This window comes from Lithobates pipiens, unplaced genomic scaffold, assembly GCF_037356315.1.
Source record: "Lithobates pipiens isolate NorthernLeopardFrog02 unplaced genomic scaffold, aLitPip1_a1.2 Scaffold_8, whole genome shotgun sequence".
Classification (NCBI taxonomy): domain Eukaryota; kingdom Metazoa; phylum Chordata; class Amphibia; order Anura; family Ranidae; genus Lithobates; species Lithobates pipiens.
This window is the reverse complement of record NW_027507903.1, coordinates 573541284-573685462: the sequence shown is the minus strand read 5'-3', so window position 1 is coordinate 573685462 and position 144179 is coordinate 573541284. Positions and strand designations below refer to the sequence as shown.

The 144179-nt window shown below is 44.5% G+C and overlaps 3 protein-coding genes across 4 annotated transcripts in view; 2 read left to right on the top strand and 1 right to left on the bottom strand.

Moving 5' to 3' along the window:
- The first annotated feature begins 28159 nt into the window (after positions 1 to 28159).
- On the top strand, positions 28160 to 54393 carry DNMT1 (DNA methyltransferase 1). Its single transcript, XM_077470193.1, has 34 exons — positions 28160 to 28697; positions 31171 to 31213; positions 32960 to 33067; positions 37002 to 37203; positions 37424 to 37496; positions 38482 to 38569; positions 38848 to 38894; positions 39346 to 39394; positions 39478 to 39561; positions 40091 to 40200; positions 40283 to 40401; positions 40526 to 40618; positions 40846 to 40997; positions 41078 to 41265; positions 41410 to 41587; positions 42646 to 42743; positions 42828 to 42981; positions 43848 to 43963; positions 44890 to 45091; positions 45232 to 45362; positions 45482 to 45655; positions 45785 to 46009; positions 46738 to 46930; positions 47145 to 47235; positions 47336 to 47455; positions 47911 to 48193; positions 48273 to 48414; positions 48579 to 48745; positions 50308 to 50485; positions 50943 to 51138; positions 51231 to 51394; positions 52576 to 52692; positions 53822 to 53912; positions 54101 to 54393. Exons 1-34 carry the CDS (start codon positions 28648 to 28650, stop codon positions 54133 to 54135), a joined length of 4461 nt encoding a protein of 1486 aa, XP_077326319.1. The 5' UTR covers positions 28160 to 28647; the 3' UTR covers positions 54136 to 54393.
- Positions 54394 to 71760: 17367 nt separating this feature from the next.
- On the top strand, positions 71761 to 94863 carry EIF3G (eukaryotic translation initiation factor 3 subunit G). Its single transcript, XM_077470192.1, has 10 exons — positions 71761 to 71908; positions 78543 to 78670; positions 78760 to 78848; positions 81223 to 81282; positions 83759 to 83863; positions 86694 to 86886; positions 86973 to 87086; positions 90708 to 90844; positions 91871 to 91977; positions 94745 to 94863. Exons 1-10 carry the CDS (start codon positions 71889 to 71891, stop codon positions 94758 to 94760), a joined length of 969 nt encoding a protein of 322 aa, XP_077326318.1. The 5' UTR covers positions 71761 to 71888; the 3' UTR covers positions 94761 to 94863.
- Positions 94864 to 103916: 9053 nt separating this feature from the next.
- Positions 103917 to 144179, bottom strand: part of P2RY11 (purinergic receptor P2Y11) — a 102929-nt gene continuing 62666 nt past the window's right edge. For both annotated transcript variants that reach the window (XM_077470185.1, XM_077470184.1), the window contains exon 2: positions 103917 to 106223. In XM_077470185.1, coding sequence (XP_077326311.1) covers positions 105238 to 106176 — 939 coding nt within the window. In that variant the 5' untranslated portion in view covers positions 106177 to 106223 and the 3' untranslated portion in view covers positions 103917 to 105237. The remainder of the gene's footprint in view (positions 106224 to 144179) is intronic.

Here is a 144179-nt window from a genome sequence, read left to right as displayed (position 1 = left end):
GCCAGTCAATGGCTGTTTACCAGCGTCAGTGATGAGCAGTGTTCCCAGAAACACGCCGCCACCGATGTGCACATGCAGTGAGCTCGCAATCGCGCGCACGCGCCGTGCACAGTGGGGGTGTAACCATCTGTGATCGGCCGTGACTTCATCACGGTCGATCACGTGGTAAACAGCCATGCCCAATGGTTGTTCACCCCCCTCGTTGGCGAGCAGTGTCTCCGTGATACACCCCCACCGAAGGAACAGGGATGCACGCGCACGATCACACGCATTCCCTGTTTAAGCGGGAGGACGTCATATGACAGCCTCCTGCCACAATAGGTGCGCCGCCTGCCCGTCATTTGATGGCCGGCGGTCAGCAACCAGTTAAGGTATTCATGTGGGTTATGGTTTTCTGCAACTCAAGCGCCACACTTTTTTTGGTTTAACTACAGCACTGCACACACTAGGACACACTTTCACAGGGTCTCCCAAGATGCCATCACATTTTGAGACCCAAACCTGGAACCGTTACAGTCACAACAGTTACAGTTCAAAAAAAAAAGTGTAAAAAATAATATATATATAAAATAAAAATAGTTGTTGTTTTATTGTTCTCTCTCTCCCTCTCTCTATTCTCTCTCCATTGTTCTGCTCTTTTTTTACTGTATTCTATTCTACAATGTTTTATTGTTATTATGTTTTATCATGTTTGCTTTTCACCCCTAAGTGAAAATGTCCAAATTGAGCCCAAAGTGTCAATATTTTGAGTGGCCAACGTTATTTTCCAACACTTCCTTAACCCTCTTGGGCATGGAGTTCACCAGAGCTTCACAGGTTGCCACTGGAGTCCTCTTCCACTCCTCCATGATGACATCACAAAGCTGGTGGATGTTAGAGACCTTGCACTGCTCCACCTTTCATTTGAGGATGCCCCACTGATGCTCAATAGGGTTTAGGTCTAGAGACATGCTTGGCCAGTCCATCACCTTTACCCTCAGCTCCTTTAGCAAGGAAGTGGTCATCTTGGAGGTGTGTTTGGGGTCATTATCATGATGGAATACTGCCCTGTGGCTCAGTCTCCAAAGGGAGGGGTTCGTGCTCTGCTTCAGTATGTCACAGTAGATGTTGGCATTCATGATTCCCTCAATGAACTCTAGCTCCCCAGTGCCGGCAGCACTCATACAGCCCCAGACCATGACACCACCACGCTAGACTGTAGACAAGACACACTTATCTTTGTACTCCTCACCTGGTTGACGCCACACATGCTTGACACCATCTGAACCAAATAAGTTTATCTTGGTCTCATCAGACCACAGGTCATGGTTCCAGTAATCCATGCCCTTAGTCTGCTTGTCTTGAGCAAACTGTTTTCGGGCTTGTGCATCATCTTTAGAAGAAGCTTCCTTCTGGATGCACATTCAGTGCTGCTGGAGGGTTTATAACGGATCAAAGTGTGCGCCTGTCCACAGACTCCGTTGATATGCTCACATTCACACAAATGAATCAGTCTTGGATCAACTGCTAACAATCACCTGATGCTGATGTAACTGAATGAATTTGCTATGGATCTGGAATCCCTTGAAGACTATGCTGACTATCCTATTCCTCCTCAATCTTGATGATGCTAGCTTCCAATATTCCAATAAATAAACAATATTTTTGGTTTAAGGCACCACCACCACCCAAGGCCCAATTTTTCTTCCCCTGTTTAACAGGGGCATGTAATTACAATTTTTGATATAATATTTCAATGCTGGCCCCGTTTCTGCGCTCATCAAAGTAACTGTGAGGGGTTACAGTGTTCTGGTGCCACCAAAACCAAAGGGACAATTTTGATGCCCCTGTTTAACAGGGCCATGTAATTACAATTTTTGATATAATATTTCACAGCAGGGCCCGTTCCTGCACCCAACAAGAGTTACTGTGACGGGTTACAGGGTTATGGCACCAGCAACACCTAAGGCCCAATTTTTCTGCAGAGTATATAGGACAGGCCTTATAGTATGTATACTGCTGTTCAGAGTATATAGTGCCTGGGGGACCCCCACGCCTTTTTTTGTGCAGGGTTCCCCTTAATTTTGGGGGGGGGGACATCCATGCCATTTTTTTCTATTTTTGGCGCAGGGTTCCCCTTAATATTCATACCAGACCTGAAGGATGGGCTGGGGGGGACCCACGCTGTTTTTTTCCAATGATTTTTTCTATATTGCTGGGATCCGACAATACATTACAGCCGTGAGCAGTTTTAAATGACATTTTTTCCTTTAGAAATGTAATTTTTCTGTGGTACTGTTTTAGACAAGGGAAAGATTCGCTATTTTACAGGCAATATTTCATTTTTATTGTTTCCCTTTAAGCCTTATTAATAGCACTGCTCCCAAAAAACAGACGTTTTTAAAACTTTTTTTTGTATTGATACATGTCCCCTGGGGCAGGACCCAGGTCCCCAAACACTTTTTATGGCAATAACTTGCATATAAGCCTTTAAAATGAGCACTTTTGATTTTTTACATTCGCGTCCCATAGACTTTAACGGTGATCGCATGTTCGTACAATTTTTTTTGCCTGTTTGCATGTTCTGCTGTAAACCAAACCGGGGGGGGGGGGGGGGGGGGTGTTCGGCTCATCCCTAATTGTGACTATTGAAGTGGAATCTTTATATACAATTCTAACAGGATGTAATATCTACCACTGGTAAAGCCCTGGACTTAAAATCTATTTTTGACATGAGAATTCCTACTTTACCCAGATCAGGAGAGTGGCCAGGGAAGCAAAATATGCTCCCAATGTGACCAATAGTCTGATGAGCCAATGGGAGGAACACAGTATATTTGGTAGACATATACCCGAGATATCTCTTTACAAGGGATTCATTGACGATATACGGTAATCATTTTGTGGGATGGCACTGAGGATAATTTAAAAACTATTTAAGCAGGTCTCAATATAAAACAATATGGATTAAAATTCACTGGTAGCTGGGATTCAAAAGAACTCAGTTTTCTGGATTTGGTTCTAGTAAAACGGAATATATAAATCAACACTAAGACCTTTTTTAAAGAAACTGACTGGAATAGTTATATCCCCACAGCCAGCTGCCACCATCCTAAATGGCTGTTTTTTTTTTTTTTCAAAAGGTCAGTTAATGCGAATCTGTCGGAATTGTGATAACATAGAAGATTATATGAAGCAGTCCAAGCTAGTGGTGAATACGTTTAAAGAAAAAGGGTATGATGACGGGAGCATACTACTCATAAAAGGGCAGGTGATGGATATGGATAGGAATGATCTGTTGGAAGATAAACCAAAGAGTAAAGATATCAAGGATAACCTTGCTTTTTTGACTAACTTTAATTGGGATTATAAATCATTCGAACAAGTTGTTAAAAAAAACACTAGCCAATACTTTTAAGGGATAAAACATCATACAGTAGTCTACCTAATTAACCAAAATTCATATATCGAAAAGCACCAAACCTAAGAAATAGAATAGCTCCGAGCATTCATGACCCACCCAAGAAAAAATTGACTTTTCTGGACCAAACTGTTTTTTATTATTGTGGATGTAAAGCATGTAAAATCACAAGAAAGAACAAAAGAAAGGTAGAAAAGCTTAAATCATTTAGTACAGGAAGAGAATATAATATTAGGAAGTTTATAACATGTCATTCCACCCATGTTACTTACCTTATAACATGTCCCTGTGGGTAATAGTACATTGGTCGTATGAGGAAAAATCAGAATCAATGACACCTAAACAATATAAAAAAAGAGGTTTCCAAATTATAGCCTCTCAAACTATTTTAGAATACATCATAATAGGGATCCTAGTTTGGCATCCTTTTGTGGGATCGACAAGGTCGAACCATACTGGAGAGGAGGTAACATTACTCTGAAAAAAAAGGAAACTGAGTGGATTTTTGAATTAAATACTTTAAATCCTGTAGGTATTAATGTGGATATTGATTTAAATTGCTTCATATCCAATTATTGAAGTTTTAGCAATATTAAGGTGTTCCAATTGGATTCAATCCATTGGTGAGTTTGAGTGGGTAAGGATATTTTGGGGATTTTTTTTACCTAAGATTTCAACCTACCACAAGATGGTGTAGTTGAGTATGTCCCTATTAATTTGTTTCTCCTAACATTAGAGGGAGAAATAATTGATCCCATTAAGATATAATGGTAGTCCCTGGTCTCCACCAAAGGGGGCAGGATAAGGATGGGAATCTCTGGTTTAAATACTTATACATTTTAAAACATATATTTTAATACATCATTTTAAAAATGATTATAGATTAGAAAACATAAGAACTTGGTTGTAAACCACATAGAGAGTTCTTGAGGATTTTATTTCTGATAACCAAAGATTGAACTGGATTGGATATCCTAAGATGGCACTAGTGTATAAAAGAGAAAGGGACGTGTCTGGTCATATGACCCCTGATGACTTCAGATGTGTTGACGAAACGCGTTGGTTGGGATCTTGCGTAACACGTCACTTCCGCCAGTAGCAATATGCAGCTGCAGTGCATATTGGCGTCCCTGTAAAATTGTAAGCTCTGTTACATTTTATCCACTGTAAGTTCAACTTGAATAGCGTGTATTTTAAATAAACAATATCTACTTCACCATGGGAGGCATCCTCCTCTTTTTATACAGTGTTTGGGAGCTCTAGTTTGTTTGTGTCAACGTTTGCTGGCCCCGCTGATCGGCTGAGAAGAGCACTAGAAACTGCATCACCATTCCGCTTCATGTGACTACCTGTAATGGGGGTTATGTGAATCTGGTGCGTGGGCTGTGTGTCTGGTACTGGTGGTGTGATGTGGAGCTTAGGGATGAGCCGAACACCCCCCGGTTCGGTTCGCACCAGAACTTGCGAACGACCCCCGCGTTCGGTACGAACGTTAGAACCCCATTGAAGTCTATGGGACTCGAACGTTCGAATTGGAAAATGCTAATTTTAACGGCTAATATGCAAGATAGTGTCCTAAAAAGGGTTTGGCGACCTGCCTCCTGCCTCAGGGGACATGGGTCACTGCAAAAAAAAGTTTTAAAAACTACCGTTTTGGCGGGAGCACTGATTTTAATGACGATTAAAGTGAAAAAAAAAAAGTGAAATATTCCTTTAAATATGGTGCCTGGGGGGTGTCTATAGTATGCCTGTGAAGTGCCACGTGTTTCCCGTGTTTAGAACAGTCCCTGCACAAAATGACATTAAACGGAAATAACACCATTTAAAACTGCTTGCGGTTTTAATGTTATATCTGGTTCCTGCAATATGGTTGAAAATCATTCAGAAAAATGGCATGGGTAGCCCTCCCTGCCCATTACCAGCCTATTTGGGTCTTGTACACATATTAAGGGGAACCCCGTACCCATATTAAAAAAAGGAAATGCGTGTGGCCCCCAGGCCCTATATACTCAGAACAGCAGTATACAGGCGGTGCAAACAAGACAGGGACTGTGTAGGTTTGTTGTGTTAAGTTGAATCTGTTTGTCATTTTCAACCGGTACATTTTTAAAGTGTAGCTCCAGTCAAAAAAAATATCTTTAAGCTTTTTGGAAAACATAGGGAAGGGTTATCACCCCTGTATAATTTGTTTTGTCGTACATCTTTTTTCATCTCACTCGCTGCTGTCTCCTTGCGTTTGCAAGTAGGAGATGTTTGTAAGTTGGATGTTTGAAAGTAGGGGCCTGCCCTATATTATAGCGGTATGTACTGGGTACAGAGCACGCAGACAGCACGCACTATCTCCTAACACTACTGACTGCAAGCTCTATTATTAACCACTTGTTAGCCCAATGTTTGCATAAAGTGAAAGATGAAGTTATGCTGAGTAAATAGATATCAAACATGTCACTCTTCAAAATTGCACATGCCCGTGGAATGGCGCCAAACGTCGCTACTTAAAAAATCCCCATAGGCTACGCTTTAAATATTTTTTTACTGGTTACATGTTTTGAGTTGCAGAGGAGGTCTAGGACTAGAATTATTGCTCTCGCTCTAACATTCTCGGCGATACCTCACATGTGTGGCTCATGCGAGCACATGGGGACATGGGCGCTTTAATTTTTATTTTATTTTTTTATTGTTCATTTTACTTTATTTATTTTAGTTTGACATTTTTTTTCCCAAAAATATATTTTTGATCACTTTTATTCCTATTACAAGAAATGTAAACATCCCTTGTAATAGGAATATGGGGTGACAGGTCCTCTTTACAGTGAAATCTGGGGGGTCAATATGACCCCACATCTCACCTCTAGGCTGGGAAGCCTGAAATAAAAAATAAAAAAAAGAAAAAAAGATTCTGGCTTTGATTGTACTGGCGAGTTGATAGAAGCACCGGAGGGCGGTGAGGGGTGGGGGGCGTCTATGGCTGGGTATTTCAGGGTATCACCGAGTATGGCTGGGTATCTCTGAGTATGGCTGGGTATGGCAATTTATGGCAGGGTATTACAGAGTATTGGCGGGGTATTGGCGGGGTACTACAGAGTAATAGCAGGGTACTGCAGAGTATTGGGGGTACTGCAGAGTAATGGCGGGTACTGCAGAGTATTGGGGGGTACTGCAGAGTAATGGGGGTTACTGCAGAGTAATGGGGGGTACTGCAGAGTAATGGCGGGGTACTGCAGAGTAATGGCAGGGTACTGCACTGCAGAGTAATGGCGGGGTACTGCAGAGTAATGGCGGGGTACTGCAGAGTAATGGCAGGGTACTGCACTGCAGAGTAATGGCGGGGTACTGCACTGCAGAGTAATGGCGGGGTACTGCAGAGTAATGGCGGGGTACTGCAGAGTAATGGCAGGGTACTGCAGAGTATGCACTGGTATTGCAGAGTATTGGCAGGGAATTGAGGGGTTAAATTCGGTGAGCAGCGATGTGGGCACTGCAGATGCAGCCCACATCGCTGCTGACACCGATCTCTTTCCCCTCCGCTGTACCGATCGGTACAGAAAGGGGAGGGAGGAACAGGCGTCATAACATGACGCCGGTTTGTTTCCAAGTGATCACTCCGTCATTTGACGGAGCAATCACGTGGTAAACGGCCGCTATGAGCGGCCGTTTACCGTGATGCGCCGGGTCCTATGGACCCGGCGGTCACGGATGCTCTCGAGTGCGCACACCTCGGGGCACGCGAGAGCAGAATTCTGGGAGGCCGTTAATTAACGGCCTCTCTGAGTTAAACAACCACCCTGAAGCCGTTAATCGGCAATGGGCAGTTGTTTAGTGGTTAAAGCTAGATCACTAGCTATATAGGTGAGGTGAATATAGTGGTGTATACTGCAGTCAGGGCACAGACAACAACCACTACACAGCAGCAAGATAGGAAATCAGCCAAAAACGATTGGTGTGTACTGTGTTGAAGGTATACAGAACACCCACTGCTTCAGATGCAAAGTAACACACTACAGGAGGCCGCCTTAAAGGTGGCCTTATATAGTGTGGGGCGTGCACTACACAGCCTGAGCTATGATTGGCCACAGGCAGGATGCCTGTGGCCAATCATGGCTCTCCTCGCTGCCGGCACTGCGATTGGCCAAGCATGCGGGGTCACAGTGCATGCTTGGCCAATCATCGGGCAGCAATGCACTGCGCCAACGCAGTGCATTGTGGTCCGCGCGCGCGTCACTCGAATTTTGACGCGAACGGCCAAAACGTTCGGAATTCGCCGAACGCACGAACAGCCAATGTTCGAGTCGAACGTACGTTCGACTCGAACACGAAGCTCATCCCTAGTGGAGCTGATAAGAAGACAGCAGATCATTTACCATTTGCATCCAGTTGGAGACATCTGGTGGCTTTATATGGACATTGCACAGAATGCACTTTATTTATTTTTTTAACTTTACATTTTTATTCATTAATTTTACTGTTGATAAATTCCAGCAATTATAGCATAGGGTAGTTCAGAATTCACTTTATTTTGAACACTTATTTATCCATTAAACACTTGGTTTGTTTTGATGAATTATTTTGATGAAATTGTTGATGGAAAGTGTTGATGATTTAAAATTAGGAAGTGATGTTATATAAACACATATTTATCACTGAAGTCCAACTGTCTGCCATACACAAGGTCTCAGGTAATACCCGGGAGGGTATCATAAAGGCCTTTAGCCCTGAATGGTCCTTCAGGTATAACAAACATGATTGTCTGAAGGAGAAAAAAATTCTGCAAGGTAGGGAGAAAAAACAACCACATCTCCACATCTCTTAGCCCTTGTACTCACAGTCGGAGATTCAGACGGAATGTGTCCTATCGGACCGTTTTGGCGGTTAATCTGACTGTGTGTGGTCTCCATCGGACTGTTTCCATCAGAGTATCCGACGGACCAAGTTTTCCAACTTGTCCGTAAAATTTTCCAAACAAAATGCTCCGATCGGACATACTCCGATCATGTGTAGCCTACTCCGACGGACAAAGTGCCACGCATGCTCAGATCAAATTCCTAGACCAAAGCTATTGGCTACTAGCCTGAACGTAGTCCAGTCGTAACAAAATAACGTCATAACGTTATGTACAATCGTATTTTCCGACAACTTTGTCCGACCGTGTGTATGCAACAGTTTCGGACAAAATCCGGTGGACAAAATCCAACGGATTTGGTTGTCAGAATGTCCGACCGTGTGTACAAGGGCTAACAAAAAGCAGCACACATTACATATTGTTAGACACACATTTAACCCCTTGATTGCACCTAGGTGTTAACCCATCCCCAGCCAGTGTCATTAGTAAAGTGACAGTGTATATTATTATCACTGATCACCATATTAAGATGTTTTCTTTGTGTGTTTGTTGGGTATATACAGGGGCGGTGATCAACTAGAAAGATGTGCCAGCGGAGGGTATCATCCCTATAGTTGCAACAAAACATATAATTGCAACAAAAGGTAGATAGTAGTATTTTAAATACCTCTCGAGTGATCACACAAGTACAATTATGTAAGAAAATATATGTTCAAATTTTTTATTTTAATAATAAAATATTAAAAACATGTGTCAAATTGTAATGGCTTGTATACTGATACCAGCAAAACATTATCCACAACAAACATGTACAGCTGTACACCTCTCAAAGTGCGTGACATCATATGACGTTGGGCGTGCGGCAATCGGTCAAATTCATTTTCAGGATTTGTTTTATTTATTTATTTTCAAATTCAATTTGTATTTTCCAAATTTTGGTCGAATTGAATTCGGAAAACTTTTAAGTTATTCTATACGAGATTCGGAAAAAAGGTTGGTTCTATTCTATTTTGTTCTATTCTATTCTCTTATTTTCTATCCTGTTCTTTTCCTTTCTTTTCTATTGTATTATATTTGATTCTATTCTCCTTACTCTATTCTTTTCTATTCTATTCCTTTATTTTCTATTCTATTTTTTATTCTACTCTATCTTACTTTACGCTTGTTTTCAAATTTGATTTGAACTTCGGCCGAATTTTGATTCGGAATGAAATGAACGTTTAGTGCAAACTGTTGGTTCTATAAATTGTGTATTAATATAATAATAATAATAATAATAATTAGGGCCCAGTCACTCTGTAGGTGAGTGTTATGCTCTGTATAATGTGTGTCAGCTGTGGTGTTATAATGCATCACAATGTTTTTTGTTTATTTTTTAACTTTATTTAAATCTCACAAAATTACTTTTCATTCATTACTATGTGTCAGAAACCATGAAATAGACTGAGACAGAAGTACAATCAAATCACACTTGTTTATTAATAAAAATAAAAGGTAAATAGAAAAAAGCGTAGTCAAGCATAGCCAGAGTCCAGTAGCCAGATCGAGTAGTCAGCCAGTCCAAAGTTCATTAACCAGATCGGGTAATCAGCTAGGCCGGAAGTCAGGGATCCAAGGAGAGCAACCGCAAGCAGGATAAGAAGCCAGGTGGGATGTCAGCAAGCCAGTCTTGAAACAAACAGCAGGAGATGGTTCCTTGTGATGTGACCAACGTGAAGGCAAGGAAAGAGTGAGCTGGAAGGCTTTAAATAGGCAGGTCAGACGAGCATCATCGGGAACAGCTGGTAACTGTGGAAAGAGAAGAGAACTGGCAATTAGCCGACAGCTGAGCGGCCAGCCCAGAGGAGGAAGGGCTAAGCCAGCATGTACATGTAGGGGCATGTACGTCAGAGGATGAAACCCAGGAGCGTTCCTCTGGGCGTTCCTCTGGGCCGTACCCCTTCCAATGCACTAGGTACTGTATGCGCCCACGGAACCTGCGGGAGTCAACAATGGATTGTACCTCATACTCCTCTTGGTTCTCAACCTGAATAGGGTGAGGACGTGGCACCGAGGTGGTAAATCGGTTACAGACCAACGGTTTCAATAAGGAGACATGAAACACATTTGAGATGTGCATACTAGGAGGAAGGTCCAACACGTAAGCTACTGGGTTAATCCTGCGAAGGATATGGAAAGGCCCAATAAACCGAGGTGCAAACTTCAGTGAGGGAACACGAAGCCGGAGGTTGCGAGATGACAGCCAGACCCTGTCCCCAACCTGGTAGGAAGGCGCAGGCAGGCGTCTGCGGTCAGCATGGAGTCTGTACCTATCATTAGCATGCCGCAAAGCCTCCTGGACTTGTACCCAAGTGGAACGAAGACCACGGAGATGCTCCTCTAATGCATGAATACTCTGCAGAACAAACGAGTCAGGCAACATGGAAGGTTGGAAGCCATAATTCGCCATAAATGGAGACAAACAGGAGGCAGAATTCAAGGCACTGTTGTGAGCAAACTCTGCCCAAGGTAATAGGTCAGACCAGTTGTTATGATGGTCAGAAATATAGCAACGTAGTAATTGCTCCAAGGACTGATTGGCTCGTTCTGCGGCAACATTAGACTGCGGCAGAAGAGAACGCAAGCTGGATTCACAACTGTGCACAAAAGGCTCGCCAGAACCAGGAGACAAACTGACTGCCCCTATCAATCACCTTGGGTAGCCCATGTAAGCGAAAGATCTCCCAAACAAAAATGGAAGCCAGAGGTGGGCAATAGTGATGGACGAACTTCCGACGGGACGTTTCGCGAACGCGAAATGCGAACGGACCCAAACGTTCGCGAAACCGAACGTTCGCCGCGGGCCCCATTGACTTCAATGGGAGGCGAACTTTGCAAACCTTCATGTCGAATTTGCGGCCACGTGGTAATTATTAGGGGGTAAAACGTAGTCCCACCATCTGGACAATGACATAATACATGTATGAGGTGAATTTGGGATCGATAACTACAAGCATTTTTATTTTATTTGGGAAATTGTTCTAACAATTCAGGACTATGGAGCTAATGAAGGCAATGGAGGAGAGGGAAGGTCAGGGACCAGGGTAGGCAAAGAAGAGGGTGCAGGAGATGATCACCAGCAGCGTGACATACCGGAATGACACATGCACCGTGATAGAGGCATCTGACAGCAGCACCGTAATACAGAGCACTGACAGCAGCACCGTGACATACAGCGCTGACAGCAGCACCGTGACATACAGCGCTGACAGCAGCACCGTGACATACAGCGCTGACAGCAGCACCGTGACATACAGCGCTGACAGCAGCACCGTGACATACAGCGCTGACAGCAGCACCGTGACATACAGCGCTGACAGCAGCACCGTGACATACAGCGCTGACAGCAGCACCGTGACATACAGCGCTGACAGCAGCACCGTGACATACAGCGCTGACAGCAGCACCGTGACATACAGCGCTGACAGCAGCACCGTGACATACAGCGCTGACAGCAGCACCGTGACATACAGCGCTGACAGCAGCACCGTGACATACAGCACTGACAGCAGCACCGTAAGCAGCCCCAGGAGGAAGTCAGCACAGCACAGGGATGGTGTGATCCCCTCATAATAAGAACCCCCAGGAGGAAGTCAGCACAGCACAGGGATAGTGTGATCCCTTCATAATAAGAACCCCCAGGAGGAAGTCAGCACAGCACAGGGATATCATAAGCAGCCCCAGTAGAAATATGACACCGCTCAACCTCTTCAAAGAGGAGGGTAGGGGCATATAGTACGGTGTGCTTTTTTGGGTCAAGGAAGTGAGCCAAATGAATTAAGAAGGTCTGTGTGCTTGATTAAAAAAATAGTTTATAGACATATACATGGTCTACTGGTCACATGTGTTGAATTCCTCCGAGATCCATGCCTCATTCATTTTTAGAAATGTGAGGTAGTTAACACTGTGGTGAGCTAGGCGAGTACGCTTATCGGTCACAATCCCCCCTGCTGCGCTGAACGTCCTTTCGGACAGGACACTGGATGAGGGGCAAGCCAACAGTTCGATTGCAAATTGGGCAAGCTCTGGCCAGAGGTCAAGCCTGCCCACCCAGTAGTCTAGGGGTTCATCACTCCTCAGAGCGTCCACATCGGCCGTTAACCCAATGTAGTCGGACACCTGACGGTCTAGGCGTTCCCTGATGCTGGATCCGGATGACACCTGTCGATGGGTCGGCTGAAAGAATGACCTCATATCCGAAGTCACCAACACATCTTCAAACCGGCCTCTTCTTGCAGGCGCTGTTGGATTGGTACCCGCAAATCCTTCTCTGGGAGTGGGAATTGCTCCTCTGCCAGCGCACGCAAAAGCAGAATGCAGCATTTCTCGAAGCAAGGCCTGGAAGTGCTGCATTCTGACAGCCCTCTGCGACGGCGGTAACATTTCCGCCATTTTGTGTTTGTACCGGGGGTCTAAGTACGTTGCCACCCAGTACTGGTCCTTGACCCTCATGCTTTTTATACGGGGGTCCCTATTAAAACACTGGAGCATGAAGGCCCCCATTTGCACTAAAGTGGAAGCGGTGTGGTGGCCTGGCTCCTGCTCATCATCCAGGATAATGTCGTCCTCTTCATTCTCCTCTCCCCATCCTCGCACAACAGGGATCCCAGAAAGGTTTAAAGCATGCTCTTCTTGCTCCTGCTCATCCGCCCCGGCACCATCCTCCTCTGACTCCTCATCAGACTCCTGTTGTTGACTTGTCTCAGATAGAGTAGCCCCCCCTGGGAATTCATCCAGCATTGCGACTTCCTCATCTTCCCGCTCCTGCTCCTCCACAGCCTGATCAATGACACGACGCAATGCACGCTCCAGAAAGAAGGCATAAGGTACCATGTCACTGATGGCGCCATGGCTGCGACTGACCAGTTTGGTGATCTCCTCAAATGGCCGCAGAAGTCTGCATGTGTCGCGCATGAGCAGCCACTGGCGCGGTGAAAAAAAACCCAGCTCCCCAGAACCGTTTCTTTCGCAGAGTTCATACAGGTAGATGTTAACTGCACGTTTCTGCTGGAGCAGCCTATCAAGCATATAGAAGGTTGAGTTCCATCGCGTCGGGCAATCGCAAATAAGACGTCTGACCGGCAGATGGTGTCGCCGCTGAATGTCAGCAAGGCGAGCCATGGCCGTGTAAGATCTTCTGAAATGGGCCGAGATTTTCCTTGCCTGCCGCAAGATGTCCTGGACCCCAGGGTATTTGACAAGGAATCGCTGCACGACCAAGTTTAAGACGTGTGCCATGCACGGCACGTGCGTGATTTTGCCCTGTTTCAATGCGCTAAGCAGATTGGCACCGTTGTCACACACCACTTTACCAACTGTCAAATTGAGCGGTGTTAGCCACTCATCTGCCTGTGAACGCAAAGCTGAAAGGAGTGCCGGGCCAGTGTGGCTCTTTGCTTCCAGGCACAACAGACGCAGCACGGCATGGCAACGTCTCACCTGGCATGTGGAATAGGTTCTGGGGAGCTTGGGCGGTGCAGTGGAAGAGACGCTAGCAGCGGAAAAGGAGGAGGCAGCTGAGGAGGAGAGGGAGGAGGATGGAGTAGGAGGAGGAGAAGAAGAGTCAGGCCTGCATGCAATCCGTGGCGGTAAAACCAAATCTACACGGGTGCCACGGGTTACATGCTTGACGGCCGTCAGAAGGTTCACCCAGTGGGCAGTAAAACTGATATACCTTCCCTGCCCGTGTTTGCTAGACCACGTGTCTGTGGTCAGATGTATCTTGGCACCGACACTGTGTGCCAGAGATACATTCACTTGCCGCTGAACATGGCCATATAGCTCTGGGATGCCCTTCTCTGAGAAATACTTCCTTCCTGGGACCTTCCATTGTGGTGTTCCAATGGCCACAAATTTGCGAAAGGCCTCCGAGTCCACCAGTTTATATGGCAGTAGTTGGCGGGCTATGAGTTCTGACAAGCCAGCCGCCAACCGTTGGGCAAGAGGGTTATCCGGCATCATCATTTTTTTACGCTCAAACATTAGGCCCACGGAAGCCTGCCTTTTTGCAGAAAAATGTGAGCTTGGCGTGATGGAAGGTGGAGTGGAGGACAATTGTGAGGAGAGAGGAGAAGGAGAAGTAGAAGACGAGGCTGGACGGTGAGAGCCTGCAGTGTGGCTTTGTGTGTTCCGTTGCTCCCACTGGGCTCGGTGATGGCTGCTCATGTGCCTTCTTAAGGCGGTCGTCCCTAGGTGAGTATTGGGCTTACCGCGACTAACGCGTTGACTGCAAAGATTGCAGATGGCAACGCTATTGTCAGCAGCGGACACGTTAAAAAAAGCCCACACTGCGGAGCCATGTGCCGGTGTCCTGGGAGCGCCAGATGTGACCGTACATGGTCGATGACTCGCTCCTGATACATTTGCAGTCTGCTTTGTCCCTGCTGTGCAATGTAAGTCATTGCTGCTTCTCCTCCCTATCTGCTGGTCCATATCTCCCTCTGAACTCCCCTCCTCTTCCTCTCTTGTGGGCACCCACGTGACATCACTAGACACGTCATCATCAACGTCACCTTCCCCACCGCTATAAGTAGAGATCTCGGAGTAGGCAGCAACACCGGGGACCAACCTCCTCCTTGGGCTGATCTGGGTACTGGCGTCAGACTGCTGAGTAGCGCTTGTTGCTACCTCCTCTTCCTGATCCAATACCAAGAGTGGCTGCGCATCAGAAATGTCCTCTTGATATGGATCGGAAAATAATTCCAGTGACTCAAGCGGAAGGTATGTGGTGGTGGTGGTGGTGGTCGTGTTGTTGGTGGTAGTGTCTTTGGGGGTGCACATAGCAGAGAGTGAAGAAGAGGGTGCAGATCGAGAGGATGAGGAGGGTGCAGAAGAGTAAGGCTGAGCGAGCCACTCAACCAAGTCTGGTGCATCCTTTAAAGTAATTGAACGCACCTTCTGCAACTTCCCACTTTGGCTCAAGCCTGTTGCTCCTGCCCTACCCCTACCACCCCTGCGGAAGGGCCTGCCTCTTCCTCTGCATGTCATTTTTTAAATGACCCTGTGACAAAACTCTTAGTCCCTATACCGCTGAAGGACTGCTGCAGTATAGGTGAGCGGTCAGCAGTGGTGCACGTCAACCCTATCTATTGTGGACCTATAGCGGTCCTTACAGAACAGCAGACTGTACCGCACTCAAGCCTATGTACCGTAGCACCCTATACCAAGTTACCAGTCCTTATAAGAACTTTTGTGGACCAAGCAGGTTGTGTATTAGTGTTTAGCAGACTGTACGTCAGTCCCTATACCGCTGAAGGACTGCTGCAGTATAGGGCAGCGGTCAGCAGTGGTGCACGTCAACCCTATCTATTGTGGACCGATAGCGGTCCTTACAGAACAGCAGACTGTACCGCACTCAAGCCTATGTACCGTAGCACCCTATACCAAGTTACCAGTCCTTATAAGAACTTTTGTGGAACAAGCAGGTTGTGTGTTAGTGATTAGCAGACTGTACGTCAGTCCCTATACCGCTGAAGGACTGCTGCAGTATAGGTGAGCGGTCAGCAGTGGTGCACGTCAACCCTATCTATTGTGGACCGATAGCGGTCCTTACAGAACAGCAGACTGTACCGCACTCAAGCCTATGTACCGTAGCACCCTATACCAAGTTACCAGTCCTTATAAGAACTTTTGTGGAACAAGCAGGTTGTGTGTTAGTGATTAGCAGACTGTACGTCAGTCCCTATACCGCTGAAGGACTGCTGCAGTATAGGTGAGCGGTCAGCAGTGGTGCACGTCAACCCTATCTATTGTGGACCGATAGCGGTCCTTACAGAACAGCAGACTGTACCGCACTCAAGCCTATGTACCGTAGCACCCTATACCAAGTTACCAGTCCTTATAAGAACTTTTGTGGACCAAGCAGGTTGTGTATTAGTGTTTAGCAGACTGTACGTCAGTCCCTATACCGCTGAAGGACTGCTGCAGTATAGGGCAGCGGTCAGCAGTGGTGCACGTCAACCCTATCTATTGTGGACCGATAGCGGTCCTTACAGAACAGCAGACTGTACCGCACTCAAGCCTATGTACCGTAGCACCCTATACCAAGTTACCAGTCCTTATAAGAACTTTTGTGGAACAAGCAGGTTGTGTGTTAGTGATTAGCAGACTGTACGTCAGTCCCTATACCGCTGAAGGACTGCTGCAGTATAGGTGAGCGGTCAGCAGTGGTGCACGTCAACCCTATCTATTGTGGACCGATAGCGGTCCTTACAGAACAGCAGACTGTACCGCACTCAAGCCTATGTACCGTAGCACCCTATACCAAGTTACCAGTCCTTATAAGAACTTTTGTGGAACAAGCAGGTTGTGTGTTAGTGATTAGCAGACTGTACGTCAGTCCCTATACCGCTGAAGGACTGCTGCAGTATAGGTGAGCGGTCAGCAGTGGTGCACGTCAACCCTATCTATTGTGGACCGATAGCGGTCCTTACAGAACAGCAGACTGTACCGCACTCAAGCCTATGTACCGTAGCACCCTATACCAAGTTACCAGTCCTTATAAGAACTTTTGTGGACCAAGCAGGTTGTGTATTAGTGTTTAGCAGACTGTACGTCAGTCCCTATACCGCTGAAGGACTGCTGCAGTATAGGGCAGCGGTCAGCAGTGGTGCACGTCAACCCTATCTATTGTGGACCGATAGCGGTCCTTACAGAACAGCAGACTGTACCGCACTCAAGCCTATGTACCGTAGCACCCTATACCAAGTTACCAGTCCTTATAAGAACTTTTGTGGAACAAGCAGGTTGTGTGTTAGTGATTAGCAGACTGTACGTCAGTCCCTATACCGCTGAAGGACTGCTGCAGTATAGGTGAGCGGTCAGCAGTGGTGCACGTCAACCCTATCTATTGTGGACCGATAGCGGTCCTTACAGAACAGCAGACTGTACCGCACTCAAGCCTATGTACCGTAGCACCCTATACCAAGTTACCAGTCCTTATAAGAACTTTTGTGGACCAAGCAGGTTGTGTATTAGTGTTTAGCAGACTGTACGTCAGTCCCTATACCGCTGAAGGACTGCTGCAGTATAGGGCAGCGGTCAGCAGTGGTGCACGTCAACCCTATCTATTGTGGACCGATAGCGGTCCTTACAGAACAGCAGACTGTACCGCACTCAAGCCTATGTACCGTAGCACCCTATACCAAGTTACCAGTCCTTATAAGAACTTTTGTGGACCAAGCAGGTTGTGTATTAGTGTTTAGCAGACTGTACGTCAGTCCCTATACCGCTGAAGGACTGCTGCAGTATAGGGCAGCGGTCAGCAGTGGTGCACGTCAACCCTATCTATTGTGGACCGATAGCGGTCCTTACAGAACAGCAGACTGTACCGCACTCAAGCCTATGTACCGTAGCACCCTATACCAAGTTACCAGTCCTTATAAGAACTTTTGTGGAACAAGTGAGTTGTGAATGTTTAGCAGACTGCAGCAGAAGGGCAGCAGTCAAGTATAATATCCTTTCTATATTTGGAAGAAAGAATATTATACATGTACAAGCCTATTACTGTACCACTGATACCAGTCCTGAAAAGAACCTTTGTGGAACTAATAATAACAGCAAGTCTTTAAAATTACCCTCACTGCCTGACAACACTGCTTCCTTCCTGTCCCTATACAAATTGGCAAAAAAAGAGAACGATTAGTGGTTACTGGAACAGCTCTTTTGTGGACCTTGATAGTAACAGCTAATGATGATGATGATGATGATGATGATGAAAGACTAATCTGGCTGTCCCTGTAGCATACACCGTCCTTTCCCTTTCTCTAAACTAACAAAAGACACTCAGGCTGCTGCAAGAATCAGCAGCACAGCAAACCTATCAACACCTAACACCTATACCAGTCCTGAAAAGAACTTTTGTGTACCAAATAGCTAGTGGTTTATCTCTCCCTACTCCACACAGGAACCTGTCCCTATCTTAACAGAAGAAAGAATGTAAAATGGCCACCGGATCGGGTGTATTTATAGGTTAGGGGGAATGTACAAGTGTCCATGTGCTGTCATGTCTCAATTGGCTGTCCTGTATCACATGATAAACGTGTCACCAAAGGTTAAAGTTCTTGTATACATTAAACACGTAAGTCCGCCGCGGCGAACGACGGAAAAAGGCGTTCGAACGTGCGGACCGCGAATGTCGGAAATTCGCCGCGAAACGACCGCCGGGCGAACCGTTCGGCCATCACTAGTGGGCAACTTCTTAAGTGGAATACAATGACACATCTTTGAGAACCGGTCAACCACCATCAGGATAACAGTGTTGCCTTGGGAGTTGGGCAATTCCACAATGAAATCCATAGACAGGTGAGTCCAGGGCCTCTCTCCATTGGGTATGGGTTGTAGGAGGCCCACTGGAAGGTGTCGTGGAGTCTTACTCTGAGCACACACGGGACAGGCAGCTACGAAGGCAGTAACATCAGCCCGTAGACTAGGCCACCAGAATTGTTGGGAGATGGCCCAAATGAGTTGATTCTTTCCAGGATGGCCAGCTGCCTTGGGAGAATGGTAAGTATGGAGCACTGCAGTACAGAGACTCTCTGGGACAAAGCAGCGGTCACAAGGTTTATCAGGAGGAGCATGGACCTGAGCAGCAAGAATTTTGTCCCCCAAAGGAGAAGTAAGACTGATGCGAACCGTAGCCAAGATACGATCAGGAGGAATCATAGGAACCGACTCCGACTTGGAAGTGGAGGAAAATTGTCGTGACAAGGCATCAGCCCTTACATTCTTAGTACGGGGTAAGAATGAGACAATGTAATTAAAGCTTGACAAGAAAAGAGCCCATCACGCCCTTCTGGGAGAGAGTCGCTTAGCCTCAGACAACAATGTAAGATTCTTATGGTCAATAAGAATAAGAACGGGCGCAGTGGTACCTTCAAGGAGATGTCTCCATTCTTTCAGGGCTAAAATGATCGCCAACAGCTCTCTGTCACCAATCTCATAATTGCACTCAGCAGGTGACAATTTCTTGGAAAAGTAGCCACACGGATGCATAGCGCTCTCAGAGTTAGGACATTGAGACAGAAGGGTGCCAACTCCAGTCTCAGAAGCATCAACTTCTAGGATAAAAGGCAACATAGGATCAGGATGTGCCAATACAGGAGCAGAAACAAAGGCAGCCTTGAGAGTCTCAAAGGCCTTAATGGACTCCGGAGACCAACTCTGTGGGTTAGCGTCCTTACTGGTTATATCAGTCAGAGGCTTGACCAGAGATGAGAAGTTACGAATAAACTTCCGATACTAGTTGGCAAAGCCCAGGAAACGCTGCAGAGGACGTAAACGCACGGGTCGAGGCCACTGTAGGACTGCCGACAGTTGACATAGATGACATAACCCAGGAATGTAACCTGTTCACGATGGAACTCACACTTCTCCAGTTTACAATAGAGATTGTTCTCTCTTAGTTTCTGAAGTACACGACAGACATCTGTGTGGTGGCTCTCCAGGGACTTGGAAAATATGGAGGATATCATCGAGATAAACCACCACACACAATTGCAACAAATCTCGGAGGACATCGTTAATAAATTCCTGGAAAACTGCCGGGGCGTTACAAAGGCCGAGAGGCATTACCTAGGTACTCATAAGGGCCTGTTCTGGTATGTGTATTATTATTATTGTGTATATAACAGCACTATATTATGTGTGTATTATTATTACTGTGTGTATAACAGCACTGTATTATGTGTATTATGTGTATATTAATATTATAGTGTGTATAACAGCACTATGTGTGTATTATTATTATTGTGTGTATAACAGCACTATGTGTGTATTATTATTATTGTGTGTATAACAGCACTATATTATGTGTGTATTATTATTGTGTGTATAACAGCACTCTATTATGTGTGTATTATTATTGTGTGTATAACAGCACTATATTATGTGTGTATTATTATTATTGTGTGTATAACAGCACTAAATGATGTGTGTATTATTATTGTGTGTATAACAGCACTATATTATGTGTGTATTATTATTATTGTGTGTATAACAGCACTATATTATGTGTGTATTATTATTACTGTGTCTATAACAGCACTATATCATGTGTGTATTAGTATTACTGTGTGTATGACAGCACTATATCATGTGTGTATTATTATTACTGTGTGTATAACAGCACTATATCATGTGTGTATTATTATTACTATGTGTATAACAGCACTATATTATGTGTGTATTAATATTATTGTGTGTATAACAGCACTATGTGTGTATTATTATTATTGTGTGTATAACAGCACTGTATTATGTGTGTATTATTATTATTGTGTGTATAACAGCACCATATTATGTGTGTATTATTATTTTGCATATAACAGCACTATATTATGTGTGTATTATTATTCTTGTGTGTATAACAGCACTATATTATGTGTGTATTATTATTTTATTGTGTGTATAACAGCACTATTTTATTTGTGCATTATTATTAATGTGTCTATAACAACACTGTATTATGTGTATATTAATATTATTGTGTGTATAACAGCACTATGTGTGTATTATTATTATTGTGTGTATAACAGCACTATATTATGTGTGTACTATTATTATTGTGTGTATAACAGCACTCTATTATGTGTGTATTATTATTATTGTGTGTATAACAACACTATTTTATGTGTGCATTATTATTACCGTGTCTATAACAGCACTATATTATGTGTGTATTTGTATTACTGTGTGTATAACAGCACTATATTATGTGTGTATTATTATTACTGTGTGTATAACAGCACTATATTATGTGTGTATTAATATATTGTGAGTATAACAGGACTATGTGTGTATTATTATTATTGTGTGTATAACAGCACTATATTATGTGTGTATTAATATATTGTGAGTATAACAGGACTATGTGTGTATTATTATTATTGTGTGTATAACAGCACTATATTATGTGTGTATTAATATATTGTGAGTATAACAGCACTATGTGTGTATTATTATTATTGTGTGTATAACAGCACTATATTATGCGTGTATTATTATTACTGTGTGTATAACAGCTGTGGCAGCACGCAGGTAAAATCACCTGGTTGTATCCAGGATGGGAAATATGTGTGTCCTAGATTCAGGCTTTATGCAGACTTTTACAATTAGAGGGGAAGAGTTAATGAGCCCAGCTGTAGTAAGTGGGCTCATTAAGACCTCTACAAAAAACCCCAGCATGCATAGGCAGATGCTCCATCCTGGAACCAGTTTTGTGTTGTATAGACTGGGGAGTGTGTCACCTGTACTGTGCGGTGAGTTAACGCCTGTGTGGCAAAACCTTTACAACAAAGGCAGGGACTGGTACAGCACAAGGCTGCACCCAGTTGTTAGACAGGGAGTCTACGTGTGTAGTTAGAGGTCAAGCTGACCAGGATTTATTTTCTTGTTTTATTTTGTTTGGCTGTTATATGTATCACTGCATGTAGCATAAATAAACCAGATCTTTTGTTTTTTTAAACCTACACCGCTGTCTGCTGTGCCTGACTTTGTGTTGTGAACCCATCCAGGGGGTCACACACACCCGCTGCCGAGCTAACCCCTCACAGTTGGTGGAGAATTTTGGCACTTTTTTTTTTTTGTTAAGGCCAGCATGGAGGAGATACTGAGACAGCTGGCTCAAGCAAATGCAAATCAGCAGCAAACAAATGCAGGTTTACAAAAGAGCCTTGCAGCCCAGCAGCAGATAAATGCAACTTTGCAGCAGAGTTTGGAAAATCAGCAGAAGGCTCACCAGCAGAGTTTGGAAGCTCAGCAACAAGCCCAGCAGCGATCTGAAGCCCGCTTCATAGACCTGTTGCAGAAGCAAGAGCAGAATTTTCAACAGAAAATAGAGACATTAATACAGCAACGTCCGCAGACCAATGAAGCAAGTGGTTACAATAATACCGCATCCTTTGGTGCGAGCCGTTTACTGACAAAAATGACTGGAGAGGATGATCCGGAGGTGTTTTTGACCACATTTGAAAGGACTGCTGAAAGGGAAAAGTGGCCTAAGGAGCAATGGGCTGGACTGGTGGCCCCTCTGTTAACTGGGGAATTGCAGAAAGCTTATTATGACCTAGAGCCTGACCAAGCAAAAGACTATGTGGTGCTAAAAGCAGAAATATTGGCACGGCTGGGTGTCACCCTGGCCGTCCGGGCTCAGCGTGTGCATAACTGGACTTTTCAGGTTGGAAAATCTCCCAGGTCTCAAATGTATGATCTCATTCACCTGAGCAGGAAGTGGCTGCAGCCAGAGACTTTGACTGCACCAAACATTGTGGAACGTGTTGTTATGGATCGTTTCCTGAGAGCTCTTCCTACTGCCATCCAAAAATGGGTAAGCCATGGAGACCCAGAAAATGCAGATAAACTTGTGGATCTGGTTGAGAGGTACTTGGCTACAGAGAACCTGACCACATCTTCCAGGGACTCACGGACTTTCCCCCCTAAGACCAGATCATCCCCAGTGGCGGGCAAGATGACTCCAAGGGGTGAGGGTGGAGAGAGTGAGAGGGTGGGAGTTCTACCTAAGGTCTGGCGGGAGCAGCCCAGGAAGCCCATGCTGCAAGAGGCAGCGAAAAAGATTATTTGCTACCGCTGCCGGCAAGAGGGACATATTGCAGCCAATTGCCCAGTTGTGGATGAGCCTATGCAATGTGACTTTATAAGGGAGAGACGTCAGTCGCTGTTTGCGACAGTTGCATGCACTGCCATTCGGGGACCTGAGAGACATTTATGTAAAATGTGTATTAATGGTAGACATGTTGATGTGTTGCTAGATTCAGGTAGCCTGGTAACATTGATAAAAGCTGAATTAGTTACTACAGAGGTCTCTGGGAAGAACAGGGTGGCTGTTATTTGTGTGCATGGGGACACCCGAGAGTATCCTGTAACTTCAGTGTTTTTTGAGACCCCCAAAGGTAACCTCTCTCATCAGGTGGGGTTAGTGTCTCACTTACCACATGATGCTATTGTGGGAAGGGATTTTCCAAAATTCTGGGAACTCTGGGATTGTCCTGAGCCCCCCACTGGTGCCCCTATAAACCAGGAAGATGACCAGAATTCCTCTGGGAGTGGTGAGGACTCTCCTGAATTTCCCTTGTCGGTATTGGCGGGGGAAACTCGAGAAACTGGGGAGGAGCCAACATCCTCAGTTGAAAACATGCCGTCTGTGGAGTTTTTGGATCTTGAGGTTCACAGGGAAAATTTTGCCACAGAACAGTTAAAAGACCCCACCCTAATAAAGGCACGGGAAAATGTGGTGAAAATAGATGGCGAGTTAGTGAACCCAGATAAGACTTGCACTTACCCGTACTTCACTGTGGAAAGGGACCTGCTGTATCGAGTGGCTCAAAGGGCAGAAGAAACCATTGAGCAACTTGTGGTGCCCAAACCTTACAGGAAGTTGGTGTTAGAATTGGCCCATGGGCACATTCTGGGAGGTCATCTGGGGACCGAAAAAACCAGAGAGAGGGTATTGCAGAAATTCTATTGGCCTGGGGTCATGAAGGAAACAGAAAATTATTGTTCCTCCTGCCCTGTGTGTCAGAAGTCGGCACCTATGTCACATTTCCGTAACCCGCTGGTACCTCTTCCTATCATTGAGGTCCCCTTTGAAAGGATCGCAATGGATTTGGTAGGTCCGATAATGAAGTCCGCTAGGGGGCATCAGTACATTTTGGTTATATTGGACTATGCCACCCGATATCCGGAAGCAATTCCTCTTCGAAATACCTCGGCCAAAACCATAGCCAAAGAGCTATCTCTTGTTTTTAGCCGCGTGGGTATTTGTAAGGAACTGCTTACGGACCAAGGTACACCCTTTATGTTCCGGGTTATGAAAGAATTATGCAAGTTGTACAAAGTGAAGCAATTGCGTACATCTGTGTATCACCCCCAAACAGATGGGTTGGTTGAAAGATTCAACAAAACCCTAAAACAAATGTTAAAGAAGGTGGTGGATAGAGATGGAAAGAATTGGGATTGTCTAATACCCTATCTGATGTTTGCCATTAGGGAGGTACCCCAATCCTCTACGGGTTTCTCACCCTTCGAGTTGCTCTATGGGAGACACCCAAGAGGGCTGCTGGATATCGCCAAGGAAACTTGGGAAAATTAGAGTTCTCCTCACAGGAGTGTGATTGAGCATGTCGCCCTGATGCAAGATAGAATTGCACAGGTAATGCCAATTGTAAAGGAACATTTAACCCAAGCGCAGTTAGCACAGCAGAGAGTGTACAACCGTGGGGCCAAGACACGTGCTTTTTCCCCGGGGGATAGGGTCTTGGTGCTAGTCCCTACGGTTGAAAGCAAATTTCTGGCCAAATGGCAAGGTCCATATGAAGTAATTGAAAAATTAGTGAGGTGAACTACAGGGTTAGACAGCCAGGAAGGCGAAAGCCGGAGCAGATCTATCACGTCAATCTGCTGAAAGCCTGGAGGGATAGGGAATTCCCTAGTCGCAGAGACTTTGTCACAAGTACAGCCTGATTGCTTAGTTCCTGAGGTTGGAATAGCAGACACCTTATCGAAAGCCCAACAACAGGAGGTTAAAGAGTTTGTACTTCGTAACAAAGAGATTTTCTCTGAGCTGCCGGGACAAACATCTGGCGTAGAGCATGAAATTATCACCCCGCCAGGAGAAAGGGTAAAACTAAAACCTTATAGAATACCAGAGGCCCGACGGGAGGCAATACGTGGGGAGGTTCAAAGGATGCTGGAATTGGGTGTGATAGAGGAGTCCCAGAGTGACTGGTCCAGTCCTATCGTACTAGTGCCCAAACCTGATGGGAGCTGGCGGTTTTGTAACGATTTTCGACAATTAAATAAAGTTACAAAATTTGACACCTACCCCATGCCGCGTATGGATGAGTTGATTGACCGGCTGGGAACAGCCCGATATATGACAACTCTTGATCTCACCAAAGGGTATTGGCAAATTCCCCTGGCCGAGTCAGCCAAGGAGAAAACTGCGTTTGTAACCCCAGATGGGGCATTCCAATATAAGAGAATGCCGTTTGGGTTACAGAATGCACCGGCAACATTCCAGCGGAAAATGGATAAGATTCTGAGGCCCCATCAGAAATATGCTGCAGCTTACCTGGATGATGTGATTATTCATAGCAGAGACTGGGTCTCACATTTGCCAAAAGTACAAGCAGTCCTAGACTCTATCCGGGAAGCTGGGTTTACGGCCAATCCAAAGAAGTGTACCATTGGACAGGAGGAGGCCAAATATCTTGGGTACACTATTGGGAGGGGGGTGATAAAACCCCAAGTCAATAAAGTCGAGGCCATACAGAGTTGGCCACGTCCCAACAGCAAGAAACAGGTACGAGCCTTTCTGGGAATCGCTGGCTATTATCGACGATTTATTCCCCATTTTGCTTCTCAGGCTGTGCCCCTCACCAACCTGACAAAAGGGAAAGAGTCGATTATGGTTAAATGGTCCCCAGAGGCTGAAGAAGCATTTCAGTCCTTAAAAACAGCCTTATGTAGCCAGCCAGTGTTGTACTCACCAGACTTCTCTAAGGACTTTGTTGTACAAACTGATGCATCAGACGTTGGGTTAGGAGCAGTGTTATCCCAGGTCTGGAACGGGGAAGAGCACCCAGTCATTTACCTCAGCAGGAAGTTAAAGTCCCATGAGGTAAATTACTCCACGATTGAGAAGGAATGTTTAGCAGTGAAGTGGGCTCTAGATTCCCTTCGGTACTATCTGCTAGGTAGGCACTTTGACCTGGTGACTGATCACGCTCCTTTAAAGTGGATGGCTCAAAACAAGGAGACCAATAGAAGGGTAAATAGGTGGTTCCTGGCCCTACAGGAATTTAACTTTACAGTTAAGCATCGCCCTGGTGTTAAAATGGGGAATGTGGATGCTTTGTCTCGGATACATGCGTGTCTGGCTGCTTGTGTTACAACCCCAAGGTTGAAACAAGAGGGGGGGGTATGTGGCAGCACGCAGGTAAAATCACCTGGTTGTATCCAGGATGGGAAATATGTGTGTCCTAGATTCAGGCTTTATGCAGACTTTTACAATTAGAGGGGAAGAGTTAATGAGCCCAGCTGTAGTAAGTGGGCTCATTAAGACCTCTACAAAAAACCCCAGCATGCATAGGGAGATGCTCCATCCTGGAACCAGTTTTGTGTTGTATAGACTGGGGAGTGTGTCACCTGTACTGTGCGGTGAGTTAACGCCTGTGTGGCAAAACCTTTACAACAAAGGCAGGGACTGGTACAGCACAAGGCTGCACCCAGTTGTTAGACAGGGAGTCTACGTGTGTAGTTAGAGGTCAAGCTGACCAGGATTTATTTTCTTGTTTTATTTTGTTTGGCTGTTATATGTATCACTGCATGTAGCCTAAATAAACCGGATCTTTTGTTTTTTTAAACCTACACCGCTGTCTGCTGTGCCTGACTTTGTGTTGTGAACCCATCCAGGGGGTCACACACACCCGCTGCCGAGCTAACCCCTCACACAGCGCTATATTATTCTTTATTTCAGACACCTTGGTGGGTACTAAAAACAATAGTCTATAACCACTTCTGGAATGCAGATATACATCCTAACTTTGAAGAGGAATATCGTTGTTATGGCAGCAACTAGCTGCCATAGCCCCAGTATCTTCTTGTTCGGCCGGTGGTCCGCTTTCCGATAATGGTGGTCTTCTTCAGCGGATTCACCACAAGATCACTTATCGGCGGCAGGAAAGAGCACCCCCCCCCCCCCCCCGCCGTGCTCCGGTACCCTCCTCTGCTTACCAGCGCAGTCAGCAGAGGCGATCGGATCCTCTTCCTTGCTGGGTATGGAGACAAGTGAGGGGAAAATGGCCCCCACCCGTCACCATAACATTGCAGGGCGGAAGTGACATCAAAACATCACTTCTGCCCATATGCCCATAGCTCTTAAAGGGACTTTTTTTTTAATTACTATTTTTTTTTTTTTTTTTTGCATTTTAGTGTTAATATGAGATCTGAAGTCTTTTTTACCCCCAGATCTCATATTTAAGAGGACCTGTCATGCTTTTTTCTATTACAAGGGATGTTTACATTCCTTGTAATAGGAATAAAAGTGACACAATTTTTTTGAAGAAGAAGAACAGTGTAAAAATAAAATAAATAAGATTTTTTTTTTTTTAAGCGCGCCCCATCCTGCCGAGCTCACGCGCAGAAGCGAACGCATAGGTGAGTAGCGCCCGCATATGTAAACGGTGTTCAAACCACACATGTGAGATATCGCCGTGATCGGTAGAGTGAGAGCAATAATTCTAGACCTAGACCTCCTCTGTAACTCAAAACATGCAACCTGTAGGATTTTTTAAATGTTGACTATGGAGTTTTTAAGGTTAAAAGTTCGTTACCATGCCATGAGCGGGCGCAATTTTGAAGCGTGACAAGTTGGGTATCAATTTACTCGGCGTAACATTATCTTTCGCAATATAAAAAAAATTGGACTAACTTTACTAATGTCTTATTTTTTTATTCACTAAAATTGTATTTTTTCCAAAAAAAGTGCGCTTGTAAGACCGCTGCGCAAATACGGAGTGATAGAAAGTATTGCAACTACCACCATTATTTTCTCTAGTGTGTTAGAAAAAAAAAAAAGGAAAATATTTGGGGGTTCTAAGTAATTTTCTAGCAAGAAAAAAAAACTATTTTTAACTTGTAAACAACAAATCTCAGAAAGAGGCTGGGTCTGTGTGTAAGGACTACTTTCTCCAATGGTGGGGGTTGGAATGGCCCCACACACTCTGGTCTTCACACAGCAGCTGAGAGAACGATAACAACTCCCGCCTGACGTCGCCAGCAGGGGGCGTGCTCACCCGTTGCAGACACTCCTCAGCGCGCCTGCGCTCCTTTCCCGCCACACTGACCTTTAAACCTGACGTCACGGCCGACGAGCGCGCCACCGCCAGGCTCCAGAGGACCGGGAGAAGTGGGCGGCCTTATGAATATTTTCCCCCTGCGAACCCGCCCTGCCGCCATGTAAATCTCCCCGGTGGGAGGGCGGACCGGGCTCGGAGCTGCGCCCCCTTCCTCACGTCAGCCTGTCATTCACACGTTTTTTTCTCCTCTACCTTCGCGCGTAAACACAAAGCGCGGGAGATTGCGGAGGGGCGGAGTCACGTGATCCCGGGGCCATTTGAAAAGCTGAGGCGGTCGCGTGTTGCCGGGTGTCTCTGTGTCCGGTGTTCTCGCTCGGTCTCATTGGCGGTCAGTCTCGGTGTCCTGTGCTCCGGCTCCACACTCCCTCGGTGGCTCGCATCCCTGTGTTGGCGGGAAGCGCTGTATTTCCCGCGGTTTTATTCGGCTGTCAGCAGTCCGGGGAGATTTTATCTTCAGCACCATCCCCGCATTTTATCCGTGGAATCCCGGAGCCATGCCGGCCCAGGCTGCCTCTCCCGCCCTGCCTGCTGATGTCAGGAAGAGGTAAGCGGCTGACTGACGTCATGGTGCTCGTTGATGAGGTCATCACGGAGGTCTCCCCCCCCCCCCTCAGATGCCCATGGGGGGGGGGGGACATACCTGTGCATAGGTTTACATTCACTAATTGGTGGTATGGGACCCGCGATATCTGTAGGGCCCCCAAAGGTGGCTCCTAACCCTCACCTGAAGGGGTCCCTAAAGATGTATCCCAGGGGGTCCCCTCAAATGTGTCCTGGGTCTCACCTGTAGGGATGTCCCCCCTGAAGATTTAACCCAGAGCTCCCCTCCCACATGTCTCTTGTCACCTGTAGTGGGCCCCTTCCATACCTGTAGGGGTTCTCCAAGGTGTCACTTTTAGGGGTTCCCCCTGAAGATTTATTCCAGTTGCCATCTGTAGGGGCCCCCTGCAGATTTACCCCATGCCCCCCTCACATGTCTCCATTGTCCCCTGTGGGGGAGTCCCCCTTCCATACCTTTAGGGGTGTCATCTGTAGGGTTCCCCCTGAAGACCTATCCCAGGGCCCCCCATAGATGTCTCTCAGCCCCACCAAAGACGCCTCCCAGTTGTCACTTGTAGGGGGTCTCCCAGTTGTCACTTGTAGGGGGTCCCCCCTCTAGATATCTCCTAGTTGCCTGTGCCCCCCCCCCCTCAGTGTTGTTCAGACTCCCTTCTGAACAATGTCTGTTTTCATTAGACTCTTCTTATTTTTCTACTGAGGCCTTAGTACAATGTATTGGCTAAGATGTATGCTTGGTCCTTGGCTATGTAAGTAAAGTTTGGGAGTCTAACCCACAATTTTTAGGAAGTGTTGAGTCCACACACAGCTGTGTAGTATTTACATGCAGTACTTGCATCCAGCAAAGTCCAACATAAAGAGATTCTGTACTGCAAGTTGGCTCCTACAAACACCCCCTCCCCCCTTACACTGGTATGTGATGTGTCCTATGTCCTGCACCACCAGAGCATAAACTGACACCTCTCCCCTCAATGAGCCATTTGCATGGGGAAGGGTGACCTCGGCCTTTAGTCATTCGGAATCACAGGCGTCTATGGTGACACTGCGCTGCTACCATTGACTGCATTCTTTATATCTTGGCATAAGCCATGTAAACTGTGGTTTTTTTTTTAACCCCTTCCTGCCCACTCCTTTAACAAGTTCTGAATGATTTGGAAGGATTGGCAGTCATGTGGACTCTTATTGGCTGTCGTATTGGTCGCATGATCAGGGAAATTGTCCTACCTATTGCTTGACTGGGCTGAGAGCTGTCTTTGCCCACTTAGGTGTTGAAGTCCTGTGGTTCTGGTCCAGAAGTTGTTGCTGACTCCGTGATCCTGGTCCTCCTGACCAGCCCCCAGAGGCCCTCATGGCCTGGGGTGCGGATCCACCAGTTTCCGGGCCTCGGAACTGGTTAGTCCGAGGCACAGTAACTGGAAGGAGGATTCTAAGGTGTTCCGGTGCCGTCTCAGGTTTGGAGAGGCCCAGCAACTCTTCATGCAATCAGGGAAGGACTCATTAGTAAGAGGGCCACACACAAGGTTGGCTGAGCTGTAGAGGACACTAATTGAATCCACATTTCTTGCGGTATCGCCGGACCGGCTGCAAGATACTGGTACAGTAAGAAAGTTCTACCTCCGGCCTTCTGTTTGCAACCAAGTCTATGGCAGAGGCTTTGCTGAGCTAAAAATACTTGTTGGCTGCTAGTATCCATAAACGAGGATTTATCCAACAGTTAAAGAATCCAGTTGAGTGGCTATTCCTTGGATTATGTAGAGACTTCAAAAAAAAAGTCAGCAGTTCCAAAGTACCTGAGCTATACGTCGTCCTTATACACTCTATTCCTAAGGGAGAGACTGAGTTCTGTTCAAACTGTTTTATGCAAATAAAAAAAACTCAAAAAATGAATTCAGGTGTCAGTCTCTGCAGTTACTGGGCCATTAACCCTGGGAACCCCTAGACAAGAACAATGAGTTACGAGCTGGAGGAGGTAATCGGTAAGCCCAGAAAAATCAGCGGCACCTTTGGGGGTCAGTGCTACACTTGTAAAGGTTTTTTTTTTTAGGTAATGTAGTTTGGTGCCATTCCACAGCCGTATGTTTTTTATTTATTTTTCCCCTCCCAAAGCGGGATCTGTTGGGGAAAACTACTTGCTGTATTTAGAAAATTTTATAACACACATTTTATTAAATGTTCAGATTTGTTTAGCAAAAAAACAAAACCCAAATGGTGGTTAAATGCCACCAAAAGGGCTTTCTCAAAAATGCTAGTGTTGCCTGACCGTGCTATTGACACTTAAATTGGCCTGGGCAGGAGGGGGGTGGAAGTGGCAAGTGGTTAATATGTAAACACATGACACTGTCTGTTCCAACAGGTAATGTTTTGGTTTACTGTGGGGGATTTGCATCTTTCCTGACTTGTTTCTGCTGCATAGATGAGCTGATATCTCTGTTCAGCTGTGACTCTTATCTATCTTTCAGGCTGAAGGCAATGGATAAAGAACAAGATGGACTAACCGAAAAGGTAAGCATGCTATTGGCTTCAGATTGTATGTAAACAAAGCAAACTGTTTTATTTGCATTGCTCAAAGTATAGTGTAAATAAAATGTGCCTGTGTAAAGTATATTCAGACTTTTTAACTTATTTACACATGTGTGCTTTTCACACACAAGTGCTCAAAAACATTCTCGTTCTGCACAATATGTAAATGGACATTTGCAGGCAGACTCAAATTACTTTCCAAAACTTTTTTTTTCTTAAATGCTTGTTTACAGACCTGTGCATAAACATGATACAATTGATAGTCTGTATTTTAGCTCAGTAAAAAAAAAGCTGTACTGAGCTTTTCAAGCTGGTGTGCAAGAGGTCTTAAACCCTGGTTTACACTATTGTGATACAGGAACCAGTGCAGGTTCCTGCATCCAAGTTCACACTGCGAACTGCTGCAGGTGTCATACAAACTGGCTGAATTTGCATCACACACATCATATGTGACTCACACTGCATTGCTGTCTGTGTTCAATAGTGTGGATCTGTTGCAACTCTGTTTGTATGATATCACAATGTAAGGGAGCTCTGCCCTTCAAACTGGACAGGCTGTTGAGCTGTAAAAAAAGATGCCAAATGCGTACATACTATGTGCATGAGGCTTGTTGTCCCCAAGTCTGGGAGAAGCAATGTAGGGGAATCTGCTGTGCACAAAAAGTAACTTGTACTCCTTAAACCCTCTTGTCAGAACATTGTTTACAACTGATAATAAATATTGCAGTACAGTTTATGATGGCAAATAAAACTACCTATCCGCCTCAAACATGTGAGAACTAAGTAGGATTGTAGTCCTGGAGTTTTCAGAAGAGATCAAATAAAAGGAAGCAGTAAGTAAAGCAGAGCTCAACCCAAAAGGGGAAGCTCTGCTTGAGTTTCCTTCCATGCCACATTTGGCACCTTGAGGTAGGAACAGGTACATGGTTTTGACAGGTACCCTGTCCCCATTTCCTGAAGACCCTCCCCAGTAGGGAACTGGCTGTGAAGCAGTAAGATTTTACTGCTGGGTTCCCTTACAGGCGATGGTGGTGCCAGAGAGCCAATGGAAACATCAGCTTGGGTGCTGGATTCTAGGACGGGTAATTGTCCTAATAAGACAGCAGCTATGGGGGGTGGTGGCTGGACCTCCTCTAGGGGGGGGGGGGGTTTAACTTGGTCAGTGCAGTTTCATTTCAAAAGTGGTAACGTGTTTTTAGGTCCCTTTTACAATGTTTAATGTGTATTAAGGCAGCCTTTTAATATGCTGGCAGTGCACCTCAACAAATGGTGGAACACAAAATGGCATGTATGCTGCAATCTGACAATTGCCACTATAATGGTGCCGTTCAAAATGGGCATTGCTGTTATGTTGCCGTGCACATTTTACTTCATGTGATTGAGCCCTTGGTCAGAATTGCTATGCAGAAGTAGGTTTGTGCTATGAATGGGGATATTTGGGCTTTAATTGTAGGTTGGCTTTATAGTCCAGGGAGCAGATGCTGAGCCTTGATGCCTGTTCAAGTGAACTGAGCTGCTGCTCCTATACAAGCTGAGCCAGTTATAGGTAGTTTTGATTGCATGTTTACATCTGCCTTAGTTAAGTACTGACTCAGCTGGTGAACCTGGTAGTGGTTTGGACCTTCATCCACTAGTCCCTGAAGACAGAATTCAGTTTTACTCAGCCAAATTTTCATTTATTTGGTCTGTTCCAAATTTTGTAACAACGTTTTGTCCCCTTTTTCATAGGAATGCATAGAACAGAAACTGAATTTGGTGACTGACTACCTGGAAGCAGAGGCTAAAGATAAATTGACTGATTTGGAGACTAAGCTGAACAAAGAGGAGCTGTCTGAAGTATGTACCCTTTTATGGAGCTTCTGCACAAGAGACAAAGGGGGTTATTTACGAAAGGAAAATCCGAGGGGGACATGCAAGGAAAATAAAAAACAGCATTTTAGCTTGCACATGATTGGATGATAAAATCAGCAGAGCTTCCTCATCATTTCAGATCTACCCCTTAGATTTAGAGCGCATGCACTTCCAGTGCAAAGTGGATTTGCCTTTCATAAATAACCCCCAAAGTGTCTTTTATTTCCTGCTTGCAGTTTTAAGGAGTCCTAAAGCTGTACAACCACCTTTGTGCAGATTGCATTTCAGATTCAGTCAGGGAAGAGTTTCCATCCATTTGTGCCATCTGGTTACAACAGTTAGGGATGAGTTCTGGACCACCTTTCAGGTCAACAAACCTGGAACCTTGGGCTCGATGGCCAATGTCAGAATCCCAGGGGGTTTCTGATGCAGGTGGGGGTCCGGCTTCCCAGGATTCTCTCCAAAAATCTGCAGTGCTGTTCCCCCCCCCCCCCCCTCTGCTACCTTGGAGCTAGAAAAGGAGTGCTCCTCACATGACCATATACACAGGCCTAGGAAACTCCAAAGGCTGCACTTTTCCAGTCCATTTGATCAGATACGAAAAAAATTCTAGAACCAGAGAAGCCATTCTTTTCTCAGACCCACAAGATTCTGGTTAGTCATGATTTTCCTACGATCTGGAACAAGGTTCCAAAACTGAATTCCGCTTTCTTGCAGGTTTCAAAGTCAACTAATCTTGCTTTTTAAAGATGTGGGCATGCTAAAGGAGCCCATGGATAAGATGGACCTACTTAAAAGCCTGGCAGTTGGTTATGAACAATCCTGAAGCTGGCAACGGCAAGTGTTGCTATGCATTTTGAGCACTGGATTAACCAGATGAATCCCATGTTGCTGTGGATTCCCCGAAACAGATTTTGGACTTTTTTTTTTTTTTAATCCTTATCTGCAGTAGTGTCATACATTGCAAATAACTCAGGTGTGTGTGTGTGTCCGCAACACTAACAATCCTAGCAGGGCCTTTTGGCAAAAAAAAACCTGGGACTCTGCATCAAGTGCAGACACACTAGCTTTGTGTCTTGTCAGTCTTTCCAAAAATCCAAAGGTAGGAGTGGAGTGCTTTAATCCTCCTGCGACTTCCAGAAATTCAGTGACGCCTTCCTCTGACCGGGAGTTTCTTCTGCCGTGAAGAGGAATTGCACCAATATAGTTTATTCTAAACCTGCTCTCCCAGGAATATGTGATCAAATTCATGGAAGAACCTCTAATGATTTTTGGTGACAACTCCCCAGGGGATCCAGCCAAGGCTCTTGCCATGAAGTCCTTAATCCTGGAACTGAGATCTCGGTCATTGTTCTAGTTCCTACAAGGCAGTTATTCCAGTTCTACTTGCACATATTCCTTGTTCAGGAACGTTCTGTCTCATCCTAAATCTGAGTACAGAAGATTTCGGATGAATTCCATTTTCTCAGTCAAACTTCCTGAAGAAAGGGTGCTACATGGCATCAATAGAATTACAGGATGCCTACCTCCACATACCCCTAGCTGCCAGGTCCCAGAAATAACTGCAGTTGGCATTGAAAGTGGGGGTGGGGTGGTAAACTTACAATTCAGAGCACTCCCATCTTGGCCAGTTGGCTCAAAGTGTTCACAAAGGTAATGGCCAAAGCATTGGTACCTTCTGCATCTAGAGGGAATCCTGTGATTCCTTATCTGGATGACCTGTTTCGCTTCAGAGCCTGTGCCCACCTAGTCCATACAATGGATCTTAAACCTCCAGAAGTTAACTGATTCCCTCGCAGGAAGTGTTGTTCTTGGGGTTATTCACTCAGTGAAGCAAAAGATCTTTCTTCCAGGAGAAAAAGCTTTAAGTGTCGTTGCAGTCCAATCAGCTCCTGTCCATTAGAAAGATTGTCAATATTGGCAACCCTGACCTCCTACCATAACTGCAATTCAGTGGGCAAGACTTCACTTCATATCCCTGCAAGATTCTCTGGACTTGCTAGTGAAGGTCCCCACCTCAGTGAAAAGGAGTCTTTGCTGGAAGAACCAGATGAAGTTTTCAACAGGTTTATGGTCCTTCCTGGTCCAAGTAAGGTTAACAATAGATGCCAGCTCCTGGGGTTGGGGGGGCTCACATGAGCAGTCATGGGGCCCGTGGTCTACAAGAGAAGCAGTAAGATCCTTGAATTGGGAGGGAACTAAAAGCAATAAATGGCTTTACTGATGTTTGCCAGAGAAGTGCAGGGACTTCATATACAGGTCGTGTCTTGCAACACCATTGTGGTGGCCTACATAAACAGATGGGGGGGGCACCAAAAACAGATCTTCCGTGTCTAGGAGGGAGTATTCTAAGATGGGCAGAGCTCCATATTCTGTCAGCATTCCCTCTAAAAGGGCTCTTTAAAGAGGGAAGCGGACTCTCTCAGAAACCAGGTTTACAAAGCTGAGTGGAGATTGAACAAAAATTTTACCATGTGATCGTTAAATGGGAGGGGGGGAATGCACAGGCGTCTCTCCTCACTGAACAGAACCAAGCTATCCCTAGGATTAGATGCTCTGGAGCACAGTAAGGCTGGATTCACACCTATGCCATTTTAGTGCATTTAGCAGTTTTGCACTACAGAAAGTGTTCCATAGGAAACCATGTCAAATAGACTGTAGTGCAAAAAGCACTAAATCTGCATAGGTGTAAATCCAGCCTTAGAGGTTTCACCTGTTACGCGCCCTCCCCTTTCTGCTTATCCCTCAGGTCATAAGGAAAATCCAGGAAGGGGATACAACGGTAATCCTCATTGCTCCCTCTTGGCCCAAGAGCTTGGGTTTTCATCCCTTCTGATGCAACTCTAACCATTTTGGCACATGCTGTTGAAGACATGCTGATACAAGGTCCCCTACTTCACCAGGAGGTAGCGAAGCTAACTCGGCTTGGCTTCAGATGAGTAGATTTTGAGGAAGGGATTTTTAGTTAAGTTGGTTACTACAATCCTATCTAGCAGTGTCGCTAGAGCTATTTTATTCCAAAGTCTGGAAATGTTTAAACTCCTGGTGCACTGCGTCTGGTAGATCCTTAAAAGATTTCTATTCTGGAATTTACTGCAATGAATAATATCATCAGGGTTTGATTTAATTTGAGACCTTTTTCATTAATGCAGTGATTGATGTAATTTAAAACTGCATTTTTTTTTACTGTAAGTCACTGGCAGTGAAGGAGTTAACACTAGGGGCTAGTGAATGGGGTTAATATGTATCCTGTGGAGTGTTCTAAGGGTCCTTTCACATGGGGCAGATCAGTGCTGATCTGCTCCGTGGATATCCGCTTGCTCAGCGGGGATTGCTGGAGCGATCTCTGCTGAGCAGGAAGATGACAGGTCTGTCTCTGCACACTGTGCAGGGATGAACATGTCAGTGCCGCTCTCCCCTATGGGAGATTGGGTGACGACGGACCACAGTGTCCGTTGTCACCCGATCTGATGACGGATGGAAAAATAGCTTTTTCGTATCGAAGCGGATGTCAGCGGACCTGTCACCGCTGACATCCGAAGCTCCATAGATCTCTATGGAGCATCCGTTCAGGTCCGCCTGAGACTGACAGGCGGACCTGATCGTCCGTGTGAAAGGCGCCTAACTGAACAGATCACTGTTCATACTCTGTAAACAGTTTCTGGTTCTCTGAGCAGTGAACTGACCGTCTGTTCATACACCGTTCCTGGTTCTGTGCCCCGCGGGAGCTGCCTAGTGTGTGTTTATGCTACCGATGTAGCATAACTACATTTCATGCAGACGAGCCATGCTGCCGCAGTACAACTGCATCGGCTAGCAGTTAAGTGCACTTTCTGCCATTGATGGCTGCCATAACGGTATTGAGTATCAATGGTGAGAGTGCAAAGTGCTTACACTTTTTTTTTTTTTTCTCTTCCAGGATGGCTATCTGACAAAAGTGAAAGCGTTGTTGCAAAAAGAGTTTGGCTTTGAGAATGGAGTAGTAAATGGAGAGACTAATGGATGTTCTCCAAATGGCACTTGTGGCAGTGAAGACGAAGATGTGGAAATGGAGGAAGCGGTAACACCTGGAACAAAAGGCCGTAGAAGCAGGAAAAGCAAGACCAATGGGGAGACAAAGAGTGAGTATCAAAACATGATTCCCTGCTTCTGCTCCTTTCCTTGGCAAGCTGTTAATGTTGCATTGCTAGGCAGGAAATCTTATACCTGCATGGAGTTGGTAACGCCTGAAGGAGCAGAAGTACCTTTCTTACTAGCTTTTGGGTTGTGATCAACCGCTTTATATGGTGGGTTGTGGTGTTTGTTTTTGATGGCTTTTTTTTTTTTTCTTTTGCACTGTAGAATCCTCTGGCCGGTCACGTCCCACAAGAAGTACAGGCAAACAGCCCACCATCATGTCAATGTTTTCTAAAGGGTTGGTATAATCTCAACTGCTACAGTTTTTAGTGTGCCAATGGCAACTTCATTAATTGCTTGCATTGTACCGTTTAGTAGTTTAAGATATTAGTCTGTTCTGTGACACTGTATTCTGGTCGGTTGTCTTGTGCGGCAATTCTGAACTATAGGTTGCTAGTTTTTGGGACTTTGTTGGCATTGGCCACCTGGTGCGGATGCCCGTCTCTTACTGAGTGCAAAGGCTGCTACTACCCATGTTTGTTCTCTCATTTTCTAATGCCAGTGCCTATGGTTGAGTTGGTATACTGGCAGTGTAGGCCATGTACTGCTGCTCACACCTTGTGCAGTATAATTTAGGGAGGGGGTGGTGCTGGAAGGGTAGAGCATCTGGAATAATTGGGCTAATGGTGTGATATTTGTTGCACAGTAGCTGAAGCAGGTCTTGTGGTATAAGGACAGGCATGTGTAGGTTTGAGCTGCCACTTCGAGCCAACACTAGGAGAGTCTTAATGTGCCCACACCCAACACTGACCACCATGACAGATGATCACTTATTACTGCATCAAACAATGACACAATCGCATGCTGCAAAGTGAATTTGGCAGCAATCTTGTGATGAGGGGGTGCAATGGGGGTCTTGCCCTATACAGGTGCAGCCCAGCACTATCCACTGCATGAGGAATGCAGAAAAGTATCTGACAGTTTTCCAAAAATCTTGCTGGACTGCATATTTGACCCAGTTAATGGCAGGGCTGTGCATTTTAGACAGCATCAATCTATTCCCAAGGAAATGTATAGTGTTTAATTATGTTGCCATACAGAAGTGAGTTTGTGTATCCGTACAGGCTATCTTTTAACATTCCTTGATATACAACGATGGGCTTTACTGTTCTCTACAGTGTGCATGTTTGTAATGTCTCACACTGCATTCACCTTATAAACCTATATTAATACTTTGAATCTTTAGAGCTCCCTAATGCTTACATGTGATTTCCTGTACACAGGTCTAACAAACGTAAATCAAATGATATAAATGGTGACCTAAAAGCTGAACCTGAATCTCCCAATGAAGTAGAGGAAACAAAAGAGAAGGTATGGAGTGCCCTGTACAACTTTCGGCTTTCGATTTGCTGTGTCTGATGTGGGTTTTAATGCCCATACACCTGCCACCAAGAATGGTTGGTTGATTTCTGCTCACTGCATGATTGTGGCACAATCTGTCAATACAGATCCTAGTTTCTTATGTGACCAATGAGACTAATGTCAGGACCCCTTCTTCCCGATGTAGACCCAGATGAGGGATGTTGGGTGGGAAGGGGGTACCTTTTTGCTTAATTGTTCTAGTATTCTGATTTTGTTAATCTCTCTAGGAGCAGGTTGAAAAGAAGTTGAAGGTTGAAACCATTGAGGAAGTGGGGTAAGCTTTTCTTGTGAAACTACAGAATGCTGACATCAGACTTTGCAGTTAGTCTTAGTCTGACCCCATAAATTTGGTTTTAAAGAGGACTTCAGTCAAATGTGAAACTGTAAGATAAAGATTTGATTAGGATACAGCTTATTACCCAAAGCTTCCTCTAGCTGAATTGGAGATCATGGCATAATGTGCGCTAACAATAAGAAGCACTGTAGTCAGAAAATACAGACCTGCCTATGATCAGCCTGACTCCATTTTGTTCTGGGTGCAGGATGGGAAGTTCCCATCCCATTGCCAGAATGCAGTGCTGCATGTTGATGCCAGGAAAGCAAATTTTGGGCCAGCATGTTACTCCCTAGTTAAGGGGGAGACTAGCTTTTAACTAGGCAGTGTAGATCTAATTTTTACACTTTTTTTTTTTTTTTTTTTTTTTTTTTTTTTTTTTTTTTGTTAGGACGGTGAAAACAGAAACTCCCAAGACAAAACCTGTTCAAACACCAAAGGTAAAACACTTGTAAGGTGTGCACTCTGAACCTTTTTTTCCTCCAAGTTTGCGACTTGGTAAACATGGCTGTCTTCCTTGCAGACCCCTCCTCCAAAGTGTGTTGACTGCAGGCAGTACCTGGATGATCCTGATCTCAAGTTTTTTCAAGGAGATCCAGATAATGCTGTGAGTAAAAAAACTTGCTATTTCTGGGCTTGTATTGGTACTCTTTGGGATTGCAAGACCTTGCGCCTGGATTTTGTCATACTTCCCTGCTTCATAAAATTTCAACTTGGGCATAATTCACCATGGTAGGATGTCCCCAACTAGGTTCCAATGTCTAAAATTTTACTCTTAAAAGCTGGTAACCAAGCCTTATATTCTGTATTTTAATGTTTGGTTAGAGATTAACTAAACGGACGTCTTTCTTTACTTCCTCTTAAGTGGAACTAGATGCTCCCCCCCCCCCCCCCCCCCCCAGCACTGTCATGCAATGCTGTACCCAAATGAAATTGAGGTGGCACAGATTGGCCTCACTGATGGGCATAGTTTGGTGGGGCGCAGTAAGATTGGGATGACTTTGTCTCAGAATAGAGTGGCATTTGTCTGTTTATAAGGTCGTATTTAACTACTTCCTGCCATATGTCCCTGTACGCTTGGTCTTTGATCTTTTAGTGGCTTTATATAATTTTTTTTTTTTTTTTTTTTTTATCAGTTGGATGAGCCAGAAATGTTGACTGATGAGCGCTTGTCTTTATTTGATTCAAATGAAGATGGCTTTGAAAGCTATGAGGACCTCCCTCAGCACAAAGTTACATGTTTCAGGTAGGTGTTCCTGGCTAGAAAAATGTCAGTTAAGGCCTTCCTTTTCCAGAGTTTCTAAGAACGAATTGTCCTTGCTTTGCAGTATTTATGACAAGAGGGGACACTTGTGTCCATTTGACTCCGGTTTGATTGAAAAGAACGTTGAGCTATATTTTAGCGGTGTTGTAAAACCAATCTACGAGGACAATCCCTCTCTAGATGGTGAGTTTGGTTGCTCCACTTTCAGAAGTTTTGGAATTGGCTGCCAATTCCCACAAATTGCACAAGGGGCGTTAAAGACTTGCAATGATTCGTTTATTGCATGTCTGTTTTTTCCCTTTAATAGGTGGAGTACGGGCAAAGAAGTTGGGCCCTATTAATGCCTGGTGGATAACTGGATTTGATGGAGGAGAAAAGGCTTTGATTGGCTTCACAACAGGTAAAGTTCCTTTCTCAGCTGAACACTGCATTGAATTGTATATTCCTGTGGGATCATCCTCATAGCTTTGGCCACAACACCAAGGCTATGACACCCCCCCCCCCCCCCCCCCATCCTCAGCATCCTTTATCAAGGCTTTTGAAACCTTTAACTGGTAAAATGCCTGAAACCTGCCTTGGTGTGAAAGGGGTTTGATGGATAGAATCTGACTCTTATTTTCCATGTAGCCTTTGCAGACTACTTCCTGATGGATCCCAGTGAAGAGTACAGTCCAACATTTGCTGTGATGCAGGAGAAGATCTATATGAGTAAAATTGTGGTTGAGTTTCTCCAGCATAATCCAGACTCAACATATGAGGATCTACTAAACCGGATAGAAGTGAGTCAAAGTATCAAATTGGGGAGGAGGAATGCTTTAAGTCTCTAGATGGTTTTATGACCAGTCTATCTATTTTGCAGACCACTGTACCACCAGCCGGTCTGAACTTCAACCGCTTCACAGAAGACTCTCTACTGAGACATGCCCAGTTTGTCGTTGAGCAAGTGGAAAGTTATGATGATGCTGCAGACAGTGATGAGCAACCAATAATTATAACTCCCTGCATGAGAGACCTCATCAAGTTGGCTGGCGTTACACTGGGTAAAAGGTGGGTGCTGTTTTTTTGGCAGTGTGGTGGGTTTTTTATTCTTCTCTCCAGGCAGTTTTTAACAAGAGTATCCTGCTCTTGGCTGCACTTTGTCTTAGCCATTGCCTTATGTCAGAGCTAAGTGACTTTAAAATTTCATTACAGGCGTGCTGTGAGGAAGCAAGCTATTCGACATCCCACAAAGATCATTAAGGATAAAGGGCCCACAAAAGCCACAACCACTAGACTGGTTTACCAGATCTTTGACACTTTCTTCTCAGAACAGATTGAGAACAATGAAGAGAAGGAGAACATGAAGCGTAGACGCTGTGGGGTTTGTGAGGTATGTTCTAAAATGGGTTTTCAAAAGAAGCAGCTTTTCTAACTTCATGAGCTCCAGTGTTCACTTTAACAGCAAACGTCGACTTGGTCTTTTGACTAAAATGCATTTAGTCAGCTTAAATAGCTTTAGGAGACTAAATCTGCAATACATTTTAGTTGCCTAAAATCAAATGTTGTCACGCATTTCTCTTGAATTTCCAAACTCCTAATTTACTTAGGAGTATAATGTTTTTATGGTATTGAGGTTTGAAAAACAGATTTGGCTGCTCTGGATCTGTGGTGGTGTTGGATGCAGTCCACTAGACTATTAGGTTGCACATTTTTGTAGTGTTTTCTAAAAGCGCACCAAAGATGCAGCATGCAGGACTTCTGGTGCTCCTTCAGAAAATGTGCATCATAATGGTAGACTATGGGACTGCAGCTGTAATGGGCAAGGGTGGTTCACCCTTGCGGCAAACACTCGCTCCACTGAAATCTGATCCATGAGCGGGTCACTTTTCAGAGGCATTTGACAGGCAGTGAGGAGGTGATCACATTTGGTTGCTACCTGTTTTAACCTCCTCAAATGCTAATCCCTAAAATTGATGGCATGGTGAGCCCACTTAAATGCACATAGTACAATTCTAGCCTGAAGTAACAGGGAGGACAGCAGATCCAGGGGCATGTGCTGTCCAGATGCTTGTAGCCTAGGCTCGGTAAGAACAGAAAGCAGACACTCGTGTGGGCAACCAGAAGTTCACGAGGGTAAACTTTCCTCCTTGCTGGTTTTTCGTTTGTTAATGAAAATGTTTTAATCAAAGTGCTGTATTTTTCATCACTCTAAAAATGCCACTGACAAACTTTAACAAATGTTTCCGTTGACAACACTAACCATGGGCTCATCGCATCTGCATAAAATGGCTTGTCTGTAAACTTCAAGGATAAGTTCACCTTTTGGAAATGTGCACGCTGGTGCAATGCATTACAGGCTCCAAAAAATTAAACATGCCAATGCCCAGTCTTTCCCTTAACTGGTTTTATGCACTTTGACTTCAGGTCTGTGCCCTCATCTTTTCACAGGTTTGTCAGCAGCCAGACTGTGGCAAATGCAGAGCCTGCCAGGATATGATAAAGTTTGGGGGAAGTGGCCGTAATAAGCAGGCTTGCCTACAGAGAAGGTAACGCAGTTTTAATGTGGTTGTAATGGAGTTGGCCGATATTGGTTGGGACTTTCTGACATTCTGACCTCTTGGGCTGGACAGGTGTCCAAACTTGGCTGTTAAAGAAGCTGATGAAGATGAAGAATTATTGGATGATAACATCCCAGAAATGCCTTCTCCTAAGAAGTTACTTCAGGGAAAGAAAAAGAAACAAGAGAAGAAAAACAGAATTTGTTGGCGAGGCGACCCTATCAAGGTAATCTAGGAAGTTTGTGATTTATTATTTTTTGCACCTACAAATGCTGTCCTTGAATAAGGACACTTGCCATTCCAGAGAGCCTGATGTGGGGGGGGCCTCATCAATCTGGTGCCAGTGCTGCCACTCTAAGGGAAACCAGCAGTGGAGCCTTCACTGCTGGTTTCCTACTGTGAATCCCCACACTTTTTCTCAATGGCCCCCTCCATCTTCTGGGAGAAACGTCCCAGAAGGCAGTGGGGAAGCAGGAGGATATGGCGCACTGGGATGGAAGTACATTCATACTTGAGGTAGGAAAAGTGTCCTCAAATGAGTGAGGGAGTAGTGTGCCTCCTGGAGACACCACCCCCATCCCTTTCACATAACCACTACTAAGCCAATCGCTGGCTGCAAATAGGATCATGGCTGCTGCCATCTTGGTATAACAGCTGATTGCCAGTGTTCTTGAGATGTACACTATGCTCTTGGCAGCAAGTTGTTGTTGGGACTTGGATTCCACACTTAACAGCAGTGGATGTTACTAATATATTAGTCTTTAGTCCATGGGTCAAGTGTTTGTGGGGTGGTAGTGCCCTTCAAGCAAACAGCTGAATTCATGCTGTCTTTGGGAGGAATGTACCCAACTTGTATAGCGCAAACAAAGTGTATAACTTAAACCTTACATAATGTATACATCCTAGGGAGACTTGGGAGCCACATAACTTACCATTTAGTTGTAGCACATGAGAACATGCAAACTTCATAGAAATGGTGTTGTGGGGTTCAAACAGATGACAATGCACTGCTACCAACAGTCTGTGCTAATCTGCAGAGATAAATGGATGCTTTAATACACAAATTTGCATACTTGTACTCTTCTGTTCAAGGTTGAAGGGAAGAAGGAGTACTATCTTGAAGTATCTATTGATGATGAAATCCTTGAAGTTGGAGATTGTGTATCTGTGAGTCCAGATAATCCCACTGAGCCTGTGTATTTGGCAAGGTTAGTATGTTCTTGGCAGTTTGAATTTACCAATAAATCGGGCCTGCTGTGTGCCCCCCCCCCCCCCCAAACTACATGGATTACTGGTCTATCCTCCATAAATAGAAATGTCCTGGTCGTTGCTCTGACAGCATAAGGCAATAGGCATTCTACCTTAGGCTGGGTTCACACTGAAGCGATGCGGGAACGCAGCATATCTGCGGCGGGTTCCCGCATCGCATACCTCCCGGCAGCATTTCACACTGCCCTATGCGAACTGCTGGGAGTGTCAGTGAAACGTTAATGACACCCCCAGATCAGTTCGCATATCGCAGTGCGATCTGCAAACTCGGACAGGAATCGGATCGCATGGTGTGAACACCCATGCGATCCGATTCTGCTGCGGACCAAAAAAGGGTCCTGTGCGAGTTTGTGGCGGATGCAATGCGAATTCAGCCATACTATCTGTGGCTGAACTCGCATCGCACAGATCGGATGTGATTTGCACTGCGGTGCGAATCGCATCCGATTCTCCTAGCCGCAGCAGTGTGAACCCAGCCTAATACTAGTTTCTTAACCACTTCAGCTTCCCTGCCTGACCAGGTTTTTTTTTTTTTTTTTTTTTTTTTTTTTGCAATGCTTTTTTAGTTGACTAGTAGCTCTTGAGGTATGTTCAAAAGTACATCAGAGCTTCAGACAGCGTATTTTAGCTAATGCTAGAATTGAGTGTAAATTTAAGTCTTGGATAAGACTGCTGCAGAGTATAAGAGGAGCTTAAAGATATAAAATAACCTCTTGCCAAGCCTAACTGCTGTTCAGCTATCTTTGTACCTTTTGATGGCTTGAGTTCTCTATGGGCCTCCATCTCTTTGGATTAACTTTTGTGCTAGCTTTTGCTTGTGTCAACCTGAAACTTTACATTTTTTTTATTTTTTTTCCTCCCTAAGGATCACATCTATGTGGGAAGATGTCAATGGCCCCATGTTCCACGCTCACTGGTTCTGCCTGGGCTCAGACACCGTTCTTGGTGCCACATCTGATCCCTTGGAGCTCTTTCTTGTGGATGAGTGTGAGGACATGCAGCTGTCCTATATTCATGGAAAAGTCAATGTGGTCTACAAAGCACCATCTGAGGACTGGTTTATGGAGGTGAGCTGGATTCTAGTAGCTTATTCTGATGAATAGCTAGGACATCTCAATTGGTTTTTAAATGGGTCTTACTTTAACCTTCGTTTCTCCGTGCATATTAAGATGCTAGCAGTTGTTTGAATTTCTTGTATATCTTCCAGGGAGGAGTAGAGGATGATAATGTGGTGGAAGATGATGGCAAATCCTACTTCTACCAGTTGTGGTACGATCCAGAGTATGCCCGCTTTGAGACTCCTCCAAAGTTGCAACCAACAGATGAAAACAAGCATAAGTGAGTCTTTGCTTTCCTGCGCTAATATCCTCTGTCTGTCCTCACTGGTTTCTGTTTGATAAGGACCTCTTCAAAAGAAGTTGCTGGTCATTTTTGGCATGCTCCTATTTCAATTGTAGATTCTGCACCAGCTGTGCCAGACTAGATGAAATAAGACAGAAGGAAATTCCCAAAGTCTTTGACGTTGCTGAAGATTTTGCGGGTAAAGTCTGCTATAACATGGCTACAAAAAATGGCACACAATACAAGATTGGTGATGGTGTTCTGCTCCTGCCTGATGCTTTCATGTTCAGGTATGTCTTGCAGCCAATACTGTATTTTCTAGCTTTAGTTAAAATAAAGGTGGTAGACCGAAATAGGCTTCTGTTTTCCAAGTCTAAAGTTGAAAGCATGGAAACTATAATCTCTTTTCATTTTTCAAGTGTTAAGCTGAGCAGTCCTGTTAAACGTTCCCACAAAAAGGATGATGTGGATGAAGATCTGTATCCAGAATATTACCGCAAGTCTTCTGACTACATTAAAGGCAGCAATTTGGATGCCCCTGACCCATATAGAATAGGTCGCATTAAGGAGATCTACTGTAACAAGAAAAGCAATGGGAAACCAAATGAGTCTGATATCAAGCTGCGAGTGTACAAGTTCTACAGGTAGGTTTACAAATGGAACCAGAAGAGGGGCTTTGATCAACTTAAAACACTTTTCTAAAGGCTGTTTAACCCCTTGGTGCTGGCACCTCCTGGCCCTACAAGGTGTTTCAGATGGAGTATAATCATGTGATTGGCAATCAGCAATCATGAGTGCTCCATTAGCTGGCAGTAACTTTGCAGACATGCACTCTTGTCACAGCTGTATTTACGATCTGGTAAACTAATGTGCAGCCACTCTGCATCAAGAATTGCCCATTAAGAGGCTGTATATTTGCGTACTGTTGGCACCAAGGGTTGAACGATTTAGCTGGCTTAAAAGGCAGGAATTTGTGGTTTACAGGTGTGGTGTGGATTTGGCACTTTGGTTTAAGTTCTGTGATTAGTAGTGCTGACCCTCCTGACTGGATCACTGAACTTTATATTGTACATGCTGCTTCACTTGTACGGGGTTTGTGTGGGTGTTTTTAAAAAAAAAAAATCATGAAATTTGACCTGGGCACACATCTGCAGTGTTATTTATCTAAGTGCCATCTGCTGCTCCGTGCTACATGATGGCTTTTGGCAGAGAACCAGCCTGAAAGTTGTCGGGCTGGGTGCTATAAATTAGCAGAGACTACTGTCCTTTGCCTATGTGGAAGTGTGAATCTGGCTTCGCAGCTTGGATATCCATATTTTTAGATCTGACTTTTTTTTTTTTTTTGTTATTTCCTCTATTTCTCCCCCCCCAGGCCTGAGAATACACATAAAGGAAGCAAAGCCAGTTACCATGCAGATATCAACCTGGTGTACTGGAGTGATGAAGAGGCAACAGTAGAGTTCAAAGATGTCCAGGGCCGTTGTATGGTAGAATATGGAGAGGATTTGACGGAGTCTATTCAGGAGTACTCTGATGGTGGAGCAGACAGGTTTTACTTCTTGGAGGTAATTTGAAGACCTAAACTTGCAAATATAAAACTGATCTTTGAGCGCTGTGTGCGCGTGCATGTGTAAGACCTATATAACTTGGAATGCCCCATATTTGTGTAGAAACACTTTAGCATCGGGGGGGGGGGGGGAGTTTAAAGGTACTGTGACTGCTAGATATAAGGGGTGTGCACCTTTAGTAGCAATTGCCAATTTTAATTCCCTTTTCCAGGCCTATAGTGCAAAAACGAAAAGCTTTGAAGACCCACCCAATCACGCTCGTAGTGCCATAATCAAAGGGAAAGGAAAGGGCAAGGGGAAAGGTATGTACTAACTGTGTTTTTTTTTTTTTTTTTTTTTTTTTTTTTCCCCTCCGTTTTTGCTGTATACTAGATAATGCTTAAATCTTTGTGCTTTTATTAGGAAAGGGAAAATCTTCTGCTCAGTCTGAAGATCAAAAACCAGCAGATCAACTGCCTAAACTCCGTACACTTGATGTGTTCTCAGGCTGTGGAGGATTGTCAGAGGGCTTCCATCAAGCAGGTAAGGATGACGCCCTGTATTGTGAAACTGGCCAGTAAAGTATTGAAATGGAGCCTAATACTTATTGGGTAAACAACATTCTGGAGGTGCTCAGTAATGGGTCTTAATAATTTGGAACATGCTCATTCACATAAATGGCTGGAGTCAGAATGGTGTGTTTGTGTCACAACCCCTTGCCATACAAAATGTACTATGGGGTACCATTTTTCTTTAAGGTCAGGTTTGAGTGAAGGGAGTGTGGCTGATGCCTCTCATGTTCTCCATTGACCATACATGAGTGCACTAGCAAGATCTCACTGGCAACATAGTTGAGAAACTTTAGCAGAGTTTTATAGCTAGAGCCTTAGGTGGCAGTGAAAACTTTAACAGGCTCAACCTTTCACCACTCTGCAGTGCATTCCAACTTGATAAGTGAATCCATGATTATCTGCAACTGCCTTCACATTTTTATACAGGTATAGCAGAGACTAAATGGGCCATAGAAATGTGGGAACCCGCTGCTCAGGCCTTCAGATTAAACAATCCTGGTACAACAGTGTTTACAGAAGATTGTAACGTTCTGCTGAAGCTGGTAATGGCAGGGGAGAAGACCAACACATTGGGCCAGAAGCTACCACAGAAAGGAGATGTTGAAATGCTGTGTGGCGGGCCACCTTGTCAAGGTTTCAGTGGTATGAACAGGTTTAACTCCAGAACCTACTCCAAGTTCAAGAACTCCCTAGTGGTTTCTTATCTCAGGTGAGCATCTTCGATAGAAATGATGCTGTATCATATCATTTTACATTTTCATTACTCATCTGCATGTGTTCTCTTGTAGCTATTGTGATTACTATAGGCCTAAATTCTTCCTGCTGGAGAACGTCAGGAACTTTGTGTCCTTCAAAAGCTCCATGGTGCTCAAACTGACCCTGCGTTGCCTTGTACAAATGGGTTACCAGTGTACTTTTGGAGTGCTCCAAGTAAGTGTGTATACTTTTTTTTTTTTTTTTTTTTTTTTTTTTTTTTTTTTTTTTTTTTGTGGGCATAGACTGCAACCTGAATGGGGTATTTTGTGTTGGGAGGAAAGTACTGTGACCATTGGCTTTGCCTTGATGGTATTAATGGCTTCCACTTTGACTTGCAGGCTGGTCAGTATGGTGTACCTCAGACACGCAGAAGAGCAATTGTACTTGCTGCTGCTCCAGGGGAGAAGCTGCCCATGTTCCCTGAGCCACTTCATGTGTTTGCTCCCCGTGCCTGTCAGCTGAATGTTGTAGTGGATGAAAAGAAATATGTGAGCAACATCACAAGGTGGGTGTGGCAAATGTTTCATCATACTAGGACACAAATTCAGAAACTACTGTATTATAGGCAGGTACCTTCGGCAGATTAGGTTGAACACTAGCAAAAGACTACCATAACTCCTTCCCATCAGCAAACATGTGCTTTGCTGGTGTCTCTCCCTCCTGAGGATTTTATCTTGTTAGCGTATTTTTGCATTACAGCTATAGCGGCAACATCTTGTGCAGTTTCCAGATCCGTGGGGGCCGTAAAGGTGCTGTGGGCACTAAACGTAAGGGGTGGTGCAGTGGACTTCTGTCAATGTTGACCTCTGGGTTGGTCCCCTCGAGCTGGATTTTGGCAGAAGGGTTGATCAGGCTTAATGGCGGCTGTTTGGCACAGCTACAAACAGCCCTGGGTGTTCTTGCCACCCTTGCATAGTATCCTGAGCAGGAAAGCTTATGGGCAGGACTTTTGGCAGTGTGCCAACATCTGAATGGAACAGGGTCTTTCCCGCACATTACCATGCAGTGTTTGATTTTTGCAGCCTATTTTTTTAAGTTGGTTACCATTGGTCAGGTTAAAGCCATTCAGGAGAGGTTTTAAAAACATCCCGTTTACATTAAGGCTGGGTTCACACCGACACATCTGTTGCACAGCAGGGGTCCGATGCGTGCTGGGTCAATTTTCAGGTCCGATTTCAACCTAAATTTTGGGCTGCATTTGGACCTGAAATGGACCAAAAGGCACACATTTCTCCAGCAAACCGTACCTGCTGAAATTTGTGAATCGGCTCTGTAGAAGGCCAGTCACATTCTCCTATGCGAATTGATGGGGGGGGGGGGGGCTTACCTGGAGAGCCACTTTTCATGGGGGCTCCCATACAAGCACTTAACCAAGTCCTGGCACGTCTTTTGACAGGACTGGGCCCCCGGCTCCCATGTCACTGAATTTGACTGACGGCAATGAGGTCCTGAGAGCGGCTGGAGCTGTTGGGCTTGTGTACCTCTTTGGAAAGATCAGGTTAAGGTAAAAAGGGGCTGCTCTGGGTGGCAGCTGGAGCATAGGTTTTTCTCAAAGGGGTTGTAAATCCTCATGATTCTTCACCTTAATGCATTAAGGTGAAAAACCTTCTGTAGTGCTGTATTCCCATCCCCCCCCCCGGACTAGCACACCAGCTCTAGCTGGTGTCCTGTGTCCTTATTGGATAGCAGTGCAGCCATTGGCTCATGCTGCTGTTATCACATCCAACAATGCAGGGGGGCAGAGTCCTGCTTTCTGTGTCAATATACACAAGTGTGCCCACACAGGTGTCCCATAGAGTGCTTCCTGACTAAACACTATGCAGGGAAGAGCTACTAGCACTGCTGAGGAACCCCAGCAGAGGGTTGGGGCCACTCTGTGCAAAACTCCAGTGGAGGTAAGTATGGCGTGTTTAGTAACCCTTAATGCAGAATATGTATTAAGGTGAAAAACTTAGACTTTACAACTTTTTTTTTTTAATACAAGGACCTCGCATGTTTGGTTCTAGTCAGTATTGTGAATCTGAGTTGGCTGCTGCCCTGAACATAAAGTCTGTTTTTCTATTGCAGGACAAACTCCAGCCTCTTTAGAACAATCACTGTGCGAGATTCAATGTCAGACCTTCCAGAGATCCGCAATGGTGCATCAGCTCTTGAGATCTCCTACAATGGTGAACCCCAGTCCTGGTTCCAGAGGCAGATTCGGGGATCACAATATCAGCCTATCCTCAGGGATCACATATGTAAGGTGAGATTGAACACCCTTGTTTCCATCAATCTGTCAGCTCTTTAATTTTACAACCAATAGGGAAAAGCCCTGTTAAATGTTTCAACTCTCTCAAATGTAGCATGTTACATGTAAACACAATCTTCTCATACCTCAAAGGCCAAATGTTTGGTTCCCAGCAGTGCTATCTAATATATTCTGTCATCTTTTGGTGGCAGAATGTATTGGACTATCACTGATTAGATGCTGGTTTTGCTGTCATAGCTGGAACATCTTGTCCATTGAGTCTTGACAGTTCAGATTATAGGCTTGGTGTTTAGCAAGAGGCAGGTCTTTGCATAATTATGTAAGGTAGGATCAGAGGAATCTAGTTTAACACAAACAGATGTGGGGTCTGCTCTTGGCAGTAGGTTTTATTCAAGTTTACTGCCCAAATGGTGAGGGCACATCGGTAACTATTTTTATTTATTTTTTTAAGGATATGAGCGCCTTGGTGGCTGCTAGAATGAGACACATACCTCTTGCACCTGGCTCTGACTGGCGAGACCTGCCAAGCATTGAAGTTCGCTTATCTGATGGTACAACCACACGGAAGCTGCGTTACACGCACAACGACAAGAAGAATGGGCGTAGTAGTACTGGTGCTCTAAGGGGCGTCTGTAGCTGTGCTGAAGGTATTCACAGAACCTAATTTGCCTTGATTTACAAAAGCAGTTTCGACTTTCAGAACTTTGCAGCAGGTTTTATAATCATTTCTAATCCCCAGGTAAATCGTGTGATCCAGCAGACCGGCAGTTTGGCACACTTATTCCCTGGTGTCTGCCACACACAGGGAACAGGCACAATCACTGGGCTGGTCTTTATGGCAGACTGGAGTGGGATGGCTTCTTCAGCACTACAGTAACTAACCCTGAGCCTATGGGCAAGCAGGTGAGAGGATTGGGACAAGGAATGGTTCATTTTGTGCAGTAAACAAAATACTTGATCTTTAAATGTTGAGAAAGCTCTAAGTAATTGGCCTTAATTCTGCTATCGTGAGGGCTAGAGGATTGGCTTTCTTTGCTGTCATGTTCTATGTTAGATGGCCAGTCGGGGAAGAAACCAAGTCTCTACACAGCAGTAAGTGATTTGGACTCTGTCCTAGTTGGAACTTCCTGTATGTCGGTAATGTACATTAGACATTGACAGGCAGACTTCTCATGGGCATTACTGGGGGGGAGAGGACCCTGAGGTGTTACAGGACCTGTATTGCATGTGGATGTATCAACCTAAAACTGGATAGGTTTGCCTCCAGTTACAGGATGTATTTTCAGGACCTATACAACCTGATCTATGCCTTGCCTTCCCTGAAACTTAAGTTGCTTTGAAATTGCTCACAACTGGCCTTGTAAGACTTCTGGCAGACACTCCATAAGCACTGCCAGATCATTGAGGTCTTTGCCAAGGACTAGCATTTCCATTCATCATGTTTGACTTATAACTGCAGCAACACTGTTAGAGACTGGTATCAATCTGACTTCTACAATGCTGAGCTAGGAAGTATCCTTCCTGCAAGCTCATTCCACTGACGCTGAGATCTGAATCCTGGTTCTATACACTTAAACCACTATTTTACCCAATTAGACATTAATTTTCACTTTAACCTATTTGATCTGGCAGCCATTTTCTGCAAAACTAAGTTCCTTGCAGGCTGGTAAGGCCCAGGACTGATTTCTAGCATACGTTTCTGCTCTAACCTCAACCTGGAGGATCTTTATTCTGTATGAGTCTAGCTCAGGAAAAGGAAACTTTCCTCCACTGCTGTGCTTCCCTTGTCTCAACACCGCAAGGGTGCTTCTTGTGCCACATATCTAGGTGAATCGGAATGTTTGAAAGGGTGAAATCTCTTAACGATCATGATCCAGTCTGCTTTTGTTACAACACGGGAGACCGCTCCAAGATAAGCCCTTCCACTACCAGCATGCCTCAGTATGCCAGTATCTAATTGTCTGCTGTATTTAACAAAGGTTAATGGCTCCCTGTGTCGATAGACTCAAAACTGTATAGAAATCAATTTTTCATGGCTTTTATCTTGTATCTAACGCGTTTTGGGTTTTTAATTTCTTCCACAGGGCCGTGTTCTTCACCCAGAGCAGCACCGTGTGGTGAGTGTAAGGGAGTGTTCCCGGTCTCAGGGCTTTCCAGACACCTACAGATTCTTTGGAAACATCTTGGATAAACACAGACAAGTAGGTGTCATGTTAAAGTGGAACTTTACACTCATTCAACATTGACATTTTAAGCCTTATGCTGCTAGTGTTAACTGAATAGGATGTACTTTCTTTTTTTTTTTTTTTTTTTTTTTTTTTTTTTAATTAAACCAGTCCTTCAGTTGGTGGCTCACTTTTCTCCCTATTGAGTTATTGTATTTTGACACAGGGGGGCTGCAGATGACAGTTCTGCTATCTAAGGGGGGGGGGGGGAGAGAGGGAGAATCTGACTACTTCTGTAGAACCTTTCTGCTTATACATGCATTGAAATACAACTGAACTGATTGCATTTTACTCCTGTACAGGGGGGTGGTGTAAGTAGTATTTGATTCCCCCCCCCCCCCCCCCTGCTGATTTTGTACACTTGCCCACTGAAAACAAACCTACCATTAAAATTAGACTAACAGTGAGACGGTAACAAATTCCAGAAATGAATTTCAAGTTATAAATTGACTTGCATTTTGAGTGAAACAAGTATTTGACCCCATTCACAAAACATGACTTGGTGGCAAAAAACTTTCACAATTTGAGGTCAGATGTTTCTTCTAGTTGGCCACCGGGTTTGCACACCCGAGAGGATCTGCAAAAAAGTGAGACTAAATCCCTTCCATGTCATTAAGGTTTTTAAAGGTGACATTTGGTAATGTGACCCTTTGGCTCCCTCCAAATTTTCTTTGGCTCAATAAGCACATTAAGGTCTGGAGACTGGCTAGGCCACTCCAGGACCTTGAGGCCACTCCTTTGCCTTGGCTGTGGGTTGTGTTTTGTTTGGGTGTGTGCAGGCAGCCTGATGTGGCTTATACAGACTTGTGTCAAATTTGGGACCATTCAGGTCTGTGCAGCTATTGCTGCAACACTCAAATTTTGAAATGCACTACTGTAGGCTGCTTGCATGCAGTACAGGTGCCAGCTCCTTTAATCAAGGCCTTAAAGTATGTACTTGCTGCTTGGCAGTGAACTGGTCATCTTGAAACAAAAGTTCTGGCCATCAAGGGAAATGGTGCAAATGTCTTTTTAGTTAGGAAAGTGTAATATATTGGCCACACCGTATCGCAATATGCAAGGATAATTTGCTTAATACTATATCATTTTTGTTTTTCCCCCTCAGGTTGGTAATGCTGTACCTCCACCACTATCAAAAGCCATTGGTTTAGAGATAAAGGCCTGTGTCGTGGCAAGGCTTAAAGAGAAGGAAACAGGTGTGTATTTAGCCTGCTCATAAATAACACCTACCCAGCACATGAGAAATTAATTTTCTTATACTTTTTGCTGGCTTTAGCCCCAGAGATTTCTGCCTCACTAACTTCTACCATGACTTGCTGAGTCTATATGCTAGGATATGTCTACTAATCTATTTTTTTTTTTTTTTTTTTTTTTTTTTTTGCAGAGTTTGTAAAGAAAGAAAAGATGGAAATGGATTAATGTTCATCCAGAATGCTACCTCCTACAGCACTTCAAGCTCCATCCGTATAAAGTCTTTACATCTGTGCAATGCAACATCAAATTTGTTGACTCTGATCTTCATATCAGCTTGCAAGGCAATTTAAATGTCTTTTTGATAAACTGTTTTTAAGATCGTTGATTTTATTCACTGTAATACATTTTATCCACTTTGTACTCATGGAACATATGTAGGGTTTTATATGTTGTAATATTTCAAATAAAAAAACTGTCTTGTAATTTTTTTTATTTAACATTTCTGTGGGCCCTATGGCTTTTGTGGGTAATGTATTTGTCTGGGTACAGATTACATTAAACCCACCCCCTTGGAAATCTAAAATTCATAAACTAATGCTGAATTTTTTTTTTTTTTTTTGTGCTGGCTGCATGCTAATATGCAGCATCTCAGTGACTCTGCCTTTTGCACGCAAATGTGCAGCAACAGCTGCTGAAACTGCTCTCGGCACAGCACTCCCAATTGCTGCTTTAAGAGAATGGTGTCCATATAGACAAGTAAACGGAGTACCCTGGCATTGGACCTAGAAACCTTCCCCTTTTGTTTTCCATACATTGCTGAGCTGCACAGATGAGAAACCACTACTAACTACTAGAGCTTGTATTTCATTAGATGCTATAATTTTTTTGTTTCATGCTGCTGCCTTGCAGCAGTTAAAGGGGCTAATTCACACAAAGGTGCACTTGCGAAACCACTGAGTCGCTGTTTATATTCTCAGCACAGTGCTAACTGGAGCAGTGCTTCAGTTTACTTGTCTATGGACACCATGCTGTTGGAGCACTTTTATTCACTTGAAGAGTCTATTTGGACATTTTTATCACTTGCACTTTATATATTAGATGGTTGGTTACATTATTTGATTAGAGTTTAGTAATTTATTTCAGATGCATTCCCTTTCTGTCTACTTTGGTTTTATAACACTTTCTATATATCTCTGTTTTTAGCTTTTACCTAGAGCATAACACCAATTGGGGGTTGTGTGGGGGGGGTTTGGAATCTTGGCTCAAACCCAACTAATAGGTGCTAGATTGTGCAAGCAATATACTCAAGTGCCATGTGCAAAAAGATACTAGTTTGGATAAAAAGCAATAGTATGCACTGGACACTTTGCCATTTAAATTCAGTTATCAGCAGGCAAGTCTCATTGTAATCGCCAGCAGATATTGGATTAACTCCATGCAGTGTCCTGCCATATAATATATATGCTATTTTCTACGCATTGCTCAAAAACCTTTTGTTTTAAATGGGTATTCCACACTTTTCTTATACTGCCAAGCCAGCCCACTTTCATGAGTTAATTTTCTTCCTGCTCAGGTCAATGTAATGGTGTAAATTTTTTATTTTTTTTATTTTTTTGTGCCAAGCTCAGCCCTAAACATCGTTTCATGAAACGCTGGCTGCACCACTATTGCTGCATGCAAACAGGCACACTGTGGCATGTGTGCCTAGCCCTGCACTTTGATTAGGAATTTATATAATTGGCATATGTGGTGGGTACATTTTTGTGGGGGATTGGTGTCTGGGTGTTTTATTATGTACAAAAAAAGTAATATCGGGAGGTATTCTAATACAGCAGCTGGATTTGACTTCAACCATTACTGCTTGTCTAGCTCAGACTCAAAAGGCATTTGTGGGTTTTCTGGTTTAAATTAGTCCAAAAAACATCAAACTATCACTTCCTGAGCGCTCTGCCAGGATTGCGATCTTGGTACATCACCACAGCATTGCCAATCTTTTATTTGCTCATTGACCATGTGGTGTTTGTGGACTGGGCTCACCCTGAGGTCCCCCCCCCCCCCCCAAAAAAAATGATTGTTTGCAAAATCTCTATGAAGAGTTCACTAAAATCGTAGTGTGCTTCTGGTTGACCTGGCGGCTTTCTTATCACAAGACCCTTGTGGCTACAGTAGATAAAGCCTTGTATTTAAGGGATACTTTAGGGCAAACCGTGTTTATTCCCCCCTCTTGCTCTGGTGGGGGAAACTTTACAGCCTAAGGGTCTCTTCATCCAAGAAGCTCACCCCCTTAACGGAAGTTGGTGTGCCTACGCTTTCAAGGGGAATGTTTGTTCTTGCCTGTGTGACGGGTACACAATCTTCCACCTCCCCAATGGTTTCTGTGGTTTTGTAGAGGGGACCACCACATTCAGTTTGAAGCCCTACCTTTCAGCCTGTCCCCTGCTCACCGAGATTTTATTCAAGGTGTGTGCTAGCCCTGGTCTTAGGGCTCAGAGTATTCCTGTCATGGGATACATGAACTGCTTACTGCTGAGAGCAGTTTACTCCACTTCTGGAGTTCAGTGCCAATCAACATCCAAATGCTCTCTATAGTCCCAAACAAGAGTGGCATATTTAGGCTGATGTAATTGAGTCATCCTATCTGGTTCAAATGCCTGACAGACATTTTAAGCAACTTTGCATGAGTTCTCAATTTGGCTTTACATGCATGCTTTGTAGACCATGGGACAGTCATTGGGACGCCCACAATGCAGATCTCCTCAGGAGACTTTGGACTGGTGGATCTCTTCACAAATGCTCAGGATTGGGGAAAATCATTTCCCTGCTATCCTGAAGTTGCCTGATAATGGATGCCGGGTGTGTAATTGATCCAGGGAAACTGTCCCAATGACCTCTTTGATGGTGATCAACCTCCTGGAACTGAGGGTGATTAGCCTTGCCATACTGCATAGGTTAATGCTCTGGAGGGCCAGTTCAGACCAACGCCACAGCAGTGATGCACATAATCAGGAAGGCACCAGATCATCCTGCTGGTAAGAATGCCATATTTACAGTCCAGTGTGGAAAATTGGTAGATTTTCTCAGCTGTCAACAGATGCAGGGGCTCAAACTTGTTACTCTGATACTAGTGGGGAAACCCCAGAAGTGGATCTTCTGGCATCCAAGTTCAATGCAACGCTGGATAGATTTATATTCAGGGCCAGAGATTGTCAAGTGTTCCTAGTGGATGCAGTGGGATTGGTTCCCCCTAATTTATGCATTTTTCTGTTTGCACCTTCTACCACTGATTACCTTGGCCCAAGAGAATGTTGTATACCAATGAAAACTTGTTGGTAAATGAACATTGGACCCTTCCGGATTGGCTCGACTCTACTTCCTGCTGTAAGGTCTGAAATTCCATTCTTTACAGTCCCTGGCCTCATTGAGATGGCTGAAGATGGAAGTTTCTCATGCTGTAATTCCCGCACTGCTGAAGGCAACTTTGAGGAAGATTTGGCATTGAACCTTGAAGACTTATTTTGCCTGGTGTGAGCCTCGCACTTCATCCTCATACGTATGTTGTCTGCCACCTCCTGGTGTTTCTGCAGTCTGGAGTCAATCAGGGACTGGCCTTGTACAACGGGGTCAGATTTTTGCCTTGGCGGTTGTCCTTCAGAGACTTATTGCGTTACATCCTTGTATGTGCCTTTTAACCAGTGGAACAATACAAGTGATCCCTTGTACAGACTCCATGGGTCCCCAGCTTGCTACTTTCTGTATTGCAGAATTCTTAATTTGAACCCATCTAGAATATTCCCTTATACCGGACACAGGCCATTTTACTGGTTGCCATTACTTCAGCTAGTAAATTTTCAGAATTAGCTGTTCTTAATTGCTAAGTTCATGTTACACGTGTGTGTGTGTGTGTGTATATATATATATATATATATATGTATGTGTGTGTGTGTGTGTGTGTGTGTGTGTATATATGTATATGTATATATATATATATGGTGTAACATGCATCAACACCCCAGCCCCTCCAGGGTAGGTAATGTCGTATTTGTGCAAATTATCATAATAGGTAATGCATATTTTTTATTCCTGCAATAATCGTGCATTTATTAAAAGGTGTACTTGGCCTTTAACACAAGTGCAGCAAGGAATTGTTATGGTTCCATTTTTAGTGACTTAAGATCTCCAAAGTGGGCCTAAAGTTTGCTTTAGTGTGTTCAACAAAGCCTTTTTGAAGCTGGCTGGAAGGTTTGCAAAAATCTTGCTTTAATAAACAATTTCTCTATCATTTGACGGACGCAGCAGCTCTTCTTGACCTTAGGGTTATATCGCCCCTTTAGGAGAGGACTAGGCAGAAAGTGTTAAAAACAGCAACGATTGCACAGTACCGCCCAGGGGTGGTCCTACTGCCTATAACCCCTCACACTGCATCCAGCAGCTCAGTTTTTTTTTCCTAGTATAGAAGGGCCTGACTCCCTGATAGGGACCATTGGTCCTGGGAATTTTTTATTTTTTTTTCTGCATTTTTGATTCCTGTGATCTTCAACCAACAGCTGGGCTGGGTGACAGGTTGGATAATCTAGACCCTTGTAGTCTCCCCAGCCTTGCTATCGAGCGTGAGCAGGCCATAGATACGCGCTGTTTCGCCCACGACATGCAACATCCATTCCAGGGGCTGCCAGTGAGTTATATGCTCCAGGGAACACATATGACCAGGCTAGTGCTGTCTTTGTCGGTGTACCCCCTACTGCACGATGATGGGTCTGTCTGTGGAATGCGTCATGCAGTTCCTGCAGGAGGGGTAAGTATGGTTCCACCTATCTCAGGAAGGTGGAGCAGCTGGACATTCCCTGGGAAGTCGATTCGGGGGTTTCTCACTCTCCCTTACATTTCCCTCCTACCCATGCTATGGGCCACTGTTTAACTGGGCGCATGGGGGTGCGGTGCACGTTCCTGGCAGGTGGCTGCACTGGGTTTTGGGGGTCCGCTCATCCTCTTCCCTTTTTTCTGGGCCACAGTTGGTGTCTGTGCTGTGTGAGCCATGTGGGGAGGCCACCGCACGCTCCATGGCCATTTTCCTGGGGCTGTGGCCATTTTGTGGTAGCCACAGCTTTTTTTTGTCCAGCCATTTTCTAGTAGTTCGCCCATTTTCTTGGCGCTCTCAGATGTTTTTTGCTGAGGCGACCATTTTCTAGTAGCCTTAGGTGGTTCTGTCTCTAGCACTGGGTGCTTGTTTCCTTCTAGAACAGCGTGCTTCCACACAGACACCCCATGGATGGCACAGGGGAGAGTAGCACAGCGCGCAGTACCTGGGTCAGGGTGGTGAGTGCTGCGGGGGTCCCCTCAGTCTGTGCAGCTAGGAGGATGGACTTGTGTGCCTTGCCTTAGGTCCCTAAGTGGTGACAGTCTTCCCCAGACATCCCTGTGATTGCAACTGGTTCCCCTGCACCTGCGGTGCCTATGGACACTCTGTCGGTGGTCCTGGAGTCCTTTTTTGCCAGGGTGTAAGGGGGGGGGGGGGGGGGTAAAAAAAATGCCCCTTCCCCCCCCCACTATCTTCTGGGGAAAGCTCTGATTCAGATTCGGGCCCCACTGTGACCGACGGCCCCTGTTCTGATGTATCAGAGGATGCGGACCAGAACCGTTCGGACAGTGAGGATGACTCCGGGCCAGCGTAGGAAAAGGTGCTTGTAGGAGCACTTATTACAGCAGTGCGGGACACCCTAAAAATGGAGGATACAGCGGGGACATCTACACAGGTGTCACCAGCCCATGCACCTAAGGTGTTTCCTTACCTAACTTATTTTGATAAGTTTATTTACAAGGAATGGGGAAAACCGCAGTGGGCCTTTTCAGTCCCGAAAGACATGGCAGTGCATTACCCCTTTTGAGCAGAGTTTCCTGAAGAAATGTACATCTCTGATTGTTGACCCCCCGTATCCAGGTTAAATAAAGTAACCACCATTCCGGTGGAAGGGACTCCTGCTTTCAAGGACCCTGCTGACAGAAGGCCCAAGGCGGTTGCCTGGTCCATGTTTACCATGGTGGGGTCAGCATTGTGGCCACTGTTAGCCTCGGCCCTGGTATCGCAGACGCTGACTGAATGGGCTAAATTGTTGCACCGTGAATTGGAGAAGCAACAGGCTTCCCCAGTCTGCGTGGAGCTGGCAGACCAGTTGGTGCAGGGCTTTAAATATGTCTGTGATGCAGCCTTAGATAAGGCTCCCCTGCTCTCTAGAGCTCCAGTCTCAGCAGTAGTGCTACATCGCCTGATTTGGCTGAAATGCTGGTCTGCGGACCAGGCATCTAAGAAGGCACTATCGGACTTGCCCTTCCAGGGAGAAAGGCTATTTGGAGCCTCACTGAATGGCATTAAGAATGTTATGGGGGTAAGAGTACGTTGCTCCCACAGTCCAGAAAAGGTAAAGGAGCCACGCCGTAGGCAAAGGCCCTCCTTTTCCGCTCAGAAGCAGATTTTTCGTCTGCCCAGGTTGGAAGGTAAGCGTTCCCAGTCCGACAAGGTGCCTGCTGAGGGACAAAAGCATCCCTGGTTTCATAAGCCAAACAAGCCTGCGAACAAATCTGTTACTGCATGAAGGTTTGGCCCCGCCTGACTCGAGTGGGGGGTCGCCTTCAGGAGTTTTCAGCTCGGTGGACATACCTACTTTCTGACCAGTGGGTCTGCAAACTGGTTTCCTCAGGGTACAAGATAGTTTCTTTCTTGTCTGCCAAACAAATTCTTTCCCTCCATCTTCCGGCTCATTGGGAGGCCCTGTTTGGGGCAGTATGGGACCTGCTGCTGTGTGGGGTGATAGTACCTGTACCGACACCGGAAAGGTTTCAGGGGCTCTACTCCAATATGTTTGTAGTCCTAAAGAAGGAAGGGGTCCATCCAGTCCTGGACCTCAACAGCTTTGTGAAAGTACAAAGGTTCAGGATGGAATCAGTTCACTCAGTGGTCACTGCACTCCACCAGAGGCATTTTCTGGCATCCCTGGACATCAAGGACGCATCTGGGTTGTCCCTAGATGCATCAAGCATCAGAGGTTTCGGCGATTTGCGGTCGGGGACGAGCACTACCAATTTGTAGCTCTCCCTTTTGGCCTGGCGTCAGCACCAAGGGTTTTCGCTAAGGTGCTAGCCCCAGTTTTGGCTTTGCTGAGGCAGCGAGGGATTGCAATCGGTGGGTTACCTGAATGACCTCAGAATTAAGGAAGGATGTGGCAATCGCCATGCAAACTCTTCGGGAGTTTGGGTACTGAACCTACAGAAGTCGGTGTTGGTGCCGACTCAACGCCTGGAGTACCTGGGTTTGCTTCTGGACTCCTCAGAGGCGAGAGCCTTTCTCCCTCTTCAAGCTGCTGTAAAGCTCTTGGTGTCCCGCAGGTGGTCGTTTTGCTGCGTTTGTGCATGCGAGTTCTGGGTCTCATGGTAGCCACTTTCAAGGTGGTACCGTATGCTCAGTTCCACACTCGAGTCTTGCAAAAGGAGATGGGACAAATCTCCTTCGGCCCTAGATTGACAAATTGGGGTGAGCCAGCTAGTCAGGGATTCCCTGCTCTGGTGGAAAAGGTCGCTGGCCCTTCATTCCGGGAAGTCGTTTCTTCCTCTTTATTGGACGGTGATCACAACGGACTCCAGCCCAAGGTCGGTGGACCCTGGAGGAATCCCACCTTACCAATCAGGCGGTGCCTCTCCACATGGTCACAGGGGCGTCCGATCAGGATCCAGTCGGACAACGCCAGGGCAGTGGCGTATGTCAACCATCAAGGAGGAACAAGGAGTTTGGCGCGCGCCGGCTCCTTCGGCCGTGTACATTCCAGGCATAGAAACTGCCAATCAGACTACCTAAATTGTCACATGCTGGACCAAGGGGAATGCGCCGTAGACAGCGGTGCGCAGGCACACTGAGCGCGCCACGGTCAGCGGCGATATGCCGCGAGTGGCGGCTCCCGTGCGCATGACGTCATCGTGGCTTCGCCGAATGACAGCGGCGGAGCAGGAGACCCACGAGAAGATGGATGCGCTGGACTACAGGGAACAGCGGTGACTTCGCTGGCTCCTGTGTCAGGTAAGTGACACATAATGGACTACTTTGCGATGCATAGTAGTCCATTATGCTTTACCTTTGCAGGGAATGAAAGAGGAAGTAAACTCATCAGGGTTTACTTCCTCTTTAAGGGAGGATGTAGCGATCACCATGCAGACTCTCCGGGAGTTTGGTTGGCTGCTAAACCTAAAGAAGTCGGTGTTAGCGCCGACTCAACGCCTGAATTACCTGGGCTTACTGCTGTACTCCTCAGAAGCCAAAGTTTTTCTCCCTGCAGACAAGCTGCAGAGTCTTCAAGCTGCAGTGAAGTTCTTGGTGAACCACTGGTGGTCGTTGCTGAGCTTCTGCATGCGAGTTCTGGGCCTCATGGTAGCCACTTTCGAAGCGGTACTGTATGCTCAATTTCACACTCGAGTCCTGCAAAATGAGATTTTGTCAAAATGGAACAAATCTCCATTATCCCAGGATTGTCAAATTCGGGTGAGCCAGTTAGGGATTCCCTTCTCTGGTGGCTAAGATCTCTGGCCCTTCGGTCCGGGACATCGTTCCTTCCTCTCCATTGGACGGTGATCACAATGGACACCAGCCTGACCGGTTGGGGGGAGAGTTTTGGGCGTACAGTCAGCCCAGGGCCTCTGGTCATGGGAAGAATCCCAACTGCCGATCAATGTGCTCGAGCTTCGGGCGATCAGACGGTGCCTCTCCACGTGGTCCAGGAGGCTACAGGGTTGTCCGGTCAGGATCCAGTTGGACAACGCCACGGCCGTGGCATATGTCAACCATCAAGGAGGAACAAGGAGCTCGGCCACAGCACGGGAGGTCACTCACATAATCTAGTGGGCAGAGCAGCACATGTCGGCCATTTACATTCCGGGCGTAGAAAACTGGCAGGCGGACTAGCTAAGTCATCAGATACTGGACCCAGGGGAATGGTCGTGGCATCCAGATGTATTCCTTTGCCTAAGGTGGGGCACACTAGATGCATTATTGTGTCCATACTGTGCAGGGCATAGTGGGGAACCCCTCTAGCAGACATTGCTATGTCCATACTGTGCAGTACTTAGCAGGGAACCCCTCCAGCAGTTATTATTGTGTCCATACTGTGCAGGACAAAGCGGGAAACCCCTCTACCAGACATTATTGTGGTTATACTGTGCAGGACATAGCGGGGAACCCCTCTAGCAGACATTGCTGTGCCCATACTGTACGGGACATAGCGGGGAACCCCTCTAGCAGACATTACTGTGTCCATACTGTACAGGACATAGCTGGGAACCCCTCTAGCAGACATAATTGTGTCCATACTGTACAGGACATAGCTGGGAATAGAGATGGACGAAGTTCCGATGGGACGTTTCGCAAACCGCGAACGCAGCCGAAAGTTTGCAAAACGCAAAGTTCGCGGCGGGCTTCATTGACTTCAATGGCAGGCAAACTTTAAAAACCTACAGGTCATATTTCCAGCCACAAAATAATTACTAGTTGTGCACACATAGTCCCACCACATGGCCACTGACATAACACATGTATGAAGTGAATCTGGGATCGACAACTTCAAGCATTCTTTTTTTATATGTGAAATTTTGACAATTCAGGACTCAGGAGCGCATGAAGGCAATGGAGGAGAGGAAAAGTCAGGGTAGGCTATGACGAGGGTGCAGGAGATGATCACCAGCACCGTGATAGAGAGGACTGACACCAGCACCATGATAGAGTGCACTGACACCAGCAAGTAGTTAGTGATTTGCAGACTGTACCTCAGTCCATACACTGATAAAGGACTGCTGCAGCAGTGCACCACAACCCTATATATTGTACACCTATACCAGTCCTTACAAGGACCTTTGTGGACCAAGTAGCTAGTGATTTGCAGACTGTACCTTAGTCCCTACACTGATAAAGGACTGCTGCAGAATAGGGCAGCAATCTGCAGCAGTGCACCACAACCCTCCAAATAGTACACCTATACCAGTCCTTGCAAGGACCTTTGTGGACCAAGTAGCTAGTGATTTGCAGACTACTTCAGTCCGTACACTGATAAAGGACTGCTGCAGAATAGGGCAGCAATCTGCAGCAGTGCACCGCAACCCTATATATTGTACACCTATACCAGTCCTTATAAGGACCTTTGTGGACCAAGTAGCTAGTGATTTGCAGACTGTACCTCAGTCCCTACAAGTATATTATACGTGTACAACTCTATATACTGTACGCCTATACCAGTCCTTAAAAAGACCTTTGTGGACCTAATAATAATAGCTAGTGATTAAACTGACTGTCCCTGCTGCACGCAGCGTCCTTTCCCTCCCTGCACTGACAAAAGACAGGCTGCTGCAATCACAAGCACAGCAGTGCACTGAACCCTATATACTGTACACCTATACCAGTCCCTCAATACCCGGCCATAGTCATATGACGGCCACAGATGGGATCTCCCATCCTGGGTTGACGTCATACGACGGCCTCGGTATTGCGCCGCTCCTGTGGGCCCCCAGCGCGGCAATCGTGGATGAGCTGTGTCCCTCGGACACAGCCCATCCCTGATCTGTGGGATTTTCCTCCCCATCGACCCCCGTCCCCCCCCCCCGATACATGTGACCGGCCGTGTCCAATCACAGCCGGTCACATGTACTATGCCATTACAGCGCTCGTGCACGCGCCTAGGGTGCGTGCAGAGCTCCGATCGGGGATGCGGCTTGTCACCCTGACACAGCCCAACCCCGTTCGCGGTAAAGAGCCAATGAAATTTGCTCTTTACCACGTGGTCAGCTGTGTCCAATCACAGCCGGTCACAGAATGTAAACAAACCGCGGTAACGAGATGTTACCGGGTTCTCCTCCTCACATACTGATCGTGTGTGAGGAGGAGATTGCAGTAACATCTCGTTACCGCTCAGTGTACACCAACACACACTGATTACCCCCCCCCCCCCAATAAAGAGGACCTGTCACCACCTATCAAAGTACCTGTCATCACCCATCACAGCCCATCTGAGTACCTGACCCAGCCCATCTGAGTACCTGACCCAGCCCATCTGAGTACCTTAGTATCTGTCAGCCCATCTGTGTACCCGAGTACCTGTCCCAGCCCATCTGAGTACCCGAGTACCTGTCCCAGCCCATCGGAGTACCCGAGTACCTGTCAGCCCATCTGAGTACCCGAGTACCTGTCACAGCCCATCTGAGTACCCGCGTACCTGAGCACCTGTCAGCCCATCTGAGTACCCGAGTACCTGTCCCAGCCCATCTGAGTACCCGAGTACCTGTCCCAGCCCACCTGAGTACCTGTCCCAGCCCATCTGAGTACCCGAGTACCTGTCCCAGCCCATCTGAGTACCTGACCCAGCCCATCTGAGTACCTTAGTATCTGTCAGCCCATCTGTGTACCTGAGTACCTGTCCCAGCCCATCTGAGTACTCGAGTACCTGTCCCAGCCCATCTGTGTACCCGAGTATCTGTCAGCCCATCTGAGTACCCGAGTACCTGTCCCAGCCCATCTGAGTACCCGAGTACCTGTCCCAGCCCATCGGAGTACCCGAGTACCTGTCCCAGCCCATCTGAGTATCCGGGTACCTGTCACAGCCCATCTGAGTACCCGAGTACCTGAGCACCTGTCAGCCCATCTGAGTACCCGAGTACCTGTCCCAGCCCATCTGAGTACCCGAGTACCTGTCCCAGCCCATCTGAGTACCCGAGTACCTGTCCCAGCTCATCTGAGTACCTGAGTACCTGTCCCAGCCCATCTGAGTACCCGAGTACCTGTCACAGCCCATCTGAGTACCAGAGTACCTGTTACAGCCCATCTGAGTACCTGTCACAGTCCATCTCAGTACCTGTCACAGCCCATCTGAGTACCTGTCACAGTTCATCTGAGTACCCGAGTACCTGTCACAGTTCATCTGAGTACCCGAATGCCTGTCACCAGCCCGTCGGAGTACCCGAGTACCTGTCACCAGCCCATCGGAGTACCCGAGTACCTGTCACCAGCCCGTCGGAGTACCCGAGTACCTGTCACCAGCCCGTCTGAGTACCCGAGTACTTGTCAACAGCCCGACGGAGTACCCGAGTATCTGTCACCAGCCCGACGGAGTAACAGAGTACCTGTCACCAGCCCGTCAGAGTATCCGAGTACCTATTTGCAGCCCATGCCTCATAGAATACACATCGGGGTGTTTGCTTTCCAAAATGGGGTCATTTTGTGGGTAATTCTATTGTCCTGGTGCTCCAGGACCTTCAAAAGTGTGATAGGTAGGAACGAAATGAGATGTGTAATTTATGCTCCTAGAACCCCTGAAGGTAACACTTCCATGTTGGACCTCTGTATATGGCCATGCTGTATAAAAGTCTCACACATGTGGTATCGCAATACTCAGGAGGAGTAGCAGAATGTGTTTTGGGGTGTAATTTTTGCTATATACATGCTATGTGTTAGAAATATCTTATAAATGGACAACTTTGTGTAAAAAAAAAGATTTTAATTTGTTTTCTACGTTTTCTGAAGACTTGTGTAAAAAAAATTAACCTCTCAAAAGAATCATAATGCTTCATAGAATATACTTTGGGGTGTTTGTTTTCCAAAATGGGGTAATTTTGTGGGTAATTCTGTCCTGGTGCTCCAGGGCCTTCACAAATGTAATAGGTCGTTAGGAAATTAGAGGTGTCATTTATGCTCCTAGAACACCTGATGGCGCTCCCTGCATGTTGGGCCTTTGTATGTGGACACGCTGTGTAAAAGTCACATACATGGGCAGCATAGTGGTGTAGTGGTTAGCACTCTCACCTAGCAGTAAAAAAGGTCACTGGTTCAAATCCCAACCATGGCACTACCTGCCTGGAGTTTGCATGTTCTCCCTGTGCCTGCGTAGGTTTCCTCCGGGTACTCTGGTTTCCTCCCACACTCCAAAGACATGCAGGTAGGTTAATTGGCTTCTGTCTAAAATTAGCCCTAGTATACAACTGGGGATCTTGGATTGTGGCTCCTTAAGGCTAGGGACCAATGTGAGTGTGCAATGTAAAGGGATAGGGACAATTGTAGACACTCACTCAGGTTGAACTGGATGGACTGATGTCTTTATTCAACCTTACTAACTATGTAACATGTGGTATCACCATACTCAGGATGAAAAGCAGAATGTATTTTGGGGTGTAATTTTTGCTATGTAAATGCTTTGAGTTAGAAATATCTTATAAACTGACAACTTTGTGTAAAAAAAAAATATGTTTTCATTTTCTTTCCACGTTTTCCGAAGACTTGTGGAAAAAAATTACCTGTTCAAAAGACTCATAATGCCTCATAGAATATACGTTGGGGTGTTTGCTTTCCAAAATTGGGTCATTTTGTGGGTAATTCTACTGTCCTGGTGCCCCAGGGCCTTCACAAATGTAATAGGTCGTTAGGAAATTAGAGGTGTCATTTATGCTCCTAGAACCCCTTATGGTGCTCCCTGCATTTTGGACTTCTCTGTGTAGCCAGCCTGTGTAAAAGTCCCACATATGTGGTATTGCCATACTCGGGAAGAGTTGCAGAATGTATTTTGGGGTGTAATTGGAAGTATGCATATGCTGTATATGAGAAATAACTTGTTATTATGACACTTTTGTAAAAACAAAAAAACATTCTTCTTTTCCCAAGAATTGTGGGGAAAAAAATTACAACTTCAAAAAACTGACAATGCTTCTTACTAAATACCTTGGACTGTCTACTTTTCAAAAAGGGGTCATTGGGGGGTATTTGTACTTTCCTGACATTTCAGAGCCTTAAGAAATGAGATAGGCCATCAGTGCATCAGGTGTGATCAGATGTGATCAATTTTCAATGATTTGCACCATAGCTTGTAGACTCTCTAACTTTCAAAGAGACTTAGGGCCGGTTCACACAGCGAGGCGCGGCGAGGCGTCTCCGACTTGCCTCGCCGCGACCTGCGGGGATCTCAGCGGCGACTTGCAGAGGACTTCTGTATAGAAGTCAATGCAAGTCGCCCCCGAAGTCGCCCAGAAGTAGTACAGGAACCTTTTTTCTGAGTCGGAGCGACTCGAGTCGCTCCTCTCAGAACGGTTCCATAGTACTGAACGGGGGCGACTTGCGGGAGCGAGGCGAGCCGTGTCGCCTCGCATCGCATCGCTGTGTGAACCGGCCCTAAATAATATCCACTAATTTGGTTTATTTTTACCAAAGAGATGTAGCCCTATACATTTTGGCCCAAATTTATGAACAAAAATGACTTATTTGCAAAATTTTATCATAGAAACGAAAAAAAAGTGTTTTTTTTTTCAAAATTTTCGCTCTTTTTTCACTTATGCCACAAAAAATAAAAAAACCCTGTGGTGATTAAATACCACCAAAAGAAAGCTCTATTTGTATGAAAAAAATGATAAAAATTTTGTTTAGGTACAGTGTTGCATGACTAACTGGCATTCAAAGTGTGAGAGCGCTGAAAGCTAAAAATTGGTCTGGTAAGGAAGCTGTATAAATGCCCTGTATTGAAGTGGTTAAAAGGACCTTTGTGGACATAATAGTAACAGCTAGTGATTAAACTGACTGTCCCTGCTGCACACAGCATCCTGTCCCTTCCTGCACTGACAAAAGACAGGCTGCTGCAATCACCAGCACAGCAGTGCACTCAACCCTATATACTGTACTACACCTATACCATACCAGTCCTTAAAAGGACTTTTGTGGACCTAATAGCTAGCGATTTGTGTCACTACAGTGTCTCCCTGCTCCACACAGCGTCCTGTCCCTACACTGAAATAAGACAGAATGTAAAATGGTCACCAGATCTATTTATAAGCTATTTATAGGTCTATTTATAAGGTAGGGGGAATGTCCAATTATCCATGTGCTGAAATGTCTCAATTAGCTGTCCTGTACACCATGATGGATGTGTCATCATGGGTCAAAGTTCTTTCACACTGTAAACACATATGTCCGCCGGGCGAACAGCGGCAATAGTCCGCCGATCGCGAACACGCAAAATTCGCCACGAAACGACCGCCGGGCAAACAGTTCGGCCATCCCTAGCTGGGAACCCCTCTAGCAGACATAATTGTATCCATACTGTACAGGACATAGGGGGAACCCCTCTAGCAGACATTGCTGTGTCCATACTGTACAGTACATAGCGGGAATCCCTCTAGCAGACATAATTGTATCCATACTGTACAGGACATAGGGGGAACCCCTCTAGCAGACATTGCTGTGTCCATACTGTACAGTACATAGCGGGGAACCCCTCTAGCAGACATTTCTGTGTCCATACTTTACAGGACATAGCGGGAACCCCTCTAGCAGACATAATTGTGTCAATACTGTACAGGGCATAGCAGGAACCCCTCTAGCAGACATAATTGTGTCCATACTTTACAGGACATAGCGGGAACCCCTCTAGCAGACATTGTTATGCCCATACTACACAACACTTCACAGGGAACTCCTGTAATAGAGAGTAATGTGCGCCTAACATGCAGTGGTGAGCAGGACACCCTTCTAGCAGACACTGATGTCTCCATACTATGCAGGACATAGCAGGGAACCCCTCTAGCAGACATTACAGTGCCTGTACTAATAAGTACTCAGTAGAAATCAGCACACATGCCCAGTCCCTTCCTGAACAGTCACACTGCAGCCACATGACCAAAGTCCTCCAGCACCACAGAGCTGTATAGTCAGAGCGACGCCGGAAGTGTGCTCTCCTGCCCGGTCCCCCTTCCTGTGTGCTGTGTCTGGCTACGAGTTTCTCTTCAACTTCCGGCGGCGCCATCACTACAGCCTGGAACATGCCGACCGGAGACTACGAGTGAGTGTACCGGGGGAGGGGGACTCCGACATGCGGGGCATATCATGGAAGGTGACGGCGGAGATATGCTGACCGGGGGGCGGTTGTTATGGGTATGGCTGGGGTGATGGAGAGGAGTATGTATTGTTATGGTGGGTGAGGTTGTGGCAGGGAGGGATGATGATGGGGGGGGGGGGGTAGTAATGATGGGGGTAATATAGAAGAAGGTGGTAGTGATGAGGATGCCCAGGACAGGATGATTGAATTGGGGGGGGGGGGGGGGCAGGTAGGGTTGATGGTGCCACTAGTGGTGGTTGTAGTAGTATTGAAGATGAATGGGGTTAAAAGTACTGAGGGTGGTAGTGTAGGACGATGAGCATTGTAGGGAGATGGCAGTGAAAAAGATGAGAGGATTGTAGAGATGAGTATGGCCAGGATGATTAGGCCGGTAGGATTAATGGTGCCAATAGTGGTTGGGTACAGTTGTACTGGGGTGATGGGGGTGGTAGTGATGGGGGTGATGAAGGGGTAGTGGAGGAAATGAAAGATCAGTAGTGATGGGGGATGATGAGTGTTGTAATAGGGCAGATGGGGTTGATGGGCGCTGTAGTGGTGTACATGATGGGGGTAGTGTTATCAGTACAGTAGTTATGGGTGTTAATAGTTGGGGTTGAGGGGCTGATACTGGTGAGTACAGTATTACCAAAGATGCTAAAATGGAGGTGTTAAGGAGAGTGGGTGGGAAAGATGAGTATGGATGGCAGGAATTATGGGGGAGGCTGTGGCTAGTAGGGTTGGTGGAGAGGGTAGTGATGAGTACACTAGTGAAAGGGATGGTGGAGGAGATTAATGGAATACTAGTGATGAGTATGACTGGGATGATGAACAATGTTATGGTTGGGTCAGGTGGAGTTAATGGAGTGCTAGCAATGGGTACAGTAGTGGTGGACATGATGGGGGTGGCTTCAATGACTAAAGAAGTTATGGGTTTGGGTGATGTAGGTGATACGGTTGTGTACAGTAGTACTGGAGAGCATGGGGGGTGATTGTGGTGGTAGTGATTGTTACAGTAGTGACTATGGTGGGTACAGTAGTGATGTGGGTGGTAATGGTGGATACAGTCATGATAGAAGTGGTAGTGTTGAGTACAGTAGTGATGGTGGTAATGAAGTTGTATTGGAGGAGATTAAAGGTCAATAGTGATGGTCGAGGATGATGAGCGTTGTCATGGTTGGGGCAGGTGGGATTGGTGGTGGTGCTAAGGAAGGGTACAATAGTGGTTGCGTTAAGTACAGTAGTTATGGGTATAACTGGGATGATATGGCAGGTAATGGGGTGGGGTTGGTGTTCTGGAGGGGGTGATTCGCCACGAAACGACCGCCGGGCAAACAGTTCGGCCATCCCTAGCTGGGAACCCCTCTAGCAGACATAATTGTATCCATACTGTACAGGACATAGGGGGAACCCCTCTAGCAGACATTGCTGTGTCCATACTGTACAGTACATAGCGGGAATCCCTCTAGCAGACATAATTGTATCCATACTGTACAGGACATAGGGGGAACCCCTCTAGCAGACATTGCTGTGTCCATACTGTACAGTACATAGCGGGGAACCCCTCTAGCAGACATTTCTGTGTCCATACTTTACAGGACATAGCGGGAACCCCTCTAGCAGACATAATTGTGTCAATACTGTACAGGGCATAGCAGGAACCCCTCTAGCAGACATAATTGTGTCCATACTTTACAGGACATAGCGGGAACCCCTCTAGCAGACATTGTTATGCCCATACTACACAACACTTCACAGGGAACTCCTGTAATAGAGAGTAATGTGCGCCTAACATGCAGTGGTGAGCAGGACACCCTTCTAGCAGACACTGATGTCTCCATACTATGCAGGACATAGCAGGGAACCCCTCTAGCAGACATTACAGTGCCTGTACTAATAAGTACTCAGTAGAAATCAGCACACATGCCCAGTCCCCTTCCTGAACAGTCACACTGCAGCCACATGACCAAAGTCCTCCAGCACCACAGAGCTGTATAGTCAGAGCGACGCCGGAAGTGTGCTCTCCTGCCCGGTCCCCCTTCCTGTGTGCTGTGTCTGGCTACGAGTTTCTCTTCAACTTCCGGCGGCGCCATCACTACAGCCTGGAACATGCCGACCGGAGACTACGAGTGAGTGTACCGGGGGAGGGGGACTCCGACATGCGGGGCATATCATGGAAGGTGACGGCGGAGATATGCTGACCGGGGGGCGGTTGTTATGGGTATGGCTGGGGTGATGGAGAGGAGTATGTATTGTTATGGTGGGTGAGGTTGTGGCAGGGAGGGATGATGATGGGGGGGGGGGGGGGTAGTAATGATGGGGGTAATATAGAAGAAGGTGGTAGTGATGAGGATGCCCAGGACAGGATGATTGAATTGGGGGGGGGGGGGGGGGGGCAGGTAGGGTTGATGGTGCCACTAGTGGTGGTTGTAGTAGTATTGAAGATGAATGGGGTTAAAAGTACTGAGGGTGGTAGTGTAGGACGATGAGCATTGTAGGGAGATGGCAGTGAAAAAGATGAGAGGATTGTAGAGATGAGTATGGCCAGGATGATTAGGCCGGTAGGATTAATGGTGCCAATAGTGGTTGGGTACAGTTGTACTGGGGTGATGGGGGTGGTAGTGATGGGGGTGATGAAGGGGTAGTGGAGGAAATGAAAGATCAGTAGTGATGGGGGATGATGAGTGTTGTAATAGGGCAGATGGGGTTGATGGGCGCTGTAGTGGTGTACATGATGGGGGTAGTGTTATCAGTACAGTAGTTATGGGTGTTAATAGTTGGGGTTGAGGGGCTGATACTGGTGAGTACAGTATTACCAAAGATGCTAAAATGGAGGTGTTAAGGAGAGTGGGTGGGAAAGATGAGTATGGATGGCAGGAATTATGGGGGAGGCTGTGGCTAGTAGGGTTGGTGGAGAGGGTAGTGATGAGTACACTAGTGAAAGGGATGGTGGAGGAGATTAATGGAATACTAGTGATGAGTATGACTGGGATGATGAACAATGTTATGGTTGGGTCAGGTGGAGTTAATGGAGTGCTAGCAATGGGTACAGTAGTGGTGGACATGATGGGGGTGGCTTCAATGACTAAAGAAGTTATGGGTTTGGGTGATGTAGGTGATACGGTTGTGTACAGTAGTACTGGAGAGCATGGGGGGTGATTGTGGTGGTAGTGATTGTTACAGTAGTGACTATGGTGGGTACAGTAGTGATGTGGGTGGTAATGGTGGATACAGTCATGATAGAAGTGGTAGTGTTGAGTACAGTAGTGATGGTGGTAATGAAGTTGTATTGGAGGAGATTAAAGGTCAATAGTGATGGTCGAGGATGATGAGCGTTGTCATGGTTGGGGCAGGTGGGATTGGTGGTGGTGCTAAGGAAGGGTACAATAGTGGTTGCGTTAAGTACAGTAGTTATGGGTATAACTGGGATGATATGGCAGGTAATGGGGTGGGGTTGGTGTTCTGGAGGGGGTGATACTGGTGGGTTCAGTAGTACCAGGGGTGGTAGTGAATTAAATTAGTAGGGGAGGTGGAGATAATGAGGGAGTGGGTGGTACTGGTGTGTACAGTAGTGATGGGGGTGATACTGGTGTGTACAGTAGTGATGGGGTTGGTAGTGGTGGGTACACTAGTGATTGGGGTGATGGGGGTGGTAGTGATGGGGTAATGAAGTTGTATTGGAGGAGATTAAAGGTCAGTAGTTATGGCTGGGTATGATGAGCGTTGTCATGGTTGGGGCAGGTGGGATTGTTGGTGTTGCTAAGGAAGGTACAATAATGGTTGTGTTAAGTACAGTATTTATGGGTATAACTGGGATGATATGGCATGTAATGGGGTGGGGGTGATACTGGTGGTTACAGTAGTGATGGGGGTGGTAGTGGTGGTTACAGTAGTGATGGGGGTGGTAGTGGTGGGTACAGTAGTGATGGGGGTGGTAGTGGTGGGTACAGTAGTGATGCGGATGGTAGTGGTGGGTACAGTAGTGGTGGGTACTGTAGTGATGGTAGTAATGAAGTTGTATTGGAGGAGATTAAAGGTCAGTAGTTATGGCCGGGAATGATGAGCGGTATAATGGTTGGGGCAGGTGGGATTGATGGTGGTGCTAAGGAAGGGTACAATAGTGGTTGTGTTAAGTATAGTAGTTATGGGTATAACTGGGATGCTATGGCGGGTAATGGGGTGGGATTGGTGTTCTGGAGGGGGTGATACTGGCGGGTTCAGTAGTACCAGGGGTGCTAGTGAATGAAATTAGTAGGGGTGGTGGAGATAATGGGGGAGGATGTGTCGGGTAGGTTTGTTGGGGTTGATAGTGGTGAGTAAAGTAGCACTGGGGATAATGGGGTTAATACTGATGGCGTGGTAGTGGAGGATGATGAGCGTTGTAATGGTTTGGGGCAGTTAGGGTAATTACCCCATCTCGTCTCCATAACTCCTCATCACGATAGCTCCTCCTTATGCACAGGAAGGTATCGGCTCACAAGATTTCTGGCAATATTAATTGAACAGATATTGAAAAAACCCTTCCAATGGTAAATTTTACAGACCAAAAGGAAGAAAATAGGAGTCATTCATTGTTGGGATTTACATACACTTTTAATGCTGCTGCTGATTGCTGTAGTAGTTTGGCCATTGACTTCTGCAGGCGGGAGAGAGAGGCAGTTTGATTAGTCATGGATGGATGGATGGATGGATGAGATAAGAGGAGGTGGCAGAAGTAGATTATGCTGATTATGATAGTGGGAATTGTGGTTTCTGGTATACAAGACAAAGAACTTTTTTTTTTTTCCTTTTAGTCCTTGTTCACATGATCTTCAGCTTGTGTAAGAGCAATGTGAGCAGCAAGCTTTCGCATTGCTTACGGCATGCTTGTTAAAGTCTTTAAAGCACCATTCACCCCAAGATTGGGGATTTTAAACACATCTTATTGGGAGTGCTGACTGTCAATTTAACTACTTCCCATCCTATAGCTGAAAGACAGCTACAGCGCCGGCCTTAATTGCCGGGAGGGTGTTCATGGACGTCCTTCCGAGCAAGTGCTGTCTGCGCGTCAGGCACTGTGTGAGACTTGAGTGATCAGAGTAAGGGGTCAATGACAGCTGATCATGTGATGTAAACAGAAGATCGGTTAACCCCTCACGCTGAAAAAGAAAAGAAGGAAACCCGGCTTCCTGTCAGGACATTGGCCCCTCACACAGAGAGCCGCGACTGCCTCATTGTACCTGCCAGTGCCACCCATCAGTGATCATCAGTTCCATCTCTCAGTGCCTCCTTATTAGTGCTACCTCACCAGTGCCCATTAGGGCAGCCTCATTAACGCACATCAATGAAGGAGAAAAATGACCTGTTTCCAAAATTGTATAACAAACTATAAAACAGTTTTTGTTTTTTCAAAATATTTGGCCTTTTTTCGTTTTATTTAGCAAAAAATAAAAAAACCCAGCAGTGATTAAATACCAGCAAAAGAAAGCTCTATTTGTGTGAAAAAAAATTATAAAAAATGTAATTTGGGTACAGTGTTGCATGACCGCGCAATTGTCATTCAAAGTGTGACCGCGCTGAAAGCTGAAAATTGATCTGGGCAGGAAGGGGGGTCTAAGTGCCCCGGTGGGCAAGTGACTAAACGAGTTGCTAGCAGGTTTTATTAGGCCTCAGCACTACATAAAGTGCAGTTCCAGGCAAAAAGACAACGCGGTCTCAAACCATTGGATATATTTTTTGTCTTTATGGTATACTTTTCTGCATTTTTACATTGGGATTTCGGTCATATGTCATCACAGCGAGGTACGTCACTTGCAATAGGGCCCTCACATGTGTGGTTCGAACACCATTTACATATGTGGGTGTGATCTACATATGTATTTGCCACTGCATGGAGGGTCGGGAGTGATTTAAAAAAAGGTTCATTATTTATTCCATTTTTTATTTTTACACTGTCCCTTTAAAAAAAAAAAAAAGTTATCACTTTTATTGCTATCTCAAGAAATGTAAACATCCCTTGCAATAACAATACAGCATGACAGGTCTTCTTTAACCAATTTCCGACCACCCCATAGCAGATATACTGCTACTGGGCGGCCTTTTTGCGCAGGATCACGTGTGTGTGTGTGTGTGATTGAGATTCTGCACATCCGCCTGCAGGAGGCGTGATTACTTGCAGCAGAAGCGGATCTGTGGGTGCCGGGCAATGGATGTCCGCCAGCTCCCACCGATCGTCAGGCAGAGACCCAGAACAGAATTGTAAACAAGGCAGAGCTCTGTTCTGACAGGGGAAAAGTTTTGGATTCAAAATCTATAATTTCCTATTAGTAAAAGCACCTCACACTGTGCACATTAACACTGGCTAGGCACAAAGTTAACCCTTTGATTTCCCATTCCTAGACAGTGTCATTAGTACAGTGACAGTGCATATTTCTACCACTTCACTGGTTCCCAAAAAGTGTCAGATTACCCCCCGCAATATCGCAGTCCCGCTATAAGTCACTGATTGCAGCCATTTCTAGTATAAAAAAAATCCAGTATATATTCCATAGTTTTTAGGCGCTATAACTTTTGCACAAACCAATCAATATACGCCTATTGGAAAATATTTTTTTTTTTTTTTTACCCAAGAATATATAGCAGAATACATCTTGGCCTAAATTTATCAAGAATTTTATTTATTTTTTTACATTTTCTTATTGGATATGTTTTATAGCAGAAAGTAAAAATCTTTACTTTTTTTATTTTATTTTTTCAAACTTGTCAAACTTTATTGTTTTAATACAAATAATAAAAAAACGCGTTGGTGGTCAAATACCACCAAATGGAAGCTCTATTTGTGGGGGGGGGGGGGGGGGGGGAATGACATAAATTTAATTTGGGTAGAGTGTTGCAGGACTGTGCAAATATGTAAAATAACACAGTTGTCGTATAGCAAGAAATGGCCTGGTCATAAGGGGGCTTAATCTTCCGGAGGTCAAGTGGTTATGGAGAGATCGGGGGGCAATTTTGACCCTCTCCTCTTCTTCCACTTCAGCGGCTGATCACTTTTAGTGGTTAGAGAGTCACCAGCTGAAAAAAAAAAAAACAATACCGGTGTTATGGCATATTGCTGCAGCCACAACTCCGGTATTCCACTTCAAACCAAGGGTGTCTTTTGACTGTGGCCCTGTAAAGAAGTGGTTAAATTGACAGTCAGCATTAGGATCTCTGTGTTTACTGTCCCCATACTAAAACTGAAATATTCTTTAACCACTTGACCTCTGTAAGGTTTACCCCCCCCTCATGACCAATTACCATGACCATAATCAATTACTAAATTACTATTTGCATAATCGATTAATCGGCCAGTAACATAATGGGGTTAAAAAAACTAAAATGAGCCCTTTATAGTACAAAACGAGCAAATAATCGCTACTGTAAATATTACTTTCACTGTTCTACAGTAAAAAAATGAATCCCTTACAGTAGTGATTATCTGCTTTTTTTTTTCCACTATAAAGGGCTAATTTTTTTTTTTTTTTTTTTTTTTAACCCCCTTATGTTACTAAACATCTTAGATCTGGTTCACATCTATGTGTTTATTGGAGCTTTTTGCAGAGATGCACTACAGTTCATTTACATGGTTTCCTATGGGAGACGTTCACATCTGAAAGGGTCGGGGACTTTTAACGCAAAATGGTGCTTTATTGGATCAATATACTTCAATGGAGAAGCTGCAGAAAAGCGTGTAATGCGTTTTTGCAGCAATTTGTGTTTTTTAATCTGCCCGTAAAAATGCAAATTGCCGTAAAATCACGTGCACGAAAATTAAAACGTACAGCAAAAGCACTGCAGAAACAGATCAAAAGCAAACTGCATAAGTGTGCACTGAGTCTTATGTTGGTCACATGGGTCAATTTTCAGATGAGAATATTCAGATGAAAAATCTTTGTACATTCGCTGAATGAAAGACTTTTGTTTTGAAATTTTCACTTGTTTTTAACATTCTGTTTTTAAAATAAATGTAATTTATGAACGAAAACCACATAAATTGTCTGAAAATTCCTTTGACTGAGAAGTTTTCTATTATTTCCAAATTTTCCGTCACTGTGGTTGAAAATGAACGTCAATTTGACCCACTTTTTTTCTTAAAGGTTATTAACCGATTAATCGAAACAATAATCGGCCAACTAATCGATTATGAAAATAATCGTTAGTTGCAGCCCTAGATATGGCACTGCATTACTTTAACTGACAATTGCAACGCTGTACCCAAATAAAACTGATGTCCTTTGTTTTCCCCCACAAATAAAGCTTTCTTTTGGTGGTATTTGATCACCTCCTGTAATTTTTATTTTTGCGCTATTAAAAAATAAAAAAAAATTAAAATAAAAACTATTTTGAAAGAAAAAAAATATTTTTGGTTGAAACGGGGATCTACATATCGGTGATCCTCGCTCTCAGCGTGGCGGCACTAAAGAGAATTTCTGCAGAGAAGCAGTAAAAACCAGAGCAGGCCACCGCTGTAATATGGGGGTGTGTTGGTTTCTGGGTAGGCAAATATAACAAGTGTAGTACATTAATAAATTAGTGTCATTGCCTACATTTTAAATTGTCATGCAGGAGCTAGAGGTTGAGATCAGGCTTGTGGTGGCAACGCCTACAGTGTAAGCTGGTTAGTGGGGCTATGAGGCAGTGATGTGGGATTACACAAGGGAACAGTCCTGTTTGGGGTCATCAGTGAAGTAATGTTTGCTTCTCTTTTGTTCTCATTGAATAATTCTTACCTTCCTCCTTTCACAGTTCTAAGCCCAGTTGGGCTGACCAGGTGGAAGAAGAGGGAGAAGATGTGGAACCCTTAAGTCCAGCAATAACTCCAGCTATAAGTCAAACGAAAGGTCCAACTGTTGTGAAGGAGCCTGTCGGCGACAGTGAGCAGGATTTATATGTACAAAGTATCACTCAGATGCAGGCTGTTGTCTCTTGGGCACACTGTTTATCCTCTTTTCTTTTTTTGTAGTTGTCCTGGACACCCCGCGTGAGGTTATCAATGGAAATGTAAAGACCGTCACAGAATACAAGCTGGATGAAAATGACAAGAAAATTAAGGTGAATGTACTTTGACACATGTGGGAGAGGTTCCGTTGTTTTGAGTTAAGAAGAACTGTGCAATAGATTTGCTACCGTGCTTCGCTCCATGGCTGGTTCCTTCACCACCTATTTTCCCATAGTTATACCCTTCACAGTATGACGTTTGAAATCCCATTAATGGTTTCAGAGAATGGATAGTGTAGTAGTCTGCATTAGTAAGCTCTGTAGTTGGCTCTGCTCCCCTGAGGACAAAGGTGTGTGGCATCTGTGTAGGCAATGCACTAGTGTTTTAGCTTATACCACCGTAGAGCCTTGTCCTACATTCCTGCTGCCCCAGTTTTCTGTAGGTTCCCTTAAAAATGTCTCTTCATACTTTCATCTCCTTCATGACATATCTATCCACTGTTCTCTTTTTACCCAATTGAGAAAGTATGTTCTCCCTCCCTCGACCTTTGGTTTCTGTATTGCTAACATCAGCTTCAATTTCCCCACCCCTCACCATCCGTTTCCATAGCCCATCTCCAGTATCTCCTTCTATTCCACATCACCACCTCCTATGTATTCAGCCTCTTAATATTTGCCACCCTCTCACCATCAGTTTTCATAGCCAGACTCCATTATCAGCTTCTGTTCCACAATACTGTACCACTTTTTTTTTTCATATTTTACTTTTATTAGAGATGGTAGAGAGTACAATATCACCTGATATTCCATAAATTAAAATCCATTTAACAATAATCAAGTTAGGTACACATTTAAACAGTCTATACACCTATAAGTAATCCTTTACCTACTATCATCCACCTATACTATACTCAAGGGATTTGAGGTACTTATCGCTAATACCTCCCTGTATTCTTCTCCCCATCTCTTTATTTAATCTTATGCAAAATACCCCCTAAATACAAAAAAAAGGAACAACCCCCCCCCCCCCCCCCCACCTTCCACCATCAGTTTCCTTATCCTGACTCCATTGTCTCCTTCTCTTCCACACCACCACCTCCTATGCACCCAGATTCTTGGCATCTGCTACCGCCCCACTACCCCTCAGCATCAGTTTCCATAGTCTGACTTATCTCCTTCTATTCCACACCATCTCCTATGCACTCAGCCTCTCAGCATCTGCTACTGTCCTGCCACCCCCTCCCTATCAATTTCCATAGCCTGATTTCAGTATCAGCTTCTATTCCACAACACCACCTCCTATGCACCCAGCCTCTTGGCATCTGCTACCAGTTTGCATAGTTTGATGCCTCCTATGCACCCAGCCTCTTTGCATTCCGTACCACCCCCACCCCCCACCTTTCACCATCAGTTTCCATAGCCTGACTCCATCATCAGCTCAAACCCCCCCCAACTTTTCACTCTCATCTTTAGCCTCCATCCACCTCCATATAACATCAGTTACTACTTCACCACCACTCCCTGTGCCCCCACTTCCTCAGCATCGCATCCGGTTTCCTACAACCCTCAATTATCAACTTGTGTTCCCCACTGTACTATCAGCTCCTATCCCATTTTAAAGACTGTGTACATATGGTATAAGAAATTTTAAAATCTGTGTATGAGTGAATGTGTTGTGGTGGTACCTTGCATTGGTATGGTTTGATCACTTTTGATTATTTTCCTGACATAAAAAAAAAAAAAAAAAAGGCAGGCGGAGATTCCTCCATCTAAGCTGTGAGTGTGAATGGGGAAAGAAATTGATTTTCCTTCATTCAGGCTAGAGGGTATTCAAAAGAAAGTCAAGACATCTGTGGTTAGCATAAGCTTTGAATAGCAACAGGAGCTTAAACATTTACTCTTTTTTTTCCGACTGTTCTCAGGTCAGGAGCTCCCCTTGATCTCCTTTTCCAACAATGACTCGGTTACCATCCACCCTTCTCTATTGCAAACAGAGCAGGAGCTCTGGAAGGAGTCATTGCAGGAAAGAGGGCTTCTGCTGTAAATTTGGTGGATGAATTTCTACTCAGTGGCTGCAGTTGTGGAGGTCAATGAGGGCTTATTGCAAAGTGTATTTACTGCTCCTCAAAATATTTAAAGAATAAGTTCACCTTTGGGAACATGTTCCACCTGTTTTTTGTGGGGTGCCATGGTAATTCATGATTCTTCCTCTCAGTGTATCTGCTTGCCTGGACAGGATTTGCGGGTACACAGATACACTGACAGATCTGCAGGAGACCTGCATGGCACCCATATCTCCTACATTTCTCCATGCACGAACTAGGTTAAACGGGCTCTCTAAATATGTATTCCTTTATTATTGAACCATGATGTCAGGTCTGAGCATTGAATGACATTGCAGGTGGAAACTGAATTTGTAGCATCTGCTAAAAGTGATTGGACTCCCATTAGATCCTACTGAATTTTTACTTTTGCTTGTATTTTGCAGATTGTGCGAACCTTCAAGATTGAAACCCTCAAAGCTTCAAAAGTAGTGGCTAGAAGAAAGGTGAGATCTAGGGATGTACTCCGGTGAGATCAGAAATATGTTGTAGAAACAGGGTTTTATTTTTTCTTGGTAACGTTGGCGCTCGTTCATTAGTTCAGGTCTGAACGCTCTTCTGCTGTGTCCCACACACATACTGAAATTTTGCTTAGGCTTGTACACACAATTGCGGGGGCAGAAGAGCAGATCGTGCCAGTGGTATTCGGATTGGCACACAACCGTACTCCAATTTAGTCTTGTGGGCCAAATAAAATCAATAATGTAATCAATGGGCAGATGTAACCCAAAGTTCTATTCAATACTCAGTTCATCTGTGTATAAAAAAAGCACGCGATTTCCCCAAAAACGAACCAAAACCTGGGTACATGCCAAATGTGGCATTGAGGGGGGGGGGGGGGGGAGAGGAGTGCTTAAAGCAGAACTTCCCTGGTTGGGTATAGCGCATTTTTAAAGCTGATTGTGCAACTGCTTGTCCATATATGGACAAAGCATAGGGTCACTTTAAAGGGACTGTAACCTGACCATTTACAGTAGATCAAAGTGACAGTGTTTCCTGGCAGTCCAATCCCCATTCCAGTAAGGTATATTCACAGTCCACACTACCTTGCTGCCTCCCCACTGATTAAAGCAACAATCTCCAGCCTATAGCCTGGGGGCCAGATGTGGCCCTTTTCTTGTTCTTATCTAGCCCTTGGGGCACTATTCCATCCACTGATATCAACAATGTCCTGTTATTGACACCAGCAATGGGGCACAATTCCTTCCATTATAATTCGCTGCTGCATTAAATAAAAAAAAAAAAATGTCATGATCATTTAGGGCGTCTTCATTTACACAGCATCTGTGTTTTGGCCAGTTCATTGCTAAGCTTTGTTATGGAAATCAAATTGAGAGAAGAATGGGGTCTAGTGGTATTGACCTCCCTCTCTATAATTTGTTGCCTGGGTTTTGAGTTGATACTTTGACTTATTGAGTCACTGACCTGGACCAATTACTGTGCAAAGTCAGATGTCCTTATCTACCTACTTTTCCAAGTCAATGACCCAAACCACTAAAGTGACAGGGTCAGTATGACAGCCAAACTCCAAGCATTTTCAGAAGGAGAGGTCAAAATTATAACTTCTGTATTGCTGTCATTACAGGTGTCTATTAAAAATGCTCCTAAACATCCAATATAATATATACATTCACCCATAATCTAATGCTATTTATGTTCCCAATGTGAACAATAAAAAATGATTGTGCAGGTATACAGACTATAAATATAAAGTGCAAGCTGCTGCCAACAACACAACAGGACCAATAGTGATAAACTTGAAACAATAAAAGTGTCATGGGGGGGTCACAGCGAGTGTCACAGTGGAGGGGTCACAGGGGGGATCACATTGAGTGTTAGAATTAATGTTCTGGTTTCTAACGAAACACGTCGGGTGTAGTCCACATCCGTGAGGTACCACGCACGCCAACCCTGTATAGTGGTCGATTAACTTCTTGGATCTATTAATGCTCATTTTATAGCATATTTCTGTAAGTGTTTAGCATTGATTTCTTTTAAACTGTTAAGCAGTTTTACACTATGTGGCTGTTTTATCCTTCATGGGCCCTACTATGGAGTAAACTTTACCATCAGCCATGACAGTACCACCACCTGCAATATAATGGAGAAAGCTGATTGGATCTTCTATACTTGCATATCACGCCTGTCTATATTCTTATAATTTGCAGCCAGGTAAGGAGGCATTTTATATCACTATCAGTGGAGGTGCACTTGGGTGATCAAAACGCACATTAAATACACTCATTGTTACTGGATGTTCATCAAAGAATTCCTCTGCACTACTTGGAACATCACAAGTTGTTCACCCTTTATGGACACTTATCTATTCGATATCTACGTTTAGTGCGACAACATTTTTTTTGTTGTTTCATATTTATGTTCACAGTCTACATTTTTTTCGTCTTTTAGCCATAAATGGTGTCATACCTTTTATGGTTGTTACCTTTAGCCATACAGGGTAATCTGACTGTGTCTGACTTCACCCCATTCGCCATTGCAGCCAGTTACAACGTGCTTCTGGATATTCAAGAAGATGTGACCTCCTGACATTGTTCCAGTCTAGCAGCCAATTTGAAAGACCCGAGCGCTACCATATTACCAAGGAAGAAATGTCATCACTCCTGCTGGTCACTGACTCTAGATATTTTAGCTCATTGTGATGGCTGGAGGTGCAGCTAGGTAGTGCCGATAAGCTGTGTAATACTGGGTCGGGGGCCCTCTTTGTAGAGACACTGTCACTATGTCCTGCAAGCCAACGTTTGTTTACAAGCATAGGTTGAGATAAAAGTGACAGTGCAGCTGATTGTAAATTAGTTATTGGTAAACGAAGAGAAACTTTGAAAAAAATGTTAATTTTGCAGCTTCACGGGGAGATGTCCTGTAAAATGATGTTAATGTCTCTGCTTTTTTTTTTTTGTTTAGAACTTGAAAAAGTTTGGAAATTCAGAATTTGACCCACCCGGACCAAATGTGGCCACCACAACAGTCAGCGACGATGTACTGATGACCTTTATCACAAGCAAGGAGGTGAGCTGCCCATGCTACAAATCTGATTGCTTGGGTACACTGACCTGGGCCATGCATGGGCATTTTTAAGTGTCTACCCAAAGTGTCGGTACTGACAGGTCCCCTTTAAATCTGAATGGGGACAAAATAGCAGCACAAATCCAGTGCAACTTTATTGATCTTGGCAAAGCCAAGGACCAGGCATTTTCCCCCAGAGGGTGTGACTGACAGTGCGCTCAGAGGAGAGGCTGCAGAATTAAAGTGGTTGTAAACCCTGTTGTATGTTTTTTTTTTTTATAAACATGTTATACTTACTTGCTCTGTGCAATCGCTTTGCACAGAGCAGCCCTAATACCTTTTCTTCTGGGGTTCCCCACAGGCGCTCCTGGCCCCTCCTCTATATTGGGTGCCTTCACGGAAAGCCGCTTTCCATTGGGGCACCCGTGTGGGCTTGCTTCTGATTCCGGTTTCTGCGTCTATTGACACAGACAGCGGGACTTTGACCTACCCCCTACGTCACTGGATTTGATTGACAGCAGCGGGAGCCAATGACTCCTGCTGCTATCTGTCCAATGAGAGAGCGGCTGGAGCCGCTGCGCTCGTGCACATTGCTGGATCGGATCAGGCTCAGGTAAGAAAAAGGGGGGCTCTGGGGGGAATTGCAGAACAGGTTATTCACCTTAACGCATTAAAGGGAAAAACCTTGAGGCTTTACAGCCACTTTAAAAACTGAGGCATTCATATACTTATACATTTCAAACTAACTCTAGTTCATAACTTTTCTATCTTGAATTAAGCCCTGGTTCACACTGAATGCGGCTGTGAAATTTGTGCAAATTCACTTAATTACACAATTTCAAAGCTGCAGGTCAGTGTGACTTCAGGTGCTACTTGGCTGACATCTGTGCGACTTCATGCACAGATGTCTATGCAACTCGCACCTGAAATTGGCAAAAGTAGTGCAGGAACTACTTTTTTCAAATCGGTGCTGCACTGCGAAGTCAGCGACGCACCGATTTGAACAGTTCCATTTCCAACAGTAGGGTGCGACTTGTCATGCCATGTGACCTGTCAAATTGCATGACGAGTCACACCGGTGTGAACTGGGGCCAACTGTGATGAAATTAAAAAATATCTAAACTTATGAACAATTTGCAGGTTTACAGGCCTTAGAAGTGCACACACAAATTCCCTTTTAGTGTGTGTATATGTGTGTGTGTGTGTGTATATATATATATATATATATATATATATATATATATATATATATATATATATATATATATATATATATATATATATATATACTCTCAAATATTTTTTTTTTTTTTTTTTTTTAATTATATGAGATTTTTTAAAGGCCGTTGTTAGCAAGTACAGAAAACACTTGTTGATATTGCCAGAAATCCAGCATTCTTGTAACTTGCTGTGCAATGAAGTGAATTCTCAAACTATGTTAATACAGCCATTTCAATTTTTTTATTTCCAATTTTTTATTTATTTTTTTCTTTCACTTTAACTTTACAGCAGTATGAAAGTAGATCTTCACCCTAGAAAGGAAAAAAATTAAGGCAGCAGCTACAAATACTGTAGCTACTGACTTTTAACACTTACCTGTCCATAGATCAGACGCTGTCCTCACCAGGGCTGGTTGTTTGGTTATCTTCGGGGTCCCCAGCACGGGGATTTTTACTGGGGGAAGCTGGCTGTGACTCCTTGCGGCTTCCCACTGCCGCGCTGCACTTTGTGCATGGGTCCCTTTAGTCTTCTGTGACCCGTGATGTGTCCTAGAAGGTTGCAGGAAAGAGAGTGGGCCTAGATGATCCGAGCGGGTACCTTTTTTAAAACAAGGTAACTGCTCCCCCAAAAAAATAATAATGTGTCAAATGTGGTAGAGGAGGTGGGGAAGAGGACATACATCAGATCTCCCCCTTAGGGTGAAGTTCTGCTTTTAATCTGTGAACCACAAAACTCCTCCACATGTTAGGGAAAAGGGAGGTGTTTGTAATTTTAAATCAGGAGAGCAGCCCGGGGTGACAACACTGCTGTTCTATAGATACAGTGCAGTAACTGGCAGGATCAACAGGTTAAAATAAAGTCAAAACCTAAAGCCGGCAACAAATCTAGGGATTGGTAAACTGCAATCCATTACATTTTTGTTCTGTGGTTTAATAGTTTCATCCTGAAGCTTGCCAATTTGTTGTGGCTGTATTTTCTTAACATTGGGTGATGAAATTGCATTAACACATGCAGAGAATTACTTTTTGTATTGTGCTTTTAAAACGGAACTAAACGGTCTCAATCAAGAAGATATATTTTTAGTCCTTTGCTGCTAGCGTTCGTAATAAGATATTGTATTTTTTTTTTTTTTTTTTAATCCTTTTTTTTTTTTTTTTTGTAACGTTTCTTCAGTTGCTTTCTAGTTTTTGGCCTAGGCCAAAATGATATGAGACATCCCAGGAGTCTGGGGGGAGGGGCTTAGCTAAGCACACACTACTGCCTGCATGTCTGAGCTAAGGGCAAAACGCAGCTGCTAGAAATGTTAGTGTTTTTTGTGTTTATTTTATTATTATTTTTTTCTCTCAGCAAAAAGCATGGAGACATGGAAGGTTGAGTTTGCATTTGAATATTAAATATTATAATTCAATTTGTGGTTCTCAGATACAGTTTAGTTCCGCTTTAAGGAAACTTGTCATTAAAAATAGAAGCTACCATTGCTGACAGCCCATTAAAGAAAAACTGTTTGAAATTACAAATGGAGGTTTTTTTTTTTTTTTTTTTTAAACGAGGTAGAAGGTTATTAGGTTGGGTTATGTGAATAACTCATCTTGATGTTCTGATAATTTTCCAGGACCTGAATAATGAGGCGGAGGAAGACCCCATGAACAAGCTGAAGGGTCAGAAGATTGTGTCTTGTAGAATCTGTAAAGGAGACCATTGGACCACAAGGTGCCCATACAAAGACACTCTGGGTCCCATGCAGAAGGAGCTGGCTGAGCAGCTGGGTCTGTCCACAGCAGACAAGGAGAAAGTGCCTGGGGCCGGTCAGTACTGTCAGTTATTAAAAGGCTGAAAGATATATTATGACAATCATTATATGTGCTTATCACGGAATATATCTCCTTCACAGAACCGGAACCCGGTCAGGCTCAGGCTCCTGTTAGTAAAACAGGAAAATATGTTCCTCCCAGTCTGAGAGATGGAGCGACCCGAAGGGGAGAGTCCATGCAACCTAACCGTAGAGGTAAGATGCCGGATCATGCCCACAATGGGGATGGGCTAGAGATGTAACAAAGGTACCTGGTACGGTACCGGTGAGTTTACTCATTAGTGGCGTAAATTGTTAGTAATGGTGTTTTTTTTATTATTTATACCTACATAAAAGCCTATAATAAAAATCATGCACCGCTTGGGGGATATTTACTTTAGCAGCGTAGGTGATGTCACCGGCGCATGCACACTGCGCTGTCAATGGACAGCGTGCCGTCCATATAGAAAGCCGGGCCGCAGCCGTGATACCCAGGCGCATGTTTCGCATTGGTCAATTAAGCGGCTGCAGCCCGTAAACAAGAAGGAAGACTGGGTGAAGACGGAAGCCCTGTAAAAGGTGACGGTATGCCGCTGGAAGGCTTCATTTTCAGTTAGTCTTTCAGTATGTGGTGCAGTTTGCAGGGAGAAGATTTTATTTTATTTTTTTTGCGGTTTGCTACCGCTTTAAACTCACTGTTCTGCAAGTTATAAAATATGTTTGAAAAAGAAGGTCACAGTTCAACCAATTTAAATGTTCTGCTAATGTAAAATAAAAAGTTTCAGTAAAGCAACTGCCAATTTATCTTCAGAAACCCATCAATGGCAGTGAGAGAATTCCCTAGATCACTCTACTACTGAACCGGAAAGCCGAACTTTAGGCAGACAACTAAATACACAGATGACCTCTATATAGGGGAAATATTTTAACTGCCAGAATCTCTCAGACTGCTTCTTTTTTTCATCGAGCCCTGCAGAGCTACCAGGTCCTTTTGTTCCTTAGCACATGGCGTTGTCCATTCTTTCCCCTTACAATACTTCTTGTAGCATCATACATACATACATACATACATACATACATACATACATACATACATGGTCCTAAAATGGTCCATAAAGCGCTTCATGAACCAGTCCAACAGGTTCATTAGCATTTGAATAGGTGAATATTGGCTTTTAAACAGCATATGGTGTTAACATTTTCCGTATTTATGCTATATAAATGACTAAAATAGTCATAGGAATACACTGCCCAAGTATTTGTATTTGTCCAGCCCTCAGATTTACACAGCCTTGTCTGACAGGACAATTTTTCTTTGCTTCAGTTCAGGGTCCACTCATTCCAGTGCACAGTGGGTAATACGCACTATTGCATACTATTATTGTGAACGGCACACTAGCGCAGTGCACAATAATGCACTAATGAATGTTGTACTGTGATAGCCAAACTTTGTGAAAGAGCAATTTTTTGTTCGTTGTGGTGCATAAGGCAGCCCATTCAAGTGAATGCACATTAACGCGTGAGATAACATCTATGTAATAAGCGGATGACTCTGCTATGAAATTGACTGTACAGGTCTTGTCCGCTCCCTCAACCTGTGACTAGACAGTGAAAGGAGGAGTAGCAGACTGATGAGCTCCTCTCTGTCACTCTGCTCTCTTCTTCTATCAGCACATTTTTTATTGGCACATGAGCACTTCATTGCAACTTCTTTTTACAGTCTGAGCAGAGGATTTAACCACTTTCAGACTGGACAATTTTGCAGGCCAATGACCAGACCACTTTTTGCGATTCGGCACTGCGTCGCTTTAACTGACAATTGTGCAGTCATGTGACGTGGCTCCCAAACAAAATTGACGTCCTTTTTTTCCCACAAGTAGAGCTTTCTTTTGGTAGTATTTGATCACCCCTGCAGTTATTTTTTGAGCTATAAACAAAAAAATATCGACAATTTTGAAAAAAAACGCATTATTTTTTACTTTTTGCTATAATAAATATCCCCCAAAAATATATATATAAAAAAAAATTTCCCTCAGTTTAGGCTGATACGTATTCTTCAACATATTTTTGGTAAAAAAAATCTCAATAAGCCTTTATTGATTGGTTTACGCAAAATTTATAGCGTTTACAAAATGGGGGATAGTTTTATGGCATTTTTATAAAAAATTTTTTTACTAGTAATGGCGGTGATCAGCAATTTTTTTTGTGACTGCAACATTATGGAGGACATTTTTGACACATTTTTGGGACCATTGTCATTTATACAGCAATCAGTGCTATACAAATGAACTGATTCCTGTGTAAATGACACTGGCAGTGAAGGGGTTAATCGGGGGTGGCAGTGTAGGAGTTAAATGTGTCCTAGGGGTGTGTTACTAACTGTGGGGGGCGTGGCTGTGTGCTAGTGAACACTGATCTCTGCTCCAATCGCAGGAAGCAGAGATCAGAGCCACTTGTTGCTAGGCAGAACGGGGAGATGCTGTTTACAACGGTATCTCCCCTGTTCTCTTTCCCCATGAGACAATCGTGGGTATCCCTGCCACGACCGGACTCACGGGGGTCCCGACCAGCACGCGATGGCAGGGCGGCAAATTCAACTGGACGTACCTGTACGCCAGTTTGCCTGCCCGTGCCATTCTGCCATTCTGCCATTGTACATCTTCGTGCGCCGGTCGGGAACTGGTTAAAAAAGCTGATACCCAGTGAAATTCAGGTACTTACACTGACACAAATACATTATTAAATATACGGTAATATATCAAGTTGTGAGTCTCTGATCTGCACTCAGTGTGTTAGACCAGTATAACACCAATTGAAATTCTCTGCTTGGTTGTATTGGTTGCTGAACGTTCCTAAAAAAATAAAAAAGCTAGCTGCCCGGCTGTCATACTGACCCTGCTGCTTCATGTTGACAAAGACTTGATCTTTCCTGATCTGCATACTTTTTTGGGTACAGTAACTTCAAATGTAGAAGCCAGTGGTCAGCAATACAGCCAGTCAGCTAGCGTTTTCAGAACCAATTCTTCAGCTGTCCTATTTTTCTCTTGACCAGTTTCCTTGGTTTTGGTTAAGATCCTTGGAATTTGTGTCTGTAGCCAACCTCCTCTTATCTGTTCTATGCTAAAGAGTAGAGGTCTACTGAATGGAAATTTTGCTACCAAAAATCCAGGATGCACGTTGCCAAAAACCGAAAATTACAGTTTTATTTTTTTTAAATGTATATATTTCTATAAAATTTTATTATTTTCAACTTTTTAATTAATATCATGAATATGAATTTATTGTTGGCCATTAGCGCAAAAAAAAGCTCAAGAAAAATACATCCCTTTAAATTGTATGTATATCTTTACACTGGTCCATTGCGTTTCCTTGTGGTGCTAAAAATCTTGCTTGGTGCAATTTTGGTCAGTTAAAAAAAAAAAAGCACTTCCCTGCTGAAATGCATTGAAAACACAACAATAATGTATCAATAATGCACCTCTGCTGCGTTTTTTGAGTCGCATGACCTATGAAAAATAAGCACATTAAAACTGGGGCAAAATCGCACTAAAATTACGTTAAAATTGCACGCGTGTTGGGTGTCATTATAGGCACCTTTTTCTTTATTGGCAAAATGCCAAAAACACCTTTTCCGGCCAATATGTTTCAGCCACCAAAATTTCAGTGCATCTCTACTAAATAGGCATGATCAGATGGCTCTCAATTTTTTTTTTTTTTTCACACGTGAATGGCTCCTATGGCTCCTGGAGTTATGGGGATCATAAAACCAGATTTTGTGGGGACAGTTTTTTGAGTGCTTCTTCTGTAACCCTCTGCACTTATGTATCTTTTTTGCAGCTGATGACAATGCTACCATCCGTGTCACAAACTTATCTGAAGATACCCGGGAAACTGACCTGCAGGAGCTATTCAGACCATTTGGATCCATCTCTAGAATCTACCTGGCTAAAGACAAGACGACCGGGCAATCCAAGGTAACCAATCCCTTATGGAATGTTTTGTAGTCATCAGCTGCCCCTTGTGCGTTGATTCAGCTGAGATTTGTGACCACTATACCAGAGGAAGCCACTGCTCATAAACCTGCAGTTTGCTTGTGCAGGCCAGTGGAGCCCCTCAGCCCTTCCCATGTGGAATAAACTGTCCACACTCCAATGACATGAGCCTTCACCAAACGATATTGTTCCAAGACAAGGTCACAGGAAGTCTGCCCGGACCAAGCCTAACTATTGACATGTTTCACCCAGAAAGGCCTTGAATCACAGAGTTCTCTATAATTAAGTGTACTCTGACTCCCAAATACTCTTTTACACCTTGGTAATCTTCTGGAGGTCAAGTGGTTAACCTCTTTTTTATTTAATTTTATTTTTTTATGGTCCATTCCACCCCTTGTATCCTTTCTTGCCTAGGCAAGAATGATATCCCCCTCCTCCTGTAGCCTTCTAGGATGTCTACATCAGATATCTCTGGACTGAGCTTAGGAGTGCACAGCTCTGAAGAAGGAAGGACGTTGCGCTATTTTGACTCTGGATGACAAAGAAAGAAATGTGGTCCCAGGACTCATGCTATAGCCCAGCAGGTCACAATAGATCATTACTGTATTTGCTGGGTATATGAAGCACAACCTAGCAAAGGGAGTGGGAAAAAAATAAAGTTGGTAAGGGTGTTGAAGTTCCTCTTTAAGCTCTTTCTAGATAAAACGTGTCAGTGGACTTCCTTTGATATTGTCCTAAAACAATACATTTTGATGAAAGCTTATGTCATTGGAGTGTGGAAGGTTTCTTTAAAATGTATGGCCACCACAATGTCTGCACATCCAACCACAATTTACTATCTGTAGCTCTTGGCATACACGTTCTCCAAAGGAAGAGCTATTCCTGTTGCCCATAGCAACCAATAAGCTCTGCTCTTGCAGTGTGGGTAAATGTAATGGAACATGTAGATGTTGTAGGCTTGGGGTAAAGCTCCTTTCTGATACATTATCATTCTCTTCTCCCACCCAGGGATTTGCCTTCATCAGCTTTCACCGCAGAGAAGATGCCGCTCGGGCCATCGCTGGCGTTTCTGGCTTTGGTTATGATCACCTTATTCTGAATGTGGAATGGGCCAAGTATGTTCTTGTTGGTTTTTGTGTGTTTCTTCGCTTTCTCTCATCTTCACTTTATTGCAAGTCACAAATGGAATTAGATGAGCAGGACGGCCAATCAAGTGCTACAAGTGCAGTTGCCCCTGAGCTTAGTAAAAAAGGTAAAGCTTCACTTTACAAAGAACACCCGATCTCATGCAAGGAAATGGGGGGGGGGGGGGGACAACATTTTTCCTTGCACAAGATTGGATGATGAAAGTCACCAGAGCTTCCCCTCATTTACTAAGCTCTGGAGCAACTGCACTTGCAAAGTCTATTTGCTTTAAGTAAATTCATCTCAGTGTTTGCTGGCAACACATACGTCTGAGTGATAGTGATTTTGATTCTGTATCATAATAATAATTTACTGTAATGGAAGACTTTCTGAGGGGCTGCCATTGCAGGACTCCTAAAAAAGAAAAAAAAAAAGCTAGATGCCCAGCTGTGTCTGATTCGTTTGTCACAGTCCTGGAACAAGCGTACTGTAATAATGAGTTCCAAAACATTTTTGACACTCAGCAATATACTTGTCCTGGATCAGAGAGTTGTCATTAAAGCAGAACTTCACTCAAACAGGGGGAAGTACCTCTTTTTCCTCCTAGTTTTGACACAGACCCAATCCCATGTCCCCTAAGTGATCCGAGTGAAAGTTTTCTTTCCAGCAATCCACCCACCATCTCTAACAATATCAGCTTTCCCAAGCTATTTACTATATTCACACCCCTTGAAATTTTTAACATTTTGTCATGTTACAACCAAAAACGTCAATGTATTTTATTGGGATTTTATGTGATAGACCAACACAAGGTGGCACATAATTTGGAAGTGGAAGAAAAATGATAAATGAATTTCAAAATGTTTTACAAATATGTGAAAAGTGTGGCGTGTATTTGTATTCAGCCCCCTGAGTCAATACTTTTTCGAACCACCTTTCGCTGCAGTTAGGGCTGCAAGTCTTTTTGGGGATGTCTGTACCAGCTTTGCACATCCAGAGTGACATTTTTGAGTATGTCTCTGACTAGCTTCCCTGTCCCTGCTGATGAAAAGCATCCCCACAACATGATTCTGCCACCACAATGTTTCGCGGAGGGGGTGGTGTATTCAGGGTGATGTGCAATCTTAGTTTTCCACCACACATGGCGTTTTGCTTTTAGGCCAAAAAGTTAAATTTTGGTCTCATCTGACCAGAGCATCTTCTTCCACATGTTTGCTGTGTCCTCTACATGGCTTCTCACAAACCTGCAAATAGGACTTTTTATGGCTTTCTTTCAACAATGACTTTCTTCTTGCCACTCTTCCATAAAGGCCAGATTTGTGGAGTGCAAGACTAATAGTTGTCCTGTGGACAGATTCTCCCACCTGAGCTGTAGATCTCTGCAGAGTTACCATGGGCTTCTTGGCTGCTTTTCTGATTTAAGGTTCTCTTTGCCCAGCCTGTCAGTTTAGGTGGACAGCCATGTCTTGGTAGATTTGCAGTTGTGCCATACGCTTTCCATTTCCGGATGATAGATTGACCAGTGCTCAATGAGACGTTCAAAGCTTGGGATATTTTTTTATAACCCAACCCTGCTTTAAACTTCTCCACAGCTTTATCCCTGAGCTGTCTCATGTGTTCCTTGGCCTGCATGATGCTGTTTGTTCAATTAGCTTCTCTAACAAACTTCTGAGGGCTTCACAGAACACCTGAGGTTAAATTACACACAGGTGGACTCTAGTTACTATTAGCTGACTACTGAAGGCAATTGATTCCACTAGATTTTAGTTAGGGGTATCGGATTGAAGAGGGCTGATTACAAATGCACGCCACACTTTTCAGATATTTATTTGTAAAAAAATTTGAAAACCATTTATCATTTTCCTTCAACTTCACAATTATGTGCCACTTTGTGTTGGTCTATCACATAAAATCACATTAAAATAAATTTACATTTTTGGTTGTAACATGACAAAATGTGGAAAATTTCAAGGGGTACGAATACATTTTCAAGGCACTGTAGGTATATGCATGGGTAGAGAATCTTTTCTTGCCAAATGTTTACAATACACCAATGATGTACATTCTGTAAGTCTAAATCACCAACAGTTCTCCAAATCAGATATGCAATGTATTTATGGTTATATTAGCATTGTATCCATCTGGAAAAGTAAAAACAAGGCCCCAAAATGATACATTAACAAATATATCTCCCTCCTTGAACATTTCAAGGGGTATAAATACTTTTTCAAGGCTCTGTACTATAGAAGTGGAGAGTGGAAGGCATTCTGTCGTCCTGACACTTCCTGTGCTAGGGTGACCATGGTTCTCCATAGCTACAGTACGGCGGATTAGCATTGTCACCCTGGGACAGGATGTGTGTTACTCTCAGGTTTACCAGGTGAAATGAAAGGGCCAAAAAAGGTTGTTAAAAGAAAACAAATGCAGACACCACCATGGTAAGCTGCAGAATATTACATTTTGGGTTTAGTTGCACTTTAATCCCCTTCCCTTTAGTCGCCTGTGCCTGAAACAAGTTAGCCAGCTTTGTATTTTTAATAGAGCCTTTTATTGTGTTGTGCCTTCTTATTAGAACCTCATCGTGCTTTACAGAGTGCCATGAATGTATCTTGTATTGAATGTGTATCTGTAAAATTATTTTTTATGAATAAATAACCCCCCAAAAAAAACACACAATTTATTAAGACTAAAACTGACCATTAACCATCATAATTTCTCTTTTTCATGTGGTGTTTTTTTTTTCCCCTTTCCCCACAGACCCTCAACCAACTGAGCCGTGCGGGGCATCGTATGATCAGAAGATGGAAACTATTTCTTATGTCTGCTTGATGCTAATAAAATATTTGCACATTAAAGACTAGATTTATTTAGAGAAACACATTTTACTTCTGATTTTTACTGCTTCAGTAAACCAGATTAAATGGCTAAATAAGTCAGTAATGCAGTCATCAGCACAGATAGATAGAACCACAACTACAGTGAGTGGTTTTGAAAGGGAAGCTGAGCACAGCTTCCTTCCTGCTGGTGCAGCCATAATGTGCAGCTGTTGCTTTGTAATAGTGCTTCAAAGGAGAGAAGGGAAGGTGGGCACTGCTGTTTTTATAATTTTTAGTTGTTTCCCAAGCTATACGCCATGCTTTTTTTTTTTTTTTTTTTTTTTTTTTTTTTTTTTTTTTTTTAAATCCACTACACTTATAATGACCAACAAGCCTGAAACAGCTGTATGCTGTTTGGAATGAAAGCTTCTTAAGGACCGCCTCATGTACATATACGTTGGTACTTTGAAGAGGGATATCTCGGTAATGGCAGCAGCTGCTACCACAACCGAGATATCCCTCTTTACAGGAGGCGTTCCTGTGTGCGAAATAACGGGAGGTTCGCCGTGAGATCACCGTTATCGGTGGCGGGAGAGGTGCCACCCCCCTCCTGCTGCTCTCCTGCGCCCTCCGCCACTTACCGGAGCCGTCGGTATCGGCGGAGGCAATCGGGTCCTATCGATGACTGGGTATGGAGACGAGTGAGGCTAAGATGGCCCCCACTCATCTCTATACCATAGGAGGGCGGAAGCAACATCAAAACGTCACTTCCGCCCATACCTTTTAAAGGTACATTTTTATTTTTATTTTTTTCAATGTAATTTTTCCAAATGATATTTATTTATTTTTTATTGCATTTAAGTCCAAATATGAGATCTGAGGACTTTACATTCCTTGTAATAGGAATAAAAGTGATGCTTTTTTATTTATTTTTTTTAAGTTAAAAATACATAAAATCAAGTAAAATAAATAAGAAGAAAACATTTTTTTTTTTTAATTCCGCCCCCCCGTCCCGACGAGCTCACACACAGAAGCGAACGCATACGTGAGTAGCACCCGCATATGAAAACGGCGGTCAAACCACACATGGGAGGTATCGCCGCGATCGGTAGAGCGAGAGCAATAATTCTAGCCCTAGATCTCTGTAACGCAAAACATGCAACCTGTAGAATTTTTTAAATGTTGGTTATGGAGATTTTTGAGGGTAAAAGTTTGACGCTATTCCACGAGCGGGCGCAATTTTGAAGCATGACATGTTGCGTATCAATTTACTCGGAGTAACATTATCTTTCACAATATAAAAAAAAAAATGGGCTAATTTTACTGTTTTCTTATTTTTTTTTTTTATTCAAAAAAGTGAATTTTTTCAAAAAAAAAGTGCGCAAATACGGTGTGAAATAAAGTATTACAATGACCACCATTTTATTCTCTAGGGTGTTAGAAAAAAAATATATATAATGTTTGGAGGTTCTAAGTAATTTTCTAGCAAAAAACTGTTTTAAACTTGTAAACGCCAAATCTCAAAAAGAGCCCTGGTCCTTAGGTGGATAATATTGGGTTGTATCTGTAAAATAAGCCAGTAGTCCTTGACATGCAGTTGGCCCAAGGAGCAAAAAATGTTTGCATGACTCCATTTACTATCCTAAAATTATTATTATATTTATACATGATTTATATATTCTAAAGGGAAGGGGTGGTGGTACAAAAGGTAATAGATGCAGGGAATGATTTGATGGGGGGTGGCTCGGGGACAGTTAGGTGGGTGTGGGATAGGCTTCGCTGAATAAGTGAGTTTTCAGGCATCTCCTAAAGGTAAACATGTTAGGCTGATCGGACATTCCAGAGGATGGGAGAGGCTCTGGAGAAGTCCTGAAGGCGAGCATGTGGAGGTAACAAGGGAGCTAGAGGGCAGGAGGAGCGGGGGGGGGGGGGTTGGGGGCGATTTGAGCGATATTTGTAGATGAGGTTGGTGATGTCGCTGGGGGGTGATATTATGGATGGCCTTGTATTTTGTGGTTAGTATTTTTTCAGTTTTATACGGTGGGGTAGGGGAAGCCAGTGAAGAGATTGGTAGAGGAGCAGCAGTCACGGATTGGTTAGTGAGGTGTATTAGTCTAGCAGCAGCATTCATAATAGACTGAAGGGTGGATAGCCTGCGTACAGGTAGGCGGGAAATAATCAAGGAGTGAATAAGTTGCTTTGTGCTGTAATTAGTCAGGAAGGGTCAAATTCTGGAGATGTTGCGGATGTTAAGGCAGCAGGATTTAGCCAGTGATTGGATGTGGGGGCTGAAGGAGAGGTCAGAGTCAAGGATTACATCCAGCACTCTGGCATGTAAGGAGGGACCAATGGTTGTGCTCTTGATCTTAATGGTAAAGTCATGGGCGGGGTAACAGGAAGGAGGAAATATAACCAGCTCAGTTTTATGAAGATTGAGTTTGAGAAAGTGGTGTGACATCCATACCGATATATCATTCAGTAAGTTTGAGATCCGTGAGGAGATCAAGGGGGTGAGTTGAGTAGATCTGGGTGTCGTCGGCATAGAGGTGGTATTGGAAGCCATGGGAGGTTATCAACTGGTCCATGGAAGAGGTATAGAGGGAGAATTAGGGACCCAAGGACGGAGCCTTGGGATACCCCAACAGGAAGGGGAGCGGAGCAGATGGAGTTGTAAGTGACACTGAAAGTGCGCTGAGATAGGTAGCAAGAGAACCAGGATAAAGTAGAATCACGGATGCCAAGGGAGTGTAATTTGCTGAGGGGGAGCAGGTGGTCAACTGTATCGAAGCCAGCAGAGAGGTCTATGAGTATAGAGTAATGGCCATTGGTTTTAGCAGTTAGGTCATTGGTGAGTTTTAGTAGGGCAGTTTCAGTGGACGGAAGCCAGACTGTAGGGGGTTCGAGAACATTGTTGTGTGTGAGGTAGCGACTCATTCGGTTATGGACAAGGCGTTCGATGAGCTTGGAGGCAAATGGGAGCAGGGAGATGGGTCTTAAGTTATTCAAACAGATGGGGTCTAGTGAAGGTTTTTTAAGTATGGGGGTAACCAGTACATGTTTGAGCGGGAAGGGAAAGGTGCCAGAGGAGAGGCAGAGGTTGAAGATGTGGGTTAGGGAGTTTAGGATAGAGCGGGAAAGTGGTCGCAGTAATTGTGAGGTGGGCCAGGGAGAAGAGTTCATCAACTTCATAGATAATAACTGGGCAGAAGGAGGAGAGTATTGAGTGGGGTGTTGGGTAGGGGGGGAAATTGAGTGCTGGATATCTTCTCACAAATTGCCAACCATTTCAAAAGCAAAATCGACAATCTGTTGAGCGGTAAGCAATTTGGTGGGGGTGAAGTAAGGAATAAGGGTAGAAAGAGTTGACAAGGTTTGGATAAGAGGGTTTTGATGAGTGTTTTAGTAGGGTTGTTTAGCAGTGTGGAGGCAGCAGTTGTATTTAAGAAGGGCAGATTTGTAGAGGGTAAAGTCTTGCAGGGATTTAGATTCACGCCATTCTCGCTCAAGAGCACAGCTGTGTCTATTGAGACTTCTGGTGTCTGTTTGCCAGTGTTGTGGCATGCTCTGCGTGTAGAAAGAGGAGCAAATACGTCTAGGGTGGATGACAGCGTGTTGTAGATGAAAGTGGTTAGCTCTGGGCAGGACAGGGGTGCAATTTTTGTGATAAAGACCATCAGCAGAATAAAGAAGGGTTGAGGTTGCAAAGGTTTCTGCAGATAGTGATTTGTGGGTTGGCAGCATGGGAGGTAGGAGATAAGGTTGTGAGAGAGAAAGGGGGTGTTAGAGAGGTTGCAGGGAATGCAGCGATGGGAGAATACGAGGTCGAGAGTATTGCAGTTGTATTGAATGGTGGTTTGTATCCATTGTGTTAGGTTGAGTAGTTGTTGCAGTATTAACATTGATTGGAATGTTAGTCACCAAGGATGATGGCAGGTACTTCAGAGGAGAGAAAATAGGATAGCCATGCAGAGAAGTTATCCAGAAAGCCTGGCACTGGTCCAGGAGGCCGATAAATGACTGCGACCTTCAGACAAGCTGGAGAGAAAAGACGAATGCAGTGCACTTCCAAAGAGAGGGACGTGTGGGAAGAACCTGAAAGGTGCATTGTGGGAAGAGAAGTCTGACGCCACCTCCTTTTTGTCCACTGGGTCTGATGGAGTGAGTCCAGAGGAGGCCACTGTGGGACAGGGCAGCTGGAGAGGTAGTGTCAGATTCCTGGAGGCAGGTTTCAGTAATAGCAAATAGATTTAGGTTTTTTGGAGAGGTCATTTGACAGAAGCTAGTTTGTTGAAAACTGAGTGGGCATTCCAGAGGGCACAAAAGAGGGGAGCTGACTTGTGGAATCAGGGGAATTGGGATGAGAAGGTAGGAGTTACGACTACTGTTGGAGGAGGTAGACAGACATTTTTGGCTGTAGGAGGGTTGGGGTTTGGTGCGATGTCCCAGACATTAGGAGTAGTAGGAGGATGAGGGTGGTAAGGCTAGAGTGGGATTTATAGGAGGGCAGATGCCATAGTGGGGTGAAGTGGTGATACGGTGTGGGCTTAGAATGAGCTGGAGGTAAGTGCAGTAATATTGAGTGGGCAGAAGAGGGGGATATATATACAGGTTTGGGGCTGGCAAGGGGGGGAGAAATGAGAGTTTGAGGAGAGAGGACTTTATAGCAAAGATTAGTGTGAGCATGTTGGAGGGTGGGGAGAGGGGAATGAAAGGAAGGCTTAGGAAAGTTAGAGGCTGGAGCGGAACTTTCTATAAAATAGGTGTGGAACACTAATGTCTGTACTTGCTTTTTTTTTTTTGTAGCAGTGCCTTAGAGGAAGTGCCCGTGTACAAATGCCAAATACTTGTCGTCAGAGTGACACTTTGCACAAGGAGTGACCAGCCATCTCAGGAAATGAACTACATTTATACAGAGATGGTGTGGGGGAAAGATTCACAATTATTCAATTAGGAGCTGATAAAACCAGGCTTAATTGCCAGTGCAATGCAAGAGGGGACAAGAGGGTAAGGTTAAATGCTTGATCTTGTCCAGAGCAGCGCAATACAAAATAAGTGACACTTTAAAAAATAAGCAAGTATAGACAGCAGTTTCAAATTCTTAGTAAGGCAGAATTAGAGTTCAGTTAGGAGGCAATGTAGTCCAGTGTTTAAGAGAAGAGTGGAGTCTGTGCAGTTACCTACCAGAGGGTATGAAGAGTCAGGTGGGAAATCGCAGACAGGCAGAGTGACCTTCAATGAAATGAAGGATAAACCCCTTATCTTAATTGTACAGTACAGAACTCCAGTAATTGCAGTTTAAAAACAACTGGCTCCTGATCTCTCAGTGCTGCGTCTACAGCCAGCCTGCTAGCTTGAAGGGGGAGGTACAGGGGAGTGGCTTGCCATCCTAAGCTACAGGGCTGTGCGTTTCTAGTGATGTACACAGTGTAGAGAGACATGACTCTAGTACCTGCATGTAAAGGATGCTGCAAGAGAAAGCCACTCTGAAACAAGAAAACATGGGGCAGCCGTCATGGCACCAGCTTAAACTGAAATACAGGCAAGGATAAAACGATAAAGAAGCTGCATAGTCAATAAGCTATTACATCAGCTGGTGAAAGTGCTTAAAACAACGGTTTAGTATCAAAGACATTCTGTGTCCCTCAATGGACTCCAAAAATTGATCTTACAGGGAGTACGATTTTTTTTCTCTGCTGTAGTTATTGTAAACAATCACCTTGTAAAACAAACCCATTCCGTTTAGAAATTAAATGAAAAGCAAAACATTTGTGTTGATATAAAAAAAACATAAACACCTTTTTTTATGAGTGATCACATTCCCTTTGTTCTCAACTGCATAAGAGCTGGGGGGGGGGGGGGGGGGAGAGCAAAAGCCAACTGAGCTTCCCAGTGAGAGGCTGTGCAGAGGGGGTGTGTCAGGACGAGTCTGATCATTGAAGGAGAGTGCATAGCTAGAGAACTGACTACGGTGTGCTCTGCTTATTGTGGTCAGTTTTTATTAGCAAAGCAGAGGGACTGGCAGGAACACCAGGGATTTCACACAAAGGAAGCCATACAAAGAGTAAAGGAGACTTCTTCGTACATGGTACAGCAGACACATATCAGGATATGAAATGCTGGGGTAACAAACTCTTTAAGTAACGCTTACAGGTCTTGTCCCTCCCCCAGCTTATGGCTGCTAAAATGCAAAGGAGAATCTGTAGACTGATGAGCTTATCTTTCTGAAGCTTTGATCCTCTGCCTGTCAGAATGTTCCTTGTGCTGCTTCTCTCTTCCCCAGTGGAAGCTCTGGTGTACACTGACTTCAAAATGATAATTCAGGTACAGTAAAACCTTGGATTGCAAGCATAATTCATTCCAAAAACATGCTTGTAATCAAAAGCACTCGTATATCAAAGCGAATTTCCCCATAAGAAATAATGGTAACGCTGATGATTCGTTCCACAACCACAAAAATAAAGCAAAATCCAGAAGGAGCTACAGAGTATAAAAGAGTAGAGGGGCAGCTCTAAGTGTAGCAATATGGTTACATTTAATAAAGATACAACATTTTGCAATGTAAGTCGTATGTGCAATAGCAGACATGATGTTCGTTCCCCAGAGAGATAGAACGGTGGGCTGCCGAGGTAAACAAGGCAGACCGCTGTTCTGTCAGGCATGGACACTGATCTAGTGTTCCTTCTAATCGGGAACCCTGATCACTGTGTCAATGCAGTGAGCCTGCCCCCCCACGACAGTAAGAAAGCACCAACAGGGAATACACTTAAAGTGGAACTTCAGTCATTTTTTTCCATCTTTCCATCTATTAAATCCTCTGCCCTTGTTGTTTCAACTTTGGATAGTAAAACATTTTTTTCTGTCAGTAAATACCTTATACAGCCCACTTCCTGTTTCTTGTCTGGTCATTGGCCTCACTCTCATGAGAGTTTGCCAGGAAGGGAGGGGGGATGAGTCATAAGAGAGCCAATGAGAGCTGCAGAGCTGGAGGTGTGCAGTTGCTCACGGTTAAAATGGTTGCAGCCAGACTCAGTGGAGGGAGATTTCTGCAGCATATTTGACAAGTACAGAATCACAGTACATATAAAATAATATGCAAAGTGGTTGGAGGGAAGCTTTATAATAATAGCAAAGATGTTCTTTTTACAAATTATGAGCAGACTGCAGTTCCTCTTTAACCACTTCAGCCCCAGAAGGATTTGCCCTCTTAATCACCAGGCTATTTTTTTTGCGATACGGCACTGCATAACTTTAACTGACAATTGCGCGATCGTACAACGCTGTACCCAAACAAAATTCACGTCCTTTTTTCCCACAAATAGAACTTTATTTTGGTGGTATTTGATCACTTCTGCGTTTTTTTTTTTTCTGCTATAAAACAAACAAAAAAGCCTCAATTTTGAAAAAATGCACTGATTACTGTGTAAATGTCACTGGCAGGGAAGGTGTTAACATTAGGGGGCTATCAAGGGGTTTAATGCATTCCTAACTGTGGGATGCTGACTACTACTAAGTAGGAACAACGATCTGTTCCTCCACCCCTGTCAGAACAAAGATTTGTGTGCATCACACACAAATCCCCGTTCTGGCTCTCGTGCCCGCCAGCCACGTGCATCGGGTCCCCCGCCGTACATATATGCCGATTTGGGTAGGAGAGCCAACCTGCTTGAGGGGAAGGCGGAACTCCATTTTAACCCCTTCCCAGCCAGTGTCATTTATACAGTATCTGCATTTTTTTAGCACTGATCATTGTAAAAATGTCACTGGTTCCCAAAAAAAGTCTCAGGTGTCCAATCTGTCCGCCGCAGTTCCGCTAAGAATTGCTGATCACCACCATTACTAGTAAAAAAATAAATAAATAAAAATGCCATAAATCTATCCCCTATTTTGTAGGCGCTATAACTTTTGTGCAAACCAATCAATATACGCTTGTTGGTATTTTTTTTACCAAAAATATGTAGAAGAATATATACTGGCCTAATCTGATGAAGAAATTTGATTTTGAATTTTTTTTTTATTGGATGTGTTTTATAGCATGAATTAAAAAAGATATATATTTTTTTTTGTTCAAAAATGTAGGGCTCTTTTAGTTTCTAGTGCAAAAAATACAAAACTGCAGAGGTGATCAAATACTACCAAAAGAAAGCTCTATTTGTGGGGGGGGGGGGGGAACGACAGAGCACAGCATCGCACAACTGTGCAATGGTCAGTTAAAGTAACAGTGCTGTATCGCAAAAAATGGCCTGGTCTTCTGGTCCTTAAGTAGTTTAGTAGGTTACTGTTAGTTGTTAGCTGTTCATTTGGCATACTAATTAGATGTATTGCTATTACAGTTTAAAGTTTGCATTGTTTAGGATAATGTGGTCAAACTCTTTTCTGATTTTTGTGGTATAAATGATGTGTGAATTTTCAATAGAGAGTTCCAGTTTGCACCTAAGCTAGTGTCCTCTAGTTCTTGGGTGCAATTCTTAGCTATAATACCTGGTTCCAGAGTAGAGAAAGCTGTATCTCGGCAGAGGTGCCAGGCGGTCCATCATGAAAACATTTTAGACAACTGTGCGCATTCAACCTTGTGGCAACAATTTGGGGAAGGCTTTTTCTTTTATTTGAAAGGAATGTGCCCCCATGGTTTTTGAAGTTTGGTCTGGGGAAACTTAGAAGTAGAATTCCAGGCTTAAAAAAAGAAAAGTTTGGGTTTGTAAAAAAAATAAACATTTATACTCACATAGGTGGATGCAGCTTCGATCCAATGCTGCAGCTGTCCCCCATAGGCTCTGAAGTGAGAACTGAGCGATCAAACACTGCTAATCACTTGATTCTTCCCTGTCAGTCAGCAGCTCTCTGCTCTCCCCTCCAGTGCTTAGTGGAGCGCTGGGCTGTGGAGAGGCAAGAGGGGTTGCTGAGAGTCTGAGCCAGGTGCCAGTTCAGGCCTCTGGGCAGGTCCCAACCATATGGTCAGGATCTTTTCTGAGTCTAGACAGGCTGAGTGACGACAGAAGCCTTTAGCCCACTATTGGCCGAAAACAGGTCACAGGAGTGCAGAATGAAAGTTTTAAAACCTTGGAAAGGCTTGAACCATAAATTACCATTTGGTTTTGCCAAGTACAAACAGATACTTAAAAGCAGATTTGTTTTTATTTTGCACACATTCTTGTAAAAGCATAAAACATTACAATATGTTAATTCTCCACTTGTTTGCCCATGCAGGGCAAAGTGACAGGCTCACTGTAAACTTGCAGCCCTCCCTTGCTACTTATACTCACCAGCAATTAATCCCCCATATCACCATTTGCCTGCTAGAGTAATGTGAAATGGCAATTACTTTGTGCATGGAAAATGTACGACTTTCTCCCCAACCAGCCCGTAATACAGCGCCAGGTGTCTTGAGCGGGCAAACACCAGGCCCAAGCACCATCATGTTGGATGAGAGCTCTAGGTAAACTCTCAACAAGATTAGCTTACACAGGATGCTTTCAAGTCACTTTGGCAGGCAAAAGGAACACCACAGGGGAAGTGGAGTTGGAGTAGGGTGCTAGGCAATTAAAGGCAGCCATACATGGATCTAAATTTGGCCAGTTCAACAGGGATCTGTACAACCAGCCTGTTGGGTTCTACCCAAACCATGTGTTCTGTCAGCTGGGAAGGCTCTCGCAACACTAATAGCAAAGCGGGAGTGAATCCTTCATTCACATCAAGTGTGTGGATGGGGGAATTGGGTAATTTTTTTTTTTCATTCAACCCACTGGCCTAATGTATGGCCAACTTAACAGGGATGTTTACCCAAAAGGCGAAGTTCTACTTGTTCGCATTCCCCCATCTCCTCCACTGCCACATTTGGAACTTTTTAAGGGGGAGCAGGTAGCTGGTTTTGACCATGTTTGCCCCCCCCCTCCTTCCCTTGAAGCCTCCTGGGACACATCAAAGGTCCCAGAAGACTATGGAACCATTCACAAAGTGCAGCGCGACTCGCACAAGCGCAGGAGGAAACTGGCTGTGAAAGCCGCAAGCCTTCATTGCCGGTTTTCCTTACAATGCTGGCGCCTGTACCTGAAGCCGATTGAAGAATCAGCTTGGGTGAGGACATCGCTTAATCCCTGGACAAGTAAGTGTACTTACATGAAAAGTGAGCAGCTACATTATTTACTTATTTTTTGGGGGGAGCCTGAAGCTCCTCTTTAATTGAGCCTGTTTAAAGGGGTGCAGTGAGCTTATACAATAGGTGGATTTCTTGTGATGTTCGAAGAATCACAGTTATTGGCGATTGTTGGTCACATAAAACATGTTACTTTCTCCAAAAAAAATTCTGTCTTATTAAGCATATGTCATCATGTCTGGGTTTCATTTTCTTATTTGGCTCATGTCCATACATTGGACTTTTGCTAGTTTTCCCAATGTCCTCAGAACTTTAATACTGGTCTAGTACAATCACCAAGAAGATTAAAGTCGAATGCTCTCAGGAGGTTTCTCTTCTTCCTGTCCTTTACAGCAGCCAAGTTTTTCCCGAACATTGTCCATCACAGAAGTGTACAACAACGGGTGGATACAAGGGTTCAGTGCCACCAGTCCCCGTGTAACTTGAAATGCGGAATGTAGAAAAGCAGATCGATTGCAATTCTTTGGCCATATTCTGCTTGCAAGGTTCATGTTCCTCAGGATGTGGTAGGGCAGGAATGAGATGGCGTACAATAACACTACCACACAGACCATGGTTACCACTTTTCTCTTTTCCCTTGATTCCAGTCCATGGCTTTTCCATACAGCTCGAGCTATGCCTGTATAGGATATAAGAGTGATGATAAATGGAAGGCCACAGCCGAAGCCAGCAAGAAACAAGCTGTATGGAAAGTAGGACCTTAGTTGGCTGTCCAATGCAGTTCCTAAGCACTCTATCTTATCTCCCTCATCCTTCAAGGTTGAGAATTTAAACACAGGAGAAGAAATTGCAGCAACTATAAGCCACACTGCCACACTTGCCAGCTTGCCATGTTTACTCTCCACTCTACCCCTGGCATAAAATGGGTACACAACTCCGATGCAGCGGTTGACACTGATGCAGGTGATAAAGAATATGCTTCCGTAAAGATTACAATGGAAAAGAAATCGTTCCACTTTACAAAGGGCGACACCAAAGATCCATTTTTTTCCCATTGAGTAGTATGCCACCAGGAGAGGCAGAGACAAGGCGTAGGCCAAGTCACTCACAGCAAGGTTCAGAGAAAAGATAATTCCGGCATGACGGTTCTTGGATCCTCTTGGCCCTAGCAGCCAGATGGCAAAACCATTACCTAACACGGCTAAAACAAACTCCACCGCGTACACTGGGGCCAGGAAGGTAGTCTGAACATAAGCAAAGGAAAAGCTGCAGTTCTGCGCCATAGATGCGTGCTCCTCAGAAAAAAGATCTGGGTTGTCAATAGCGAGACCTGAAATTAAGAGAAATACAGGTTAATATATCAGACTACAAATATAATTTAACAAACAAGACAGGTGTGCGATCCACAGCCACACAACTGTAACTGAATAATCCAAATAGAAGGTCTGCAACTCTGTATGATGCTCTTTTAATCTTACCTTTATTGTCTACGCCACAGTAAACACAGCCTTAATACAGAGAAGTTGATGTGTTTCAGCCTTGATCAGCCTTAGTCATAACAATAACAAGGCAGATTAAGGCTGAAACGCATCAATTTCTCTGTATAAAGGCTGTGTTTACTGCGGAGAAGTCAATAAAAGGTTTTAAGAGCATCATATGGAGTTACAGACCTTCTATTTGGAGTATACAAATATATTTTCCTCTATTATATTGCAACAACATATTACACAGATCTCTACAGAATAGATACGTGCAGAACGAAAAAAAAATGGTTTGTTTCGATTCGGTATTGACATAAATTCACTTAGTTAAATTTGTTTTCAGAATACGTGTTTATTCTAATCGATTCAAATTTTCAGAATCTGGAAAATTTGAATCAATTTGAGTTTAAATTCCATTCAAAATTGAATTTATTCTATTTGAGATTCAAATTTTGGAAAATGGTTATATTCTTTCTATTCTATTGTTTTATATTCTATTGTTTTCTGTTATATGCTATTCTATTCGAATTCCAATTTGAATTTGGGAAAACAGTTATATTGTTATATTTTTCTATTCTATTCTTTTCTGTTCTATTAATTTATTTTCTAGTCAATTCTTTTCTATTTTGTTTGAATTTGAATTAATTCTATTTGAATTTTGGAAGAAGGTTATATTTTTTTTTTCTATTTTTTTTTTTATTCTATTATTTTCTATTGTATTCAAATTTATTCTATTTGAAGTTTGATTTTAGAAGATAAGTATAGTCTATTTTATTCCTTTATTTTGTTCCATTCTATTATATTCTTTTATTTTCTATTCAATTTTTTATAGTCTTATTTTCTATTCTGTTTTACACAGTCTATTATTTTATTTTCTATTCTATTCTTTTCTATTTTATTCTCTTCGGAAATTCAAATTCGATTAGGAAACTATTTGAATTTGATTAGAAAACGATTTGAATTCTAATTTCGTCCGAATTTTGTTTAGTTATTTCAGATTGATTTAAATTTGTTACTATTGTAATCCGGAAATTTATATACATCTGAATAAATTGCCCCATTCACCTGCCCAGGAGGAGCTTACATTCTGCCATCTGTATTTTAGCCATACAAGCACACACATAAGTTTTGGCATCAATTAAATCTGGACCCATTGAACATTTTTGCATGTTTTTAGCCCATGAGGGGAAAATCTCACAAACCATTCAGGAAATGTGGGCATATTTCATAGAGAGCAAGGAACGCACAATCTTCGCCCTGGAAGGCCGGAGTATTAACCATCTCCTTTCTATATTTCAGTTTTGGGACAATCTTGAAATTATCAAGAGGCATGCTTACTTTTTGTACTTTGTTACCATCAGTGGTGGCCCGTCCATAGGGGGCGCCCGGGCGCCGCCCCCCCTCCAGGCAGTCACAAAAAAAAAAAAAATTGAAAAAAAATATATATATTTTTTTTAAATGGCCCTTTAAAAAAAATAAAAATGAAAAAAAGTCCTTAAGTGCACTGTGTACGAGCGCCGGACACAGTGCAGCGCTGGACACAGTGCAGCGCTGGACACAGTGCACTATGTGAAGCGCCACGTCAACGCAATCACAAGATTGCAGACGCGGCGCTTCATTTGCGGGGTTTTAACCCGCCTTGTGGCGCAACTAAAAGTGCCGATCTGCATCCGCCCGGCGCCCATAGGTTTACTATGCTATGGGCTTTGAGTGACAGACTAGTTAGTCTGTCACTTCTGGTCTTCCTCTGTGTCAGACCAGTGCACCGAGCGGAGGAGCAGAGGAGCGAACTCCTGCACTATGAAACAACAAGGTAGATGCATTTCTGGAAATCCACAGGAGGGGGGCAGAGCTACAGGATGGATGGAGGGGGAGGCTTCACACGGGCTGTGTGTTTATCAAGTGCTGATCGTCAGTGCTTCTATTATCTCCACTGGTGTTGCTGTGTTTCAGTTTGGTAGTGTCAGTGGAGGCTCTTGTGAAACACACAGCCCATATGAAGCCTCCCCCCACCCACCCATCCCTCTGTCCCTGATTCATCCCAACCACCATCTCTCTGTCCCTGATCCCTGATCCATCCCACCCACCCACCATCCCTCTGTCCCTGATTCATCCCACCCACCAGCTCTCTGTCCCTGATCCCTGATCCATCCCACCCACCCACCATCCCTCTGTCCCTGATTCATCCCACCCACCAGCTCTCTGTCCCTGATCCCTGATCCATCCCACCCACCCACCATCCTTCTGTCCTTGATCCATCCCACCTACCATCTCTCTGTCCCTGGTCCATCCCACCCACCATCTCTCTGTCCCTGATCCATCCCACCAACCATCTCTCTGTCCCTGATCCATCCCACCGTCCTTCTCTCCCTGATCCATCCCACCCACCATCTCTCTGTCCCTGATCCATCCCACCGTCCTTCTGTCCCTGATCCATCCCACCTATCATCTCTCTGTCCCTGGTCCATCCCACCCACCATCTCTCTGTCCCTGATCCATCCCACCGTCCTTCTGTCCCTGATCCATCCCACCTACCATCTCTCTGTCCCTGGTCCATCCCACCCACCATCTCTCTGTCCCTGATCCATCCCACCAACCATATCTCTGTCCCTGATCTATCCCACCCACCATCTCTCTGTCCCTGATCCATCCCACCGTCCTTCTGTCCCTGATCCATCCCACCTACCATCTCTCTGTCCCTGGTCCATCCCACCAACCATATCTCTGTCTCTGATCCATCCCACCCACCATCTCTCTGTCCCTGGTCCATCCCACCATCCTTCTGTCCCTGGTCCATCCCACCCACCATCTCTCTGTCCCTGATCCATCCCACCCATCCATCCCTCTGTCCCTGATCCATCCCACCCATCCATCCCTCTGTCCCTGATCCATCCCACCCACCCACCCACCCATCCCTCTGTCCCTGATCCATCCCACCATCCTTCTGTCCCTGATCCATCCACCCATCCCTCTGTCCCTGATCCATCCCACCCACCCATACCTCTGTCCATGATCCATCCCACCCACCATCCCCCTGTCCCTGATCCATCCCACCACCCCTCTGTCCCTGATCCCATCCCACCCACCACTGATCCAACTCCCCACCCCACCTCCATCCTTCTGTCTCTGATCATCACCATCCCTCTGATCCCACCACCAAAGGCAAACATGTAAGATATTGCATTATTGCAGTCACTAAATGTGATGACTGTATTTGTTTTATTTTATTAGGCTTTCTTGTACTTCATTGTCTGCGGTGACCTCTGCCTATTGCTGTTTCCTGAGCACCTTTTTGTGTTTCCTGTTTTTTTTTCTCTGGTGAACGAGGAGTGTGGCTGGGCTGTCAGACATATTGATGTGTCATTAGAACCTGGTGTATAATGTAGAGCCTGGTATATGATGTACAGAGCCCTGTCTATAATGTAGAGCCTGGTATATGAAGTATAGAGCCCTGTGTATAATGTAGAGCCTTGTATATGATGTACTACAGGGGACGGAGTTGGTGGATTCTATAATGGGTGGGGCTTATGAGAAGTGGGATGGGTCAAAAGGGTGGGCATGGTCTAGCGCCCCCCCATCTTAAAACTTCACCAGCCGACACTGGTTACCATATAGTATATCTCACACCAGCTTACGATCACAGCTGATGCTTTGGTTTGAAATGTCTATGAAGGACTCTGCTCCTCCCTCCCAGCAGATATTCAGCAGCTCAGCTCCCCCTGCTTCCCACTCCCATCAGTAGCTTAGCTCTCCCTTCTCCCAGCACTGGCTCAGCTCTCGCTGCTCCCTCTCCCAGCACTGACTCAGCAGCTCACCTCTCGCTTCTCCCTCTACCAGCACTGACTCAGCAGCTCAGCTCTCGCTGCTCCCTCTCCTAACACTGACTCAGCAGCTCAGCTCTCACTGCTCCCTCTCCCAGCACTGACTCAGCAGCTCAGCTCTCGCTGCTCCCTCTCCCAACACTGACTCAGCAGCTCAGCTCTCGCTGCTCCCTCTCCTAACACTGACTCAGCAGCTCAGCTCTCACTGCTCCCTCTCCCAGCACTGACTCAGCAGCTCAGCTCTCGCTGCTCCCTCTCCCAACACTGACTCAGCAGCTCAGCTCTCGCTGCTCCCTCTCCTAACACTGACTCAGCAGCTCAGCTCTCACTGCTCCCTCTCCCAGCACTGACTCAGCAGCTCAGCCCTCGCTGCTCCCTCTCCCAACACTGACTCAGCGGCTCAGCTCTCACTTCTCCCTCTCCCAACACTGACTCAGCAGCTCAGCTCTCGGTGCTCCCTCTCCCAGCACTGACTCAGCAGCTCAGCTCTCGCTGCTCCCTCTCTCAACACTGACTCAGCAGCTCAGCTCTCGCTGCTCCCTCTCTCAACACTGACTCAGCAGCTCACCTCTTGCTGCTCCCTCTCCCAGCACTGACTCAGCAGCTCACCTCTCGCTGCTCCCTCTCCCAGCACTGACTCAGCAGCTCACCTCCGTCTGCTCCCTCTCCCAACACTGATTCAGCAGCTCAGCTCTCTCTGCACCCTCTCCCAGCACTGACTCAGCAGCTCACCTCTCGCTTCTCCCATAACAGCAGTAAATATGCAGCCTTCTCTGGGAACAGGAGCAGGATGAGCTGAACTGCTATGAGGGTGACACGATGAATATCTCCAAATTGCCTGGTAGCTACAGAGGTCGGCGAGGACTTGTTTAAGACTATACTCACACGTGTGAATGCTCCCAAAAGCGTTTACATGCAAGAACGCCATTGGGGGATCCCAGTGATTAGCTGCGTGAGGCAACCCCAATGACAGCAAGACTGCCAGCTCCAGCAGCAAATCTTTGTCACTCACATGTAATCACTATGTGATCGCTGCATAGTAAATACATGCAAGTGGCAAAGACGCCGGAAACCCCCTCTGGGGGTATAAATGCTGTTGGCTCCATGCGTTTTTCAGAAACGGTTTGTTAAATTGGTTACAAATAGGGAAGGTAAGCAAATGAAAATACAGAACAATACATATATTACTAGGATAGATGCTGTACCAAAAGAGAGTATCTCCAATGAAGTTGTCAGTCAAAAAAAACTTGACAGCAGAACTCCATCCAAAACCTTTTGTTAGTTGTGGATATATCCGGGAATGGTTAGAATATCTGTCAGGATTTTATTTTGAGAAAAGGTCATTAGACCCTCTCTACCAGTAAAGAGCCTATGCAATTTACTCGGACTACAAGGCCAATATCTCCTCAATGATCATGGCGGAATGGAAGATGCATCTGCACATCTAAGGGGTTCTTGCATGGCAATGGCCGCCCACACATTTTGGATGTTCGGTATCCAAATTAGTTGTCACACTTGACCATCACAATGGTTAAAATAAAACTGAAGGGAAAAATTCTCATTTTTGAACAGTAGGGGAGGGTTATAATGCCTGTCCAGTGCCCTTCATTTCCTGACCCATAACCATAACAGACTCTCTTCCTCTTCTGGTGACCACTCAGAATTTGGGATGAATAGGATGAATCTTGAAAATCTGGCCATTTTCCTTTAGATTTACCAAACCCATACAGTATATGAGGTCAAATTTAAACACTTTCAATTTGTATGCAATCAGGCAGGCCCTTACACTACATAGTTGAAGGTAAATCTAAGGAAAATTGAATTGAAAAGCTTTGCGGCCCAGCCACGTGAACTTCCCTGCCCGTTGACTTTGCTGCTTAACAGGGAGCAGTAAAAATACATGTGTCTACCTCAGTGTTTCTAAACAAGGGGTGCCGCAAGGAGGCCCCAGGCCTAAAGGACAAAAATGAAAACTGTGCAAACCCAGTACACAGAGGACAGAGAGCACACTCTGAACATCCTCCTTCTGGCTCTCTCCTCTCTGCTGCTCAGTCAGCAATACAGAATGCAGTACGGGCCACCTGCCCACGTCCTGCCAATCGATGGCATCATTGGTTGCTAAGGAGAGATCAAGCGGCTCTGCCCAGCTTTCTTTATTGCTGACTGGAGTATAGATAGCAGCAGAGAGGAGGAGAGGATAAAGCTGGGAGGAGGAGGTTCGGGGTATGCTCTCTCTCTCCTCTCTGTATAATGGAGTGAGAAACGGTACCGACTCCTTGGACCATCTAAAATATGCTGTCTGGCCCATAAATCCAAGTGAAGGCCAGTGCGGATGCCTGCTCATGCTCGTACACAGTGCGCTCATACTAATATTCATTAGCAAAGGACCAACATAATGCCTGCAATGCCAGTTCATCGCGCACGGGTATGTGCGCGCGTGTGCACGCACCAATTAGCACTTGGCGCCCAGTGGCCTATTTAAACTGCTCTGTCACTGTAAACAGTGTCGGATGATCTTCAGCTTTTTCCTGACCCACCAAGACCCGATCCGCTGTTCCTGTTTGTTCGTGTATGACCCGGCTCGCCTTTGGACTTCGCCTCTGCTTACTCCTTTACTCTGTTACCTGGTATCCTGACTTTGGCTTGTTTATTGGACTTGATCTGCATACGGACTTGGTACCTCATTGCCCATCTGTTACCTGACCTTGGCCTTGTCTTCTGGACTTGCTTTGCCTGCTGATTCTGTACCCTGCTGCCTGGTTGTTGCTAACTACTGCTCTTCTGGTTCTGCTCCTGTCCATGCTCTGGTGCCAAGCTGCTGCTACTTCCTGCTCCAAGGACTGTGACTGCCAGCTCTACCCACCTACAGAGGGGACATCACCAGCCAGCTACCCGGCACTCGTGCCACTCCTTGCCTTTACACTCTGTTCCCACCTTCAGGAGTGTAGGGGGGAGGAGCAAGGGAGGCCTCCATCACATTCCAGTCTCCACCAGGTACGTGATACTCAGAGTGGAGAAACTCATCCACTCCAGATCAGATGTGCACAGATCAGACTGTATGGGGTTTGTTTACAGCCCTTTGTCCCCTCCCTATGCTGCTGGAGGGGATGGGGAGAGAGAACACAGCTCCCACCTCCTCCCTGCTCTATCTCCTTCTCTGCTGCTATCACTACTCCTGTAGAGGGATGTGGTGGGATGAGAGCTTTTGTGTTAGTGGGGGCATTTGCAGAGGGGAGGAGGAACATGATTTGTGTCCAGAGGGAGAATTTGGGGGCGGGGGGTGGGATTTGTGCTAGTAGGGTGGTTATGGGGGGGGGGATTTACAGACTCACAAACCAAATTGTAGGACTTGTTCCCACCAGGTGTGGTAACGTGATGGAAATAACATGTTTTCAAGCACTGCACAAAAATGTGCTGCCTTTTCCATAACTCCCAACATTTTGAGATGAAAATGAGGGACACCTACTAACAAATGTATGTAGGTATAGGACACGCCCCTGCCACACACCCTTAAAGGAGAATTAACCCCCAAAAAAGGTTAATTAAATCCACAAGTGTTTTTTTTTTACCACTAGTATTCCTTTATATTGGCTTTTAAAATTCACAAATGCAGCAGTTTAGAAATTGAATGAAAGGTTTAGCACTGGGAAACACTTTTTGAAAGATAAAAAGTGCATTTCATATACAACTCTCTAGATCAGACCAAAATGAGGGACAAATGAGGAGGAATGAGGGACAGAGAGACATTGCTCCAAATCAGGGACAGTCCCTCGAAATCAGGGACAGTTGGGAGGTATGCCATTTGTAGTCTTAATGGCACCCCCCATCTAGCACCTCTTTCAGGAGATAAAAGTAGCTTTAATGAACAGAAAAGTGCAAATGACTAGAGAAGTTCATCAAGGGTTAGTGTATATGCGACCTACAGTGTATATATACATTTTAAAGTTGCTTGTTATTCTGTGTCTGGCATTGCCAGGACATCCAAAATCTATTTTCCTGTGAACTAGATTAGTCACAGGACATCCTGTCAGTTGAGTGACACGGCCCATTGTTCAGCTGTCTAAATACCCAAGTAATATATAAAAGATTTCCTGTTGCCAACATTGGCCAAGTAACACAGCACTCATAGTACGTGATACAAGACCCCTATCTGGATGTATAAAATCTTCAGTAAAGTTCTTATTATACTTACAATGTAAAAAAAAAAAAAAACTTGTCAGGTTGCTCTAACAGTACTGTTCCCACCCATGCTATAGCCGAAAGACGGGTTCACATTGCCAATAGGGCATCTATGGACATCCTCCTGTAATTGAGCTTCCTGCGCACCCCCTACAGCACTTATCAGCAGGGATCTGTGATTGCTGTGTCCTTTGGGGGTAAAGAGCCAATCACAGCGGCTCTTTACCATGTGACCAGCTGTGTCCAAATCAGAGATGATCACAGTGTAAACAGTATAAACATCTACATTGATAATCAGGGCACTGATCTTCCGTGTCCTGATTATCAGTGCAGCCCCATCAGTGCCCATCAGTCAGGGTTGCCAACCTTCTGCAGCATTTTTTACTGACAAAACATGGAAATTTTAGCACTTTTTTTATGGGCAAGCTGAAAAATGACAGAACTCCTATTGAAACCTAACACAGTGAATTTTCGAACAGTATAAACATGATATGGAAGCACTGACAATACCCATAACAAAGTAATTTGCATTATTACACTTAAAATGTCACAGCATGAAATTATCAGCCCCTGATATTTACCGACAGTTATAAAAAACCCTGCCATCAATTCTGCCAATCAGTACCCATCAGTGATGACAATCAGTGCCCATCAATGCCTCCTCATCAGTGCCACCTATCAGTGCCCATCAGTGAAGGAGAAAAATTACTGTATTTAGAACGTTTTATGACAAACGTAGAAGAATTTTTTTTTCTCAAAACTTTGATTAGCAAAAAGTAAAAAACCCAGTGGTGATTAACCGCTTGCCGACCGCCCATCGTTGTTTGACAGCAGCACAATGGCTCCCCTGTGTGAATCGCCGTAGCTCTACGGCACTGCTTTAAGAGTATAGGGGGTGCGCACGCCCCCACCATGGTACTGAGGAGCCGATGCGCATGCCCGGCGGCCGCGACATCTGCTGGGCACACGCGATCGCTCCTGACAGAGCCAGAACGAGGATCTGTGTGTGTGTAAACACACAAATCCATGTTCTGACAGGGGAGAGGAGACAGATTGTGTGTTCCTAGTATATAGGAACACCGATCAGTCTCTTCCCCTAGGCAGCCCCATTCTTCCCACAGTTATAACACGCTGAGGGAAGACAATTAACCCCTTGAGCCCCCCTAGTGTTAACCCCTTCCCTGCCAGTGACATTTATACAGTAATCAGTGCCTATTTTTAGCTCTAATTACTGCATAAATGTCGATGGGCCCAAAAAAAGTGTCAAAAATGTCTGATTTATGCGCTGCAATATCGAAGTCCCAATAAAAAAAAAAAAACGCAGATCGCCGCCATTACTAGTAAAAAATTAAATAAAAATGCCATAAATCTATCCCCTATTTTGTAGACAATGTAACTTTTGCACATACCAATCAATATAGCATTATTGCGATTTTTTTTACCAAAAATATGTAGAAGATTACATATTGTCCTAAACTGAGTAAAAAAATCTTTTTTTTTTTTTATAAAAGTTTGGGGATATTTATTATAGCAAAAAGTAAAAAAAAAAAATATTTTTTCAAAATTCTCCCTTTTTTTGTTTATAGCGTAAAAACCACCAAAAGAAAGCTCTATTTGTGGGGAAAAAAGGACGTCAATTTTGTTTGGGTACAGCGTCACATGACTGCGCAATTGTGAGTTAAAGCGATGAAGTACCGTATCGCAAAAAATTACCCGGTCAAGAAGGGGATAAATCCTTCCAGGGCTGAAGTGGTTAAATACCAACAAAAGAAAGCATGTCATACTGACACAACGGTGGGGGGGGTGAAACTGTGTGAAACTGACAGGCAGACTCCTTGCCTGTCAGGTGAGAGAATTCAGATGGCTCTACTGATCACCCCCGGTACTGGCTGCTTGCCCATTGCCAGGCCTGGGATCTCCATGGCGGGTTCCGGCGAGTAGAGGGAAAGGAGAAAAGCAGACACACTTTTGCTGTCCTCCCCTTCTTCTTGTGACCTGGAAAGCGACGTCTCTGACATCACTTCTGGGTCAAGCTCTCTGTGTCTCCAGCTAGATTTGCTGAGAAATACCATTTTGCAATGTGATCTGCATTGCAAAACATTCAGTGTAGTACAGGGGAGACATGCAGGGTCTTTTAGAATCATCACATAGGGGACTTTTTGCCCTATGTGATGAAAAAAAAAAGTTAAGTAAAACAACATTTTTTTTTTTTTTTCAAAAAAATAAAATATAGTTACACCCAAGCACATAAAATCCTCCCCCAATTTGTTTTTGAAACACCCCCCCACCCCCACATATACACCCACGCATGAATGTAAACGCATGCGTTGAGACACCTATGCATAAAAAACATTGATTGTGATACATGTTACATATCAAAATGGAAAATAAAAGGGTAACAGCGCTCTCTGCAGGGACAACCCAATCCATACACCAGGTCCACGCATAGGTGCCTAGGCTTGATGTATCAATAGCTTTGACGCGTTTCGGCAATAGCCTTAGTCGTCGCTATGACTAAGGCTATTGCCGAAACACGTCAGCGCTATTGTTTTACTGTCACTCTGCTGTATCAATAAATGACACTTCAAGGATTACAGTCTTGCCGGCTGTACTTACTATTTGCTACACATCGCTGTGTACGTCGCAGTGAGAGCAATAATTCTAACACCAGACCTTCTCCGTAACACTGAACTGATACCTATAGAGGGCTTTTGATGTGCCACCAATAGAAAATATAGGGTGCTGAAGTTTGTTGCCATTTCACTAGCGCACATGAATTTAAGGTTTGGCATGTTGTGTATCTATTTACTCCGTGCAACCTTATCTTTTATATTTTACCAAAAATTTGGGTAATTTATTGTTTGTTTGCCCTAAAATTCCCATGTGTATATTTTTTACTGAAATTTTGCATTTCCTAGACCTTTGCGGTAAAATCATGTGACATAAAAAAATTGCTACCACTATTTTATTCTCTAGGGTGTCTGCTTTCAGAAAACATATAATATTTGTGGGTTTTGTGTAATCTTCAGGCCTAAAATTATTTTTTAAACATGCGTGCAAAAAAAAATGCAAAAATGTCTCTGGCAGTGAAAGAGTTAAATATGGATTACATGATGGATTAGTAGCAACCTGAAAAAAGAAAACAAATGCAGTCACCACATCTAAGGACTGTTAAGCTGCAGTAGATTCAGTTTTTGCTTTGGGATGTAGAAATGCTCACTTTCCACCAGACTACGTACCCGTACGTCATCTGACTGAGTGGTTATAATGGGATGATGTCTACATCATCCCAGTATGTTTTTTATACTGGAGCACTATCTTGTAAAAGCAATCCTAGCGGCTAAATAGAACCCCGTCCTGCCACCTTCCTAGGCTGTCCTGTCCCACTGGGAAACCCGGGATTGCCCTGATCATCTCTGTGGGCTAAGAAACCATAAGCAACGTCAATTCCAGTTTCACCAGTTCTAAACAAACCATTACTGGCTTTAAAAAAAAGCATCTTGGTATGATACAAACCTTTTAAGGTCAGATGAGACGTCTGGGGTCCAATAGACACCAGATTTCACAGAGGACCTGTCGCTGCCTATAGCTATCACAAGGGATGTTTACATTCCTTGTGATAAAAATAAAAAAAGTGAAAAAATAAAATAAAATCTAAAGGTTCAGTGTAAAAAACAAAAAATTAATTAAATAAATAATACAATTAAACAAAAAAGTGTAAAGCGCCCCTGTCCTCACGTGCAAAGGCTAATGCATAGGTCGGTCCCACATGGTACATAAACAGCGATTGCACCACACATGTGAGTGAGGTATCCCCACCACTGTCAGATCGAGAGCAATAATTTGAGCACCAGGCTTCCTGTGTAAATCGAAAGCCGTAACCTGTAAAAGCTTTTAAAGTATCACCTATGGATAATATAAATTTACATAGTTTGTTGCTGTTCCATGTGTGTGCGCAAAATTTAAGGCATGACATGTTTGGTATCTGTTTACTCTGCATAACATCAGCTTTTATATTTTTTAAAACAATTGGATATTACATTGTGGTTTTGTGCATTAAAATTCATTAGAGTGTATTTAATCCCCAAAAATTGGGTTTGAAAACCGCTGTGCAAATATCGTGTGACATAAAAAATTGCAGCACCCACCATTTTATTCTCTAGGGCCTCTGCTTAAAAAAAATAAAAAAATATATATTAAAATTTTATATATATCTATATCTATATATATATATATATTGTAGACATGTCACTGGAGAAGTGATCGAGGGGGTGTACATCTCACCTAGGTTGCTACACAGTGTGAGATGGTAAATCCAGGATGGATCAGTTTCTCAGCAGCGATATGCTGCTGAGTTGTTATTTAATTTTGCCGGGCCTGGGTTTATATGGAATGGCAGGTAGGTTTGGTAGAGGGACCTGTCATTCCACATCCCCCGATCCAGTTCTGGGTTTGGGATCAGGTGAGCTTGGATCCTAATTAGCCTGGGAAGCTAAAGGCTCTGTAGGGTCTGCAGGTGATTGCTTCTCAGCCAGGGAATGAACAATCTGTGTGTTGAAGGAAGCTGCAAGCACAGCCACTGCTGGAGCTAAAACTCACCCTGCGATATCCAGGCGAAAGACGCTGTGTTTGTAAGTGTCAGATAGGTGAGCAGAACCTGTTAGTAAGCGCCCAGCCGGGCTAGGACTTTTATTTTTGTTGTACTTAGAAAGCACGGTGTTGCTGTATATTTTGTTTGCTGGACTGTTTGTACCACGAATAAACGCCAAGATCTGCTTTATCAAATTCCAAGTCTGCTGTGAACTGTGTCCAAACACACCCTACCCCGGGAAGATCCCTTACAATTGGTGGAGGTAGCGGGCAACGCGGTTGCTAGGGGCAACGGTGTGGACAGACTTGGCTACAGCTGCTGATGTCCTGGGTGAAAGCTGCAACTACACTCCAAAAACAGTCCAGCAACATGGAGGAGATGCTGAAGCAGTTTATGCAAGTGAGTTTGCAACAACAGCAGGCTCAGACAGAGGCCAATAGACGACATGAACAGTCCATGGCTGAACAACAGCAGATGATGGCTGCACAACAGCAGGCGCAGACAGAGGCCAATAGACGACATGAACAGTCCATGGCTGCACAACAGCAGATGATGGCTGCACAACAACAACTTATCGAGCACCTGATAGTAAATCGAGAGGCGCCTGTGGTTGCTAATCCACCCACAATGGAGGGAGCCGCTCCAGAGATTTTTTCTGGGAGAAGGACTGTGCAGAAAGCGCTGCAAAAGATGACTGCTGAGGACGATGTTGAGGCCTATCTAACAGTATTTGAGCGCGTGGCTGAGCGAGAGAAGTTACCAGCCGCTGAGTGGGCAGAGGTAATTGCGCCCTATTTAACAGGTGAACCTCAAAAGGCCTACTATGACCTCAGTGAGCAAGAGGTTAAGGACTATACTCGGCTAAAAGAGGAGATGCTTGCCCGACTAGGAGTTACTACTGCAGTCCGTGCCCGGAGGGTACGCAACTGGAGCTACAGTCTGGACAAATCAGCGAGGTCCCAGATGTATGACCTAATCCATTTGGCAAGAAAGTGGTTGGAGCCAGACACTTCTACTCCTGCACAAATCCTAGAGAAGGTCGTGATGGATCGCTACCTCCGAGCCCTTCCTACTGACTTGCAACGCTGGGTGGGACAAGGTGATCCTAAGAATGCAAACGAACTTGTCAACCTTGTGGAGAGGTTCCAGGCGACTGAGGACTACCTCCGTGATGTTCCTGCAGCATCTTCACCTCCCCGGAGCGCCAGATCTGTGCCGTCAGCTGGTAAGAGACTTCCATCTATTGGGGGAGTGTGGAGGGGTGCTGATGGGGGGAAAAGGGCTCAAGTGGTGTCTCAGGGACAAAAGACTGGTGATGGTCCCGGGTGGCTAAGGGGCTCTGAAAAGGACTCCTTGCCAAAGAGACCAGGCCCTATCCAGTGTTGGAGATGCCATGAGGCGGGACACGTGTCGGCCCATTGCCCTCTTACCTCTGAACCCATGGAATGTGACGCTAGCAGGCGTCAGTCGCTATTTGCGGAACCATCTTGTGCTGCAGTTCCTGGACTAGAGACTGAACCGCAAATCTGCAACATCACAATCAATGACTTTCCTGTTAAAGCGTTAATGGACTCAGGAAGCCTTGTAACCTTGGTGCATGCTAGCCTGGTGACTGGGGACTTAGAGTCTAAAAAGCATATGAGTGTTGTGTGCATACATGGTGATACAAAAGTGTACCCTATAGTGCTGGCTAAAGTCGGGACTGAACAAGGCACCGTACAATATGAAGTGGGTGTGGTTAAAAACCTCATGCATAATGTAATATTGGGGCGCGATTTTCCATTATTCTGGGCTCTTTGGGAAAAAAGAAAAATCCCCAAAAGGAGTGAGGATACCTCTAAGGGGGTTGCCTTGTCCACTGTGAATGATAAAAATGTGCAGGATGAAAATGATTGTTTTCCTTTGCAGGTCCTGGCTGGGGAGGAGGAGGCTCCTCCCACTGAGCAAAATATACTAGACTTAGAGGTGTCTAGCGATAATTTTGGGACTGCACAATTACAGGACCCCACTCTCAAAAATGCGAGAGAGCAGGTTGCTGTTATGAACGGGGTACCTCAGGAACCAGATGCTGAAAAAAGATTTCCACATTTTTCGGTGACTAATGATCTTTTTTATAGAGTCAATAAGGTTAAAGATGAGATTGTGGAACAGCTTCTGGTACCTAAGCCGTACCGGCGTCAGGTGCTTGACATGGCACATAACCATGTTCTTGGGGGACACTTGGGGACTGACAAAACGCGAGAGAGGGTTCTCCAGAGGTTTTTTTGGCCGGCCATATATGATGACATTAAAAAATACTGTGAGTCGTGCCCCACATGTCAGGTTAGTGCCCCAGTGTCACATTTTCGCAGTCCTTTGGTTTCGCTCCCTATTATAGAGGTGCCTTTTGAGCGTATTGCCATGGATTTAGTGGGTCCCATTGTAAAGTCAGCTAGAGGACACCAGTATATTTTGGTAGTCCTGGATTATGCGACCCGCTATCCTGAGGCTGTACCCTTAAGAAACACTGCATCTAAAACAATTGCACGTGAGTTGTTTTATATGTTCTCTAGGACTGGGATCCCCAAAGAAATCCTAACTGACCAAGGTACGCCATTTATGTCGAAAGTAATGAAGGAATTATGCAGACTATTTAAAATCTCACACATCCGTACCTCTGTGTACCACCCCCAGACGGACGGATTGGTGGAGAGATTTAATAAAACTTTGAAACATATGTTGAAGAAAGTGGTGGCAAAAGATGGTCGTGACTGGGATCATTTATTACCCTACCTCATGTTTGCTATTAGGGAGGTGCCCCAAGCGTCCACAGGGTTCTCACCATTCGAGTTGGTCTATGGTCATCACCCTAGGGGTCTACTAGACATTGCAAAAGAGACATGGGAGAATGAGTCCACCCCATACAAGAGTGTTATTGAGCATGTAGCACAAATGCAGGACCGTATAGCCACTGTAATGCCCCTGGTAAGGGAACACCTCCAGAGAGCTCAAGAGGCCCAAAGTAGAATTTACAACCGGTCCGCAAGAATCAGGACATTCAACCCAGGCGATAGGGTCCTTATACTAGTCCCCACTGTTGAGAGTAAATTCTTAGCGAAGTGGCAAGGTCCTTATGAAATTGTTGAAAAGATCAGTGAGGTGAACTACAAGGTGCACCAACCAGGTAGAAGGAAGCCTTTCCAAGTTTATCACATAAACTTGATCAAGCCCTGGAAAGACAGGGAATCCTTGGGGGCGACAAATACTGTTAATAATTTGTCACAACCAATCCCTCCAGTCAAGGTAGGTGATACTCTATCAGTGTCACAGAAACAGGAGGCTCAGGAATTTTTACAGAAAAACAAAAACAAGTTCTCTGACCTCCCAGGGCGTACACACCTCATCCATCATCACATTGAAACTGAGCCTAGAAGCAGAGTAAACCTTAAGCCCTATAGGATACCCGAGGCACGTAGGGAAGCCGTATCTGCCGAGGTAAAACGTATGCTTGCTCTGGGGGTAATTGAGGTGTCACAGAGTGAATGGTCCAGCCCAATTGTGCTAATCCCAAAGCCCAATGGAACTTGGAGGTTCTGTAACGATTTCAGAAAGTTGAATGAGATCTCCAAGTTCGATGCGTATCCTATGCCCAGGGTAGATGAGTTGATTGAGAAGTTGGGTAACGCCAGGTACATAACCACCCTCGATCTCACAAAGGGCTATTGGCAGATTCCACTTTCTGACGAGGCTAAAGAGAAAACTGCTTTCTCCACCCCTGATGGGCTATTCCAGTATGTAGTGATGCCGTTCGGGTTACATGGAGCGCCTGCAACTTTCCAGAGGTTGATGGACTTGATTCTGCGACCACATCGTGATTACTCAGCCGCCTACCTCGATGATGTGGTCATTTTTAGCCCTGATTGGGAAAGTCACCTCTGTAAGGTACAGGCCGTGTTGGATGCCATAAGTGATGCAGGGTTGACCATAAATGCCGAGAAGTGTGCTCTAGCCCTAGAAGAGGCCAAATATCTGGGCTACATTGTTGGAAGAGGATTGGTTAGGCCACAGCTAAATAAAATTGAGGCAATACAGAATTGGCCTAGACCCCTGACAAGGAAACAGGTTAGAGCTTTCCTGGGTATTACGGGTTATTACCGTAGATTTGTGCCGAACTTTGCCTCAGTTGCTGCTCCGCTAACTGACTTGACAAAGGGCGGAAAGACAGCAATGGTCACGTGGACCCCAGAGGCCGAGGAGGCTTTCCAAAGCCTTAAGTCTGCCTTGTGCCAACCACCTGTGTTAGTCACCCCCGATTTCAGGCGAGAATTTCTGGTCCAGACAGATGCCTCTAGCACAGGCTTAGGTGCAGTACTCTCACAAGTAGTGAATGGTGAGGAGCATCCGGTGACGTACTTGAGTAGAAAACTAACCCCGGCCGAGAAAAATTATGCCATTGTGGAGCGAGAATGTTTGGCAGTGAAGTGGGCCCTAGAATCTTTAAAGTATTACTTGCTAGGCAGGAAATTCAAGTTGGTGACAGACCATGCCCCCCTAACATGGATGAAGTTAAACAAGGAGAGAAATGCAAGAGTGACTAGATGGTTTCTCTCCCTACAAAACTTTAATTTCACTGTGGAACACAGGCCAGGGAAATTACAGGCAAATGCTGACGCATTGTCAAGGGTAAGTTGTCTGTGGGGACAAAAGGCTCAGCCCTCCGGTCTGAAAAAGAGGGGGGGGATATGTAGACATGTCACTGGAGAAGTGATCGAGGGGGTGTACATCTCACCTAGGTTGCTACACAGTGTGAGATGGTAAATCCAGGATGGATCAGTTTCTCAGCAGCGATATGCTGCTGAGTTGTTATTTAATTTTGCCGGGCCTGGGTTTATATGGAATGGCAGGTAGGTTTGGTAGAGGGACCTGTCATTCCACATCCCCCGATCCAGTTCTGGGTTTGGGATCAGGTGAGCTTGGATCCTAATTAGCCTGAGAAGCTAAAGGCTCTGTAGGGTCTGCAGGTGATTGCTTCTCAGCCAGGGAATGAACAATCTGTGTGTTGAAGGAAGCTGCAAGCACAGCCACTGCTGGAGCTAAAACTCACCCTGCGATATCCAGGCGAAAGACGCTGTGTTTGTAAGTGTCAGATAGGTGAGCAGAACCTGTTAGTAAGCGCCCAGCCGGGCTAGGACTTTTATTTTTGTTGTACTTAGAAAGCACGGTGTTGCTGTATATTTTGTTTGCTGGACTGTTTGTACCACGAATAAACGCCAAGATCTGCTTTATCAAATTCCAAGTCTGCTGTGAACTGTGTCCAAACACACCCTACCCCGGGAAGATCCCTTACAATATATATATATATATATATATATATATATGTATATATCTTTTTTTTATTATTAGGGCGGTTACTGATTAAAATTTTCATGTTCGATTAATTCTTATTTTTTTTTAATCGATTAATTATAATGCACATACAGATCCAACTACTTTTAGCTGATCTCCCTGCATTGCAGCTCTGCATTAGTCAGTGGTAAATGTGGTATACACTATATACAATCACCCGACACTAGTTAGTTTCCACAATCCATGACATAACGTCACAGTTCACACAAATAAGTTTTAAATGCAAACTGTAGCACTGACATACGTAATTTTTTTTATTAAACTAACAAAAACGTAGAAAGTTAGTTTAACTTTAATTATAAAACGTAATAGATTGACTGTCAGTCACTTTATAGTAGGCATCTTTTTAGCCAGTCACGCAGACATACCAGAGTGTTTACATTTTCTGGAAGCAGACATGATTGCATGGCTAGGAAGTCACACGTCAATCAAAAGCAAGCGCCGCCGTCATGGCAACAGCAGAAGCTGATCCACACGGCAAAAATATCACAGCTTATCAGCCTCTAAGGACAACAATGTTAAATATGGAGGTTATCAAATTTGCCTACACTTAGCTCACTGAATGATCCCAGCTAACCACATCCATATTTACCATCACTTTATCATCAATTTTCCTATATATATATATATATATATATATATATATATATATATATATAAAATGTTTGGGGGTTCTATGTAATTTTCTAACAAAAAAATTATTTTTACATGTATGTAAGACGGGTTAGAAAAAGGGCTGGTCTTCAAGTGGATAAAAGTATGGGGGTTTAACCTGGTAGGAGAATTTTTCTTATTTTATTTTATTTTTTTTAGAGATTCAATTCAGCAGCAAAACAAGCTATTCCTGGCCTATTCATGCAATCCCTAACACTAAACTAAAAGCTTGAACAGTATACTACTTGCCTGATGCTGAGCCTCAAGTAGCCGCTCTCTCCAAAATCCCACAGCGCCAAGATCCCGCTGCCAAAACGCCTGGGCAGTGCAAAGCCCTAGAAACAACCTTGGCTTATCAGGCAGAACTTGTAGTATATGCCCTGCTAATGCCGAGTAATTCAGAAACTCTCAGCTCGTGGTATTATGTCAGAGACGGGTGCAAGTTCTGCTAGGCAAGTCAGGGAAATGTCATTTTCTTTGTGATGATGTTAAAGATATGGTGCGAACTCCGAGAAAGCCACAGAAGCACAAAATTTCACACCTTAAAGTAAAACTATCGTTTGTTAAATCATGTTCATGTGCAACACAGTCACATCCTGTTCTTTTATACCTGCATTTGGCTTGCCAGAAATAAAAAAGAACTTTGAATAAAATTTTAGCTGCATAGCATTTACCCTTTTAACTACTTGCCTACTGGACACTTTTACCCCTTCCTGCCCAGGCCAATTTGCAGCTTTCAGTACTGTCGCACTTTGAATGACAATTGCGCGGCCATAAAACACTGTACCCAAATTACATTTTTATTGGGGTTTTTTTTTTTTTTAGACAGAGTTATCTTTTGTTGGTATAAAATGAAAAAAAGACAGAAAATCTGAAAAAAAAAATATATTTTTTTTTAATTTCCATTTTTTTTTTTGTAAATTAGTAATTTTCCTCCTTCACTGATGAGGCTGCACTGATATGCAGCACTGGTGGGCACTGATAGGTGGCACTAATTGGCACCACTTTTGCGCACTGATAGTGCCACCATACAGTGCTGCCTATCAGTGCCAATAAGTGGTGCCAATCAGTGCCCATCAGTACCGCTCATCAGTGCTTCCTGGTGGGCAGGCACTGAAAGGCAGCACTGGCTGACATCACTGATGGGCACTGCTTGGCCCTAATTATCTGGGCAGATCTCCCCTGTGAGGAAATTCCGCTGATTGGCTCCCCTCATCTCACACACTGTTAGTGTGAGGAAAGGAATGCCGATAACCAGCATTTCCTTGTTTGCATGCGATCAGCTGTGATTGGACACAGCTGATCACATGGGTAAAAAGCCTCGTCATCGGATCCTTACCAAGAACGTTTATTTTCCTCTTCCCAGGGACAGAGCTCACCATCAATCACCATGCTGCATGCCCCAGCGGGGGCGCGCAAGCATGACAAAAGTGGGAAGACGTCATATGGCGTCGTCCCAGAGCAAGAAAGCTGCTGTCCGCCCGTCAATTGGCAGGAGTTGGTTAACCTCCCTGGCGGTATGATTATGTTGGATTTTAGGTGCAGAAAGCAGTACAATTATTTTGCATGGAAATTTGGCATTTTATATATTGTAGGCCTGTAATTCTTAGGAAGAGCCCACTTAAATCTGTCCAAACCAGAGTCTAGTAGACATCCTGGGTATAATAAAGTTTGAAAAACAAAATCATAAATTAAAATATAATTATACCAAATAATATAATAATAAAAATTATTCAATAATGTAATCAAATCAAAAACACTGAAATTTGCACAGTTATTACAGAATTATCACTGTCATTACTTTTCAGTATTTGATGACGGATTTCCCCACAAATCGCTATCGCTCAATTCTGCAAGTGATTCTAATTTATTATCGCTGTTTTCTAGCTGGTCTAATACCACTTTTGATGTAAAGGGACAGTTTTGGTTGCTATGGACAACCTCCAGTTTCCAGGCAGAAAGAACAGTTTTTATATTATAAAACTGCATGCAGGACACTGGGCAGACCACTAGGGACAAAGGGGATGTGAAATTATTACATACAGCAATGTAATCTGTAAGATTACATTATACTGAATGTAATGTGTGTGTGTTTCACTTTCTGAATTTGGCGCTGTTCTCTGTCCCCATGCCAGACTCGGGAATACCGCCAGGGGGGGTTAAAGGGATAAACATGTGAATGAATGAGACAAACTACAGAGCTCAGGCGTGGTCTGATAAACCAGGCATAACCTGGATGGCAATTGTAATCAATCTACTACCGTATATACTCGAGTATAGGTCGATCCGAATATAAGCCGAGGCCCCTAATTTACCACAAAAAAAATGGGAAAACTTATTGACTCGTGTATAAGCCGAGGGTGAGACATGCCTGTCCATCCCTGTGTGTCCGTCCATCCCTGTGTGTCCGTCCATCCCTGTGTGTCCGTCCATCCCTGTGTGTCCAGCCCTGTGTGTCCGTCCATCCCTGTGTGTCCGTCCATCCCTGTGTGTCCGTCCATCCCTGTGTGTGCAGCCTTGTGTGTCCAGCCTACCTGCGTCCCGAGCCTGCGTCCCGAGCCTGTGTGCTTCTGCACATACGGCGGCCATGCCAGGATCGCCGCACCTCTTCTCGTCTGACAGACGGCGGCCATTCCACTGTTCAAAAGCCGCGCCTCCATCTGTGATAGGCGGAACACTCAATTTCCCAGCAGTCTGTGTTCCGCCTATCGCGGACATCCTCTCATCCTCGTCCGTAGTATGAGGATGAGCGGATGTCCGTGATAGGCGGACCACTGACTGCTGGGAAATTGAGTGTTCCGCCTATCACAGACAGGGAGGCGCGGCTTTTGAATAGTTGAATGGCCGCCGTCTGTCTGCTCGACACGCTGATCGGGTAGACAGACGGCGGTGACTCAAGTATAAGCCGAGGAGGGCACTTTCAGCCTCAAAAAAGAGGCTGAAAATCTCGGCTTATACTCGAGTATATACGGTAAATGGATGGATCATACAAAATGGGTAAAAAACTAAAAAAAACAATTAAGGAATAACTATTGGTAAATGACAATACTAATTATATGTTCTAAACAGTATTAAAAGATTTGTACACTACACAAACCTTAATACCCCCAGTCACACCGATTGCAACATTGAAATACTGCTACTTCACTTAAAGTAGCAGGATTTCAAAGTATAACTTCAGTGCCACTTCAGGTGCAACTTAGAAGACCTCTGAGCGACTTCATACAAGTCGCACCTGAACTTTTTTTTAGAGCAGAAGCAGACAGGAATCTGCCACCTTCAAATTTAGGTGGCACAGTGGTGTAGTGGGTAGCACTTTCACTTAGCGGTAAAACAGGTTGATGGTTCAAATCCCAACCACGACACTACCTGCCTGGAGTTTGCATGTTCTCCCTCTGTCTGTGTGGGTTTCCTCCAGTTTCCTCCCACACTCCAATGACATGCAGGTAGGTAAATTGGCTTCTGTCCAAAATTGGCCCTAGTATATGAATGGGGAACTTGGATTGTTGGCTTCTTGAGGGTAGGGACTGATGTGAGTGTGCAATGTAGAGGGATAGGGACAATTGTAGACACTCACTCAGGTTGAGCTGGATGGACTGGTGTCTTTATTCAACCTTACTAACTATGTAAAATAAAAATGTAGCCACAATATATTTATCAAGGCAAAAAAAATATAGGTCTAAGATACCATTGTCACTAACAATTATGTATAGATCAATTATCAAAAGTATTTTTATTCTTCAGTCATAAATCGAAAAAATTTAAAAAACACAATAAAAGAAATCAAATAAAAAGAAAGACCTTTTTTCTCCAAAAAAGGAAAAAAAATCCTCTCATGTTGTTCGCTTCTTATGTGAACAACTTAAAAGGATTTTTTTTAAATTAGTAGAACAGCAGCCTTGAAGAAATTCATTTTTTTTTATTAATGTCTTAAGGTCAAATTCTTACGAGAAAGAAATCAAGCCTGACTTTATATGGAACTGTTGATTTCTGATCTATATTTGGCTTCAATTTATCCTTATCTTGGAGTAATCAGGCTTCAAGCTGCAAGTGACATCTTCACAGCATTTCCCTTTTTGGAGAAAATTTTTGTGATTTTCAAACTTCCACTGAGGCTCTCAAAGCTTTTTAGAATATGGATATTATGACTATTTTTTCAGCAGGACCCTGTTTGTAATTTTAGCCATTTAATGGGGTGTAGGATTTTTTTTAATTAAGTATTTGATTTGTTTATTTTACTTTTTTTGTAAAAAAATTTTTTTATATATACTTATACGTTAAGAATAAACACTAAAATAAATCTATACATATTTATTAGTAACAATCATATTGTAGGCCGTATTTTTTGTTACCTTTATTATAAGTTTTGGTCTGTGTCCTTGCGGGGCAGATTGCGTCTCTCTGTTGTGGAGACTAGGGATGCACCAATATCATTTTTTACAAGTACCAATACTTTTTTTTAGTACTTGCCGATACCAAATCAAGCTGGCCATACACCTATAGATTATCTGCAGATTTTCTATGGTTAGATGGAAAAAGTGGGAGATTTCTCCATTCACACAGTTTAGCGAACATGGAGAAATCTGTTGCACTTTTTCCATCTAACCATAGAAAATCTTCAGATAATCTATAGGTGTATGGCCAGCTTTACTGATACCTATCTCAACTGTTTTGTTTCACTTCAGCTGTCAACAATGGTTAAAAGCATTGAAAAGGTATTTACAAACAAAATCATTTATTTTTTAGTGTTGCACTTTTTTCAATGTGAAACGTAAATAAATATATGTCAGGGGTGTAAAAATATTAACAAAACAAAAAAACCCTAAAGTGGACCTCCGCTCATCGGAACCCCCCCCTCCTCCGGCGCCACAATTGGCACCTTTCAGGGGGGAGGGGGGTGCAGATACCTGTACAGTACAGGTATTCTGCACCCACTTCCGGGATAGCTCACTGCGGAAAGGGGCGTAGATTACGCCCCTTTCCGCAAGTGACCCGCTGCCTGCTGGGAAACACACAGATCCCAGAGGCAGCGGGGACCGTCCATATTGCACAGCGTGACTCGCGCATGCGCAGTAGGGAACTGGGAAATGAAGCCGAAAGGCTCCATTTCCTGATTCCCATACTCAAGATGGCGGCGGCAGCACTCGAGACGATCTAGAGATCGGCTTCGGGTGCCGACATCGTGGGTGCGCTGGACAGGTAAGTGTCACTATTTTAAAAGTCAGCAGCTGCAGTATTTGTAGCTGCTGGCTTTTAAAAAAAATAAAAATAAAACGCGGAGTCCCGGTGGACTCCCGCTTTAATTGTTAAAAGTTTATAAAATTGAAGTGAACAAAACAAAAATTCAGCAGGAAAATAATTAAAGTGGAGTTCCACCCAAAAAATTTTTTTATTAATGTGCATGAAATAAAAAAAAAACATTTGGAGAATTTTTTTTTTTTTTTTTTACTTACCTTTTTTATGCCTGTTGCTATGTGGTCCCTTGAAATCTGCCTCCTTCATCACCTCAGCTCCTGACCTCACTTCCCTCGGCGCCTCCTCTCGCTACTGCTCCTGGGAGATGTGTGTCATAATTTCCCAGGAGTCAGTGGGCTGCGCCGAGGGCTTCGCTGCCATCACAACAGGACGGGCACTTCCGACTGAATGCGCATGCGTGAGATCGGGGAGAGAATGGGCGGTGCATGCTGGTCACTCAGCAGCACCATATCCCTGAACTGAATACTTATGGGCTTCACATGCCCACAAGCAAAATGAAAACGCCCAGCAAAGGTTTATCAAAGTACATTTTGGAGATAAAAACGGATATCGGGGGACATATTTTTACAAAAACCGTGAGTGTTATAATGCTATATTAACAGCTTCTGAAAGATAAAAAAAAAAAAAAAGCGATTGTAGTTGGAACTCCGCTTTAAATAGAGAAGGAGAATGAGTTAATTATGGCTGTAACTGTTTAGAAGGAGCTAGGCTTTCATTTTTTTTCCCACTTAAAGTGAAACTTTACCCATAACAACTTGATAAAACATTATGTTTCCCATCAAGAAAGATGCATTCCACATTAATTATGCTACCAAAAATTTGTGTGTGCTGTAAATTGCACTCAGCATTGCTCCTGTTTCTTCAAATGGCTGGTGTCTTAACTGATCACATGTGCAGCACCATGGCAATTGTAGATTAAACAGAAGCAGCTTCCTTGGCTGTAAAGGATTGGAGGGTCTAAAGGGGTAAATTCTATGCCCCCCCCCCAGCACCCGTTATACTTACCCGAGCCCTGTCTTCCCCACGACAGGAACGAGCAAACCAGCTGGTATCTTGTGTCCTGATTGGATAGATTGATAGCAGCGCAGCCATTGGCTCCCGCTGCTGTCAATCAAATTCAATGATGTGGGGGGCGGGGCCAAGTCCTGCTTTCTGTGCCAATAAACACACGGGAGCACAACCGCAGGGGTGTCCCGAAGAACAGTGCTCCTCCGACGGGCACTCGAAAAGAGGAGGAGCCAAGAGCCCCACTGAGGGACCCCAGAAGAGGAGAACCGGGGCCACGCTGTGCAAAACCAACTGCACAACGGAGGTAATTATGACATGTTTTTTTTTTTTTTTTTAAAAGCCTGAACCTTTACAACCCCTTTAATTCCACTTTAGGCCTGTCAAGCAGATCAGCCTCTAAAAACTCAGCAGTGCCCAAAAATAGAGAGCAACTGAGTATGTGCAGAGCAGGGTGAGACGGTGTATTACTGGATTTTAAACAGTATAGGATGCTTATTTTTAATGTCTTACATAGCTATACATGCAAAGGCGGCCAGCCTGAAATGATGGAGCAGGACTTCATTTTCTGACTAAAGTTCCACTTTAACATAATCTAAAAACGATCTCATCCAATGTGACAAAATGATTCCACTGTAAGGGCCCATTCACACAGGGGCAACACGATTTGTAGGCGACTTGAGTCAGGCAACTTGGACACGACTTGAGTTAAGATCACAGCGCGACTTGGGACGACTTCAAAACGACTTGTGATGACTTCAAGCGCGACTTGGGACGACTTACAAGTCGCCCCAGGCCAGGCGACTTTTGCCGAGGCCAAGCAGAGAATGAGCTCAAGGGGGAACTCCACAGCAAATTTCTGAAAAAAATTTGGCGTGGGTTCCCCCTCCGAGAGCATACCAGGCCCTTAGGTCTGGTATGGATTCCAAGGGGAACCCCCTACGCCTCTTCCCGACAACCCTGGCCGTTGGTTGTCGGGGTCTGCGGGCGGGGGGCTTATCGGAATCCGGGAGCCCCCTTTAATAAGGGGGCCCCCGGATACCGGCCCCCCACCCTATGTGAATGAGTATGGGGTACAATGTACCCCTACCCATTCACCTGTGAAAAAAAGTACAAAAAAAAACACAACACAGGGAAAAAATATTTTATTGCACAGCTCCGGGGGTCTTCCGTCTTCGGGGGTCTTCTCGCCGGACTCCTCCGCTATCTTCTTGTAGCTCTTTTGCTAGCGGAGGAGTCCGGCTTTCTTCCTCCCCGCCGCCAGCCTCTTCTCCCGACTTCGGGGGTCTTGTCCCCCTCTTCGGTTCTTCTGCCGGGCCACCGCGCCTTCTTATAGCTCTTTTGCAGGCGGTGGCCCGGTCTTCTGTCGCCGCCGCCGCCGCCTTCCGTTCTTCTTCTTCTTCTTCTTCTCCAGGAGATGTTGACACGACGCTCTCTCCGGCCACAATGCCAGGGACGCGCTCCGCTGCCACTTATATAGGGACAATGGGGCGGTGTCACATGGGTTGATGTCACATGGGTTGGTCACATGGGTTGATGTCACATGGTAAGGGGGCGGGGTCACCATGTCCGCCCGCAGACCCCGACAACCAACGGCCAGGGTTGTCGGGAAGAGGCCCTTGTCCTCATCGACATGGGGACAAGGTGCTTTGAGGTGGGGGGGGCCGCACGCCCCCCCTCCCCCAAGGCACCCCCCCATGTTGAGGGCACGCGGCCTGGTACGGCTCAGGAGGGGGGGCCGCCCGCTCGTCCCCACCCCCTTTCCTGGCCGGCCGGGTAGCGTGCCCTCAACATGGCCCTCAACATGGGGGGGTGCCTTGGGGGAGGGGGGGCGTGCGTTTTTTCGGCGTAGGGGGTTCCCCTTATAATCCATACCAGACCTAAGGGCCTGGTATGCTCTCGGAGGGGGAACCCACGCCAAATTTTTTTCAGAAATTTGCCGTGGAGTTCCCTCTTGAGAGCTGATAATTCTGTCAAAGTCACCTCTGTATAGACGGAGATCCGACTTGGAGGCGATCTCCATTGAAATCAATGGGTACCGGTCGCCTACAAGTCGGATAGAAGTAGTACAGGAACCTTTTCTGAAGTCGGAGCGACTTCAGTAGTGTGCATTAAGACGGCTCTCATTCACTTACATTGCTTTTTAAATGTTGTCCGACCTGAGGCGACCTGAGGCGACTAGGGGCGACCTGAAGTCGGATCAGGAGTTGCCCCTGTGTGAATGGACTCTAAATTAAGCAAAAACTGATAGAGACAGACTGCAGTGTGTACAGTATGTCATTTTTGCCCATAGTTCTACTTTAAGATTTGTGTAAACTCTTAACAATGAATTACTTTTAATTTCCTCCCTTTTGGTCTGTTAATGATACTGTTGAAAGTGTTTCACTATATCTGTTTAATACGTGAAAAATAACTTTGCTGATCATGTCTGAAATCTAAAGCTGCCCCTTGCCCAATTACCTTGTTATCTCAAGGAGTCCAATTAGCCCTCCTAGTTCATATCTAGGGCTACAGGAGCAATTCTTTTATGTTGTGGATGTAAGGACATTGGGAGAGTGAGTAGTTTAGCAAAAGACATTCAGTGCCTTGAAAAAGTATTCACACCCCTTGAAATTTTCCAAATTTTGTCATGTTACAACCAAAAAAAACCTAAATGTATTTTATTGAGATTTTATGTGATAGACCAACACAAAGTTTCACATAATTGTGAAGTGGAAGGAAAATGATAAAACGGTTTTCAACATTTTACAAATAAATATCTGAAAAGTGTGGAGTGAATTTGTATTCAGCCCTCCTGAGTCAATACTTTGTAGAACCATCTTTCACTGCAATTACAGCTGCAAGTCTTTTTGGGGATGTCTCTATCAGCTTTGCACATCTAGAGAGTCACATTTTTGCCCATTCGTCTTTGTAAAATAGCTCAAGCTCTGTCAGATTGCATGGAGAGCGTCTGAGAACAGCAATTTTCAAGTCTTGCCACAGATTCTCGATTGGATTTAGGTCTGGACTTTGACTGGGCCATTCTAACACATGAATATGCTTTGATCTAAACCATTCCATTGTAGCTCTGGCTGTATGTTTAGGGTCGTTGTCCTGCTGGAAGGTGAACCTCCACCCCAGTCTCAAGTCTTTTGCAGACTCGTGTATACACGGTCAGACTTTCCGTCAGAAAAAGTCAGACGGAATCGTTTCATTGGACATTCCGATCGTGTGTGGGCTTCATCAGACTTTTCTTTTCAAAAATTCTGACGGACCTAGAAATAGAACATGTTTCAAACTGTCCGACGGATCAAAAACGACGTAAGGGCAGCTATTGGCTACTGCCTATTGAACTTCCTTTTTCTAGTCCCGTCGTACGTCATCGCGCTCTAAACTATCGGACTTTGGTGTGATCGTGTGTAGGCAAGTTCGTTTCAGTGGAACGCCGTTGGAAAGACCATCTGAGTTTATTCCAATGGAAAAAACGGTCGTATGTACGTGGCATTACAGTTTTTTTTTCTAAGATTGCCCTGTATTTGGCTCCATTCATCTTCCCATCAACTCTGATCAGCTTCCCTGTCCCTGCTGAAGAAAAGCATCCCCACAACATGATGCTACCACCACTATGTTTCACAGTGGGGATGGTGTGCAGCGTTAGTTTTCCCCAACACATGGCATTTTGCTTTTAGGCAAAAAAGTACAATTTTGGTCTCATCTGACCAAAGTGCCTTCTTCTACATGTTTGCTGTGTCCCCACATGGCTTCACGCAAACTGAAAACGGGACTTCTTATGGCTTTCTTTCCACAATGGCTTTCTTCTTACCACTCTTCCATAAAGGCCAGATTTGTGGAGAGCACGACTAAGGCTCCTTTCACATGGGCGGATAGAATTCAGCTTTTAGCCGTGGATGGATCAAGCTATCTACCGCAGCTAAACTCACACAATGAATACATTTGAATGCGTCCAGGACCGATTTATTGTAGCTAATAGCAGTGTACTATTTCTCCTGCAGGTAGCAGTGGCAACAAGGAAAAAAAAAAAAGGAAGCACATCAGAAATGGCAAGAACGTTCCATCGCAGCCGCATGTAAACACAGCTAATTGCAATGTACAACTGCAAGTGACCACTGTGCCAGGATTCTCTGAATTTCAAAATAACAAAACATGCTTTTAACAGCGGCACAACAGCCACCTGTGTGACAGGGGCCAAATATTTCAAGGGGTATGAATACTTTTTCAAGGCACTGTTTGGGCAGATAGTTGTGTGCTGTCAGTTAACAATAGCAAATTGGGGAGTGCATTTCTTGCTGATCAACCGGTATTTTTCTGTACTTGCCGGGTCTTCAAAGAGATAAAACAAGGAGAAATATGCATGTATCACACAGATAATGCATTTTTTTAAATTTTGCCCCAACATATATTTTAGGTACAATTTCAGTAGACTTCATACTTTAGTACACCTTTTCTTCTTGGGACCCCCAATCATTTCCAAACAGGGATACACTTTAAAAAATAAAATAAAAAAATAGAGCCCCTCTAGTGATCTTCACTGTGCCGCCTGCCTGGGGCTGCACAGCAACTCAATAAAATCGACTCACTTTTAAGGCTGGGATCCCATTCTCTTGAAAGGAAAAGCTTATCAACAGCCTAAAAGGCAATGTCCTGGTCTTCAAAGTGCAGAATTGAGAAGATTGTGAAGAGGTGCTGTGCAGTGTTAGACACACACACAAAAAAGATTATCAGGGAACCACATTTTAGATAAATGCTGGGGGATGGGAAGTAGCCCTCAAAAGGATAAAAAGATAAATGCATCAAAAAGAACTTATCCTTTAGCAGGGGTCTCCAAACTGTCTAAGCAAAGGGCCAGTTTACTGTCTTTCAGACTTTAGAGGGGCCAGACTGTGGGCAGTGGGAGTAGAAAATGTCCCTAATTCAGTGGGAATAAACAATGCCCCACCTTTGGTGTCAGTGAGTGCATTTGTGCCCCATCATTGGGCCCCGTTGGGAGAAACTGTGCCCCATTGTTGGTGTCATTGGTAGTAATTGTGTCCCATAATTGGTGTCAGTGGGAGGAATTGTGGCCTTTTGTTGGTGTCAGTGGGAGGAATTGTGTCCCATAATTGGTGTCAGTGGGAGCAATTGTGTCCCATAATTGGTGTCAGTGGGAGCAATTGTGTCCCATAATTGGTGTCAGTGGGAGCAATTGTGTCCCATAATTGGTGTCAGTTGGAGCAATTGTGTCCCATAATTGGTGTCAGTGGGAGGAATTGTGTCCCATAATTGGTGTCAGTGGGAGCAATTGTGTCCCATAATTGGTGTCAGTGGGAGGAATTGTGTCCCATAATTGGTGTCAGTGGGAGGAATTGTGTCCCATAATTGGTGTCAGTGGGAGGAATTGTGGCCTTTTGTTGGTGTCAGTGGATGAAAAAGTGCCCCAAGGGTGGATAAAAGCAAGCAAAGGGCCACATCTGGACCCAGTGCCGGGACAAGGTCATCCAGCGCCCAGGGCAAAGATGCCAAACTGCTCCGCCCTTTCCCTTAGGGTTAGGGTGCCCCCTACCCCGGCAATAAACTATTGCGCCAGGGGCAGCCGTCCCTCCTGCCCACCCCTTGTCCTGGCCCTGTACCAGTTTGGAGACCCTTACTTTAAAGTATAATTCAGTTGAGGAGCTGGGGTAATATTTTGTTTCTCTCATAATTCGGTTCAGCTGCTAAAAACGGATGTGGATTTCTTAACATGCATTTACAACGTTACGGTATTACAGGTACTCTTGTGGTTAATATACCCCTGCTACACTATAGGAGCACCACTGCAGCTGATAAATATCGAACTAATGTATCCAGTCTTCCCAAGATTATCTGTTGCAGTGCGGTAGTTTGTATTTTAAACATAGCAAAGTATTTTCCATTCTTCAACAATCTCCCACTGAATACAGACCTACCATTGTAAAACTGGACATTTATCATACTGAAGTTGATTATATACAGTCCAGACCCCAATCGAATGCCCCATGTGAAGCCCAGGCCAGAGTCAGGATGTTTATGGGTACAGGTTTAGGGTAAAAAAAAAAAAAAACCTACTAAGGTTTTCCAAATTCTTTGAGGCATATGGATTAAGAGGAAGGAACTATGAACTGCCCATGTTCTGCATTAGTTCAATGGACGAGGACATGGATCTCCACCCATCATTCTCAGGGTGTCTATGTCAAGGTATGACCACTCTCACCTCTGCGACTCCTTTCCCCCTCTAAGTCCAAAGCCCTCTCCTTTTCTTATATGTATCACCAACTACCCAAGTGTAAAGTTGCTGTAAAGGCATTTTTTTCCCCCTAAAATAACAAACATGTTATACTTACCTGCTCTGTGCAATGATATTGCACAGAGCAGCCACTAACCTCCTTTATTGGGGTCCCCCTAGCAACTCTAGACCCCTCCTCTACTGCATGCTCCACCACAGCAAGACACTTACTATGGGGGTGCACGTGCGGGCTCGCTCCCGAGCCAGGCTATGTGCATTGTAGACTGGGGGACAGGTAGCAGGTACAAAGCTCCCTGAGATGAGCAGTCTTTCAAGCATAGATAGATACCAAATCCAGTGAGTTAGTGACAAACAGTGCGGTGTTTATATGTGATATATACAAGTCTATATAAAAGGTGCTGTACAGGGTCCCAGAAAAACAAATAAGAGCAAAAATAGCCAAACAAAAACCTATCCGTGTCTCAGCACTAAGTATACAATATTTACAGGTCCTAAATACCAGGCTGAGCAAGCCTAAGGCTCCATGTACACTGAATGCGCATTGTGGGAGTTTGGAATGCACTGTGGGATTTTTGGAGTGTCCTCTGTGTATTTTTATTGAAAACGCCCATAAACGCTAACGCTCATAAACGCTAGTACAAAACGCTGTTAAAAGCGCGTTTTTCAACCAGCGTTTTCTGCCAGCAATCTGGCGTCCAGAAAAAGCTTTTTTGAGCTTCAGTGTGCATGGAGCCTAAATTGGCCTGGGGAGACCAAGGTCCGAACTGGACCATGGATCTGAGAACCCTGAATGTGTATGAGAGGAGCCTGGGAGACATATAAACCCCGAACAGGACTTTTCCTGGCTCTCTTTGGGACGCTCTGCTACAGCGTCCATAGACACACTCAGTCCCCCCTGCTCCATCTTTACAGGATTTGATTGGCAGCGGAAGGAGCCAATAGCATCAATTGCTGCCTCTCTGGTCCCGTAAGGAAAGAGAGAGACCCGTGGCTCTGCAGACGGGCACCGCACTGGATCAAGATAGGACCCAGGTAAGCATAAGCGGGGTAAGGGGGCGATACTACAACTAGCACATTTACGTGAATGCATTCAGGTAAAAAATGTTCTGCCTTTAGTGCCGGTTAACACCGGGAATTGTACAGGAACATGCTGTGCATTTGTGGGCCATTCACATGCAGTTCTTTGCATATTAAATGGGTTAAAATCGCATTGCACAGCGCCAAAAGTAGTGCATGGAAACTCACTGCAATGGGATCACAGAGTACATAGTACCACGCATTCCGATGTACCACAACCTCCATTTGGGGTGTCGTTAAAGAAAAAAACGTGAAAAAACGTGAAAAAACACCTGGAAGTGACCGGCCCTCCAGCCCTACCCCCTCCCATTTTACTTACCTGAGCCCTAGACCTTTTCCCTGGCGGGGACGCGCTCTTCCTCTGCCCGGGGTTCTCTGCTCTGGATTGGATAGAATGATAGCAGCGGAGCCATTGGCTCCCGCTGCTGTCAATCAAATCCAGTGACGCGGGGGCGGGCTAAGTCTTACATTCGGCAGCTATGGACGCTGAATGATGGACTCAGGAGCGAGCCCGCAAAGTCGCGAGAGCTGCCGATGGACCCCGAAAGACGAGGTTCGGGGCCACTCTGTGCAAAATGAGCTGCACAGTGGAGGTAAGGTAAGTATGATATGTTTGTTAATTTTTAAAAAAAATAAATGAAACTTTACTTTGACGTTAATATTCACAACCTCTGCAGATTGCAACTGCAGTGCGTTTTGAATGGAGTGCAGAAAACACGGGTTTCCTGCACTGCGTACTGGTGTGGACCACTTTAATTACTATTGCTGTGTATGCTTGTTTGTGGGGTTTTTCCCTCTGCACCCACTTCCGGGACACGACCGCCGCAGAACACCGCAGATGTTGTGTTCTGGGAAACACACAGTTCCCAGGACACAGCGGGGACCAGCAGAGACGCGCAGCACGACTCGCACATGCGCAGTAGGGAACCGGGCAGTGAAGCCACAATACTTCACTTCCCGATTCCCTGACAGAGGATGGTGGCGGGGGCAGCAGAGAGACGAGCGATTGCTCATCATCTGCCGCCGACATCGCTGGACCCTGGGACAGGTAAGTGTGAATTTATTAAAAGTCAGCAGCTGCAATATTTGTAGCTGCTGGCTTTTAATATTTTTATTAAAGGTGCAGAACCACTTTAAGGGACAGAAGGATTTGCCCCCTTAATGACCAAGCGATTTTTTGCGATACAGCATTGCGTCGCTATAACTGACAATTGCGCGGTCGTGCAACGCTGTACCCAAACAACATTTATGTCCTTATTTTCCCACAATTAGAGCTTTCTTTTGGTGGTATTTGATCATCTCTGCGTTTTTTATTTTTTGCGCTATAAACAAAAAAAGAGCAAGAATTTTGTAAAACAAAGCAGTATTTTATACTTTATGCTATAATCAACATCCCCCAAAAATATATAAAAAAAAACGAATTTCTTCCTCAGTTTAGGCGGATATTTATTCTTCTACTTATTTTTGGTAAAAAAACAAAAAACAAAACAAATCAGAATAAATGTATATCGATTGGTTTGTGCAAAAATTATAGTGTCTACAAAATAGGGAATAGATTTATGGCATTTTTTTTTTTTTACTAGTGATGGGGATGATCTGCGATTTTTTCGAGACTGCAACATTGCGGCGGACAGATCAAACACCTAACTGACATTTTTGACACTTTTTTGGGAACCAGTGACATTATTACAGTAATCAGTGCTAAAAATATGCACTGACATTGTACTAATGACACAGGCAGGGAAGGGGTTAACATCAGGGGTGATCAAGGGGTTAAATGTGTTCCCTGGGTGCGGTTACTAACTGTATGGGGGGACTGTATGATTGGGGAAATACACATATCTGTCTTCCTGCATAGCAGAAGAGAGGATCTGTGTGATCTCCCCTGTCAGAATGTTCAGTGACGCAACACGTCAGGGAGGAGCCAGGTGTCATCACTTCCGGTCGCAGCCGAGACTGTAAATACCTTACCAGAGTACCTTACCGAAAGTCCACCCTAGTACCAAGATGTTTTACTGTAACTTACTACTTGTTTTTTTAATAAATTGGATTGAAATACTGCACTATGGAGCGCCCCCTCTTATTCCATGACCATATTACATCGGATGAGCCTGAAGTCCACCCTGGTACCAGCACTGCTGTGGATATCTGTGGGAATCGATTGATTACTGAGGATCCAGGTTATATCCGTACCAAGGCTTGACTTGACTTGTAGGGGTCTCTGTATGAGGTGAGAGGCTGGGGCAAATGAGTGGCGCACCACGGATGGTGATATTAATTGGATGAAGTGCATTTCGTTTGGTTGTGCTGCACATGCACTTTCTTACTTTTATATGAACTGTCACTTGGAGATTTTTTTCATCTTTATTGGACTTTGATTATGAGTATTTTTGCACTTTATTGCTTTGTCTGCACTTTATTAGAATTTCTGACATAATGAACTTATATTACTGTGTACTATGTTGAAGATTACTTGCACTTGATTATCCAGCATCATTTTAGCATGGTCTTGGAAGTGCTATTTATTGAGTGCGTTTATAATGTTTGTTTACAATTTTTATAATTTATCACTTCTAGTTCACATACTTTTTATATTCTTTTGTTTTTTCTGTGTGGGAACACGTTCATATGTTGGCAGCTTCTCATACTTTATTTATTTTGATCATTTGAGGGAGGTTAGGTTTTGCGCATTAGTTCTCTTCTCTTTCAGTGCATATTTTTTAGCACTGATCACAGTAATAATGTCACTGGTCCCCCAAAAAGTGTCAGTAAGACCACTTTCACACTGGGGGCGGTGAGGGCGTGGGCATTAAAGTGACGCTAGTTTTAGTGGCGCTTTACCTTTGTTTTAGCGGTGCTTTTGGGCCACCAATGGGGCGCTTTTAACCCCTGCTAGTGGGGTTAATAGTTCCTGCGTAGCGCTACTGCCAAAACGCTTTTCAGGCGCTTTGGCAGCGGTGCCCATTCATTTCAATGGGCGGGGTGTTTTAGGAGCGATGTATACACCACTCCTAAAGCGCCCCAAAGATGCCGCTTGCAGGCCTTTTTTTTTAACGTTCCGTAAGCGCACCGCTCCAGTGTGAAAGCACTCGGGCTTTCACACTGGAGTGACAGGAGAGGCGCTTTATAGGTGATTTGCAGGTGCTATTTTAAGCGCTAAAACGCCTGTAAAGCACCTCAATGTGAAAGTGGCCTTAGTATCCAAATTGTCCGCCACAATATTGTAGTCCTGCTATAAGTCGCTGATCGTCGCCATTACTAGTAAAAAAATCCCATAGTTTGTAGACACTATGGGGTTTATTTACGAAAGGCAAATCCACTTTGCACTGTAAGTGCACTTGGAAGTGCAGTCGCTGTAAATCTAAGGGGTAGATCTGAAATGAGGGGAAGCTCTGCTGATTTTATCATCCAATCATGTGCAAGCTAAAATGCTGTTTTTTTATTTTCCTTGCATATCCCCCTCGGATCTATAGTGACTTTACTTCCAAGTGCACTTTCAGTGCAAAGTGAATTTGCCTTTAGTAAATAACCCCCTATAACTTTTGCACAAACCAATCAATATACACTTATTGGGGGTTATTTACTAAAGGAAAATCCACTTTGCACTGCGAGTGCACTTGGAAGTGCAGTCGCTCTAAATCTAAGGGGTAGATCTGAAATGAGGGGAAGCTCTGCTGATTTTATCATCCAATCATGTGCAAGCTAAAATGCTGTTTTTTTATTTTCCTTGCATGTCCCCCTCGGATCTACAGCGACTTTACTTCCAAGTGCACTTGCAGTGCAAAGTGGATTTTCCTTTAGTAAATAACCCCCATTGAGATTTTTTTTAATGAAAAAATATGTAGCAGAATACATATTGGCCCAAATGTTTACATCTTTTAAATTCTTTTAGTGGATATGTTTTATAGCAGAAAGTAAAAAATATATAGCTTTTTTTCATATTTGTCTTCCTTTATTTGTTTATAGCACAGAACATAAAAACCGCAGAGATGATCAAATACCACCAAAAGAAAGCTCTATTTGTGGGAAAAAAAGGACATCAATTTTGTTTGGGTACAACGTCACACGCCCGCGCAATTATCAGTTAAAGTAACCCAGTGCCGTATCGCAAAAAATGGCCTGGTCATGAAGGGGGGTAAATCGTCAAGGGGTTAAGCCGGCCATAGATGGCTTAAATCTCGAACCATCTATGGCTAGGCTGATTGTACCCAAGCAGGTCCATCAATCCACTTGGCTACAAGCAAGATTTTGGATTCTCACCATGCAAGAATTACCTGCTAGCAACAATCATTGTCTGCTCCCACCCGGAAAAACACAATAGCTCCGCGGGAGGGATTTCCCAATCAACACTAACTGTGTTAATGAGGGAATCCAGCAACTTTTTTTTTCCTGCAGCCTTTGGTTGGAAGGGAGGTGTAATGTAGTCCAAACAGAATGTTATGCAAGATCCCAAGACAGGAAATGTGTTAATGGGAGGATTTCCATGTTAAAAATAAAGAACATATGTTTAAAAAAAAAAAAGAAAACGAATGCAGACACCACTTCTAAAGACTAGTAAGCTGTAATATTATCAGTTGTTCCTGGGTTTAGATACATTTTCAATTGAGTTAAAGTGTCAGACTTCAACATCTTCTTCTCCCCGCATAATATTACATCACATATTTATACATAAAACTACAAAAAGACATGTTATCTCACTGATACACTAGCATGATATAGGCCAGCTAGTCCCAGCATTTCTAACACACAAGAATCCATGAAATAACTGTCATGTCTCCAGGAACCTCTGCTAAGAATTATTATATCTACAGCTCGAGACATTAGCATGAACAGTTGCAGATAAAAGAATACATTTAAGAAAGTGGTGAAAGCAACCAGTAATATAGTGATAATAAAATTCAACAAATTATAATAATAGCCAGAAAATAAAGTCAGTGAAGGACCCCCCTGTACATTGTTGGTCAGTGGAGAAGCCCCCCCGTACATTGTTGGTCAGTGGAGAAGGACCCCCCTTGTACATTGTTGGTCAGTGGAAAAGGACCCCCCTTGTACATTGTTGGTCAGTGGAGAAGGACCCCCTTGTACATTGTTGGTCAGTGGAGAAGGACCCCCTTTTATTTTGCCAGTCAGTGGAGAAGGACCCCCCTTGTACATTGTTGGTCAGTGGAGAAGGACCCCCCTTGTACATTGTTGGTCAGCGGAGAAGCCCCCCCGTACATTGTTGGTCAGTGGAGAAGGACCCCCCTTGTACATTGTTGGTCAGTGGAGAAGCCCCCCCCTGTACATTGTTGGTTAGTGGAGAAGGACCCCCCTTGTACATTGTTGGTCAGTGGAGAAGCCCCCCCCTGTACATTGTTGGTCAGTGGAGAAGGACCCCCCTTGTACATTGTTGGTCAGTGGAGAAGCCCCCCCCCGTACATTGTTGGTCAGTGGAGAACGACCCCCCTTGTACATTGTTGGTCAGTGGAGAAGCCCCCCCTGTACATTGTTGGTCAGTGGAGAAGGACCACCCCTTGTACATTGTTGGTCAGTGGAGAAGGACCCCCTTGTACATTGTTGGTCAGTGGAGAAGGAGCCCCCTTGTACATTGTTGGTTAGT

Bases quoted from the DNA above. Each gene is read 5' to 3' on its own strand.
- DNMT1 (XM_077470193.1), top strand. From the start codon at position 28,648: ATGCCGGCCCAGGCTGCCTCTCCCGCCCTGCCTGCTGATGTCAGGAAG. The intron at 43,964-44,889 runs GTTAGTATGTTC...TTCCTCCCTAAG, and splicing joins GAGCCTGTGTATTTGGCAAG to GATCACATCTATGTGGGAAG. The intron at 53,913-54,100 runs GTGTGTATTTAG...TTTTTTTTGCAG, and splicing joins GCTTAAAGAGAAGGAAACAG to AGTTTGTAAAGAAAGAAAAG.
- EIF3G (XM_077470192.1), top strand. From the start codon at position 71,889: ATGCCGACCGGAGACTACGA. The intron at 78,849-81,222 runs GTGAATGTACTT...TGTATTTTGCAG, and splicing joins AAAATGACAAGAAAATTAAG to ATTGTGCGAACCTTCAAGAT. The intron at 87,087-90,707 runs GTAAGATGCCGG...TCTTTTTTGCAG, and splicing joins CATGCAACCTAACCGTAGAG to CTGATGACAATGCTACCATC.